At 48.2% G+C, this 106602-nt stretch overlaps 1 protein-coding gene across 2 annotated transcripts; it reads right to left on the bottom strand.

The window, feature by feature from the left end:
• Nucleotides 1–7905: 7905 nt before the first annotated feature.
• chrm2a (cholinergic receptor, muscarinic 2a) lies at nt 7906–102183 on the bottom strand. Of its 2 annotated transcripts, XM_056277574.1 has the most exons (4): nt 102080–102183; nt 68386–68492; nt 44422–44587; nt 7906–9455 (listed from the first exon to the last, which is right to left on the bottom strand). In XM_056277574.1, the coding sequence occupies exon 4, from the start codon at nt 9412–9414 to the stop codon at nt 7906–7908; it is 1509 nt and encodes a 502-aa protein (XP_056133549.1). In that variant the 5' UTR covers nt 9415–9455; nt 44422–44587; nt 68386–68492; nt 102080–102183. The 2 variants fall into 2 exon arrangements, with proteins under 2 accessions (XP_056133549.1, XP_056133550.1); XM_056277575.1 differs by lacking the exon at nt 44422–44587.
• Nucleotides 102184–106602: the final 4419 nt, after the last annotated feature.

The raw sequence follows: 106602 nt of genomic DNA, 5'->3' as shown, positions 1-106602 counted from the left end.
CCGTTTCCAGAGATGGCTATTCTCCTGCTGCTTTGGTTTACCTCACTTGACATCCGGTGTAGATTTTCTCTCCTCGCCTGTGTGAAATACATGTCCTGACACCCCAGTCTTCAGTTGTAGTTATAACACCCACCTTGTTTCACGTTATCTTAAAAAAATATATGAATAAATGAATAAAGATACAAAAAAAATGGCCAGGGCCTTTTTTTCTCTTCAAACCTGTCTACAGGGTTAGGGTTAGCATTAGGGTTTGGGTTAGGGTGCATTATGGGTGGTACGGTGGCCCAGTGGTTAGCGTTGTTGCCTCACAGCAAGAAGGTCTTGGGTTCGAACCCTGGAGTTGTCCAACCTCAGGGGTCATCCCAGGTCGTCCTCCGTGTGGAGTTTGCATGTTCTCCCCGGGTCTGTGGTGGGTTTCCTCCGGGTGCTCCGGTTTCCTCCCACCATCAAAGAGACATGCATGTTACGGTTAATACTCCTGCCTGTGCCCCTGAGCAAGGCATGGCAAGACGAACTGGAGTTGGTCCCCAGGTGTAGCATGAAGGCGGCAGCTCACTGCTCCTAGCTACACAGATCACAGCTAGGATGGGTTCATTTGCAGTAACTGGATTTTCCCAAGGGGATTAATAATAAAGGAAACTTAAATAAATTAGATTACACAGTCTAGTCTTTTCAAACACATTTCATAAACTTTTATTTGAATTTCTTTCCCCAAAGCATATGGCACAACTGTAATCCACTCAATGCAGGTCATCTTATAGCATCACACGTGGCCGGTGATGGTTACACTCAGGTTCGTTTTTGGGGAACAAAGTATTTCAGTCAAGAATGCGTCAAAGTAAATTCAAAGCCATTGTTACTGTGCAGGGAGGAGCAAAATTCTGGAAGGGAACATTCAAATAGTAGCTATTAAACACGTGTATGTACATTTCAACTGTACCACATCTGAATTACGTATAATGTATATCGTAAAGATATGTATATACAATTTAAACAATAGACTTTTAAAGGACGTTTCTTTTTTTCCATTGCATGAGGAGCCACAAGCCACAATGAATGAATACACAACGAGCATCTACGTACTCGAGCAACTGAAGAGTAAACACTTTGTATGTACATCTGACACTTGCAGCAGGCTATAGTTTTTTTTTCTTTCTGTACATATATTCACTGTGTCCATCACACAAGTCCATATGGGTCAGTTCCGCCCATGTGTCTGGTTAAAAAGTTATAATAAAGGATGGTCTGTGAGGTCTGATGTCTCCCAGGGTGAGCGGGGGGTCTCATTCCTTGTCGCTAATATACAGGTTGAAACAAAACAAGAGCAAAAAACTTTCCCCTTCAGGCCTTTTGAGCCTCAGCATTTATTTCGTCCCTTACTGTTCTCCATTTTTTTTCTTCATTCTCTGGAAAAGTCACTTGTGGAGCTCCATGGAGTAATATATATATATATATATATATATATATATATATATATATATATATATATATATATATATATAATGGTTTGGATCATAACACACTTTACAAAGGCAGTGATTGTGTCCTCAAAAATACCAATATTATTATATTTTATTACATATTCTCATAAATCCATCTCGTCTCCCACACAGCCCGATCCATAATCCACGTCTCTATCTCCATATCTCGTATGAATTTCAGACAAATAAATCATTTCTCCCAAAACCACTTAAACATCTCATAGTTTGTATTACTACATTTGTACAATGACAAAATAAAAGATTTAGAAAATGTGATATAAAATGTACAGTATAATGATCACAGAATCCATACATGTTCGTAATGTATCGCACATTATAGTGTCTGAGTCTTTGGAAGTCTGTTGCTTTAGAAAGACATAGGACAGGAGAACTAGATGCTTTAGAAAGACCTAGGACAGGAGAGCTAGGTGCTTTAGAAAGACCTAGGACAGGAGAACTGGAGGCTTTAGAAAGACCTAGGACAGGAGAACTGGATGCTTTAGAAAGACCTAGGAAAAGAGAACTAGATGCTTTAGAAAGACCTAGGACAGGAGAACTAGATGCTTTAGAAAGACCTAGGACAGGAGAACTAGATACTTTAGAAAGACCTAGGACAGGAGAACTAGATGCTTTAGAAAGACCTAGGACAGGAGAACTAGATGCTTTAGAAAGACCTAGGACAGGAGAACTGGATGCTTTAGCAAGACCTAGGACAGGAGAGCTAGATGCTTTAGAAAGACCTAGGACAGGAGAACTAGATGCTTTAGAAAGACCTAGGGCAGGAGAACTAGATGCTTTAGAAAGACCTAGGACAGGAGAACTGGATGGATAGTCACACTATATGTGCCTCTTCCCTGATGTGTGGCCTCGTGTTGGGATGAACTCGGTGGTTTTACAAGTGTGCCAACTTGTGCCTTCAATGCCGAGGTGTCCTTGTAAAATGAATAAATAAATGAAGCGTATCACACGCGCACGTACATGCACGGCTCACACGCACGGCTCACACGCACGGCTCACACGCACTGCTCACACGCACGGCTGCACAACTAAAACTGAAATATAATGACGTCATATGCGTTTACAAGGGAGGGTACACAGCTTCCGCCTGCGCACAGACGCACAACTGTGAACGCACATGCACGCAGCCATACACACTGTACTCACTGATCCCAACGCAACCCAGACAGGCGTCTATGCCCCTAGGGGTATGGTAATACTGTTTGTATACTCTCCGTTGGTGGTTCTTGCAAAGTTGTTTAAAATAATTCCAATTTTCACGAGATTCCTTCTGGACTTTTTGCAGTCCCCAAACTTTTCATTGACTCTGCGTTTTTTGGACTGGCTATATGAGGGTGCCAATCAACAGTGGTGGGAGCTCAGAGCTAAAAAAAACTAAAACAAAACAAAACACACACACAAAACACACAGTGCCACCAAACACCACCAAAGATGAAGTTCATGAAGGATGGAAAAGAACAAACATTGAGGGAGTAGACTTCACTGCAGCCCCGTGAGGCCGTAGCGTCATGATCCACAACTGTCAGGAGAGAAACCAAACGGGTGCACAAATAACTTTTTAGCATAACGGAGCAGTTTGGATTCATGTCACTCCAAGTAAGGCACTTCAAGTTGCTCTTTTACAATGTGGCGATATAGTTTTCCATTCGCACTAGATTTCTCACAACGCCGAGCCCCGATCCTTGAACTTTGTCCCTGTGCAGACGCCGTAGTCCTCCCGCCGCACTCGTCGTCTTCTTCTGCAACAAAACGCTCTTCCTCCAGCTTCTTTAATCACTTCCTGGCTGGGTTCCAACTACGTCACAGCTGCGGTTAGCTAATGCTGCTACCACATGGCCTCAGCGACTGTATGGAATCATCGCTTCTGTGAACATGGTAGATAAATCCTACACCGGTACTTTGAATCCAAAAGCGGTTCCTAATAAACGTTACGTGTCCTCCATAAAAGGAGTGTAGCCCTTTGACTTAAGCCGTGTGAAGTTGAGCCCAGTTAGCTCCGACGGCACATTATGACGTGTTGATAAATCACGGAGACAATGTTTACGTCCAGCGAGTGTCTGACAAATGGTACAATGTGCTCATCTTGAAGGGATGGAGGATGTGTGCGGAGGAATGCAAAGCAATACTTAGGAAAAAAAGGTGAATGCACGGACCGTTAAAAAAAATGGACGGATAAGTTGCAGCAGCAGGTTTTTGGTCTCTGTCGAGTGCGGATGGGAGTTATTGCCGCACTAGAGATGCTTCACAGCACCGGTCGATATCACGTTGTGTTTACAACCAGACTGTTGAGTTTCGTCTGGGACAGTCGAAATTCCTGCGGGAAACTCTTGGCTGACCTGCCGAGAATGATTGTGACTTTTCCAAATATGGCTGATGTGTGGTGTGATCCCGGTGAGCCGGCTGTGGATTTTGTCAGTGACAGACCCCCCTCACCCCTACCCCTGGTAACCATGACTACAGAAACGGGCTTATCTGAGTTGTACAAAGTGGACACTCGGGGAGCTATCTTGCCTGCTTCGTCCCACGCCTACACGGCAGATGCCCAGTTTTTTTGTTTTGTTTTGCACCGTCAATCAAAAACGCTCGCGCTTTATCACGAATCCAACTCTGTTATACCTGCCCTACCTGATTTACTTCGTATCAAAACAAAAACAAAAAAAATGCTCGTGCAAGAACATCTTTTTCTTTCAGCCCTGACAACGTGGTGAGATGGGGAGGTGGGAAAATTGTGAAGCCCCTGGAAAGCTGAAATGATGCAACTCACCCTTTCCTCTCCCGGGCTGATGATCCGCAGTCACTTTCCATCATACACCCAAACGGCTTTTCTTTTTTAAGCCGGTACCCCTGGACCACCAGTCGAACTGTTGGCCACTTATTCTGCTGATGGTATCATTCAAATGACAGCTTTAGGCTGAGCTTAACCAGATATTCTGGAAGGCTGTTACCCACTACTGAGTCGTGTGACAGATGACAGACAGACATGGCTCCACTTATCACTCTGACGGATGGTTGGATGCTGAACCCGAACGCATGCCTCCTCCTCCTCCTCGCCGGGACATAAGAGATACACACACACTGACCGTGTGTGTGTCTGCGCCGCACAGAGCTGACAGCTTGAGAGCCATGTTACTGTCTTATTCTAAGTTTATGGAAAAGGGAGTTAAAGTGTTAATGCTGAGAAAAGTGCAGAATTGATGTTCAAACTTGTTTCAGCTACAGTCTTAACATACAAGTTGTAAATTTAAATCTCTGGGCTCTCACTTGTTTTTGTTTGTTTGGGGGTTTTTTTGGGGGGGGGGTTCTGCTTTGTCCCGCCTCTCGCTGTGTGTGTCTTTAGGAGACATATGGGCCTGTAGCAAATTCAGGGGGCAGCCGGGAACCGCCGCAGTTGGGCCGCGAACCCAGGACTCTCGCACCACGGGTGACTGCGCTAACCATGCCAACTAAAGGGTCCGACCCATTAGCCAAGGGCTAGTGAGTCCAGTCATCCGTGGTCATCACACTACCCCCCTCCCCCCCAGCATATCAGCTCCCTCACGCCTCTGGGCACACGTGCTCCTGGTGGCCTCACAGTCTCACCATCCCACTTCTGACACCAATGTAGTGAATTCAGGGGGCAGCTGGGATGCGAACCCGGGTCTCCCGCACCACGGGCGACTGTGCTAACCAGTCGACTAAAGGGTCCGACCCGTTAGCCAACAGGGCTAGCAAGTCTAGTCTTCCGTGGTCATTACAGGCCTATTAAGTAATGATGCAAAAGGGAGGGAGAGAGCGGACGTGAGAAGAGAACAACTGATGGAGAAGTCTAACGAAGCCACATGTGATGTCATCACATCTGTGACCTCATATGAGAGGTCAGAGGTCATGACGAGGAGTAAAGCAGGACACGTCTGTGTGTGTGTTTTCAGCTGAGCGTGTAACGGGCAGTCTTTCCGCATTCCCTCATAATCTGATCAAGCTCACGCCAGCTTTTCCACTATAGAGTCTGTCCCAGATCTCCCTCGAGGAGACGGCATCAAGCCGTTTTTCGAGGCGGGTATAATTCGCTACGCAGCCCCCCTACCAACCACTCTGGCAACCGCTTGACGGCAAATGCGACTAAGTATTTATTGCACCAACTGGTGAGCGTTCAGCGATGCGTGCTCACCGGGATGTGTGTCTGAGGCCCTCTGCGGATGGGAACATATGGTACATAATCACGCGCAATAAATGGGTATGCACTCATTTCTCAAGCATTACTAACGTCAATAATTAATCTTCACACAAGACATGGAGTGATTTACATGGACTTACTTATGAAGAAATGTTGAATTGAAAGGAGGTGGGGTGGTTCAGTACAGTTGAAGACATGGAAAAGACATGGAAAATAGCCCTTTTTTTAAAATCACGGGGTTGTTGCCCGTGATTAAAAAGCAAACTCCGTTCTTGGAGCGCACAAACACACATGCACACACACACACACAGCCAGTGGGGTTCCTCATCCATTATCTGTGTGTTTCAGTACGAAGGGGAAAAAAAACTCAATCCGCTCATCAACAGGACTAAATGATATATCGCCCACGCAAACCAGTAGGAAAGCTGAAGATGCCTCCTCGACACATAATACTTCACAGCTCCGAGCTCCAACCACCTGTTTTCCCTCGAAAAGAAGTGCTCCCGGCAGTGCCGGGTAGCCTGCCAGCAAAGACATAAATATATTAATAGTTCCAATGAAAGAAACATCATACACCGTGTCAACAGTTGTGAGAGCTGAAAAGTGAGGGTGAAAGCTACTGGCAAACCATGAAAGCTGGCAAAGGCTTGAGCGAACAATCTTGTATCGCTAATCACATGTTCCGTCATGTTTACCTGGCTCGCGTTTCCTCCGTTTTAATTTGCACTTACTCGTGCGTCCTCTCATCAGACACTTGATGAATTGCACGAGACACATCCATCCATCCATCCATTATCCAAGCCGCTTGTCCGAATTCAGGTCATGGGGATGCTGGAGCCTAGCCCAGCAGTCACAGGGCGGCAGGCGGGGAGACACCCTGGTTAGGCCGCCAGGCCATCACAGGGCTGACACATTCACGCCTAGGGACAATTTAGTACGGCCGATTCACCTGACCTGCATGACTTGGGGCTGTGGGAGGAAACCGGAGCACCTGGAGGAAACCCAAGCAGACATGGACACAACATGCAAACTCCACACAGAGGATGACCTGGGATGACCCCCAAGGTTGGACAAGCCTGGGGTTCGAAGCCAGGACCTTCTTGCTGTGTGGCGACCGCACTAACCACTGCGCCACTGTGCCCCATGAGACACATTGACTTCTGGTCTTTGCAGCGGGTGTTTGCTTCTTCGCTGGAGATGGGATACTTGCAGGCCACGGCCCCGTACTACTGCTAAAGCCAATCGAGACAAGCTGTTACACTTCGGATCTCGCCTGTGCAAGGCGCCACCAGTGAGGAGCATCAGTCTACATCCGACGTCACGTCCTTGAGTTGACGTTATTGGCCCTCATCTTAAATAAGACAGATTGTGCAATCACCAGGAATCATCACATAATCAACGGTGTGGCGCAATGCACAGGAAGGCAGAAAAGTAGGCAAGTGGAGAGGTATTCATGGGGTACACGTGCACACACATACACACTCATCCATCTATCCATCCATTATCCAAACTGCTTATGCTGCTCCCAGGGTCGCGGGGATGCTGGAGCCGATCCCAGCAGTCATTGGGCAGCGGCAGGCGGGGAGACAGGCCGCCAGTCCATCGCAGGGTACACACACACTCATGTTCGCACAAAATAAAGACAAACACGCTTGCACACGTAAACACACTTGCACCCATAAATACTGACTGTACACGGGTATATACAGTTATATACAGATATCATTACTGTACTCCAAACTTTTGAGGTTTGTGAATTCAGTCAGCCCTATTGTCCCAACGGATTTGTTCTTGTGTTTTGTACAGTGCAGATCTCCCTATCTATTTAACTATTTATCTTTTGCAGCTCCTTCACTGCTTCAGCCGCAGTCTCAAGAGGTGCATTACACATCTCCCCAGCTTTTAATACAAGCGCTGGACTTTTCATGACCAACTTGCCAACAGCTTTGTCTCGCCCCTCCGCACTGTTTTAAGATGTGCAGCACACAACACAGTTCAACACGACTGCCATCAGTTGAGTTTGTGTAAAGTGCTACAAGAGATCATTGAGAGAGAAATGGGAACTTAATGATAAATGATGGAAAGTAGTTTCCAATGTGCTCTCACTGCCTTCACCAAGCTCACACGGATCTCTAACAGACCCTTATATGCATGCCCAAACACACACATACTACACACATCGTATACACACACATGCACATACACAGTCACAGTCCACCCATACTTAAACCATCTCCCCAACTGTACAGGTATTTATCTGGCCGACCTAATGTTTCTGTACTGGCAGAGGAGGAGGTGTTTAAATGTCTTTTTAAATGTGACGTTGCACAGGGCATAGCAGGCTGGGTTAATGGTGCTGTTAATGTAGCACAGCCAGTAGCCAATAGTCCACACTGTGCTGGGGATACAACTTGAACAGAAGGTGTTGATCAGTACCATCACGTTATAGGGGGTCCAAGTGGCCACAAAAGCCACCAGGATGGCCATGATGGTACGGGTCACTTTCTTTTCCCGAGATGGTGGCACCTTCTTCCTCTTGTTGGGTGGCTGCTTGGTCATCTTCACAATCTTCCGGGCAACGTGGTTCTGTCGCTCTGTGGCCGGGACAATCTCAACGGTTGCGTTGGACGGAGTGTAGCAGTCGCCTTTCGGCGATTTGGTCTTGATCTTGATGCAGGTGAGCTTGGAGCCCCCCGCCTTTGCTCGGTGACGGGGGACTGGTTGGCTGGCCTCGGTGCTGGAGTTGGCCTTTGGGGGTGCTAGCTCTTCGTCCTTCTGGTTAGATGCGGCCACGCTGCCAGATGTCGAGTCATTGGAGCTCTCCTTCTCCTCACCTGGGGTGCAGTTCTCCCTTGTCACGTCCTCGCCTTCTGTCTCCCCCTCTCCGGTCGTTGAGGATGGTCCCTTACCGTTCTGCAGTTTGCCGTCATGCTGGTTAGCCACGCCGCCGGCACTCCGGGTCTGTTCCTGCTCCGGGTCTCCCCCTTGTACGTTGTTATTGTTGGGTTTAGCCGCATTGTTTCTCCCCTGGTTGGGAGACTGGGGCTCTGGGTTGGGCCCTGATGGCTTCCGGTTGTCCTTCTTCACACGACACTTGCTCGCTCTAGATATCTGCCAGTAGAGCACAATCATGATGATGACAGGCAGATAGAAAGCAGCGATGGCTGTGCCAAAAGTGACAGCCGCATTGGAGAAGAACTGGATGTAGCACTCCTTCTCAGGCACTGTCCGCCCACCAACAATGAACTGCCAGAAGAGAATGGCTGGTGCCCAGAGGATGAAGGATAAAACCCAGGCTGCAGCAATCATCATTCCTGCCATTTTGGTGGTCCTTTTGACAGGGTAGCTGAGGGGCTTGGTGACACAGAAGTATCTGTCAAAGCTTATGATGAGCAGATTCATGACAGATGCATTGCTGACCACATAATCCAAAGCTAACCACAGATCGCACACCACTGGCCCAAGGGGCCAGTACCCTATCACTATGTAAACTGTATACAAGTTCATAGAGCACAGTCCAATAATTAGGTCAGCACATGCGAGACTGAATAAAAAGTAGTTGTTGACAGTCTGTAAGTTCCTATTGACTTTAATGGAGAGCATGACTAGGATATTTCCAATAACTGTGACCAAGCTAAGGGAACCAGCCACCAAGACGATGAACACCACCTCCACAGTCTTGTAGGCCCTTTCATTTTCCTCCACAACCTCTGTGTCATTGCCTTCAGAGGCATTCCAGTAGGTGAAGTTAAATACATCCATGGCATTTGGTCTTTTGTTGCCCTCTCCCACTCAGATGGAACCTACAAAAGAGAGAGGAAAAAGGAGAGAAGGATATTTAAGCTTCTGGCCATTTCTTCCCTCCTTATAATAATAATATTAATCATCAGCAGCAGCAGCAGCATCATCATCAGCATCATCATTATTACATTTATATAGCGCCAGGCGCGGCCCGTTCATATGAGCAGGTCCACTAAAAAAAAAAAAAAAAAAAAATCCTCCACCCAAAAACATAGTTCCTCTTCATAAACTATTTTTTCCACGTTAATACTTAATAATTTACATTTCAATAAACATTACCTAGTTTTGTGCAATAAAAGAATCAAAGTAGTCAAAAGTACGTCAACAATTTTTGATCTTTGAGAGTTAAAATCGACATTTCAGTGATTCGGTCTCAGTTTAGTGCGTTGCGCAATATTGGGGCAGGAGACCCCAGCGCCCCGCTGTCACCGGCAGATTTATTATAGCGCCTTGTGGTCAGAGATGGAAACTGCAATAAGCGCCAATACAGGCTCACTGGGGCAGAAATTAGTCTTTAGAAATGAGTCCGCCCCACTTCCACACTCCGCAGCCCTCTCCCGTTTTCTTGGGTTAGTCCGCAAGTTTAGACCACTGCAGACCGGCATTGTTGCACCTGCTGTGTCTAACAGTGTAGAGTTTATTTAAGAAAAAAAAAGATCTGAACGACTACAATTACCAGACAAGTTAGTAATTAAGCAGCTCGGCCCTGATAGACCAGACGTTAACATTACTCGAAGGACAAGGGGAAAACCTACAACACGACATTTTCGCCAACATGGTATGAAAAGAAAACACGGCTTTGTGGTTAGAGGACACGACGGGCCCGAGTCGTGGGACAACCTGGCGTCTTCCGCGGCCTTGTGGATTTAGTTTCGTCGTTGGGTTACTGTAATGCAGGACCACCTCTTGTACTGTAATGCAGCAGCACCTCTAGTACTGTAATGCAGGACCACCTCTTTCTTGTACTGTAATGCAGGACCACCTCTTGTACTGTAATGCAGGAGCACCTCTAGTACTGTAATGCAGGACCACCTCTTTCTTGTACTGTAATGCAGGAGCACCTCTAGTACTGTAATGCAGGAGCACCTCTAGTACTGTAATGCAGGAGCACCTCTACTACTGTAATGCAGGAGTACCTCTAGTACTGTAATGCAGGAGCACCTCTACTACTGTAATGCAGGAGCACCTCTTGTACTGTAATGCAGGAGCACCTCTAGTACTGTAATGCAGGAGCACCTCTACTACTGTAATGCAGGAGTACCTCTAGTACTGTAATGCAGGAGCACCTCTAGTACTGTAATGCAGGAGCACCCGGAAGTGGCCACGGCTTTCGAAGGTACGTCCAAAAGTATCCTGAACAAGCTGCTCGATAGCATGCTAGACGTAATGCTACTACCACGTCCTTCTCGTGATTATGAGAAAGTGGAGTAAGCTATTTTAGACATTGCTTGAGTTTAAAACCGTGGGTGTTTTTTGGTCGCTTACACCCGGGTTACAGGATGGCCTATCGTTCATCTTTGAAACGTATTGGCTACTGCTGCGTTATGTGGGCTGCTGGCTGGCATGGTTACAGGTACTGCAGTGATTTTTAAACTTAATTAATGTAAGTATTTAATATGCTAATTATTAAAATAATGATATCAAAAGTGGGCGTGGCTAGCGAGTCAGGCGCTGGAGCCGGTGTCCGCCCCACCAGTATTAATGGCCGCTACTGGATAGCGCTTTTCTAGACCCCCAAAGCGCTTCACATTGAAGGGGGTAACTCACTTCAACCATCACCAATGTGCAGCACCACCTGGGTGATGCACGGCAGCCATTTTGCCCCGGAACGCTCACCATACATCAGCTTGAGATGGAGAGGGAGGGAATCATTGAGCCAATTACATGAGGGGGTATGATTAGGTGGCCAGATGGAGAGAGCCAGGTTGGGACTTTTGCCATGACACCGGGGGACCCCCTACTCTTTGTGATAAGTGCCATGGGATCTTAATGACCACAGTGAATCAGGACCTCGGTTTGTCTCTTCCGAAGGACGGCGTCTCCTACAGCACAGTGTCCCCGTCACTGCACTGGGGCGTTGGGATTTGATATTTGTTATTGGGACCAAAGGGAAGACTGCCCCCTACTGGCCCACCAACACCACTTCTTCCAGCTGAGTTGCTGAGTCTCAGTCCTTGATACTTTTCTTTTATGGCAGGTGAAGAGTCGTTTACAAAACCCTCCATTAAGCTAAAAAAGCACTTCTCCATTTCATCACTAAAGTTTAATGGATCAAATAACAACATTTTCTTATTATGAGATATGCAGTAAATGTTAATATGCAATGTAATTAAGCAATGCAATTCAAATATTAAAAAAAGCTTTAAAAACCATTTAAAACCATTTATTGAATATCACAGAATGAAAACTCAATTCAGCCTTGCAATACTGAATGGTGAGAAGAGGCCGGGGGAGGAATCAATGATACAACGACAAAAGTTGATGAGGGACACAAAAACGCTATCTTGCTGTATCAGTTAGTCTCATAACTAACCCCATGTTATTTTATCAACTTGGAATATTATTTTCCTAATCCAGTGGTTTGTAGACTATTTGCCAGTAATTAGAATCAGAATCGACTTTATTGGCCAAGTGTGTTTGTACATCCAAGGAATCCCCCCTCCCCTCCTCCTCCTCCTCTTTTTCTCCCCAATTGTCAACTGTATCCGGGCAATTACCCCACTCTTCCGAGCCGCCCCGGTCGCTGCTCCACCCCCTCTGCCGATCCGGGGAGGGCTGCAGACTACCACATGCCTCCTCCCATACATGTGGAGTCGCCAGCCGCTTCTTTTCACCTGACAGTGAGGAGTCTCGCGGTCTCGCCAGGAGGACGTAGCACGTGGGAGGATCACGCTATAACCCCCCCGTACAGGCGCCCCGACCGACCGACCGACCAGAGGAGGCGCTAGTGCAGCGACCAGGGCACATACTCACATCCGGCTTCCCACCCGCAGACATGGCCAATGGTGTCTGTAGGCCCCCCCGACCAAGCCCGAGGTAACATGGGGATTCGAACCGCCGATCCCCGTGTTGGTACGCAAGGGAATAGACTGCCACGCCACTTCCAACGAATTTGACTCCAGTTTAGTGACTCTCAATGGACTTACAGAAAAACAACACAGCAATCTGCAGGGATCTATAAAAGGAAGGACCCTATACAGGTGAAACCGTTTCTGTGAACTGTTAACAGGATACAAATAGCACCAAAATACATTGTTCTGTAATGGCAATATAATTAAACTAAGAGCCAGTTCTTCAAAAAGCAATTCACCAAAAAAAAAAAAAAACAATAGAAATTTGCCCATACACTAATAATGAGATATTGGCGCAGACTGCATCGTGAACACCAAATAAATCAAATATTTCAAAGACCTGTTTTTTTTTAATGGAAAATAATTTCTTGCTGTGTTGTCGTGCCTCTAATTCTACAAATTATTGCATTCTCCAGCTTTTCAGTTCCTTACCAACCCTTGAGAGGCGCTGTAATATCCTCATCAACCTTAAGACGGTGGATTCTGTCATCACATGGCAAACACAGCTCGCATTACAAATCGTCTAATAAATATCAACGCGAGGTCATCGACAGAAGCGGAGGAGCCGTGATGTTTTCAAAGGTCCATTACCAATATGCAATGAAATATTCTCTTAATTCAGCGCAATCAAAAATCCCTTTTGTCCCAGGTGACCCTGTAGTTCCCGCTTCAAACCTTAAAGACTCGCCCATGTGGTAGACCTCTCTTTGATTTATTGGCCACTTAGTTCTTCGCTTTACATGCCTTTGATAGTAGTGATGTAGTTCATCTCTTGAGTTGAGCCACAGCTCTTGCAGAAGCTATGGGTGCCGTGGGTCACACTGTATGACCTAACGCTGACCCATCCCACAGCACAGGGCTCACTTTGCAATTTAAAGGTTGTCGGTATGAGGGAGCACCTTTACCTTTCCAGCTGGAGAAGAGCAAAAGACAACCTCAGCTATCGCTTGCTGGATTCACTGTTGTTGTTCAGGTGTGAAGAGAAAGCCTGCATGTTAACATTTTATTTAAAGCGCCACCGGGTACTATATTCCTTCATGGATTGTGACGAACGTGTCTATTGGGCTACTTCCCTGACATTGTCCATCCATCCATCCATTAACCGAACCGCTTATCCTGCTCTCAGGGTCGTGGGGATGCTGGAGCCTATCCCAGCAGTCATTGGGCGGCAGGCGGGGAGACACCCTGGACAGGCCGCCAGGCCATCACAGGGCCAGTGTTACAAAAGCACACCATTCAACAATGCACTCGACAGACTCAACTCTCACCATGATGGTGCAGCTTGCAGTAGGGCTGCAGACTACCACACGCCTCCTCCGATACATGTGGAGTCGCCAGCTGCTTCTTTTCCCCTGACAGTGAGGAGTTTCACCAGGGGGATGTAGTACGTGGGAGGATCACACTATTCCCCCCAGTTCCCCCTCCCCCCCGAACAGGCGCCCAAGCCGTCCAGAGGAGGCGCTAGTGCGGCGACCAGGACACACACCCACATCTGGCTTCCCACCCACAGACATGGCCAATTGTGTCTGTAGGAACACCCAACCAAGCCAGAGGTAACACGGGGATTCGAACCAGTGATCCCCGTGTTGGTAGGCAATGGAATAGACCGCTACACTACCCAGACACCCTTCGGGTACTATGTTCCTTCATGAATTATGACGGACGTGTCTATTGGGCTACTTCCCTGGCGTTGAGCTGATTAAAAAGCCAATGTTACAAAAATGCACCATTCAACAATGCATCGACAGACTGAACTCCCGCCCCGATGGCGCAGCATGCAGTAGTGAAAACTATTGGGAATTTGTTCGAGCAAACTTTATCATCTGTTGCATTCATTAATTTCATCTTTATTTTCATTATTCGTGCACAGATGAACAGGAATCCCGGCGTTTATAAGATCATTAAACATAACATGATATCCTAGTTGGTTGGGAGACTGATTCAAAAGAATTTCTCTAAATCTTTTAAAACTCTAAATCCGATCTGGGTAATGCAAACCGCGAAACTACTTTTGTTGATGATACTGATGTATTTCTGCTCTATTCATACTTTTCATTCAGTTGCCGCTTGCTTGGTTTTCATTCTTTTTGTGCAGAATGTCTGTGGCGAGACAAAGTAGTTGCTGATAGGCTTCTTGATTGAGTTCTACAAAGCAAAATTGATTGATCCCCATGTAGCGTTTGTTAATGAAGTGTCATAATTTATATTCCACTGCAAATTGAGCGCTGTCAACTTCCAAGAATGTCATTTAGGCTTAGAGTCCTTAACAGTTGAGCACAGTTGCTGAGCAACTTGCAAGCATTCACTTATCTGCTGTGCCAGAAATCCCTAATCATTGCATTAGGCATGGAGCTGAGCTAGCCTAATCCCCATAAAATGTTTAAGTCCACCGATTTATATTCAAAAACACCAATAATACAAACGGGACACGCTTGAGACAAGTGGATTAGAGAACTAAAGTGGATCACTATAGATGGTCAGAGCACATGGGAGGCAACTAACTCCCTGAGCCACTCTTTGTCCACCTCCAGCTGCCATGAGCTTCGTCCCACACCTGAAATCTCCGCCGCAACACAGCAAAAGCTTTGCCCTTGGCCAGAATCAACTATAAATGCACAAATCCCGCATTAGCTGAACGCCAGCCGATGCAGTTTGCTTAAAAGGTCTCGGGAGAGACTGGACTCGTATTAAAGCTTAACATACTGTGAGTCATGCTAACATCATCCTACGGCGGGGTAGATGTCTCTGTTCCCAGGGAGAGCCAGTTCTGCTTTATTTCAGCCCACAGTTCCACCGTTTTGCTTGCAGAATTGTGACTGCAACATATTTCACCACCAAGATCTCCTAAGATGGAGCCCCTCTGTAACCAGCGCATGCAACATGACTGCAGCCGTCGCCGGTTTGATTCCAGCCAGTGACTTTTATTGCTTGTCATACCCTTCTCTCTCACATTTCCTGTCTGCCGCTACACTTTCGCTATCTATGAAATGCTCAAAAATAATAATGAAAAAGATCTAAGCTACAAAAAGCTGCAGCAGTGCTGATAGGATAGGGACATCTTTTCTCCGGTGTTTGATAGTGTTTGGTAACGTAGGGGCTGGCGACCAGGTGCCTGACAGGTCCACTGGGCACAAAATGCCATTGGCATCTCATGGGTCGACGACAGAGGGTCTCGCTCACAGCTCTCAGTCACGGGGGGTTGACTCAAAGTCTCAGCACTTCTCTATTCAGCCCCGGTGCATCTGCGAATAAGATTGCCCTCAAATCCACAAATAACAATTCCACTTTTTTTCTGTCTAGAGGAGACGATGTTTCACTTTTACTGCTCAGTCTCGTCTCCCATATTACGCCACTAATGAACATTATTAATCTTATCATACTAAATGTAAAAGAAAAGGCTAGCCTTGGTATCTGCCTTTGTCCTTTTCAAATTTCAATCTCCACTCTCACTAACTGAGTTAAATGTACATCAGTCAACCCTGCCAACTTCAATTTTCCCTTCATTTAATGTATTTAAAAAAAAGCAAAGGCATGTCAGTTGCCGCTGTGAAAGGATGTGAATAAATGAGCTGGCTCAACAGAGCTGAAAATTGCTTGTGCCCTTTGGGAGTCAAAAATGGCCAACCTCACCTTTTTTCTACAAGTTCTGCAGCCACTTCGTCCCGTCTAGCCGATCCCGAGCTGGCCCAATGACCATTGCCTGAAACCTCCAAAAAAAAAAAAAATCCAAGCAACTCTCAACCTTGACATTTTTTTGCTTAAATGGCAAATGCCTGCCTGTGTTTTTATTTGTGGCCAAAGAAGCATTTAGGTGGGTCACTGGTTTGGTCAGGGCCGGCCGTGAGCATTATCCTTTACAACGCCGTACGTCTGCTGTTCGATGCAGCATATGAGAGGTGCCATATAGAGGTGAGGAGGGAGGTGTGTAGCTGCACCCAAAGTGATGCAGTACAGTCTGCCTGGTGTCCACATCCCCTCTCTTCCCATCTCTGAGCACTGATCCCAGGTAAAGCCCTAGGCATTTGAACCCCCCTACGCCTGCCGCCACCGCCGCTGCCGTTTCACATGATTAGATGCATATCTTATTGCAGGCCACTCTCTCTGCAGAGCAGGCTTTGGCCTTCGTTTGGCGTGATGTTCAGAAAGGAGCAGGACTGGAATACACAAGCCGCCATCGCTGCGGCTCGGCTAAAGGGCCCGTTTAAAACTCCCATCAGTCGCGTTGCACTGCACGGATGTGATTAAGCTGAGACGATATCTCTGAAGTTGTTCATCTGGAACTCGCGGCTCATTTATTTTGTGTCGAGTAGCCGAGGAATAAGTTCTACTTATCAACTGTTGGCAAAATAGAGGCGGCGTACCATCCTACACTGTTCCACTTCCATTAGACAATGTGGAAACGTTTCACGTGGTCTGTTTAAGAGCGTCAAGCCTGCACGAAACAGGCCAACGCCAGCAGCTTTACTTTTAATTTGAGACGATTACCCATGTGAAATAGTAATTTTTCTCTCTTTCTCTCTTTGCTTTTTTCTCTCTCTCTCTCTCTCTCTCTCTCTCTCTCTCTCTCTCTCTCTCTCTCTCTCTCTCTCTCTCTCTCTCTCTCTCTCTCTCTCTCTCTCTCTCTCTCTTTGCTGAGAGGATCTTCTTTGGCTTTTCAGACAGCTGGGAGGTCGAGAACCCGCTTAGGTAAATGTTGGCTTGTTTTCTCCAGAGAGTGTGTTAAGTGCTTTACACACACACACACACACACACACACACACGCATGCATGCACACACACACACACACACACACACACACACACACACACACACACACACACACGCATGCACACACACACACAGTGTTTTTGCACGGCATGGATAAATTGGAATGGAAAAGATTTGAAGAAATATCGTACAGGAAATGAGAAATGCAATAATAGCCATCTAACCAATCTCAGTGTTGTGATGAAAGATGCAAACAAAACGATATCTCTCTGAGGCCACTGCATTTGCATTATACATATTTGCATTCATCTCATTGAGTCCTCCCCCGCTATCGGAGTGTGAGGGATGGATGTTTGGACGTTGGGCGATAGAATCGTGCAGATGGCGTGTACATTTTTCCACACGGAGGATTATCAACACCGCATAGAATATTTTGACTGGCACCCGTCCTCCAGCAGCTCTGCATCTTTTATGTCGCTGCGTGAGAGGCCGGCGGTTCAAGTCCCTCCCTGAGCAGGTGTGACGGAGCCTGTCAAGGCCACGTGTTTCTCATGCGGCGCTGCTGAGAAGTGGGCGAGGAGTGAGGGAAGTTAATGGAGAGTTAACTGGCTGGAAATGGCACTCAAGCTTGTGGAAAAACGCTGCGATCTGCGACGGGTCACAGCGTGTCAAGCGTGAGGGATGGCAACAAAGTGCACAAGAGAATTTGCGTATGTGTGTGTCTGTCTGTGTGTGTGTGTGTGTGTGTGTGTGTGTGTGTGTGCAGTATGCTGATGACAACGCCTTAGTGTCCGTCGTAGAAGAGGAACCACAAGCAGCTTGGCCTGGCCATTAACATAAAAAAGACCCATATCCTCTACCAACCCCCCCCCAACAGAAATATGCCTGCTCTGCCCCCATCCATCTCTGTAGACTACACCCGACTTGAAAACGTGGAACAGTTCCCATATCTTGGCAAACTTCTCTCCTCCAAAGCCAACACTGACATCGAAATACACCATCGTCTCAGTTGTGCCAGCCGGGCCTTCTCAAGATTGAGAAAAGGGTTTTTTTGAAAACTGCTACCTTCAGGCCAGAACAAAAAACTCTGGTCTACAAAGCCCACCCACCTGCCCACCCTACTGTATGGGTCAGAAACCTGGACCACATGTAGCAGGCACCTGAAGGCACTCGAGGCATACCAACAGCGATGCCTCAGGAAGAGCCATCAAGGTCAGCTGGGAGGATAAACGCACCAACTTCAGCGTCCTTGAGGAGGTCAACGCGCCTACTATAACCGCCACCATCGCTCAACATCAGCTGAGATGGACGGGCCACGTCCTTCGCATGTCTGACTCTCGCCTCCAGAAACAAGTCCTCTCCTCTCAGATCGTGACAGGACGCCTTGCTCCAGGAGGACAAAAGAAGCGGTATGAAGATAACTTCAAGGTTTGGCATCGCCCGTAACACCTGGGAACAAGCAGCAAAAAACAGGGAGGCCTGGAGACTGGCTGTCCGTGAGGGTGCTGGGCACTACACCCATGACCTCCACCGTGCTGCTGAAAACAAGCCCAGACTCAGCAAGGAGCGAGTTACCAGAAAGGCCCAAACCACATCCTCAACCACTTCTTCACACCCTTGCCCACGTTGTCTTAAAAAATGCAGCTCCAGAATCGGCCTCTACGCCCACCTGAAGACCCACAAGGACCCAGAAGGAGGACAGTCATACTCGACCCAAAGTGACCGCCGATGACGATGATGATGACGATGTGTGTGTGCGCGCGCGCTTAAGTGCATTAACCAATCAGTTGTGGGCCTGACAAGGCATCATCATCCTGTGTCCGAGGAGAAGTGTCACTGATTGGCTCGCTCTTTATTTCTGTTGATGAAATGTCTTGACCCCGGCTGGCACAGGGCCCGCCTTCCTTTCACATTGATCTTTAGATGCTACCTCCTAGAAATTATGTTCATCCTGATTTACCACAAATTGTACTCTGCATAGCAGCATTGTCATTTTAAGGTGCCCTCTACCATCACCACCCCCACCTCTTTCCAGCCCCCACCCCTCCTGATAATGCTCCAGAGATCTGCCTATTGATATTCCGGCTCCTTTGCTATGGCAGCATCCATGCCATCTGTGAAAAATGACAGTGTCCCATATGACCTCTACAGGCCTGCTAGACAGCCCGACCCCATCAGCACAGTGCTGGCTTACAATAACCGGCCGTATTCGGTCCCAAAATAAATAAAATAAGCAGGTAAGTAAATGGGAAAAAAATGCAAGAAACAGAAACCGCGATGATAGCATTCCTGGAAGTATGTTGCAGCTGCCTTAGCTGTGCCTAGATTAAATCTGCACAAGTAAATGAGTGAAATTGTTTTGGACAGATATAGGTCACGGGTTCATTTTTCTTTTTACCGCCCTAACTGCTGTTGTCAGTTCAGAGGCCGCGTATCCAGGTGAAACGTCATATAACCTGGGCTCTCTGAGCCCGAACGCCAGACAATAATGGCAGAATAAAGCCCCCCCCCCCCCCCCGAGCAGGTTAAGCAGACGAGTCAATTTCCTCCTGTCATGCTGTTAGTCCATGCAGCGGCGAGGACTTGACAAACACTGTCACGGTGCCTACCCAAAATGTAAAAATAAATAAATAAATAAGAATAAATCATGCCTCTCACTTTGCATTTTCACAATTTCATTACACACATAATTTAACCGGGATTAAAAAAACACTGCAACATGTTTCCTCTGTTGATTACCAGACTTTCATACTTTTAATTATAGTTGCTTCTTCGGAGCAGAAAGCTCAAATTTATTTTAAATTTTAGTGTTTTTTTTTTTTTACTTCATCTCTACACAAAAACGACTTGAAAAATGACAGACGTGCAGTCATGAGTCTAGGTATACTGTGTCGTTATGCAAGTCGCAAGACAAATAACCATTCTGGCATAATAACAAGTTATTGCCCATTTACAATATCCGCCACGTGTCCCACATTTATAGACCATTTCCCCCTAAACTGTTTTATTTGTTAGACTCCATATGTTTACACGTCTCCATATTCATTACCTACAGAATGTACCTGTGAAACCGCCTTGAGGCTGGCTGATAAACTGTCGGATTTCAACAGAATCTCGTAATTTGATAAAACACAAGTCTGGAATGCAGAACATGAAGAACTCTTTTCCAGATTTAAATGAACCCTGGCGGCTTTGTTTTGATTGGCAGTTCGGGGGCGGGACAAAAGCGTAACAGATTCAACGATTGGTTGAAGCTCAGACGTCGAGTCATTTGAGCGGGCTGGCGTGTTTGTTACCGCAGAACTCAATAAAGTTTATTTTAAAAAAAACAGTTGCCCATACAAACCAAGTTTTTGTCAGTCTGCTAAAGGAAAAAAAAGCTAAACGAGCTTTTCTTTCAACGGCTTGGGAAACATCAACCATATTGTAACGTGCATGGATAAGAAGACACGCCGGCCGCTGGCTCGCGGGTCTGATCCTTTAGTCGAGCGATTAGCGATGCCTCCTGCGATGCGGGTGATACGGGTTCGCTTCCCGGCCGCGGCAGTTCCTGTGGTTGCGTTGTCCCCCGAATTCGCTACATTAGTGTCAGAAGTGGGATGGAGCGGCCGTAAGGCCATCGGAAGCGTATGCTCCCTGAGGCGTGAAGGAGCTGATATGCTTAAGCGCGGGGACGCGCTTCCCGAAGGAGGGGGGGTAGTGTAACGTGCATGGATAAGAAGACACGCTGGCCGCTGGCTCGCGGATCTGACCCTTTAGTCGAGCGGTTAGCGATGTCTCCTGCGGTGCGGGTGATACGGGTTCGCTTCCCGGCCCCGTTAGTTCCTGTGGTTTCGTTGTCACCCGAATTCGCTACAATATGTTTTACTTGCTGGAAGAGAACGTAACATTTCTGTCGATGCTACTTTGTCATTTGGTAAACCGTATAACTCACTCGGCTCTGTGCTGTATCAATGCGCGATTATTTATTGCTTAGCGTTATAAGGCGATTTTTTTAAAACGTATACTTAACAATTTGCAAGTCGGACCAGTTGTTTTCCCAAGCCAATATTTTCCACATGAATCGCAGTGTGAGATGGATATGGAGGTAAGACAAATTTTCTCCAAAAGGCTTCATCGTGTATAACTATGCTCACAAGGTTTGTTAAAGACAGGATCCATCTCCAGTAATAGTGACGAGTCCAGATTAGTCCAGTGTGGTCTCTAACAAGGTTCTGTGGGTGATTGACACCTCTATCCCTGAACATGCTTGTGAACCGCCGTGTAGACAGGGGGGACTGTGGGGGGGGGGGGACTCGTGACATTCTGAATCTGTCAGACGCCACTCTCCCCGCTTGCTTATCCCTCGTGGAAATTGTCCCATGTGCCATTCTTGGCAGAGGGACAGGACATATTCTCCACCGGACACCGAGGGCAGTCGCAGCACCCCTGAAATAGCCTATTATCAACAGCCAGACGCCAACATCAGGCAGGGAAGTCATCTCTCTGGTGACGTGTCGCTGGCCACCACCACCACCACTGCCTCCCTACAGACAGCATGTTTGTGTGTGGCTAATGGAAAGTGCAGTGCATGGATGTGCACAAACTAATACCCTGCATGTGCAAGTCCTGTGAGCTTTGACTGCATACTGACATTCGTATTACCTCTCCCGTAATAATTCTCCATATGCTCACTATTGATTGTTTAGACTGGTTTATGTGGATAGAAACCCAGTATTGGTTTACTGTTGTTGCTGCAGTGAGGTCTACCTAAATGGCATTACGCTCACCAGCCCTCCTCATGGTAACTAGTTTCTACTGCGTCCTAAGCTCTGACTGAGATAACTCCCAGGAAATAGACTCACTGCTAAGCCAGACTGGGCGAGGAGCACAATCACGGAGCGACATTACATGAGGCAGTATGGCGTCTTACACTATTGTTGCTATCAGTGGAGAGCATCTCCCAGGTGACGCACCCAGGCCAATAATGACAATATAGGCTGTTTCCTTATATGGTTCAGGAACAATCCTAGCCGGTCTCTTGTCTCGCTATACTGTGCATGGCAATGAGCCGGCCTGGCAGTCGATGGCTCGTGGGTTTCACGCCATGCATAGGAACGGGAGCGCTGGGTGTCCACAGCTCTTTGCCTTGTGCGCGCAGCAGCTCAGTAGTCGCCTCACGCAGGTGAGGCAGAGCCTTGCTGGCCCTGCTTCCAGATGTTCCCTCCCAGGCATTGTTCAATTAAACCCTGCTCCCCTATACAGGTGCATCATTAACTGTCAGAGCGAACACCCAGCGCCACATTAGCCGGTGTAGAAATTCAAACGGAAAGGACGGATGTTTGTTAGTAGAGAGCTCCCACGCGTTTGTCCCGTTAAGAGTGGTAGACAAATACATGAGAGAGGACTGGATTAAAACATCAAGACATTACTGTTGCAAATGGAGAGGTCACCTTCTATGACTATGCAGGACAGGTAACAACACTCCACTTTAAATAATGAGATCCGATTATGCAAGTGCGCTTTCCGATTTTGGACAGGGAGCAGTTACACCAACCCTCAGAGTCAAGTCTCCCCATATGCCTGACATTTTAACTCAGGGTCACAAAGATTAACCACTTTCAGAGGCCTCCCTGCCTTCTTGCCATACATGGACAAACGTGTTCTCACTTCACTACAGCATGCTTGGAAGAAGAAATGCAACCCATGAATATCCCACTCAGGGCCAGACATATGTGAACGCCAAGCCACGTTATCTGACATTGTATTCTTACAATGAATTTGTTCTCTGGGTTTAACCCATCCTACTGTATAGGAGCAGTGGGCAGCTGCAGCGCCCAGGGACCAACTCCAGTTTTTCTTTCCATTGCCTTGCTCAGGGGCACAGACAGGAGTATTAACCCTAACATGCATGTCTTTTTCATGGTGGGAGGAAACCGAAGCACCCGGAGGAGACCCACGTAGACACGGGGAGAACATGCAAGCTCCACACAGAAAGGACCTGGGACGGCCTGGGGTTTGAACTCCGGACCTTCTTGCTGTGAGGCAAGAGTGCTAACCACTGGGTCACCATGCCATGCTACATTTATCGCTCTTTGAGACAGATCTGGTTCGGGGGGGGGGTTAGGGTGAGGAAAACCCACCCAGATCATCAGGTAGCTACCAAATTGTCAAAGGGGGAGGAGTTTCATTCATACAGAAACCTGTGGATGCCTGATATACTACATGCCATGTTTTAACATGTTGACACATGTTTTGGAGCATCCATCCATCCATTATCCAAACTGCTTATCCAACTTAGAGTCACAGGATGCTGGAGCCTATCCCAGCAGTCATTGCGCAGCAGGTGGGGAGACACCCTGGACAGGCCGCCAGTCCATCACAGGGCCGACACACACATTCACACCTAGGGAAAATTTAGTATGGCCGATTCACCTGACCTGCATGTCTTTGGACTGTGGGAGGAAACTCACGCAGACACGGGGAGAACATGCAAACTCCACACAGAGGACGACCTGGGATGACCCCCGTGGTTGGATAACCGCGGGGCTCGAACCCAGGATCGTCTTGCTGTGAGTCAGCAGGGCTAACCACTGGGCCACCGTGCCATGCTACATTTATCGCTCTTTGAGACAGATCTGGTTCGGGCAGGGGGCTAGGGTGAGCAAAACCCACCCCGATGATCAGGTAACTCACCCTACCAAATTGCCACAAAGGGAGGAATTTCCTTCATACACAAACCTGTGGAGGCCTGCTATACATGCAATGTTTTGACATGTTTTGTACCACTTCTCATCACAATCTCAAATTACTTCTCCAGTCATACCCATTTTAGTACCCAGAGTTTCCTGGGCATTGCCTGGTTGACACGTTTTCTCAAGAGGGGACACCTTATAGCTATGACTTAACAGGCAGGAGGAGGGCTGGGCCCCCCCCCCCACCGCTCCCCCTTCTGTATTGACCATCAGGCCTTCATGTGGCAAGTCACCTGGTAATATATCCTAGGCGTGCCAGCAGGCTGTTCATACTGGTCTGAATGGAAAGAGAGACCACTGACCATGGCTGCCTTTTTGGGGGGTTGTTTGCCCTGCCCTTTCCCAACTGGGCTTTTATACTACTACTACTACTACTACCGCTAATACTACTACTGCTACTACTACTACTACTACTATTGATAATAATAATAATGAATCTAAAGGAGTTGAATCAAATGCAACTGGATTTGGTATATATCCGTGAAGACATTTTGCCTCTCTAGCTTGACTAGCTTGGCCTAGTCAGAAAGGCACAAACTGATGAAGCCTCTTGGATGAGAGGCGAAACGTCTTCACGGATATATACCAAGTCCAGCTGCACTTGATTCAACTCCTTTGGATAACCATGACCTGGATGAATGAGAACATACACAGACAAATAATAATGAACTTTCTATATATGTCCCCCTTAAAATACAGTTTAAAAAGTGCTTGACAGACACAGCAAAAGCAGAATGCTCAGGAAACAATACAACAACAGAAAGCCAAGCAAAAGCAAGACAAAACTAAGAGGAAATCAAGATAAAGTTAAAACAAGAAGACAAAAGACGCACAAACACAGTAGAGAGAAAACAGAAGCGTGTTGAAAGATACAGATGGTAAAAGAGATAAAAAGGCAGTCAAAAAAAACAACAAAAATATAAAAATGGATGTAATTAAAAGAATTAAAGCAATAAAAATAGTGTTAGTACTTCTTTTCAGCCTACAGCTCAGGGAAGCCTCATGTTTATGGATGGTTTTCAAATTTATTAACGTATTAGAAGTACCATTTTGGAGAGAACTTTAGGAGATGTTCCATTAAAATAGTTTTCATCTTCCTCGCCTCCACACCCGGTTCGATGCCGGTCCAAGCCCCTGACACTTTAAATACATTTATTAGATCCAAAAGCTGAAGCAGGCAGAAAAATAAGAGCACTTGGAAGAAGTGATTATGATGTTACCTGTTTCTGTAGGAGAATTATTAATGTCGACAGGAACTCAATATTAAATAAACACGCATATTCAAGTATTGAGAGTTTCATACTGTGCTCAGACTGACTTATGAAGTCAACTGCATCTATAAAAGAAAGATATGTGGCGTCCGGGTGGCGTAGCGGTCTATTCTGTTGCCTCCCAACACGGCGATCGCTGGTTCGAATCCATGTCACCTCCGGCTGTGTTGGGTGTCTGCGGGTGGGGAGCTGTGCGCAGGTATGTGTCCTGGTTGCTGCACTAGCGCCTCCTCTGGTCGATCGGGGCGCCTGTTCAGGGAGGGGGAACCGGGGGGGGATAGCATGATCCTCCCACGTGCTACGTCCCCCTGGTGAAACTCCCCACTGTCAGGTGAAAAGAAGCGGCTGGCGACTCCACATGTATCGGAGGAGGCATGTGGTAGTCTGCAGCCCTCCCCAGATCGGCAAAGGGGGTGGAGCAGCGACCGGGACAGCTCGGAAGAGTGGGGTAATTGATCGGGTACAACTGGGTATTCCTAGGTACGACGTTAAACTGCAACCGTCGAGTCGTCGGCGACTAAACCAGCACCCCCACTTCAACCCTTGGGTTGTTGTGAGGAGGGTGTGTGGACACCCAGCAGGACTAAAAACAAAACCTGTCAAAGGGCAGATGAGTCCCTCTATGGACCAACGGCCATCCATACCTGGAGAGGAGATAGGGACCACCAGGTACTCCCCCTACTGAAACACAATGACGACTCAATCTGTTGAGGCATCAGCTGTGCTCCTACGACCTCCATAAATAAATAAATAAAGGTTTTCTTTTTTCTTCAGGGTAGGAGACCATAAGCCCCCCCCCCCCCCGCTAAAAAAATCCCCAAATCTGTCACAGTCCCCATCATTGGTGTGGTATAGCACCGAGCCCGCTTTGAGAGAATAACTTGAGGTGCAGAGAGCACTTAGTATTCTGCAGCTGAATCGGTCAAGATAAGTCATTAAGGATTACACGTTCCTCGGTACAACACATTTTCCAACTCCACTAACTCAGAATCCCCGAAGCTATTCTGAGTTTTGGGCACTTGGAAGCAAAGACATTTTATACCAGTGTTGGTTTTTTTTTTGGTATGCATATATGCATAATCAATTTCTTTTTGTTTTCTTGATGTTTCTCCTTCCCTTTTTCTTTTAAGGCTGGCTTGTTGTTTCTTTTGTATTATAGAGGAGTTTTTAATATATGTTAATTGTTGGTTTATGGAGGAGTTTTTACGCATTATTATTATTATTTTATTTTATTTGGTGATATTCTGGCCCATGTTTCTGGCACTCCACCCTCAGGCAGGCCCTCCAGTATTCAGAGTGAACTTTTCAAGTGGATCCATGAAATGGGATACATGTAGATTCTGACGAACGACTGTTTATCCGAAACGTTAACCATCCATCCGTCCATCCATTATCCAAACCGCTTATCCTGCTGTCAGGGTTGCGGGGATGCTGGAGCCTATCCCAGCAGTCATTGGGCGGAAGGCGGTGGGGGCACCCTGGACAGGCCGCAAGGCCATCACAGGGCCCTAGGCCTACGTTAAGCATACTACAATAAATTTGCTTTGGAGCATTTCATTTTGTGTGCAAGTCCTGTTTCCCTGATGCGTTTTGATTTGGTTGCCTTTGCACCTGAAGAAAGTTCTGAGGTGTGCATGCGTCTTTGGGACACTGCATAGAAGCAAAAGGAAAATGGCAAAGGCTCTCTGAGTCGTACTCTTGTGTGAATCAGCAGGCCTGTCTACTCAATCTTAATCGCTCCGCATAGAGCTCTGCCAGCATCACCGCCACCTCAGTACTGTCCTACCCCCCCCCCCCATTGTGTCCTGCCTGTGATGTATCACACTGGTACTATCCCTAGATATAAAGCTCTGCTGCTCATTAAGATAGAGAAAGATAGCAAAAATGGGAAAAAGGCGGGGAAGGGGAAGGGAACGAGATAAAGTGTGCGCCCGTCGGATTCGTTCCACTTCATTGTTTTTGTATTTCAGCCGCCCGTTCCCCCATGCTCTCTGTCTCTTGTGGTGCAGAGTTTGGTGATAAGAACCAGAGCCGTGTTGTTGTTGAACAAGCCGTTCTTTTTACAGTAACACCCGTTATACTTTATTGCTGCTGGGTCACCTGTTAAGTATGTCCCAATAGGTCAGGACATCAATTTCATTAAAGAGTACATTCACTACAGTAAGTAAACACAACAGGTGGAATTACTGGGATGGGGTTGAAGGGGGTTAAGTTAGTTTCTTTGGAGTTAGCAATGACTTTGTTTGTAACATCACATCGCCAGACTCCAGGCACATTCTCATATTCTTTAAATGCCAAAAGCTGAGCCAGATGCACTGAGACTTCACTGATGAGCCAAAACATTATGACCACTCACAAGCGAACCGAATAACGTTGATCATCTCCAAACAAGGGAACATGTCAAGATCTGGGTAGATCAGATGGTAAGCAAACAATCTGTTCTCGTAGTCAACGTGTTGGATGCAGGAAGAAGAAGGAGGAGAGAGAAACCATAAACTGGCGACGGGGTGTTGGGCGCCCAAGGCTCATCGATAAGCGAGGGCAACGAAGGCTGTCCTGTCTGGTCCGAACCCACAGAAGGTCTACTGTAGCACAAGTCACAGAAAATTGTAATGATGGTTATGGAAGGGAAATGTCACAAGACACAGTGCATCGCACCCTTCTGCGTATGGGGCTGCGTAGCCGCAGGCTGGTCAGAGTGCCCATTATTAACCCTTGTCTACCATTGAAAGACCTTACAATGGGCATGCGAGCATTGGAAATTGACCTTGGAGCAGTGGAAGAAGGTTGCCTGGTCCGATGAGTCACGTTTTCTTTTAAATCATGTGGCTGGCCGTGTACGTGTGTGCCATTTACCTGGGGAAGTGATGGCTCCAGGATGCACTGGGAAGATGACAAACCGGTGGATAGAGTGATGCTCAGGGCAATGTTCTGCTGGGAAACCCTAGGTCCAGGCCATTCATGTAGATGACAGTTAGACACATGCCACCTACCTAAACATCATTGTAGACCAGGTACAGCCCTTCATGGTAGTGGTATTCCCTGATGGAAGTGGCCCCTTTCAGCAGGATAATGAGCCTTGCCACACTGCACCTATTATTTGGTAATGTTTGGGGAACATTATGAAGTGTTCAAGGTGTTGCCCGGGCCTCCAGATTCTCCAGATCTCAATCCGATCAAGCATCAGTGGGATGTGCTGGGCCACCATGTTCGATCCACGGTGGCTCCACCTCGCAACTTACAAGACTTGAAGGTTCTGCTGCTAGTGTTTTGGTGCCACATACCACAGGACACCTTCAGGTGTCTTATAGAGTCCATGCCTCGGCAGGTTGGTGCTGTTTTGGCGACACACAGAAGACCAACAGCATATTAGGCAGGTGGTCATAATGTTTTGGTTCATCATTATATCACAAACTGTCTGTTTCGGGGAAGCGGCATGGGAATCCCAGTCCAAGAGCTGTTGGTGCATGAAGGCGCTCTGTGGCTATTCTCTCATGGCGGGATTTGTCTCACACTTTTGAAGAGTCAACTCTAGCCGTGTCAGATAAGGCAGGAGCAGGAGATTTACAATAGCTTGTTATTTGACAGATTCCACATAACCCAGCCACGCATGTAATTATCAGCATCACTTTAGATAAAGCTTGAATTAATCCACTGATTTAACTCTTGACAGTATAGTTTTTTTTTTTTTTTTTTGGTTGTTCCACTCTATGACTTTAACTGTCCCAGTAGATGGAATGGACTAGTTTCTCCCCAAACTCCTTGTTGTTTGAGAAACTTGCTTTTTCAGAAACTTTAAAATGTTAACCAGTATTAGAAGACTTATTCTATTTTCATAAACAAGGACATAAAAACCCTGCCTCGTAGCCTTCATCCTTCAAATCTAAACTTGATATCACAAATTCTGTCAACAACGATACATACTCCTGGACTATATGTGTTGCTTATGCATTTGCATGGTCTGAGAGACTGTCCAGCCTGGAATAGCTATCTCCAATGTTGACAGCTTACTTGAAGGACATTTGGAGGCTTAACTAGGGGTAACTGATTTATTAGATCGTGATTTAGAAGACGGGTCAGCACGGTGGTGCAGTGGTTAGCAAGGTCGCCTCACAGTAAGAAGGTCCTGGGTTCAAGCCCCGGGGTAGTCCAACCTTGGGGGTCGTCCCGGGTCGTCCTGTGTGGAGTTTGCATGTTCTCCCCGTGTCTGTGTGGGTTTCCTCCGGGGGCTCCGGTTTCTTCCCACAGTCCAGAGACATGTAGGCCAGCTGAATTGGCCATACTAAATTGTCCCTAGGTATAAATGTGTGTGTGTGTGTGTGTGTGTGTGTGTGTGTGTGTGTGTGTGTGTGTGTGTGTGTGTGTGTGTGTGTGTGTGTGTGTGTGTGTGTGTGTGTGTGTGTGTGTGTGTGTGTGTGCCCTGTGTGATGGTCTGGCGGTCTGTCCAGGGTGTCTCCCTGCCTGCTGCCCAATGATTGCTGGGATAGGCTCCAGCATCCCTGCGACCCTGAGAGCAGGATAAGCAGTTCGGAGAATGGAATGGATTAAGACATGCAGGACCACTTAAGAATAGCGTCCTTAAGGTGGATGACATGTGTTTGTCCATTTGAATCTGTGGCTGTGTGAAGTATTTTGAAAGACAAGAAGCATCGTCCTGTATCATATTTGGTTTATAAACCAGTGATATGCATCTCTACTAAGGCCTTACAGCCTGTCTCCGCCCATCACTTGCCTTCTCTTCTGCCGAAACCTTGATCCATGCCTTCATCACGTCCAGGATTGACTACTGCAACAGCATTCTCTACAACTCATCATCCAAAGTCCTAAACAAACTCCAGTACATCCAGAACCCTGCTGCTCACCTGCTTACCCACACTTCCATGACCACATCCAGAACCTCCACTGGCTCCCTGTCTCACAACAGATCTAATTCAAAGTCCTTCTCCTCACTCACAAAGCCCTCCATAACCAGGCCCCCTCCTACTTTGCTGATCTGCTCCACTACCATACTCCTTCCTACAGCCTTCGCTCCTCCAATGCCAACCTACTGTCTCTACCTCACAGGACCAAGCACTGGATCTGGAGAACACAGCCTTCTCCATAGCTGCCCCCTCCCTCTGGAACTCTCTCCCCGAACACAACAGAGACTGCGCCGATCTGTCCATACCCAAATCAGGAATCAAAACTTCAGAATTGCTTTTAATGTTGCGTATTATATGTTTATGGTGCATTGATTTTTTTAATCTTATATAAAGCATATTTGTGGACTTTGAAAAACACCATACAAATAAAATATATCATTATTTTTTTCGGATTTTTTTCTCCCCAATTGTATCCGGCCAATTACCCCACTCTTCCGAGCTGTCCTGATCTCTGCTCCAGCCCCTCTGCCGATCCGGGAAGGGCTGCAGACTACCACACGCCTCCTCCGATACATGTGGAGTCGCCAGCCACTTCTTTTCACCTGACAGTGAGGAGTTTTGCCAGGGGCATGTGGGAGGATCACGCTATTCCCCCCCCCGTCCCCCGAACAGGTGCCCCGACCGACCAGAGGAGGCGCTAGTGCAGCGACCAGGACACATACCCACATCTGGCTTTCCACCCGCAGACACGGCCAATTGTGTCTGTAGGGACACCCGACCAAGCTGGAGGTAACACGGGGATTCGAACTGGCGATGCCCGTGTTGGTAGGCAATGGAATAGACCGCTATGCTACCATGATGCCCCCTATAAAATCTATAATTATTATTATTATTATTATTATTATTAAAGATAGTGCTGGTAGTATCGACCAACATTGGCCCCATCTCGTGTCCAGTCTTGCGGTAGCCATACCAGCAAGTGGTAACATTGTGGGTTACTTACAATCGATTTCACATATAACTTCTGTCCACGTCTCTGTCTTTTTAGTGAGGCGGTTAGGCTCCAGCGTCTGAGAGCAGGATAAGCGGTTTGGATAATGGATGGGTGGAACGATGGATTTGCCCCAATATAATTAAAGTTCAACCCCACAAGAAAAATAAAACAAAGATAGATGCAAGCTTTGTGCGATACAACCAAACAAAGCATGCATGAAAAAATTGCTTAATCCTCTCTTGCATCGTCGTGACAGCAAGAGTTGTCGGTGATGCAATTAGCCCCCTTCATTTGCCTGGAGAGTGGTGGTCCTATGTGGTCCGACTGACAACTCAGAATCCAGCTGCCGGACACAGGCCACTCTTCAGTCCGCTAATGAATTGCTAATTGGTGTTTCCTGCTTTCTTCAGCTGCAACGGTGTGCCTGACATAACAGCTAATCAGCAAGTGTGCCTAAATTTGACACAAAACGTAGACCTTCCAGCTAAAGCATTCATTAGGAGACCCGGCACTCTTAAGAGCTATTTTTGTTTGCTGACATTGGAGTATGTCAAGGAAGTGAGCTGCAGGAAATAGCCGCTGTCGACTCTGATTATGTTAATGAATGCATTTGATGTGATATGCCCTCTGACCAAAATCCATTGAAAAGGCCCGACCTCTGCTTTTACCCATTTGAACACATTTAATTGCATTAGCTTCCTTCATGTAAAAAAAAAGAGGTTTACATATTGAATACTCAGCACTGTATTGTAATGTTATGTGCAGTGAGCAAACGGGTGTTGTTGTGCGGTTGTGTCCCAGTAGGTTGAAGCCACATAACGCGGACAATCGCTCAGTTATTCAACTCATTTAAACCGCCTTGACCAAATCCTTTTAATAAGCTTATCCATCCTCTCGCTGGATACATGGATGAATCGCGTTGTTTCTGATTTGATTTGCATATGCTACTAGGCACCCTTTCAAAAAACCTGCCAAACTCTTGCTTACATGCTTCGGTGTCAGGCTAGCCCGTCATCTCTAGTTCCTTGGTTAGCTTCATACGAGTCTCCACTTAAACGTCATATCTGCATCAGAGAGCAAAGGTTACTGTGCCTATGACCGCCTGCAAAGGACAAGCATAATAAAACTTGAATAGCGAGCTGAGAAATACTGTGAATTTAATCTAATATGACACCGTACACCGTTGCCACAGTAATGGTGCTCCTGTCTGTTTCAAAAAAGCCTGGATTCTTAGATACTCTTTTGGCAAAACTCTTATTTATGTTCTCTTCACAATGATGTTATGTCGTTTGTGTGATGTTGTGTTTTTGACATGCACATCCTCGCACTTCCCGCTCTGCCCGCTAATGAAGACGTAAACTCGAACCAGACCTGAAATCACCGGTTGCATTGTAGTCGTGCAGAGCCTAACCACATTTCCACCCATCCATCCATCCATCCATCCATTATCCAAACCGCTTATCCTGCTCTTAGGGTCGCAGGGATGCTGGAGCCTATCCCAGCAGTCATTGGGCGGCAGGCGGGGAGACAACCCGGACAGGCTGCCAGACCATCACGGGGCCGACACACACATTCACACCTAGGGACAATTTAGTATGGCCAATTCACCTGATCTACGTGTCTTTGGACATGTAGGAAACCGGAGCACCCAGAGGAAACCCACGCAGACACGGGGAGAACATGCAAACTCCACACAGAGGACGACCCGGGATGACCCCCAAGGTTAGACTACCCCGGGGCTCGAACCTAGGACCTTCTTGCTGTGAGGCGACTGCGCTAACCACTGCACCACCGTGCCGCCCATACTCCCATATGCCACCCAAATTCAAACTACTGTTCAGTGTTTTGTTTTAGAGACTGTCCTAAGTGTCTAGCTGCCCTCACTTAACGTTTGCTCTTGCAACACATTGTAAATACTACTGAGACTACGGGAAGGTGTGACTCGACAGACATTTATTACTACAACACTCATAAACCTCCGAGGCCAACGGTCCAGACACCCTATGTAAATGGTGCTTAAGTGAACCGCACATTAACAGCTCCCTTGTGTGCCAAGTTATGGAGAGACATTAGCTGCTTATAACAAGCTGGTCCAGCTGAAGATGTTCATGATCTGAGGAAAAAACACTGACGACTGTATTGCCAGAAGTGTTTGTTTGTTGCTGTCTATGTACCTCTGCTTTTTTTGGGGGGGGGGATTTCCCCCCTTTTTTTCCCCAATTGCAGCAGGCCAATTACCCCAAGCCATTCCGGTCACCGCTCCACCCCCTCTGCCGATCCAGGGAGTGCTGCAGACTACTACGTGCCTGCTCTGATACATGTGGAGTCGCCAGCCGCTTCTTTTCACCTGACAGTGAGGAGTTTCACCAGGGGGACGTAGCGCGTGGGAGGATCACGCTATTCCCCCCAGTCCCCGAATAGTTGCCCGGACCGAGCAGAGGAGGCACTAGTGTCGTGACCAGGAAACATACCCACGTCTGGCTTCCCACCCTCTGTAGGGATGCCCGACCAAGCCGGAGGTAACACAGGGATTCGAACCAGCAATCCCCGTGTTGGTAGGCAACGGAATAGACCGCCACGCCACCCGGACGCCTGTACCTCTGCTTGTGATTGAAACTTTTGAGGTTAATAAGGCCAGAAGGAAGATATTGAGGATGTGTTCACCACCATCAAGGTCTTTAGCACTCACGCTTTGTCTTAATTACTGGGCCGTCTGAGAAATAAAGTTTTTTGTTTTGCCAACTATTAATCTACTGCCATTTGTTTCGCTAAACGGTTTAAACTAAATGTTTTCCGTCTGGAGTAGATAACGACCCTTAAAGTCTGAAATACAAAATTCAGAAATATAAACAAAGAGTAGAACTAGGAGTGTGTTTGAATGGGAAAACTTACTTCTTCTTTTTTTTAATTATCCCCCCCTTTCTCCCCAATTGTATCCAGCCAATTACCCCACTCTTTCGATTCGCCCCGGTCGCTGCTCCCCCCGCCGATCCGGGGAGGGCTGCAGTCTACCACGTGCCTCCTCCGATACATGGGGAGTCGCCAGCCGCTTCTTTTCCCCTGACAGTGAGGAGTTTCACCAGGGGGACGTAGTGCGTGGGAGGATCACGCTATTTCCCCCCCCCGGAACAGGCGCCCTAACTGACCAACCAGAGGAGGCGCTAGTACAGCGGCCAGGACACATACCCACATCCGGCTTCCCACCTGCAGACACGGCCAATTGTGTCAGTAGGGACGCCTGACCAAGCCGGAGGCAACATTGTGATTCGAACCGGGATCTCCGTGATGGTAGGCAACGGAGTAGACCGCTACGCTACCCGGAGGCCCCGCTACCAGGACGCCCAAAACCCCTACGTTTTTGAAAGTTAAACAGAAGTTTGCTGTGATTATACTCTTCAGGGCAGATGCCTTTTCCAAGCCCCCCCCCCCCCAAAAGTGACTCCGACTTTAAGCGAAGGACAGGGAGGGCTCTCTTTTCATACTTGGATGCCCACATCAGTTTTATCTTATCAGCCAGAATCTGTGCCAGCGTGTCAACGCAGGAGTGATGATGATGATGATGAGGGGGAGGATGAAGAATTCAGCTGTGTTCTGATGAATTCATTACTGCGTATCTGCCAAAGTCCAGTCAGAGTCCATCACCTGCAGAAGGAGGATTAGGATTTTAATCCCCGCTCTTGTAATGTTATTCAGATAGCTCCTGGTAGTGGAAATAAAAGGGATAATTGACCAGAATTGAAAGGGTGAGAAAGTCCTCGTCTCTCCAGAATAGACTCACTTCTGTTTCAACTCATAACTAAGTAGTAATCACAGTGTCAGTGGACTAGAAAGAGTTGGAAGCGGAGGAGAGAAAAAAAGAGGGGAGCCATCACTATGTGAAGTGGTCCGGTGTGGGAGATGGTGCATTATATCCCTCAGTGCCGCAAGTGAGAAATCCTGTTGGCCACATGTTTGCACGAGAGAAGTGTTTCCTCTAACAGATTAAAATGGGACATGTGCCTATTCCTCTTTTCAACATGACTCATTTTTTAATCCCATTAACTCTTTATTTGCCGCATGTTTCCCAGTAAATTGAGCCAGCTACATACAGATTACCAGTTACACTGGGTGCGTGGGGGTGGGGTGGGGGGGCTTCATATTGCACACAACAATATAATTGTGTCAGTGTAGCAGTCTGGTTAATTTAAAGGCAATTAGTAAACATGTCCTAGTTTGGTTGTGAGAAAATAAAAAGGATTTCTGCAGAGGCGGCATGCTGGTGCAGTGGTTAGCGCAGTCGCCTCACAGCAAGAAGGTCCTGGGTTCGAGCCCCGGGGTAGTCCAACCTTGGGGGTCGTCCCGGGTCGTCCTCTGTGTGGAGTTTGCATGTTCTCCTCGTGTCTGCGTGGGTTTCCTCCGGGTGCTCCGGTCTCCTCCCACAGCCCAGAGACATGTAGGTCAGATGAATCGGCCATACTAAACTGCCCCTAGGTGTGTGTGTGTGTCGGCCCTGTGAAGGTCTGGCGGCCTGTCCAGGGTGTCTCCCCGCCTGCTGCCCAGTGACTGCTGGGATCGGCTCCAGCATCCCCGCGACCCTGAGAGCAGGATAAGCGGTTCGCATAATGAACGAATGATTTCTGAACAAGTCATAAAACCCTCGAACCCTTCCTTTCAGTTGTAGGTCAAAGAAAAACCACAGGCAGTGTGTTGCTCTGTAGCCCCGGCCCCCACACTGACTTCTTGCTCGGGCTAATCCGGACCGGCGCACGAAGGGAAATGCCATGGCGAGAGATAAATGTGGATGTTTACCCTCACGTCAGGAACCCTACAAGTTATGAAAAGAAATATCTGCTGTGCTCGTGAACTTTCACAACCGGCCCATGCTGTAGGAAGGAAAACTTTCAATCTATTTAAGGACTTTAACCTTCACGTTTTTCTATTCCCGTCAGTTGAAATGTCAACCTAGCATACTTTATCTACTACGCTCTCAAAGAGGTGGAAATAAAGCCGGAGGCCGGGTCAGGCTGAAAGGCAAAGTGCAGAGAAGGTTAATACAGACGAATATGTTCTGGAGTGAGGAAAGGCCTCGGCGAACGAGGAGCTCGCTAATTGCAGCCCGCTCCTACATCACCGCCGCTCATACGTTGTGGGGTTGAGAAGAACTCGCCGAGTTATCGCTATTATGAGATTAGGATACGTGTTTGATTCACGGTCTGTTTTGTGGCGTTCGTAGCTTTTTTCTTGTGTTGTTTTTCCCCCCCCCCCGGCGCGGCTCGTTTTTGATTTTTGATTTTGGTTGTTTTTTTTCTCGCATACTCTCCACAAATTGTGCGTACCGTGTTGATATCCCCCTAAAGAATGGGAAGCGTCTACTCAAGTACACATTTAATTGGAGGGCGGATAATTGAGATTTAACGGTCCTTAAAGAGCCTCCTATGTTGTGCTTGCCCGGTTTAGTGCGTTTGATTTGTTTGTTTATTCTCTCTTCACGTCCCGGAGTGATTTCCCCCGGCTCCCCTGTGGAGCGCTGCCAAATGAAGTGTGTCTTACAAAACACCCAAACTTGACATGCTTCTCTTTTCAAATTGGATATGTATCTATCGCCACCGTATAGGATCCGTCCTGGAGGAAATGATTGATTCGGAGTCATGTCTGACGTCATGTGTCTTTGTGTGCCTCTCTCATACATGTTGTACCTCGCGATACAGTGGACATGAGTTGGAGTTTGATCTGTCTGTCTCTGCATGTCTGTCTGTTTATCTGTCTTTTGTATCTTTATTCATTCTTTGCTGTTTCTTGATTCAAAAACATGTGGAAATACATACTTCCTCCTACTCACCCCCCCTTTTCTCCCAATTGTATTTGGCCAGTTACCCCAATTACCCCTTCTGAGTCATCCCGGTCGCTGCTCCACCCCCTCTGCTGATCCGGGGAGGGCTGCAGACTACCACATGTCTCCTCCCATACATGTGGAGTCGCCAGCCGCTTCTTTTCACCTGACAGTGAGGAGTGTCACCAAGGGGGCATAGCCCGTGGGAGGATCATGCTGTTCCCCCTGAACAGATGCCCCGACTGACCAGAGGAGGCGCTAGTGCAGCGACCAGGACACATACCCACATCTGGCTTCCCACCTGCAGACACGGCCAATTGTGTCTGTAGGGACCAAGCCGGAGGTAACATGGGGATTTGAACCGGCGATCCCCTTGTTGGTAGGCAACAGAATAGACCGCCACGCCACCCGGATGGCCCCTCCCACTCCTCTTCGAACATGTAACAAATAATGTGAGGCATACGAAGATCTGCTCGCTGAGTTTGTTGTGTGGATTTGTTGATCACTTCAGATATTGGCGATGGCTGATCTGTATGTTATATCCTGCTTATTTACATGTTCGCAATATATCATCATCATCATCATCATGTCATCATCACAGAGGCTTTACTGGATTAATTTAGGCTCTGCTGACTCCTGACCCGCTCTTGATTTCCACATGCACAGATTCAGCGTTGAGGACCTTTCTACAGCATTAGAGGACAGCCAGCGGTGCTCGAGAATTTTGAGTATGCTAGGAAAAAAACAACAACAACATACCATTTCTCTGTTCTGCTCTCTCTATTTCTGCCCCCCCCCCCTCTTTCTTTCTCCCTCCCTTTCTTTTCCTTTGTCTCCCTGTCTTTTCTGCTCAGCTGTACCCATCCGCTAATCAGATTAGGAAATCATATTTGGTCTAATCAGTGTAAAGAGTCTCTGAGAGTATTGCTGCCCATTAGGAGATTAGCATCATTAGGCCCTAGCTGAAGAGGGGGCTTCGTGTGGAGGGACGTTTTTGCCTCGGCTCATCGCAGGTCGGACTGGGAGGCGAGGAGGTGAGCAGCCGCCTCTCAGGTGAACCCATCGATCTGTTTACTCCCGGAGGACGGGGAGGGGGCGCTAAAAGGGTTGTGCTCTCCTTAAGGGTTACTTCTGATTACATAACTAACTTTGAAATGTCCGTAGACGCCTTGTCTTACTGACATAAGAATAATTCAAGAACGAGCCGACTTCGTAGGTTCTTAACTGTGTAGCTTTTACTAGCGTTCATCCGACATACAACCTTCATAACATGCATTTCTAACTTCCTGTATACGTCACACGCACTGCACGTACACCCGTGAGTAGGTCAAGTTAAACACGTGACCTTTCATTCATTACATCTCCCCCTCTAAGATGATTTTCTAACCTGTATACCACCCCCCTTTTCACAAAAAAAATAAAAAAATCCCCCACAGTACACAAGTCCATACGCCTCACAAATCCAGCCGGATTGCAGGCTTGCTCACCCTGCCAGAGCGAGTAACATATGGTGTGGAAGTTGGCATTTCTGCTGCTCGGGACTCATCCGTGTTTCCACTCTCCCCTGGAGTGACATGGTCAGGATCCCTGCTGACAAAGGTGAGTGTTTTAGGTGTGGCCAACAGGTGGCGACTGTTCCTTCTGTAATGTTCACCTTGAGCTGTCTCCACTATGTAGGATCTGGGAGTGGAGCTCTGACTGTGAACAACTGCTGGCATTGTCCATGTTTTCTGTCCATCAGGTTTGGTGAGTACTGCGTCACCCGAGTTCAGTGGGCGCAGTGTCCGCACGCCGTTCCTGCGGTTGTAGTAGAAAGCCTGCCTCGATTTGGCTGCGGCGTCAGCGGTTTTGATCAGTTCCTCTTTAGGCCAGGCCGGTTTCAGGTTATGCTGCAATGTGGGTAAGGTGGTTCTGAGTCTCCTACCCATGAGCAATTCCGCTGGACTGGCTCCAGTGGAAGAAGAGGGTGTAGCTCTGTATGTCAACAGGGCGAGGAGAGGGTCTTCCTGCCTTAATATGCTTTTGGCTATCTGAACAGCCCTCTCTGCCTGTCCATTACTCTGGGGGTAGTGTGGGCTTGAAGTCACCTGGATGAAATCATAATCCTCACTGAACCTCCTCATCTCTTCTGAAAATAGCTGTGGCCCATTATCGCTAACTACAATTTCAGGGATACCAAAACGTGCAAATGTAGCCTTCAGCCTAGCTACAACCTGACTGCTAGTAGTTGTTGGTAGATTTAGGATCTCCAAAAACCTGGAATAATAGTCAGACACTATCAAGTAGCTTTGCTTTTTGTACTCACACAGGTCTATGCCAACTTTCTGCCATGGTCTGGATGGGAGCTCACTTGACATTAAAGGCTCTTTTCTCTGTGTGTTCTTGTGTTCTCTGCAGAATTGACATTGCTGTATCTTTGTTGTAATGTGCTCTGTCATTTTGGGCCACCACACCGACTGGCTAGCTCTCTCTCTGCACTTAACTATCCCCTGGTGCCCGTCGTGTATTCTGTCTAAGATCACCTCCCTCATCTCTGTGGGAATGACGATACGACTGCCTCTGATGACTAAACCATCTACCGCAGATAACTCCCCTCTCACCTGATAAAAGTCTCTGACTGTCTCCGGCACTTTATCGACATACTCAGGCCAGCCGTGTCTGATGAAGCCCAACACTGTCTGGAGCTGCAGATCCCCATCCGTGCTCTGTTTTATCTCCTGCATCCTTTGAGGTGTGGCAGGCACCTGGCACACGATGGCATCAATGTGCGCTGCAACATCATCATGAGAAGCACCATCTCCGTAGCGCTGCTCTGGGCCTCTGGAGAGTGCATCAGCCACAGCTAAAGTTTTGCCTGGTGCGTATTCAGCCACTGCATTGAAACGCATCAGCCTCATTAACAGTCTCTGGCACCTAATGGGCACATTATCCAAGTCTTTGCTGTTCATGAGAGGCACTAGTGGTTCATGATCGGTGACAAGTCTGAAATTGTCAAGCCCAAACAAGTACTTCTCGAACCTTTCACATGCCCAGACGCTGGCTAAGCACTCTTTCTCGATCTGTGCATACCTTGTCTCTGCGTCACTCAGCCGTCGGGAGCAGTAGGCCACGGGCTTCCAGTGTTCCCCGTGCTGCTGGAGCAGAACGCCTCCCAGCCCGTAGCTGCTGGCATCTGCTGACACCACCGTAGCCTTAGTGACGTCGTAAAAGGTGAGTACCGGGGCGGTGGCGAGTGCTGCTTTAAGGTCTTGGAATGCTGTGTTCTGTGCAGGTCCCCACAGCCACTCTGTCGTTGCTTTAAGCAGTCCATAAAGCGGCTGACCTACAGTGGACAGCTCTGGGACGTATTTTGCCAAATAGTTCACCATCCCGAGGAACCTCTTGAGTTCCGTCACGTTCTGGGGCTGAGGAAAGTTCTCTATTCCGGCCACTTTGTCCGGGTCAGGTCTGATGCCTGCCTCGTTGATGATATGACCAAGGAAGCGGACTTGTTTCTGTTTGAACTTGCATTTCGCTTGGTTCAGTTTGAGACCTGCTGTTTCAATGACCCCCAGCGCCTCTGCTAGGCGCCGGTCATGGATTTCCTCAGTCTCTCCATGTATAAGGATGTCATCCATGTACACCTCTGTGCCCTCTAGCCCGGTCAGAGTTTCCGCCATCTTTCTCTGGAAAATCTCTGGAGCACTCGTTATACCAAATGGAAGGCGGCAGAAAGCATACCTCCCAAATGGGGTGATGAAAGTGGTGAGCCCCCTGCTGTCTTCATGCAAGGGGATCTGGTAAAACCCACTTGCTGCATCCAACGTTGTGAAGAACTTTGACCCTGCGAGCCTTGGCATTATTTCCTCCATAGTGGGCAGCACGTATTTCTCACGTTTCACCGCTCGATTCAGCCTCCTGAGGTCAGCGCAGCAGCGAACCTCTTTCTTGTTCGGTTTCAGCACCGGCACCATAGCGGCGCACCATTCTGTGGGCTGAGTCACTTTTTCAATAATGCCCTCATTTTCCATGCGCTGCAGTTCTTTCTTAACCAGTGGTACAAGTGGCAGCGGTGTCCGTCTGGCTGTATGCACCGCGTATGGCTGGGCACCCTCCACCAGAGCTATTTTCACTGGGTCTGTTTTCAGCAGTCCACGTGAACCGAAAACTCCACTGACCTCATTCATCCGCTTCACTAGACCCATCTCCACTGCCTCTGGACGACTCAGCAGACAGCTGCCTCTCCCCTTGATCACATACACTGGAAAGGAGTATTGTTTCTCCTTGTAGTTGGTTGTGGCTTGAAACTGTCCTATGCAGCTGATGTTTCCACCTGGGCTTATGAAGCATGTGTCAGGAGGTCCCAGTTTTATGTTTGGCTTCAGCTTTTTAAATGTCCCTTGGTTGATAACAGTAGCGTCAGCCCCCGTGTCAATTTTAAAGGTTATTGGTACATCACTTATTGTTAAACTAACAGTCCAATCTTCCTGACTGCTCTCTTCGCCAACTTCTCCCAGAAAGTACAGCTGTTTAACCTCTTCAGTGACTTCTCTCACCGCTTTAGAGTGACATACAGACTCCCAATGTCCCTTTTTATGACACTTGTTGCACTTACTGTTCGTTGCAGGACACTTCCGCTCATCGGTGTGCTGCGTCTTGCCGCACCTCCCGCATTCATCTACTTTGTTGGTTGCAGGTCTGCTGCCACCATGACGCTGTCCGCCCTTTTTGTTTTGGCGTCCGTCCCGCCGTCGGACAACATTGACGTTAGCCAGCTGAGCCTCTGGTTGGTTAGCTTGGAGGCTGAGCTGCTTTGTTATTGCCTCCGCCTGGCGCACTTGTTCAATGACTTTCACCAGAGTAAGGTCCGCTGTGAGCTGGAACTGACGGGAGAGCACCTTATCTTTTATGCCCACTACCAGACGATCTCTGATATGTTCATCCCTCTTGTCCCCAAACTCACAGTGTTCAGACAGCTCATACAATGTCCGGATGTACATCTCCGCTGTCTCTCCTGGCTGCTGGCTACGTTGATAGAAGCACGCCCTCTCATGTATGATGTTACGGCGGGGAATAAAGTAGTCATCGAACTTTTTCAGTACGATATCATAGTCCACTTTATCACCCTCCGCCGGGAAGTCAAACGAGCTGAATATCTTTTCAGCCTCGCTGCCCATTGCATAAATCAGCGAACTCACTTGAATCTCCCCGTCGTCTTTATCCAGCTTTGTCGCGAGCCTGAAGCGCGAAAACCGTTGTTTCCACTCCGGCCATTCAAGGGGGCAGTCAAACTTGAATTCACTCGGCGGATTAAACTTCGGCATGACCGCTCGTGTTCCGATACACAGACTATTCTGACACCATGTAATGTCCGTAGACGCCTTGTCTTACTGACATAAGAATAATTCAAGAACGAGCCGACTTCGTAGGTTCTTAACTGTGTAGCTTTTACTAGCGTTCATCCGACATACAACCTTCATAACATGCATTTCTAACTTCCTGTATACGTCACACGCACTGCACGTACACCCGTGAGTAGGTCAAGTTAAACACGTGACCTTTCATTCATTACAAACTTCGTCATTCCTTCTTTATCTCTGCTACCTTCTGATTCATGAACGTAAACACTGCATCTGCTAGATAGGAAGCGGTGGAGGGAGAAAGGGGGACGTGAAGGGCAAGAGAGATCAGCCTGTTGGTGGAATCCGCCACGAGGAACCACATTTAATACCTTCTAAAGGTGATTTAAATTAGGTTTAGAACATTGCAACAAACAACTGTTAGCTATGTAAAGAGATAGTGGAGTCCTGAACACAGTGTGATGTCACACTCCCTCTGTGTGTGTTGTGATCCGAGTTTCTCTGTTCTTTGTTTTGGAAGCCGGTCCGGCCAAGCATGCATGTTAGTGCGTGTGAGCTAGCTAGCGTTAGCAGGATAGCTAGCAAGCTAATAATTACGTTCCATGGATTTAGGTCACTCGGCAGATCAAAGATATAGCTCCTTACCAAGCTGAATACGTTATTAATGTTAATAAAAAGAACTACTGAAAAAAACCAATATTCCAACCAATGAAATAATAGCCAAGAACATGAAGGGAGGGGGAGGTTTGTTATGGTTTGTTCTGAGATGCTGGTGTGAAATATCGCATATAGCACCTTTAAAGTAGGACGTGATAAAGATTTCATAACACTGTATTTTTCTTTGCGTCATGCTTTTGTTTGATCATGAAATGGTAAATGGACTGCATTTATATAGCGCTTTTCTGGTCTACCGACCACTTTACAGCGTATGCCTCACATTCACACACCCATTCACACACACTGATGGCTGAGGCTGCCACGCAAGGTGCCAACCTGCTCATCAGGAGCAGTTAATGGTTCAGTGTCTTGCTCAAGGACATTTCGACACGCTCTCCGCAGGAGATCGAACCAGCGACCTTCTGATTACGAGATGGCCCGCTCTATCTCCCGAGCCATGGCACCCCAGAAACAATGATAAAATAAAGCAACCTGAGGATCCCCTGTGGTGATAATATATTTTCTGCACTTGACACAAACTAGCCTTGATATCAATCTGAATGAACAAAACGCCGATTAAAACCCGAGATATTATCTTCACGCACGGCATCGTGTGGATATTGCACTGTGTCACCCAGTTTAAATAGAGCTGAGTGATCAGGATGTGATGTCCTTTCGATTGGGCCAGTTCTGAGAAGTAACACCGATGAGACAGAACTGGGAGCTTGCGAGCTAACAGATGGGACCAGACAGAGCAAATTTGGATGACGCATTTGCATTTGGGGGGAAGAAATGTTTTCATTTTTCATCAGATTTAACTGATTATTCTGTCTGGCCGAGGCCCAGTGTTACGACTATTGTTGTGTGTATTATAATACTGAGTTATGCATTTGTGATGGCAGTGATGGAGCACTGAGTGGTTTTAAGCGGGCCTCATGCTGTCATGCTTTCATGGCACAGTGGGTTTGATGAACCACCGCAGAGCTTTGTGTTCTTGCAGTGCTGGGGAAGGAAGCGGAGACGGTGCCAGGCAGCGGTCCAGCTGGACTACTACATCTATACACCACGGGTTGGCATCAGTATGCTGCTACTTTCAGCTGCACTGCCTTTATGTGACAGAAGACGAGATTTGAGTGGCTTTGCCAATCCGATTTATAGCCTCAGATAAAAAGCCGTAGAGTAGGCTACATGCATCATCCTCGTGTGCAACGATGGAGTTTTATGTATAGGGGGGGGGGCTGATTTCAGGAAATGAAAATGTTGACGCACATTAACAGCTAATGTGTAGGAGAACCAATGTGCAAGGCTTAGTCAAGTCATTCTCTGTGTGTACCCTGAGAGTCACCTGTGTGTGTGTGCATGTGTGTTTTATGTACGTGTGTGTGTGTATGTGTATGAGATATGACATATTGAAAGAAACAGCCTCATGCTTTGTGTGCGCCGGTCAGCGCCATGCTCTCTGGTCTCAGAAACAGTCATGCAGGGACCATTATCGGTGACCCCTGTAGTAACAAAGGCCCTGACCTTGTGCACGAGGGACCGGGCAGGCCGCGGACATCGGACAAAGAAACCGGGCTTCTCCGATAGGTCACCGCCCTCTGTAAGCAGAGTGCGTCGTGTAGCCCCGCTTCTCTTTCAGCCGCCGTTGTGTAGGGACGTAGTTTTCTCAGTAGGGGCGCTGCTGATGTGCCTGGCAAAAGATTACAAAGCGCAAGTTTTGCTGTTTGTGACCACAGATTGATATGAAATGAAGTTATGATGAGGGGTCATCCTGCTTCTGGAACTATACACTGGTGCTCTGCAGAAACAGAGCCATATGAGACATGGCCATATGAGGCATGCCCATATGAGACATGGTCATATGAGACATGGCCATATGACACATGCCCATATGAGATATGCCCATATGAGACATGGTCATATGAGACATGGCCATATGAGACATGCCCATATGAGACATGGCCATATGAGACATGCCCATATGAGACATGGCCATATGAGATGGTGTAAAATATGCACAAAAAAGATTGTATTCACGTGTATATTAAGGCAGAAAATGTAAAAAAAAAAAAAATTGGATAAATGAAATCCACCAGCTGAATTGCGACCTTAGATCTAGCAATATCCCATCTCAACCGATCTGTGAAAATATGTAAAAAGAGGTCCTACCTCTAATAACGTTTTATTCCTCCTGGCACCTTCTGGTCACAGACAGAGGGGCCATTTTACGGTGCCATCCGGGGCTCTAATTTGTAATTATCTTCTGGGTTATAATGTTAGGATTTGGTCCGTGCCCCCAGCTTTTCAATAGACAGTTGGAGAAATATTAAAGTCACCCACTAGTCTGAATTATTCACTGAGCAGACAGCTGCGTCAAAAGAGACTCCAAAAAAAAGTCATTTTCAACCTGTTCAGACATCCCAGTGGAAAGTACTGTGCCTGAACCACCTTACTGCTGACACGAGTAGATGAGAAGACACACTACACACTATACTATACTATACTGTACTGTACTATACTACACTATACTATACTATACTGTACTGTATTGTACTGTACTGTACTATACTATACTATACTATACTATACTATACTATACTATACTATACTATACTATACTATACTATCCATCCATTATCTTCCATTATCTGAACCACTTATCCTGCTCTCAGGGTTGCGGGGATCGGGGATGCTGGAGCCTATCCCAGCAGTCATTGGGCGGCAGGCGGGGAGACACCCTGGACAGACCGCCAGGACACACACATATTCATACCTAGGGACAGTTAATACGGCTTATTCACCTGACCTACATGTCTTTCGACTGTAGGAGGAAGCCAGAGTCCCTAGAGGAAACCCACGCAGACATGGGGAGAACATGCAAACTCCACACAGAGGACAACCCGGGACGACCCCCAAGGTTGGACTACCGTGGGGCTCGAACCCAGGACCTTCTTGCTGTGAGGCAACTGCGCCACCGTGCCGCCCACTATACTATACTATACTATACTATACTATACTATACTATACTATACTATAGGTATATGGTTGGGCGGCACGGTGGCCCAGTGGTTAGCGCTGTCGCCTCACAGCAAGAAGGTCCTGGGTTAGTCCTCCAGGGGGGATCCCCCCCTCCCAATTTTTTTTGTTGCAATTTTTGTTCCCCAAGTTTGGGAGTAAACGTTTATGATTGATTGGAATTGGCTGTTAAGCCATGTTCACCGTGTATAACGAGTGCCAGACTCACACGGGGGCAAACTGGATGCATGTCTGCAAGTGCACATCTGACTTCAACATACCGTCCCTTCTGAAATATTGATCAGGCTGTGGGTTTTCCTCTCCGCTGACCAGCTGATTGGCTGAGATGAATGGGACTGTGAGGTAATGACTAAGTAAGAAGCAGAGTGATTTTCCATTATGCCGGCGTCGAAGGGGGCATCTGAGATATGACCAGAGGCGAACAAGGTTGACCCCCACCCTTCCACTCCACCCCTCCTCCCCAGCCGCTGGGCAGCAAACTCAACTTCCTCCCTCATAATCGACAGAAGCATCTAAATCGGGATGCGGAACCTGCACAAACAAGGCTCCAGAAGCAATGGTCACCTTGTAAACTCGACTCCTCCTCAGCAGAACAAGTGCTTTGTGGGAGAAAACGGCACTGAATACCAAACTGCCACATGCCCCTGCTGGAAATCCTAGCGAGAACAACAAGCTTTGGCTAGATGAAGGTGGAATGACATTCAGTGGTGGGAAAGGGACAATGAAAATAGGGAAATAGAGTCATATCTGGCACAGCACTGGGTTAAGCATCTTACAGAAAGTTCCCTGACAGCGTCACGTCGCTCCCATTCAGTAGCGGGATTACTTAATGCGATTACCAGGGCTGATGAATTAGCCGTGCTAAATGTGACCCATAATTACCGTGGGGAGATGAGGAAGGTGTATGACTGAGATTAGGAAAGGTGAACCGCAGCATGCAGGCCATACACAAACCCCCCCCCCCCCCCCACCAGCTCCACACACTGTCACCGTGTGCAGAAGTGGACTGCTGCTTAGTTTCACAGATGAGTCCTCCACCAGGGGTTGCACACCCTCCATCCCCCTCGCCACTGCGTTAGAGGCGTAGTGCATATCCATCGCCAACAGCAGTGAACTTGTCTGTTGTTACCAGGGGGCCAAATTGATGCAGGTTGTCACACCTTCTTTTCCCCATTTTGAGTTTACGCACGTCAATATTACGGTTTACCGGGGCGTTCGGGTAGCGTAGCGGTCTATTCTGTTACCTGCCAACATGGGGATCGCTGGTTCGAATCCCCGCCGTGTTACCTCCAGCTTGGTCGGTCGTCCCTACAGACACAACTGGCCGTGTCTGCAGGAGGGAAGGCGGATGTGGGTATATGTCCTGGTTGCTGCACTAGCGCCTCCTCTGGTCGGTCGGTCAGGGCGCCTGTTCGGGGGAGGGGGAACTGGGGGGGAATAGCATGCTACATCCCCCTGGTGAAACTCCTCACCGTCAGGTGAAAAGAAGTGGCTGGCGACTCCACATGTACTGGAGGGGGTATGTGGTAGTCTGCAGCCCTCCCCGGATCGGCAGAGGGGGTGGAGCAGCGACCGGGGCGGCTCAGAAGAGTGGGGGTAATTGGCCGGGTATAATCAGGGAGAAATGGTGGGTGGGGGGGTATTAAGGTTTCCTGAACACTGTCAAAATGTGCTCTGGTTTAACACCTCACATGCTGCTGGTGTAGACATGCCGCACAAACGAGGCCACTGGGTGGCAAGTGCAGCATGTCTCTGGGTTTGACTCAGGCTAGAATCCCTGTCTCGTGTAAAGCGATACAACAGTGAAGCGGGCCGCTGTACGGCCCGCGGCCCCTCGCCGCCTGTCTGTCCCACCAGAGATGTCATTCATTTTCATCACACGTTACATACGTGTTGACAGTTCGTTTACCTCCTTCCCACTGGGGACCGCTCCACATTTGTCACAGGTGGTAAAGCCCCTCCGAGAGGTGTTGTACATCTTTGTAGACAAGCCCTCGGGGGTAAACGCCGGCATGTCTAATGCGCTTCTGAGCATGAATTTGAAATGAATATTATTGAATACATATGTATGCCTATATTGAAATAAGGAGCCGGAGATGTTTCTTCTTCTCCTTCCCCGCCCCCCGCCCCCCACTCCTCCTATTTTGAATAAATGGTAAGAACAAGATATCCATTTAATAAAATATGCCGAGTCTCCCAGAGGCTGCACGGCTACAAAGCCAGAGAATGAATTTGTGAGGAATAATTTAGGCCATGTTAGTCTTACATGCACTCCCGAGCTCTCTGAACTCCACATGCCGACAATTGATCAGCAGCCAGGCCGCTAAGCTGGACTAATCATCATCCATCTCTGCTATTGACTGGCTTATATAAATACTATGAGCACACCACTGACAGCCATGCATCACATGGAGTGTATGTGGAGTCAGGGCTGTTTTTCTTTTGACAAGAAAGAGAGAATGGGACCGGAAATGCCAAAAAACAAAACAAACCTATGATGGAAAAGAACGGAAAAGAAGAAGACTGCTTGTATTTGTGCAGCGATGGTATAAAACGGCTGGTGGTGGTTCACGGTATATTGAGACTTTTCTTTTTTCGGTCTTCTGGAGTTTGAAATTGATGCTAAATCGTTTCGTTTCATGCGCCTGCACACGTGAAATGCAACAATATGTCGTTTCCCCCAGCCCACAGCAGTGCAACACAAATACAAACACACATCCAAACTACACCAACACATATAGCCAACATATCCAAACTGTCGGAACTGCCGGTCTGCAGGGGCTAGCAGTTAGCTTAGCCTGCCCCGCTTCTGCGTCCTGTCAGACCGCCCGAGGAGCTCCAGGGAGGGCCGTGGTCCCTGGGCCCACCGGACGCAGCACACCAAGCTCGCCCAGCCGATCCAGCGCCAGCTCTCCCAGCCATCAAACGAAGACACAAACTTAGACGTAGCCCAGATAGCAAAACTGTTGTGGCCCGGACCTGTCCCACACCCGATACTTCATCCGGCCCACATACCGCATGGAATGATGGTCCGCTCCTGTTTGCCAGATCTGGGCCAGAACCAAGCATAGCAATGCTGCATGTGCCACATATTTGCCGAAGGCGGCCCATATTTGTTTTGTGATATTTGGGCCATGTTCACCATTTCCCACACGGGCCACTTCAGGATCACATCCAGATGACATGTTGCCGAGAGCACCGCATCTTTGCCAAAAAAGGCCCACATTTGATTTGGCATATTGGGGCCATATTTGCTGTTATACATGTGGGCCACTCCAGGCTCACATCCATTTTTTCAAGGCCAGAAGAAGACCATCAGTGCCGCATCACTGCCTGATGTGGCCCACATCCGGATGCTGTCTGGGAGACGTGGACCAAGACACTGCATGGACGGTACTGGGTGAGGCCGCCGTAAACGTAAGCTCGCGCGCCATCTTCCCACACCGGAAGCGGAAATAATGAGGAAAATTGAATGATACGTCCGTCAATTTTCTTTCTCACTGGATTGATATCCTCGAGATGCTGTTGTGTCATATGAGAAGATGCCAGTCCTTAGACCTCGATCCCAGATCACTTCCTGCCAGTGATAACATCGACAGGCACGCATTCATCGGCATGTAAGGCTTGCTCAGATGTTCAAACGGCTTTCATGATTTATGTGACACGCACGAGATGAACTATCTGTAATGCATCCATCTGGCACTCGGGGGGACCCTGGGTGAGCAATAGGTTCCTGCACAGATTAGCAGCCCTTTGTGTTGTCTGGCGTCGGTGTGCATCACCAAAGCCGTATACCTCCGCTCTGCATCCAAGTAGTGCCAACCCCATTTCTTGGATGACTATAAGAAGATGAGGCCAATCATGTTGCAATGGATCAACATGTTATAGGATCCCAATATCACACACACACACACACACACACACACACACACACACACACACACACACACAAACACACACAAGGTCTTAAATGTAAAAATAGAAACCCCTAGTATATCCCGAGGACAGAATGAACCTTATCTCGCAGGCGGGAGTCCATCCATCAGCGATTTCTCCCCAGTTTATCAGCCTGCCCCAAGTCAAAACGCACAATGATGTCGGGCATTAATCAAACGCTGACACCTCACATTCAGGACTTAGATGGGTGCCCTTTCTTCCCCCCACAAAGCTGCTGCCTACAGGTCCTGCTGCAGGGCCGACTTCAGCTTTAAGCCCCGCTGGAGCTGCGCTCGCTGTCAGAAGGCTGCGGGGTTGTACCAGAGTGATGCCTCTCGCCACACTAGCACTCGCAGCATGGAGTACAAAAATCCTACGCTGGACATTCACAGCCCCCCCCACACACACCTTCAAAACTTAAAGCAGCCAGTGCTCTCGGTTCCTTTACTCGGGTTTGACCCTTACAAATGAGCTGCAGAATCACGGTTACAAGTTGCTCCCTTGGGAAGAGCAAATACCGCTACCTGCAAGGCCCAGTCCTGTATAGAGCACGGGACTGTGCTAGGTTTGAACCAATTCCTTCATTGAAAATTGGAAACACATAAGGAGAAAGAGCGCTGTTTCATGCAGGGATGCTGGGGGTCTTTTATTCTCGTCTCTGACTGCCAGATCTTTGGGTTTAGAAAACGCAGCACCCCATTGGCATGCCCAATCGAAGCGCTCACTGCAGGGAGGCTGTCATCCATCTCACATCATGGATGCCGTGTTTGATGGCTTGAACCTCTCCAAATGGGGTTGATTTATGTCAAGACATTGATCCAGCGTGGGCAGGCCAAGGTTTTTTTTTTTCAATTATTTTTTTTTTATCCTGGGTGAACCAAACCAAAACTAAAACCTAAAAATAAAAAAGTGACCCTTTCATTTAGCTTTGGAAGGCTTTTGACTCCAGTAGTGTGCCACAGAAACCTTTGGAGAACTTGAATTATTCAGATAAAGGGATCTCTGCAAGCAACAGCAGAGAGCCAGCTGTGACCCCCGACACTCATCCCATCTCTCTCTCTCTCTCTCTCTCTCTCTCTCTTCTCTCTCTCCTCTCTCTCTCTCTCTCTCTCTCTCTCTTCTCTCTCTCCTCTCTCTCTCTCTCTCTCTCTCTCTCTCTCTCTCTCTCTCTCTCTCTCTCTCTCTCTCTCTCTCCTCTCTCTCTCTCTCTATCTCCTCTCTCTCTCTCTCTCTCTCTCTCTCTCTCTCTCTCTTTCTCTCTCGCTCTCTCTCTCTCTTTCTCTTGTTCTCTCTCGCTCTCTCTCTCCTCTCTTGTTCTCTTGCGTTCCCCCGTCTCTCTCTCTCTCTCGCACTCTCTCTTGCTCTCCCCCTCTTGCGTGCTCTCTCTTGCTCTCTCTCTTGTGCGCTATCACTTGCTCTCTCCCCCTCCCTCTCTCTCTCTTGCACTCTCTTGCTTCTCTCTCTTGCTGTCCCCCTCTTGCGTGCTCTCTTGCTCTCTTTCTTTTGCTCTATCTCTTGCTCTCTCTCTTGATCTCCTCCCACTCTTGCCTGCTCTCTCTTGCTCTCTCTCGCTCTCTCTCTTGCTCTCCCCCCCTCTCGCTCTTGCACTCTCTCTCTTGCTCTCTCTCCCCTTCTCTCTCTCTCTCACTCTCCCCCCTCTCTCACTCTTGTGCTCTCTCTCTCTCTCTCTCCCCCCCCCAGGTCTGTCAGAGTGCCTCACAGCTGCAGAGATCGGATGTTTTGGACGCCGTGTTTACTGAACTCAAAACTCGACTCCATCACCTTGTGGAAGAAAAGCGAGCCGGAGCATTTTAAATCAGCCTGACCTCCCTCGCAAGGCACTCGACATCTTTTTCCTAGGATTTATGATGTCCAAAAATGTTCTCTGCTGCCCCTTAACTGAAGTTCTACTCATATCGAGAACAAACATTGATTTTTTTCTTCTTCTTCTTCCCCCAACGGCACAGCCGAGACCATGAATAAGCTCAGCGGCGGTGCTGTTGGAGGCAGCATAGTCTCGCTGTGTGTTGCCATCTTGCCATCTCAGTGGGAAGTCATCCAGAAAATTGCATTTTTTCATGTTACCCACACGTTGACTGTCTGCCACATGTATGCAAATTCCAGTGCGTGTGACTCCTTTGTGCTCTGTCACCGATTCGGTGTGGAGGTTAAACGCTTGTAGTGCAAGATTATTTGTTCATATATGTGGTGTGTGTGTGTGTCTGCGTTTGTGTGCACCGAGCTGACAATGCTCGGCCCTGTGCTATTAAAAGTGCATCGGTTGTAATGATAATAGTGGTGATGAATGGTAATGATGCGGGAGAATTGACTTATTGTGCTAATGCTCATGTAGCCGGCCCGCAGTTGTGGCGGCCCCCCCTCCCCACCCAAACACAAACAGTGTGTGTAGGTAACTGAATACCAACCCTCGTTACAGTACGACAAGGGGGCCGTTTAGATTGATACGCTGCAACAACACATGCAGATACTCGAGGTGGACCCCAAACGATTTGTGTCATCCCCTCCCTTTTCTCCCCAATTGTATCTGGCCAATTACCCCACTCTTCCAAGCCGTCCCGGTTGCTGCCCCACCCCCTCTGCCGATCCGGGGAGGGCTGCAGACTACCACATGCCTCCTCCGATACATGTGGAGTCGCCAGTCGCTTCTTTTCACCTGACAGGGGGAGTTTCACCAGGGGGGCATAGCACGTGGGAGGATCACGCTATTCCCCCCAGTTCTCCCTCCCCCCCGAACAGGCGCCCCGACCGACCAGAGGAGGTGCTAGTGCAGCGAACAGTACACATGCCCACATCCGGCTTTCCCCCTGCAGACACGGCCAATTGTGTCTGTAGGGACGCCCGACAAAGCCGGAGGTAACACGGGGATTCAAACAGGTGATCACCGTGTCGCTCTTTTACACTTTCGCAAATAACTCGTAGACCAGCCAAGTCAGAGTCCCCATATGCGATTGCAGGAATCCTCACAGCCAACGGCCACATCTCAGATGAGCTACAGGGGAAAAGAAGGATGCATCTCACACTTGATCTGAAAAAAAGGATGCGTCTCACACTTGATCTGAAAAAAAGGATGCATCTCACACTTGATCTGAAAAAAGGATGCATCTCACACTTGATCTGAAAAAAGGATGCATTTCACACTTGATCTGAAAAAAGGAGGCATCTCATACTTGATCTGAAAAAAGGATGCATCTCACACTTGATCTAAAAAAAAGGATGCATGTCACACTTGATCTGAAAAAAGGATACATCTCACACTTGATCTGAAAAAAGGATGCATCTCACAATTGATCTGAAAAAAAAAAGATGCATCTCACACTTGATCTGGAAAAAAAGATGCATCTCACACTTGATCTGAAAAAAGGATGCATCTCACGCTTGATCTAAAAAAAGGATGCATCTCACACTTGATCTGCAAAAAAAGGATGCATCTCACACTTGATCTGAAAAAAAGGATGCATCTCACACTTGATGTGACATGCATGAGAGTGCCACTGCTCGCCTGTGCTGTTTGCTGAGTGCCTCATTACGCACCCTGTATTGCTAAAGCAGTGTGATGGCCCCTCTCCTGTGGTTCGAGTAGTGTTGCCTCCCTGATCACCGGACCGGGGCTGTTTGGTGATGCAAAAGCCCATGCGTAGCCCTCGCTAATGTGACGGCCTCTTGCGCAATCACACCTCTCCCACCTCCTCTTATGGAGGGCAAATCCATACGACATGCATAATTCAATGTGCCAGTGTGCACTCCAGGAGTAGGATTTATAATCACAACGTGTTAACATGTGGAGTAAAGGCAGGGGAAGCCAGTACACCTCACTTCCGCCACTTTTTTCTTTTTTTTGCGTGAGTATTTGGCACGTGTGACTTGATAACACAGAAATGGCGCTTAATCCCAAAATAAGGTGCAGTTTCCGGAAGAGGGCCACGTTTTGCCGCTACGACGCGTTGAGCGGCAAGTCTTGAACATCTAGCAGCGTGGTCATCGCGGTGTTTTCCAAGTGGTTTTGCCTAAGCTAGAAATTCCCGCCCGGCTAATCAGAGTCCAAACTGTAATCAATGACCTGGTTCCAGTAATCACTGTTTACGTTACCTCATTATTTCTCACAGCTTTGATTAAGCAGTAGCCCTCGTGTCTAAGCTGTGTGGCCTTAATTGGTGGTTGCCAGGGCACATACATCCCACTTACATCTGACATATATGGTGGAGGAATGCGGAGTGGGGGGGCAGAGGCGAGATCTGCCCCAGTTATTATTGGCACGACCATTGACTCATCAACATTCTGTAGGATGATTGTCCAGATATGTCAAACCTGTGACAAAGGTTGAAGAATGGTTGGGGGGGGGGGTAGCTGCTCCACACCCTCTGTTGATCCGGGGAGGCTGCAGACTACCACATGCCTCCTCCGATACACATGAAGTCGCCAGCCGCTTCTTTTCACCTGACAGTGAGGAGTTTCGTTAGGGGGGCATAGCGCGTGGGAGGATCATGCTATTCCCCCTCAGTTCCCCCTCCCCCCTGAACAGGCGCCCCGACCGACCAGAGGAGGCGCTAGTGCAGCGACCAGGATACAAACCCACATCCGGCGTCACACCCGGAGACCCGGCCGATTGCGTCTGTGGGGACGCCCGACCAAGCCGGAGGTAACACGGGGATTCGAACCGGTGATCCCCCTGCTGGCAGGCAACGGACTAGACCGCTACGCCGCCCGGACCCCCTGAAAAACGGTACTTAAGCCATCTGAGCAAATAGTGGTGGCTCAGACAGTGGAGGAGAATAGAATAGAATAGAACTTTATTGTCCAGCTGAGGCCGGAAAAGCCCCTTTGGCCTCACCAGATACACTAAAAACATCACGTTGCATCAATGCAGCAAATCTCATCATATCACACACACAACTGTAGGACAATTAATACAGCATGCACCCAGCGTGCAGCATGCATTCAGTGTGCAGCATGCACCCAGCGTGCAGCGTGCATTCAGTGTGCAGCATGCACCCAGTGTGCAGCGTGCATTCAGCGTGCAGCATGCACCCAGCGTGCAGCATGCACCCAGTGTGCAGCGTGCATTCAGCGTGCAGCATGCACCCAGTGTGCAGCGTGCATTCAGTGTGCAGCATGCACCAGCGTGCAGCGTGCATTCAGTGTGCAGCATGCACCCAGCGTGCATTCAGCGTGCAGCATGCACCCAGCGTGCAGCGTGCATTCAGTGTGCAGCATGCGCCCAGCGTGCAGCATTCATTCAGTGCAGAAGTGTGCAGATTGATGCAGTTTGTTCATCAAATGTATTGTACGAGGAACAAAAGAGCCCTCATAGATCTTTTGGTTTGCCAGGGGTCGTCTGTAGCGCCCCCCTCCCCCGAAGGGAGCGACTCATCTCAGTATGGAGGCGCTCTTTACTGTCACCAATGATGGACTAAGCTTTTCTATGTGCAGCTCTACTGTAAAGGTCATCCAGTGACTTTTGTTGGCGGTCTATACTTCCTGCTGGTTTAACGATCCGGGCCAGCTTTTGGTTTGTTGTGTTTTTCTCGTCTGTTCGTGTCAAATGTACCAGACAGAGATTTTAAACACGAGAATACTCCCTATCAGCCTACACTTTCCCGCCAAAACCGCTTCATTTTCCTAATCAAAAACTTGCATCTTGGCATGTCGAGCCTCATCAAAGTGAGGAAGAGCGATCCGGATTCAGGCGCGCGCCGACACCCAGTGGTCCCACGCCAAACAAGCACGCCAGTTTAAACATCTGCACACGCTCGGGTACGAGAGCGTGCAGTCGTTCGCACCATGCGCCTCGCGTTTGAAGCCTTGGAAGTGCACACCTGAGTTCACACGAGCCTTCGGCTAATCCTGATCCTGCCGGATCCGGATGTTATTACAGCCACCGAGGCGCTCAACTGGCCGTGACACGTGCCAGAGAACAAAACAACGTGGACAGAAAATATAATAACATATTCCTGATATCTAACCTGCACGCGGGGGGACATGTTTTGAAAGGCAATGTAAAGGTTCATTTGTGCCTCAACATTCAAATAAAATGTAAAATAAAATCCAGTTTCCGTGCCCGATCAGTACCATATCCATGTTGGACGGCCCAGTCAGTTCGGATGTTTATGTAGGCCCAGATGGAGGGGCGTCCGGGTAGCGTAGCGGTCTAGTCCGTTGCCTGCCAACACGGGGATCTCCGGTTCAAATCCCCCTGTTCCCTCCGGCTTGGTTGGGCGTCCCTGCAGACACAATTGGCCGTGTCTGCGGGGGTATGTGTCCTGGTTGCTGCACTAGCGCCTCCTCTGGTCGGTCGGGGCGCCTGTTCGGGAGGGGGAAGGGGGAACTGGGGGGGGAAATAGCGTGATCCTCCCACGCGCTACGTCCGCCTGGTGAAACTCCTCACTGTCAGGTGAAAAGAAGCGGCTGGTGACTCCACATGTATGGGAGGAGGAATGTGGTAATCTGCAGCCCTCTCTGGATCAGCAGAGGGGGTGGAGCAGCGACCGGGACGGCTCGGAGGAGTGGGGTAATTGGCCGGGTACAATTGGGGAGAAAAGGGGGAAAATTAAAAAGAAAAAAGAAATCAGATGGACACACACACACACACACACACACACACACACACACACACACACACACACACACACACACACTCAGACTAACACCCGTGTACACTCATGCATCAACACTTGCACACTTAACTAGCTAAGGGTCAGCGGGGCCCTGAGAGTCAGCTGTCACATCTGACCTATCAAGACAGCAAATGCCTTCAGCCACTCGTAACAGTCACGAGTGGGTAACAAGCTGCGGACATACACCAAGACCATGCCTGCAGGATGAGTCCTCTACGCAAGGCAAGGGTCGTAACGAAACACTCCATTGCTGCTCGTCTGGTCTAGAAAACTACCCGCCATTGCTATGTACCCACATCACGAGACGACTGGTGAATCACGACATGTCCGCGTTGAGGGCTGCATTGAACACGGATCTAGAGTGAACCCAGTTATCACCGTACACGCCTCCTTCGTCTTACTCGGTCCGGTCGCCAGTAACAGCATGTCTTTCCCTGGGACAGCCAATCCCACTTCCTCCTCCCCGAGCGCCATTCATTACGGTTTTCTTTGAGCCCTCCCTGAAAGACAAGAAAAGCAAGACTGTGTACTACACACGTTTCCCACCCCCGCACTCCTTCCCTGATACCACGCCATGTTTACTTTCATGGCGGCTGCTGCTATGATCCTCCTCCTCCTCCTCCTCCTCCTCCTCCTCATCATCATCATCATCATCAGTTCCGTGACCTGTGGAGGTCGTCAACAGGTTGAGTCGTCATTGTGTTCCAGTAGGGGGCGTACCTGGTGGTCCCCATCTCTTCTCCGGGTATGGATGGCCGTTGGTCCACAGAGGGACTCATCCGCCCTTTGGCAAGTTTTGTTTTTGGTCCTGTTGGGTGTCCACACACCCTCCTCACAGCAACCCAAGGGTTGACGTGGGGGGGGGGCAGGTTTAGTCACCGACGACCCGGCAGTTGCAGTTTAACGTCGTACCCAGGACGTCAAATCAAAGCAGCGGCAAAGAAAAGAAGGAAAAAGAAAGAGAGCTGGAAGGGGCCCGGCTCATTTTAGCTTCATCGTTCTTTCTTTTCGGCCGAGGGACGGAAACGTTACAAGGCCTTGCCGTTTTGCTGCACGTTAAAAGAGAAAACGCTTTGAATGTTTCCGCTCGGGATTATATTTCGGGGGGACCGGCTCGGGACTGCGGCCGTAAAACCAAATTCAAAGTAGGCCGAGCCCCCGTCACCGCAAACGCCTTCCGCCGGAAGGACGTGGTTAACCAGCCTCTCTTCCGGCGCCGCTGCTGCCGCTCCTCCAGCTAATAGTGTGTGGGGTTTTTTGTTGTTTTTGTTTGGTGAGTGTTAATGACGTCACAACCTGCTTCCTGTCTCTCGTTTCCACGGGTACCTGACGATGCAGCACGTGTCTTCCTGGAACCAGAGACCCGCAGGCGTCACGGATGGAGGAGAGCGCGGGGTCTAAAGAAGCTCAGATCACTGGAGCGTGGCTCCGGCACGGCAGCTACTGCCAAGCAACCCCCCCCCCGTTTCTGAAAATGTGAGTTCTTCGTTCTTCACCACCAACTGTATTTTTTCTTTATAATCTTAACACATTCCTTGCTTCCCGACCCCGCTCCGTGTCGCACCTGGCTTGGGCCGGCCCACCCACCTCCCCTTACATTCACGCCGCCAGCTGTTTCCTCTCTCCTCCGCCTTCTTTCTCCTCCCGGAGAGTCCACACCACCTGCTCAACATACCTACGTTTGTGCATGTGTGTGTGTGTACCTATATATATATGGCTTGCGGCGTTTCCTGGTAGACACCGGTGATGGATTTTTAGGGCTCACTCGCTGAGATCTGGGGCTTGCAATTGCCGGCCCCTTAGTGAGAGGGGCTGCCATCCGCGGTCTTGAACCCCACGAGACACGCTGATTAGGTTGCAGCAAGCGGTTCCTTCAGGTCCCCCCGGTGCCTTTAAACCTCTCACCGAGTGCTCCCCGGCCAGTTTTCTACTACGGGGGTGTCATTTTAACACCGCCAGCCTCCGCCGTGCCTGTCGGCCATTACATGGGGGTGGGGTGCATCTCAATCGGCAAAGCCATCGCGGCAGAAGCGTGCACAAATGAAGACGCTCGATGTCCGGCGACCTTATGATCCCGCGCACCTCCTACCTTGCCCTCCTCCCGATCAACGAGCCGCTCCGAATGAGGTCGCACACCCCTGACCCCGGGCCGTTATTACCCGGTGATCACGCGTTACTCTGCATGGCCACATTTGTTACTCCTCGCTGATGGCCTGATGTTGGAAGAAGGCCATTTTACCTGATAGATGGTCATAAGACGGGGCGAGGCCGTATTGGCCGCGCAGTCTCCCTGCAACGGGCGCCTGACTGCACCACCCACCTGCCTCAACTACACTGCCAATTTAGGTGCTGCACACTCTTGGGTATTAGTGCCGCGGCTTTCCAGCCTGTCGAAAAGGAGCACGGGGCCTCTTCATTTCCCTGGTGCTCGGCCGCCGTCTTAAATCACACCGGCCGCCGGTCCGATCCTTTACCCCCCCCCCCCCCCCGGCTGTATGAAAAATTGGGCAAGGTGTTTTCGAGGAGCCGGGCCGAGAGGAGGACCGGTCCACGGGCCCCGGCTCATTCGCGATCGAATGACACGATGTGCGCCGCTCCTCTGGCCCGCACTTTGTCTATCGCGCGACAATAACGATTAGGTGTCAGAGCGCGCCTCCTCAATCTTGTCACTTTAAGCGCGATCAATGCTGCTTTCCCACCAACCGAATGCAATTGGATACCATTCCCCACCCCACTCTCCACCCCCCCCCACCCCCCGCTCTTCACACACTAGGTTGAACATTTCAATCAATAACCGACTGCAGGCTAAAAACATCTGCAGAAGCAACAGCACATACTACCGAGGCGCAATTTAACGCTCTGTAAACTGAGGCCCGTGCGCTCTGCCGGGGAGCCTCTCCAGGCTGCAGAGCCGCAACAAAGACAGACGGCTAAAAGCTGTGGTACCACCAAAACCCCGACAAGCACCATCTTTGTGTGGTGCACGGTTGGTTGAAGTTGAAACAGAAGGTAGTCCTTCTGAAAATACAAATGTTGCTTTCTTTTTTGGGGGGGTCCCCCCCCTCTTTTTCTCCCCAATTGTATCCAGTTACCCCACTCGTCCAAGCCATCCCCGGTCGCTGCTCCGCCCCCTCTGCCGATCCGGGGAGGGCTGCAGACTACCACATGCCTCCTCCCATACATGTGGAGTCGCCAGCCGCTTCTTTTCACCTGACAGTGAGGAGTTTCACCAGGGGGATGTAGCGAGTGGGAGTATCACGCTATTCTGGACAGACCAGACCAGAGGAGGCTCTGGTGCAGCGACCAGGACACATACCCACATCCAGCTTCCCACCCGCAGACACGGCCAATTGTGTCTGTAGGGACGCCCAACCAAGCCGGAGGCAGGGATTCAAACCAGCGATCCCCGTGTTGGTAGGCAACGGAATAGACCGCCATGCTTCCTGGACGCCCCATGAATGTTGCTTTCTAAAAAAATATTTAAGCATTCACTCAAAAACGGTTTGCTTCTTACAGGCTCGTAACTAGGCCTCCATCTTGACGGCGGCCGTCTCCGTTGACAGCACTTTAAAAGACGAGTGGGAGCACCGCGCCGCAACGGGCATTACAATTAGCAAATCTCATTTTCTTGTCGTTTTCTAATGTTTGCATGTATTCCCCGGTGGAACCGGGCGACACGGCGGCGCACACCAGAGCGGGACACCTCGGGATGTATGGCCCGCGCTCAGGCTCCAGACAGCTGCGATCGATAGAGGCAGAGGGGGGGGGGTACAGCACCCAGCCCCGGGCCAACTTACCTGTAAATTAATCAACATGAAAAATTCAGCGACTTCGGGGGGAGGGGGGGTTTGGCATGGGTGTCCCAAGGTGCTTGGCCCTGGAAATTATGGTATTAATTGCCTCAAGAATCGTATGAGACATGGACCCACACTCCCTCATGCATATTTGACACTGGCAAGCGGCACCAGCATGCTCCCCGGTGAGGCCTGTGTAGCAGTTAATGGATGTTTTGCATGGTGCTGCATATGTAGTAGCGACCCAGTTAGCGGCCCGTATGTGGTGGACGGATCCCTCGCCACACGCCCGCCGGTCCTGTCTGTCTGTGTCCGCGTCAGCACTAATGTCTCATCTCATCTCGATCGAGCCGGGGTGGAGGCAGGGCGGGGTCGTGAGGTTACCGGCTGCTAATTGGCGGTTCCGCCCTCTGCTCCCCAAACTCTCTGACTCAGAGGTCGGTGCCTCTCCGGCCCTCTCCGGCTCGCGCGTGTGCCAGGGGTTTGGTGGGCCTGACTGGACCCTGACCCGGCGATCCTGTGGGATGTGGCCTGCACGGACACAGATACACACAACGCGGTTGTACAGATACGAACGTACATATGTGCACACACACACAGACTCGCACACTCACACAAACACAGTCGTGTGCACTCCACAGAGTGGATATGCAGAGACACAGGCAACACCCACCTATACAGACAAAAAAGCGGACACCCACAACGGACACACACATGAACACGCACACAGCTGGTTTGATAACGCTCCACCAGCAGCAGTGTGAAGAGCGCCGCCACTTCAGGCTGTGCTGTCCATGTCACAGACCGAGAAGCAGAGCTCTGAAATGGTCGACCGTGTTTGTGTGTGTGTGTGCGCCCCTCAACCTGCATGTTCATGCATGTTGTGGCTTGCTGATAAAGCCCTCGCACACTTCCACCATGAGAGTCGGGGACGTTGATAACAAGTACTGACACGATGTCGCACACGAGGTCCTTCTTCGTATCAAGAGGTCGTCTGCTATGACACAGCGACGCCTGCTCGGCTGATTGTGTGACCGCGTCGGTCATTAACCAGTCGTTTGTGTCAAGCCAGTAGCAGGCATGGCTCACATGATTCTGATAAACTCAACCAAGAAATTTTTTTTTTTATTCCCACTGACAAAATGCCGGTCTCTGTATTCCCGGTAGGTCGGGTCGGTTCAGTCTGGAGTTGTATCTGTTAGTGTGCATCAGAGCCACAAGGGTGGAATTCACCATGTGTCGCAAAATGCATGCCACAATATTTAAATTCAATTTAGCGTGCTTTTGTTTGGCTGACTGCTCACCTGACAGCATCAGTTCTGCTCTGATGCAGTAGATAGACTCAGCCTGTACCTCCGGCAGGTCAGAAGATGCTGAGAACACTGGTAGACTGGCTGGCCTGACTGGCCTGGCTGGTCTGACTGGTCTGACTGGTCAGACGTCTATACATGTCTGTCTATCAGCAGGTTAATTCATTTGAGAATGTGACTATAGCAGGCGGCAAGGTGGCTTGGTGAGTAGCAACGTTGCCTCCTTCTTGTTTTGGCTGGTTCCCTGTTTCTCAGGGGTCACCACAGTGGATTTTATAGTTTCCATCGGTACCCTGTGAGGGCACAGCACCAATGGCAGCCTTTGTTAACCCGGGCCTCGGCCGATCCAGTATGGTCTTGTCAGTCTGCATACTTATTCGGCAAAATGTTACGTCGGGGGGCGTCCGGGTAGCGTAGCAGTCTATTCCGTTGCCTACCAACACGGGAATCGCCGGTTCGAATCCCCGTGTTGCCTCCAGCTTGGTCAGGCGTCCTTACAGACACAATTGGCCGTGTCTGCAGGTGGGAAGCCGGGTGTGGGTATGTGTCCTGGTCGCTGCACTAGTGCCTCCTCTGGTCGGTCGGGGCGCCTGTTCAGGGGGGAGGAGGAACTTTGGAGAATAGCGTGATCCTCCCACGCGCTACGTCCCCTTGGTGAAACTCCTCGCTGTCAGGTGAAAAGAAGACGCTGGCGACACCAAATGTATTGGAGGAGACATGTGGTAGTCTGCAGCCCTCCCTGGATCGGCAGAAGGGGTGGAGCAGCGACCGGGACGGCTCAGAAGAGTGGGGTAATTGACCAGATACAATTGGGGAGAAAAAGGGGGGTGGGAATTACATCTGATGCCCTTCCTGACAACCACTAACCCTATGGACGGGGGTACAGGTAAAGTGCTGGATGCCATCCCGCGCACTAAACCAGCTGATTCTAATTAGCACAACACTTCAGCCAGGTAGGAGATCTAATTAGTGAAATCAGTTGGTTTAGTCCATGGGTGGAGCAAATACATGGTTAGTATTTGTACTTTCTGAAGCCGGGTTATCCACCTCTGGTATTCAAGGACTTGCACCCATGCCTGTCGCTATGAGTAGCACCGTTTCCTCTACGGCTAAAAGATGCTGGGCTAAATCAAAGTCCTTCTGTGTGGGTTTTATTATGTTTGTCCTTCTGGTATTAGCATGGGTTTCCTCCCCAAAGTCTAAATCTCGCATGTTCAGCGAATTGCATACCTTAAACTGCCCATACAGTTGGGATGAAAAAGAGAGAGAGAGAGAGAGAGAGTGGACCTTCTGATGGATGAGTGAACTTTCCACGGTGTCTCCTTGCCTTCTGCCTTTTACAGGCTAAAGGTCCACCACCATACCAAACTACTAGATGAAGCAGGTATTGACAGTGGATGGATATGACTATCGTGTAATGTCCATCCATCCATCCGTTATCCAAACCGCTTATCCCAACTGGGGTCGCAGGATGCTGGAGCCTGTCCCGGCAGTCATTGGGCGGCAGGCGGGGAGACGCCCTGGACAGGCCGCCAGTCTATTGCAGGACATGATAGACTGGCATGTAATGTATGAAATGGAATTCACAAGTCTTAACTCTTATGCATTAGATAGTTAGCCTATAACATACCCAATATGATGATTCGGTGGTCCACGTTTGAGCACAAATCTCCAAATTGTCTCACTAACGGCCTCACCAGCAAATTACATATAATATATTTCACATACGAAGGACAGAATAATTTAGAACAACTTATATTACTTGCTAAACTTGATTCAGGAGAACCAATTATGTTTTTGAAGACCATCATGTTCTGCTACTTGTAAGTTAATTAGGCCGATTAAAATGCATGAAGTGGATCAACACATGTAACGCATAATTCATCAATCCAGACAGGATCTTTCTCAGGCGAACAAACAAGGTGATGTGCCATACATTTCTGCTCCATAATGCCAGCAGGTGTTGAAACTCGCCATCATTTAGCTTGTGCATGCATATAAGGATTTTTCTAAATGCTGCTGTCATGATTTATGAACGAGTCGATGCGCATTCAGACATGAATTTGAGTTGATCCGAGCTGGACGTGGGGGCACTTGTGTCTCGCATCACATCGTGTGGTATCTAAGGGCAGGTGTTAGGCGGTGTCTTTAGCGTTTTCTTTGCATGTGCGGTGCGTGTGCATGCCATGTATAACCAGAGAGATTCACTCCCCCCCCCCATTTCTCCCCAGTTGTATCCGGCCAACTACCCCACTCTTCCGAGCCATCCCGGTCGCTGCTCCACCCCCTCTGCCGACCCGGGGAGGGCTGCAGACTACCACATGCCTCCTCCGATACATGTGGAGTCACCAGCCACTTCTTTTCACCTGACAGTGAGGAGTTTCAACGGGGGGATGTAGCATGTAGGAGGGTCACGCTATTCCCCCCAGTTCCCCCTACCCCTGAACAGGCGCCCCAGCCGACCAGAGGAGGCGCTAGTGCAGCGACAAGGACACGTACTTACATCTGGCTTCAGTCAACCGACCAGGCCACAGGTAACACGGGGATTCGAACCAGTGATCCCCATGTTGGTAGGCAACAGAATAGACCGCTACCCTAATAGCAAAGAATCTTTGGCCCAAATATGGCCCAGATCTGCAGTTATCGTACGGCCCACATTTGGCCTTGAATGACGGCGTTGACTGAGGGTGAGTGTGGCTGCTTCAACCCAGCCACATGTTATGACATTTGGGCCTCTTCTGGCCCACACAGCATGTGCCTTAATGAAAGTCAAGCCTGGCTCATTAAATTTGGGCCACATCTGGCCCACATAGTATGTGCTGTAACCAAAGTCAAGCCCAGTTCATTACATTTGGGCCATGTCTAGCCCACACAACACATGCCAGAACTCGAGTCAGGCCCGGCTTATGACATTTGGGCCACATCTGGCCCACACAACAGTTACCAGTGCCGTAACTGAGCCGTAAGTACCAAAAGTGCCCCAGATTAGGCCCAAATGCTACTTGGACGCCCGAAAGATTTTACTTTTACTGAACGTGCCTGGACCGCAGTTGCTAGCCATGGCTACGGTTGCAGAATGAACTGGTAATTCATCAGCATCAGCATGTAAAGCATCAGCCAAGTGGCGGAACGCCACCTCCGCCCTAAGAAGGCGAGAAGACAAGGAGCTGATGACATTGTGTGAAGGACAAAACGGCAACGGGGAAGTGGCCTGGGATTCGGGTTGTAAGCTGCCCATGCATATATCACACAGTTCACGAACCCTTCAGCACCTGTAACCCCCACACATACATAAACAATGCAATCAGAGGGAATTGTGGCGGATCTTAAGTGGCTCTGACCGCCCCCCATGTAAACGAGTGCAGTCTGAGTTCACCTTATATGCGTGCACCCTGCATGGAAGCCACGCTGCTGCGGGGCCATTATCCCACAGCGCTGCGGCACTCTCACTCATATTTCCAGATGAGCCTCTAACCGGCAACGCCTCGTGTTTAAATGCAAATTTGATTCCCTGCACCTCGCAAAAAAGAAAAAAAATTAAAAGACTTTGAAAGCCCTTTACCGAGCCTTGCATGGTTGTTAAAGGCAACTCTTAGCAAGCCACTGGTAATGGATTCGCAGAACAGAGACACAAGAGTGTCACAGCATCTTTAAAAGTGCAGACGGCAAAGTAATGCCGGCTTAAAAAGAAAAGTCAAGGGAAAGACGGGAGACACAGATAAGACACAGATAAGAGACGAGCCCCACGGCTGGTGTTTAGTACACTTAGCGGAACGACGCAGGTGAGGAGATGTGGACTTGTGATATCTGGGTGTGTTTGTCATGCCAGCGTGTGCGTTGAGATGCGTTTTGCCGCTGCCTGGTGCAGAGTGTGGTGCAGACTGTTATGAGTAATCACAGAATATACTGGATTTTAACTGAAATGGCCCCCTTGGAAAGGAAAAAAGTGGGCCGCTTCACCAAAATGCAAATAGCAGCAGTGCTTCTCTGCAGGATGGTTTTGGAGGAGGCTGAAGGCTGGAGCATGTTGAGACTGTATGATGTATAGCCCTTGTCTCACGTTGTTAGACGATACATTGTCCAAATGATTTCCCCATGGTGAAAATCTGCCTAATGATCTTTTTCTCTGGTGCTCTAATTCATTCATTATGGCAAAGTCATTAGTCTGATTAGACGATGCATAAACATAAGCGCATTCCGGTCTTTCCGAATCACGGAGGAAAAGGATTGGAGGGTTTCTGGCAAATTCTGCACTCATGTGAGATAGCAAGAATTATGAAAAAAAAATTCTAACGATGAAGAGCATTTAAAAATCTAACCGGTGGCGTCCGGGTGGCGCGGCGGTCTATTTAGCTCCTTACCAACACGGGCATCGGTGGTTCGAATCCCCATGTTACCTCTGGCTTGGTCGGGCGTCCCTACAGACACAATTGGCCATGTCTGCGGGCAGGAAGCCGGATGTGGTTATGTGTGCTGGTCACTGCACTAGCGCTTCCTCTGGTCGGTCGGGGCGCCTGTTTGGAGGGGGAGGGGGAACTGGGGGGGGGGATAGCGTGATCCTCCCATGCGCTATGTCCCCCTGGCGAAACTGTCAGGTGAAAAGAAGCGGCTGGCGACTCCACATGTATCGGAGGAGGCGTGTGGTAGTCTGCAGCCCTCCCCGGATCGGCAGAGGGGGTGCAGCAGCGGCTGGGATGGCTCGGAAGAGTGAGGTAATTTTCCGGATATAATATATGAGAAAATGGGGGGGGGGGTAACCAGCTACATTAGATATGAATTGCATTATCTCCACTTCACAGTCTCTGCGTCTGACGAGACAGGTAGTGGATTCCCTGACAGTACATCTCAGACGGCTGACTATGTGTCATCTATGATATACTATATAATATACTGATGCCAGGGAAGAGGAGGTGTGCTGGAGGCTGACTGAACCTTGGGTTGCGGGTTTGTGCTTAGCATGACTGCAAGATGGCTTTCCATGGAGCTGCAAAGCGGCTATTGCACAAGGGCAGGGTCACATGCGCAACACTGAAAAGCGTCCGTCAGCTTGTTAAAGAACGGTATGTGCTCGGCCTGGGTGCTGCCTGACCCAGGCCGCTGTCTTTATCCACAATCTATCACCTTAATCTCCCCCCATGAATTACCCTCACTCCCCCCTAGGGAGGGGGATATAATATTTAAAACAGATGCCAAACTGTCCCAACGGAGTGTCATCAATGATTTAGCGCCTCTTGATGGCACGAGGCCCGGCTGAAAGGCACTATATGTATAGAGGAGAACGTGTTTGCTGAGCTGCTCTTCCACTACATGGGCCATAAAACCCTGCAGCGTGTCTGCAGCGTATGGTTATATATGGCTGTGTGAGCACACTTTGTCATTTGGAGGCTGACAACTGATTGTCAGGTTCTACTCTGGATGAACCAAGTTAATACAGTGACTACAAACAAGTTAATACAGTGACTGTACAAACAAGCGGAAGGTTTGCATTTTGATGCTGGTATATATATATATATATATATATATATATATATATATATATATATATATATGTATGTATGTATGTATGTATGTATGTATATATTTTTTGGCTGCTAAACAATCAGGGATCAGGGATATGTATTTATCATTTCCTTTCATGCGTGAGTACATGAAATGAAAGAAATATCATTTCCCCCAGCCCCCAGCAGTGCAATACAAAAACAAAAACACATCAAAAAACTACAAGAACACATATATCCAACATATCCAACAATGACAAGAACAAAAAATTCACTGTCCAAGAGAGGGAACGCCAAGATGAGTGTCGGAACTACCGGTCTGCATGGGCTAGCAGTTAGCTTAGCCTGCCCCGCTTCCACATCCTGTCAGACCGCCCTCGGTGTTTCCTCCTCGGACGCAGCTCCATGCAGGGCCGTGGTCCCTGGGCCCACTGGACGCAGCACACCAGGCTCCCCTGGCCGATCCAACACCAGCTCTCCCAGCCGGACACCCTCGACACACGACAGCACCGAAACACAATCAACACTAGCCGAGGCCGCCACCGCCAGACCGCCCTCAGTGTTATCGGAACTGCCGGTCTGCATAGGCTTGCAGTTAGCTTAGCCTGCCCCGCTTCCACATCCTGTCAGACGGCTCGCGGTGTTTCCTCTTCGGGCACTGCTCCAGGCAGGGCCGTGGCCCCTGGGCCCACGGGATGCAGCAGACCAGGCTTTCCGAGCCAATCCAGCGCCAGCTCTCCCAGCCGTCAGACGAAGACAAAAACTTAGAAGCAGATGTGGACAAAGACACTGCATGGACGGTACTGGGTGAGGCCGCCGCAAATCTAAGTTTGCGCCGCCGCCTTCCCACACCGTTACTGGGTATATTGGGTGAGGCTGCTGCAAACGTGAATTCGCACCGCCATCTTCCCACCCACTAAACAAGCTGAAGGTTTGCATGTTGTTGCTGGTATTTGTTTTCTTTTTCTTTTTCTTTCTTTTTGTGCTGCTAAGCAGATTTATTCAAAATATTGTTTGCATCAATACATTTTGAACTTAACCGTCCTCTTCTTATGCTGGCAATCAGGTTCTGGTAGATATTATAATTAATGTTCAGTTAGCTGCCCCAGGCTGCCCAGCAAATCAGATCTAGGACTTACTGGGCAAGTAAATTACACAGAGATATGCTGCTGCATAGCAAGCATGCCCTCCTGCTCTTCCTGGAATTTATCTGCAAAGTTTAGGCTCACAAAAAAACACATCTTTAACGAACCACCTGAAAGGAGTGAATTTTTGTACTCACGGCGATGGCTGGATCCTGCTCATAAATGCTCCATGGCAGCAACTTCTCGCTGGCGCTCGGGGTCTACCACTGAATACCACCTCTCCACGTGTCCAGGTCTCGATCAACTACAGGGGGATCAAAAGCATCCTGTTTTGAGATTCATCACAGTTTCACCTCAGGATACCCCTCGACGAAATTGCTGTTTTATGTCTGAAGACTCTTACATCTCAAAGAGACGCCTCACCGAGGCCGGTTTAGACCTACTTATAACAAAAACATGTTCACGCTGCCAAGGTCTGTCTTAAGTGCTTCGGAAAGACCACATTGAAAGCGTAAGCCGTAAAACAAGCCCTACAGTGTTTCCATATTTAAATACATGGGAGAAACCCGTCTGTAATGCAATTTTCTGGTACTTGGAGTGCCATGCGAAACAACCGGGCCCTGCTCCAAGTGTGGGCTACTGCTTTATCACAGCATCAGCGCTGTGACAGCTGCCTCTCCGAGTCTAGACCGACACGTAGATCTTCACTAGCCTGTTATTGTCTGTTCTCAGTCTTCATCCAAGCAGGGTACATGTGTGTGTGTGTGTGTGTGTGTGCGTGTGTGTGTGTATGTGTGTGTAGGTGTTTGTGTCTGACTCAGATTTTTTGATTAAGTAATTTTGAAAGGCTGTCAGTCAGCCCACATCCATGCAGCCACAATCTCACATTTACATCTCATTTCATTTGGCGGGATCTGGAATCCGTGCATGTGCTCTCGATGTGATGGATACCTCCTTTCGTCATACCGGCAAGTGTTTTGTTTGCTTTTTTTTGTGCTTTTTTTTTTGCTTTTAGCCTGCCAACAAAATATCCGATTGACTTGAATTTCCAAATTACCAGACGGTAAACATGCATGGATGAGTGCCTGCATTCATTCAAGTGTGTTTCTTGACACCTGCATATATCATGTGCTGAATTATTTCCCTGTTGTTTTGGTGTTGTTTTTTCCACGGATGGATGTTTCAGCGCCTGCTTATTTAGTCAAATGTTTTGGCACAAGAGAAGCACAAGTATCAGACTCATAAATGCATGGACGCCCATTGCTCTGGGTGCTGTCTGCTTGAATACAGAATCTAGACCAAACAAAGACAGTGATTGGTGGGTCTGTTTAACCTCGGGGCAGAAGGCCGCTGGCATCAGACAGGGTAGTTCACACATGGCAATTTGCTTTGCATTCTGCCACTGTCCCGGCCACCCTGATGTTAACCGAGCCAGTCTCAACACAAGGCCGCTGAATGCTAACAGCATCAACTTCGGAGGCGCCAAAGGATTTTCTTGTGTCAACTCCAGCAAGGTGATTCCTGTCAAGTTAGAAAAGCCTTTGCCATCTTGCTGTTGTGAAAGAAAACCGAACTCTGCTTTTGTGCTCTGCTTTTTTTGTGTGGAAATTATGAGCGTCAATGAGCATTGCCAATTTTGGTAACCTGGCTGGAGTGAGATCATTTCTTTCATTCTTCCCTGCTGTGCACTTAACGCTAGACAGCTAACGTAAGCTAGCTAGCTGTTTACAGAGCATTTATTCAACATAAGCATCGTGCTTATGTTGAATACATACATACAGAGCGTTTATTCAGCATGGGGATAAGCATCGTGCACCAGTCAGAGAGTAATTTAACATGCATCTCTATGGAAACCCCCACATAAAAGACCCAGTTTTTGAATACTCAGTGAAGTTTCCTTTATTATTAATCCCCTTGAGGAAATCCGGTTACTGCAAATTAACCCATCCTGGCGGTGATCTGTGTAGCTAGTGTAATGGAAAAATACAAGCGTATACAGGTTACAGCAGAACCGTCTAACTGGAAACAAGTGGCTCTGTTTGTCTCAGTACAAGGGTTACAGCAGAACCTGTACAAGCTTGTGTTTTTCCATTACACGAGGAGCAGTAGGCTGCCGCCTTCATGCTGCGCCCAGGGACCAACTCCAGTTCTGTTCCCATCGCCTCGGTCAGGGGCACAGACAGAAGTATTAACCCTAACATGCATGTTTCTTTTTGATGGTGGGGGAAACCGGAGCACCCGGAGAGAACCCACCGCAGACACGGGGAGAACGTGCAAATTCCACACAGAGGACAACCTGGGATGACCCCCAAAGTTGGACAACCCTGGGGTTTAAACCCAGGAGCTTCTTGTTGTGAGGTGACTGCGCTAACCACCGGGCCACCATGCCATCCTTTTGGAGTCTTGTCTTGTCTAGAGTTGTCTTCTAGAGCCAAAGTCAATCGCTTGGTTTAACCATTACTATACCAGAAAGACTTTCAGACCATTATTATACCAGAAAGACTTTTGTTAAGATTTTCATTGGGAGTGATGAAGAAGGACCAGATCAGGAACGAGTATATTAGAGGGACAGCTCAGATTGGACAGTCTGGAGACAAATCAAGAGAGGCAAGATTGAGATGGTTTGGACATGTGTGGAGGAGATATGCTGGGTATATTGGGAGAAGGATGCTGAATATGGAACTGCCAGGGAAGAGGAAAAGAGGAAGACCAAAGAGGAGGTTTATGGATGTGGTGAGGGAGGACATGCAGGTGGCTGGTGTGACATGGATGATCTGCTGTGGCGACCCCTAATGAGAGCAGCCGAAAGTAGTAGTAGTAGTAGCAGCAGCAGCAGCAGTAGTAGTAGTAGTAGTAGAAGACTATACCAGAAAGCCTTTTACGTTTGCCTGTTCATCTCTGTTGCTTGGGCTTTGCCTTGGTGTCACGAGAGCGTGAGGCGGCCTGACAGTGTGAGACTCATGTCAGATGTGTGAGAGTCGGCAACCCTGACTCAGAGAAAAGCAAATCATCAAATTAGTGTTTCTCTACAGCAGTGTGTGCATGAGAGGGCTCTGATACTCAGCTTCTCTTGCCGTTGTTGTAAAGTTAATAAATTCAGTTCTTTGAATAACTGGACATGCCGTCCATACAGACGTCCTGAGACTGTAATGATGGTACGGTAATGAGGAAGATGCTTCATTGCATTTGAATCTTTCATTAGGGGCTGTTGATGTTGTTGCCCCGGCCCTAACCAGGCATTTTGCCTCACTCACTTGGATTCACTTCAAAAGTCTCTGACATGTTTTTTGATGAGAACCAAGGACATTGTTTTTCCTCCAACTGACACACTGCTTCTTCTTTTTTTTAAACCAAACAAATGGCTGTTAGATGTGTTTTAATTTGCTTGATTTAACCTTTATTTAAGCAGGAAAGCCAAAGCCGTTTAAAATCTCTCTTCTGCTGTAGCTGTGTTGTGGCCTTTTACTTTGCATTTAATTTCACCTTGTTTCTCATCCTCTGAACAGAATAGAAAGACACTAAATATGAACAGGTAACCAGAAATCATACACTAAATTCATACAACCACCATAACAGGAAAGTCGGTGCAACGATATCAAAACCCTTGTTCTACAGCAATGCTCTTTATCTGGCAATAAGGAAGCTTTAGCTTTTTAGGACAGTTGATGGAAGCTCATCTCCTCTCATGAATACCCAGCCAGATGCAATTTCCCTTCCTCAACATAGCAAAGGCTGGTCAAAAGAACGACTTCTTCTCTAAACGTGTGCACATTGGTTTACCTGTTCCAGGATGGAGAAACTCATTTTGGAGGTAGAAGGTAAATATGGGGAACGAAAAGCATAAAATGGCCAGTAGGTTAAAATGCCTCTGCAATAATTTCATCTCGTGCCGTCTTTGAGTGACAAACGGTGCACATATTGTCCTTCGACAGACCATTACCTGCGTATTTATTGAACCATATCTCAACAGCTTGAGACGGTCTTTTCATACCCGATGCTATTAAAAGGTGGGCTTTAACTACCGCTCATTCCTCTCCTCGCTGGAAAATCACTCAGAATTTACAATGGGATGAAAAGATGTGTGCGGAGCGTACAGAGCGGCTCTTATGAACAGGACGGGGTGAGGTTAGCCAGGGGCTGAGGGGGAAAGAGGAGATATGAGGAAATACTCGGCGGAGAGTGTAAACGTTAGCTCCAGACATCATAACCTACCAACAGGACCGGCTGAAACTCGTACTAATCTTGCTGGCAAGACGGGGCCTTTAATACGAAGTCATTGGCAGGGGCGGGGCCAAGTAGAGAAGGGGCGGGGCATCAATTGGCTCCGCCCCACACCACCGCTTTTCGGGCAGAACCTTTTTTCGCAGAACGATTTCTCTACAATCGTTGTTCCCACACGGATGCATTTTAACGGGGCAACCCACCCCCGGGGCACCCCCCCCCCCCCACTTCCAATTCAACCGAACGCAACCGAGTGGTTCTCGGAGCTCTAGGGGGAGACGTCTCGGCAGTATAATCGCAAGTAAGCTTTTAACAAATAGAAATGTATTCACAGTGTTTTAAACGTTTCTTGTTAGGTGTATGTATCTTATGGCTGGGATACACAAGTTGAATGAGAGGTGATTATGCAGTTTACTACCGGTATTTAACTGGTAAGCTATAAACAGCCTCGCTGTCAGTTACCTGGAAAAGGAAATATTCGGTTTGAATAAGCATGTTGCAGCCCCAGTACGGTTGTAAAACAGCGACCATTTCAAGCAAGGCTGCCAACGTTCAATGCTGACTTGGCGTGAGATTGTTTTGGTCAGTCCGGTCACGTTTTTGGCGGGAGTTGCATAGAAGTCAATAGAATGCCTTTTTCCATGCATTCATTCTAGCGTGAGATGGGGCTCGAGTGCGTGACTCTTGGAAGCCAAATGCTAATATGCAGAGTAATGCTAATGGATAACTTAACCAGGTTTTCCCAAATGTTAAGATTGCTATATTTTGATTTTGTACCTGCCAGGCAAAGTGATGAGAAAAATAACCTCCTACTTAAATCAGTCGTAAAAAGTCAAGTAATGATTGGAGGGAGATGCTGAGACGGAGTCAGACATTAAAGGTGCAGAGCAACCAGTGAGCACTGGAGGAAGTGGACGTACAGCTACAGCACACCACCTGCCTCATGCATGTAGCTACAGTGCCTCCAGGATTCTGCCTTCATAAAGATGATGTGGAATATATTTTTCAAAGCCACTCAGACGGTGACAGTGATAGCAGAGCAAAGCCCCCAGAGTGTGCTCACCAAAGTGGATGTCAAGGTAGGTCACACTATGCCAACCACAAGCCACTTAGTTACTGCAGTGCTGCTGTTTTTATTCTACCTGTTTGCCTTAAATGATGACATATCAAGAAATCAACTGTAAAAAAATGTGGTCTGCACTTGTGACATCAAAACATGTTACTGTTAGTATTTTAACTTGTGTATCTCAACTGACAGATTAAATACCTTGTGCATCAGTGAAATGCCCTGCCCTGGTCAGAGTGGGCCACCAGGTATATGACTCACATTCATACACTTGCATACGTTACATATAGAATGTTGAGTAGCGTAATTGAAATGTTTTGTGTTTCTTTTTCTTGTTTTAGACATCTCCAGTTCTCGAGCTGAAGCACCAGTCCAGCCACAGGTTACAGTATTTCCCTGGACAGTCATGGGGGACAGGAGAAGAAACTTTAAGGCTTCATGGTATTTCCATCACAAATGGATTGAATACTCTTAGTGCAAGGATGCTGTTCATTGTTGTGCCTGCAGTTACTTTTGAATCAGTTTTCACTTCAGATATAGGCCTTAAAAACTGGAAAAAGGTTATGTTCAAAGATGGAGGCTTTGCTTCCCATGCCAAGTCTGAAGCACACATCAGTGCTATGTTAGCATAGAACATTTTTGAGAAAGAAGAAACGAATAACCCCCCCCCCTATTTTTTTCTCCCCAATTGTACTTAGCCAACTACCCCACTTTTCCAAGCCGTCCCAGTTGCTGCTCTATCCCTTCCGTCGATGCGGGGAGGGCTGCAGACTACCACATGTCTCCCCCGATACATGTGGAGTTGCCAGCCGCTTCTTTTCACCTAGTGTGTGGGAGGATCACGCTATTCCCCCTCCCCGCTGAACAGGCGCCCTGACCGACCAGAGGAGACACTAGTGCAGTGACCAGCACACATACCCAATCCGACTTCCCACCCGCAGACATGGCCAATTGTGTCTGTAGGGATGCCTGACTAAGCCGGAGGTAACGCGGGGTTTCAAACCGGAGATCACTGTGTTGGTAGGCAACGGAATAGACCGCCACACCACCCGGAAACCCCAGAACTAGACATCTTTGATGAATAAACTGTCACAGGGGCACACAAAACAGATACAAGAAAGCCATTACTAAAAGTGTAGCTGAAGTTTTACTGTTAACTGCTACACAAAACATGGCATAAAGGGGTAATTGGGAGACAAAGGATTAAGACAACAAGGGAAATGTCCTTGTTGTTTCAGAGATTCTTGGTAACCACAACACGGTTGTTAAAAATAATTTTAAAGGAGCTTTAAAATTACACTAAGTTTTTGTCCTTGTGGCCGATGAAACCAAAGATATAAAAAAAGAGAGAACAAATTTCTGTTATTCTCAGATATTATTACAAGGGAGCTGTAAAAGAGCTTCTTGTACTTTGAAGCTGCAGAGCATCTTAATGCTGCAGGGTTGGCATACAAAATAATACATATCCTTGAGAGGTGCTGACTGAAATATTGACAGTTTGTTTGGAGAAGCCTACGATGGATCATCTGTTATGAGCAGCAAGAACTCTGGCATTCAGGCTTGAGTTAAGGAGGTGGCAAAGCCGGCCTTTTATGTCCACTGAAATGCTCATTGCCTTAATCTGGTTCTTGTTGACACTGTCAAAGCAGTCTCAGAAGTTGAATGCTTATTTTCTCTTGTGCAAAACTACATGTTTATGTCTGGGTCCTATGTTCATACAAGGTGGCTCAACATGCAAAAAGAAAAGTATGGGGGCATCTGGGTGGTGTGGCGGTCTATTCTGTTGCCTACCACGGGGTTCACCAGTTCGAATCCCCGTGTTAACCTCTGGCTTGGTCGGGTGTCCACAATTGGCCGTGTCTGCAGGTGGGAAGACTGATGTGGGGGTGTGTCCTGGTCGCTCCACTAGCGCCTCCTCTGGTCGGTCGGGGTGCCTGTTCGAGGGGGGGGGGATAGCATGATCCTCCCACGTGCTACGTCCACCTGGTGAAACTCCTCACTGTCAGGTGAAAAGCGTCACAATGTATGATGGGACACCGAGAGAACTGTAAAAGCTAAGTGACACAAGGTGGGCTGGTCAACACATGGCTTTTCATACTATTCTTGATAGACTGACTGCTGTTATCTGTGTCCTTGAAGAAATGGATGAAGGAAAGTGTAGTGGTAGGTCAGTTGAAGCACGGGCCCTGCTAGTTCAAATGGCTCTGCAGTTCATAGAACTTCTTGGTCACTCTGACTGGGCTTTTTGGTGAGGCAAGATGCCTTTCTGATGCTCTCCAGACTCTAAACATTGATTTAGGTTTAGCTGTGGATTTAGCTGAAGCTCTTGTACAGACTTTTAAAGATTGTAGGGGTGAAACTTACCTAGAAGAGCTCCGGATACATTGACACAGAACCTGCACCCAAAAGAAAGAAAATGCAAAACAAAAGATTGGATGGACATAGTTTGATGTCTCAGCTAGCTGGGCGTCCTGAGCAGAACAAGGACACCTTTCATACAGGGATATTTTACCCTGTCCTTGATGATATTCTCACTGAGCTCAATAGACGGTTCTCTAAACCAAACTATGAAGTATTGAAGGGTATTCATTCCTTAAATGCTACATTGTGATGGGGAAGCTCTGTTTTCCTTTGCATCTATGAAGGCAACATTGAAGACCTCATACATGAATTACGCCAGTTAAAAGAATCCTAGAGAGGAGAATCCAAGCAGGCATAGAGAAATCATCTAGCATAGTTGACCCCGCAAAATTCATTGAGCCGTATCATGAGGTGTTTCATGAACTCCTTAGATTGTGTAAAATAGCGGTCGCCATACCGGAGTACAGCTCCATGTGAAAGGAGCTTTTCAGTACTCAATCTCATTAAAACTTAATTTATATCAACCGCGGCCGATGATGGATGGAGCAACCTGGGTGTTTAGAGTGTGGAGTCCAGACGAGCAAAGTCCCTTGGCTTAGATGAATTTTTGAATCGGTTTGCCTTAAGTCACAGCAACCACAGAATATGACTTTTGTAAGATTGTTTGACATAAGTGTCTTACGTGTAATTCATTCATCCATCCATTATCCAAACCGCTTATCCTTACTCAGGGTCATGGGGATGCTGGAGTCTATCCCAGCAGTCATTCGGCGGCAGGCGGGGAGACACCGTGGACAGGCCGCCAGTCCATCACAGGGCCCACACACACACATACACACCTAGGGACAATTTCGTATGGCCGATTCACCTGACCTACATGTCTTTGGACTGTGGGAGGAAACCGGAGCGCCCGGAGGAAACCCACATAGACACGGGGAGAACATGCAAACTCCACACAGAGGACGACCCGGGACGACCCCCAAGGTTGGAATTACCCCAAGGCTCGAGCCCAGGACCTTCTTGTTGTGAGGCAACTGCACTTGGCACCGTGCCATCGTGCTGCCCTCTTATGTGTAATTATCTTATTTAATTTAAATTGTAATTATCTTCTGAGCTTTAGCACCAATTAAAAAAAAAATCATAACTTTACAACCGTTCCAGATTTTTTTTTAATCAATTGAGGGTTACATAAAAAGTTTATTATCTGAGTCCTCATGTTGTACTTCTACATGGCAGTCACTGTTGCCTGCATAAGCAAATGAAAAGAATGAGTGACCAAAAAGAGTGACTGTTTGGCCTCCAGCAATTTGCTATGCAGGGAAAAAAAAATTAACGAGACATCAGTTTCTGTGCTACCTCGGTGTGAGTAATGGTCTTAGCCTGTCTCCCCCCCCCCCCCCCCCATAAAAATTATCTGGCTCCGCCACTGTCATTGAGGTTTTTGTAATCGCACATGTCTGGGAATGTACAATATTGAAATGGTGTAGTGAAGGGGTAGCACAGTAGGCCTTGAACAGCAGCTGGGTAAAATAATGTAATCTAATAACTCGTGGGGGTGGAGAGGGGGGCGGTAGACCGGGTTGGAGATACCATGACTTTCTCTATTAGAAATACAATTAGATTCACAATGAAAGATTTCTAAGAAGAAGAATTATGAAAATGTAATTACCCTTTCATAAAGAGCTGCCCAACAAGGGATATTATTGAGGGGGGGAAAATGGTAAATGCAGATTAGGATGAGGTAAACAGAGTCTCTCTCTCCCTGCCCCCCCCCCCCAACATAATGTGAGACAAGTGTCTGTCAGAGGCTTACATCATGGTAGGGAGGCGACTTGAAAGTTCTTCGTAAACTAGACGTCTTAATGAAAGGCAGTAATTTTGGAGAGAAATTACAAGGAATTTAGGGCAGTTAAAAGTGATATGCATACGACTCCTAATAACCATAATCCCATCGGAGGATTAAGACCTTTTACATTTAAGAAAAAAATTGTATTGATTTTAGCGTTTGAGTGAATGGAAGGGGGTCTCTGACGTCTCAAACGTTCCTCATCATCAGATATCAGTGTGGGGTATTGCAGTGAGTATCCCTCCGGTGCCCCACCTCAACACTTCTACCCCAACAGCTGTGAGGGAAAGCAGATTTGAGTTGTAAAGAAAAAATACAACCCACCTTAGACCTCATCTACTCTGGCATCCCGCCGAAGATTTACTGCGCGCTCCCTACACATAAAATAAGAACATCGTGTCGTCAAGCGAGGAAACGGTGAAGAAAATGTGTGATCCAGAGGTGGATGAGGCGACGCAGAGTCTGGACGGGGGTGCATGGAGGACGATCGATAATAAAGGTCCCTTTAGATCAGCGGTTTTCAACCCCGCTTTGATTGTGACCGCTGGACAAAAGAAGGCGTTGCCATCCCTTGACAGAGCTGCACACAAACAATGGCAGCAAAAAATAACTTATGAAGTCAAAGCAGGTTGAATCAGTTCATCCGGACACAACTTTTATTGACAGATACGTTTCATCACTCATCTAAGTGACCTCTTCAGTCTAAACTGACTGCCGGTACCCCCCCCCCCCTTATAAACAATACAGTGGCATAACGGCCGAAACCAACGAATGGTTTCATATGCAAATATGGGTGTGACCATTAACTACATCAAAGAGGGTTGAATCAGTTCATCTGGATACAATGTTTGTTGACTGATGGGTTTCATTACTCATCATCTAAGTGACCTCTTCAGTCTCAACTGACTGCAGATATCCCCACCCTTATGAATATTACAGTTTCATAACGACGGAAACAAATTATCGGTTTCATATGCAAATATGGGCGTGACCATTAACTAGCGTTTCGGTGGCCATGTGTACTGTTCACAGAGGATTAGGGAATGTTTGTAATCACAGCATTGTAAGACGGCGACAGATGCATAACGACCGAAACCAACGACCAGTTTCATATGCAAATATAGGTGTGGCCATTAACAGACGCTGGCCAAAAGAATGGCACAACACAGGAGCACTAACACGTCAGGCCAGGACCCCGTAGCCTACACCCATCTATAGGTCAGTGGCCACTCTATCAAGGGTGAGGATCTGCACTTCCTTGATAGGGAGGAATGCTGGTTTGAACAGGAGTCAGAGGGCATCTCTGTGAAGAGGGAATGACCATCCTTGAACCAAGGGGGGGCTAAGAGTTCATCTGTCACCATCTTACAATGCTGTGATTGCAACTATTCCCCAGTCCTCTGTGAATAGTACACATGGCCATTGAAACTCTAGTTAAAGGTCACACCCATATTTGCATATGAAACCGGTCGTTGGTTTCGGTTGTTATGCCACTGTGTTGTTTATAAGGGTGGGGATACCTGCAGTCAGTTTAGACTGAAGAGGTCACTGAGATGAGTGATGAAACGTTTCTGTCGATAAATGTGCTATCCAGATGAACTGATTTCAACCTAATTTGAGTTTCTTACCTGGATTACTGAGCATGCATCAAGAAGCGTATAAAGTCAATTCTAAATCAGCTTTACGTGATGATCACAGACAAAAAAACAGCTGCAAACATCGATTATTTCCCGGAGACCGTGAAGACGGCATTCTCATTTACTAACTCAAAACATGATATATATTAGAAATCTGTGTATTTCTTCACATCCCATATAAATCATGTTCCGAAGCCCACGTGGACTCATCTTGCATTTCTCCCGGGATGCCCCGTTCCCCAGACTTCGAGCCGCTGCTCTGGATTAATGCCCAGGCATCCCTTTGGAATTGATTATTGCATTTTTTTTTATAGTGTTATGTTTTATCTCGGCCCAGCAGAATGCGCCCTGCGCTGTCAGGGAGGGCTTTACCGGTGAATTGAAATCCTTCAGTGCAGGTGTGACGGGCGAGATGGTGAAGAGGCCCTTTCACTTCTGCACTCCACTGATAACTTTTACATTTAGCCATGTATTGTGTTGAGAGGCAAGCGGCGCCATGAAAGCACACCCGCATGCTTCCTGCAAGACGCATTCATGTTGATGGCCCCCGCATGTCTCCAGAACGTAAATGTATATCTGTAGGAGAAAACTCTCTCGAGAATACGAAATGAGTGACTGGCGTGCTGAATGGCTGCGCGGACTCGGTTAATGAAGCGTTTTCCTTATCAGCTATCTGCTTATGTTGTTGCAAAGTTTGGGGGGCTTCAAACAAGTCTTCGATCCGCTCTTGCAACAACAACAAAAAAAGAAAGGGGGGGTAGAGTGAATTCCTGGCAAGATGCATTATGCGCCGCCGTCATTGTGGTCAAGTTTGAAATTGTTATTTCAACAGTCAGCAGTTTCTCTTTCTCAGACTCAGGTTATAACGGCAGAACGTTCTGGAAATCAAATGGCTTTATAATGAATTAGTCAAGCCGGCAAATGAAAAACTTCTGCTCTCAGCTGGATAGAGGACGGGCCTGTTCTCAACAGTGGTGCAAAAAGAAGGCAATGAAGATTCCCCCCCCCTCTTCTCTCTCTCTCTCTCGCTTGCTCTCTCTCTCTCTCTCACCCCCCACCCTTCCTCTCTCTCTGTCTTTCTCTTTCTGTCTCGGCATTCTTTGCTCCTTGTCTATGTGTGTCGGGCTTGGAAGGCGCTTGGAGATGGTGGTGCACCTTGTGAGGTGTGTTTTATGTCATTGCAGCTTAGTTATGGTAACAGTCAGATCCACTGAGTAAAGAAAAGGATGTCCGCAGGGTCGAGATGTTGCGTAGTATTAAATAATTAGGAGCTCCTTCTTATTTAAATTATTTATAAATTATTTAATTGCACTTTTTTTGCTTGCACTTTTTTTGCACTTTAATTGCATAAATTATTTAATTGCACACTAATTGCGATTCCCAGCAGTCATTAGGCAGCAGGCGGGGAGACACCCTGGACGGGCCGCCAGTCCATCACAGGGCCGACGCATTCACACCTAGGGACAATTTAGTACGGCCGATTCACCTGACCTACATGTCTTTGGACTGTGGGACTGTGGACTGCTGGGATAGGCTCCAGCATCCCGCAACCCTGAGTAGGATAAGCAGGTTGGATAATGGATGGAAGTATGGACTAATTGCAATTAGTTTCGGCCCTCCTTTTCCTTACTCATCGTTTATTTGATTTTTTGTCCTGCACCTGTACCCAACACATGAGCCTGCCTTCCTCTACAACAGCCACCTTCCTGGCTATCCTAATGGAAAAAAGTAACACTTCAGTTTATTTCCTCTTGAATTGTGAGACACTCATACACACAAAACCGAGGACCTATTTTAGATCACCCCTCCCACCCCTTTCCCAGACTTGGTTCTTCACAGAGCTGCCATTTTCCAGAGCGATTTCAGGGGATAATAGCACTCACAAATCATCCGCTGGGCAGTGGAGCCCGTGAAATTGATGTGCCTTCATTTCAAAACAATGGAGGTGCCTTATGAGGGGCCTCATGATGTCATAACTTAAGTGGCTGACAGGTTGGACAGGTGTATGTGGCCTAAGGAAGGGCGTTGGGCCAGCGGGACTCTGGCAGGGATGACTTAATCAATCCTTGTATTAGGGTGGAATGCAGGCTTGTGGTCTATAAGCAACTAGCAGGCGTGTTCAGTCACACTCCTCTTCCTCAGCAAATTGACAGTTTTCACTCAGAAAGCCAGGGCTCCTCTTCTCCCCAGATCAGTATGTAAATGTTTCTGTCTGCCTATCACTCTCCATCTCTCTCTCTCTCTTTTTTTTTAAGACTTCGCCCCCTTTTCTCCCCAATTGTATATGGCAATTTACCCCATTCTTCCGAGCCCTCCCGGTCTCTGCTCCACCCCCTCTACTGATCCAGGGAGGGGCTGCAGACTACCACATGCCTCCTCCGATACATGTGGAGTTGCCAGCCGCTTCGTTTCACCTGACAGTGAGGAGTTTTGCCAGGGGGACGTAGCGCGTGGGAGGATCGCGCTATTCCCCCCAGTTCCCCCTCCCACCCGAACAGATGCCCCGACCGACCAGAGGAGGCGCTATTTCAGCAACCGCGACACATACCCACATCTGGCTCCCCACCCCGCAGAAACGGCCCATTGTGTCTGTAGGGATGCCTGACCAAGCTGGAGGTAACACAGGGACTCTGATTTCAACACACAAAAAACTAGCATGACCAAATAAGATGGTACTTTTCATATACGTTTTATCCGTGTCACACAATTGATATAATGTTGCACCGAGTTGGCCTGGAAAAAAACAAAAGTTAAATGTGCCGCCATAAGAATTGACTTTTATGGCTCCCCCTATAAATACAGTCAGAATGATATCAGTATGGATTAAAGAGATGCTTGGGTTTGTGTGAGTGAGATTGAATAATGAATTATTCATGCGGGCCAATGGAAGAGCACTATAAATCTCCTGAGTTTTTGAGCAGAACTGCTCTCGCAATTTAGCAGGCTGGGCACCGGTGGAACTGACACGCGGATTTGAACGCGTTGACTAAATTGAAAAGAATAAGTTCGTTTTTTTTTTTGTTTTTTTTTAAAGGGGGAACTCCTCACATCATCCATCAGAAACACTGGCTCTCGTAATTCATTTTCCTTCATTTCTAATTTTCATTGACACGTCCTCGGATGTTGCAGGGGGTTAACCTCACCTCTTGCAGGGAAAAGATTAAAAAGCCACTCGCATGCTCTAAAGAGAATTATGGATGACTGAGGAGCGTGGCTTAATTGAAAATTGATTGACTTGGCCGCGTTCTTACACACCTGGTGTCATAACATTTCACTCCCCTCATGCATATGGAGTTTGATGCATTTTTTTTTCTTCAATAAGTGGTTCTACAGCAGCAGAACCTTTTCACTCTGGAGTCTCCCCGTGAAGAAAATTGCATGGATGAAGAAGCCATTCTGCCTCACCACATCCGAGCCATCACTTCAAAGAGACAGGGTGGGGATGGTTTTTTGCATGACAGATGGAGCTTTCCTGGTTGTGAGTGCCGGGGAACGTATAGCTCCACATACATACTATCTGTGGTTCATGTGACGTTCCCGTCTGAGAGCTACAAACAAAAAAACAAATTGGAATCGCTGAACGGGATGCAACCGCCCCCCCCCCACATCTAAAATGGATGTCGTGTGTCATTTTTTTGTGGAGAAACATGAGCGGAACTCCAATCACACCTATTCCGCTGAACACGCCGCTCTTCGTCTTTCTGTCCAGTTTCCAATGAGAAAATCTGCTGCATCATTGCGTTGCAGTTGCTTTGCTTTGTTAAGGGGGGTGTTACTCCACTGAATATCAAAACTTCTTTTTTTTGCCCTGAAAGTGAGTGTTAGAGCTAAGCCAGTTGTTTCATCTCATTTTTTAATTGCCTCCGATGTTGGCGTCGCATTGAAAAAAAATGATCAGAGATTCAATTTTGCAATGAAAATCGTACGTTGGAGCCATTTTAATTAACTTCTTTTTCGGATCTCCGAAGCAACGCTCTCCGAGGCTTCTTGAGAGATGTACTCTATAACCTAATTCATCTAGTTTTGTAATGTCTGTAGCGGGGATGCACCAATATCACTTTCCCGCTGCGGATACCAATTCCAAGTGGGAATCTTTAAGCATCAGCCGATACAGATCTCATCCATTGCTTTTGCTGAGCGGTACAGACTTGGACCATTACAGTGGGATCAATGGGAAAAATAATCGAGATAGAATCAGTTGTTTTTCCACCATTAAAGAAATACTGGCTTCCATTTGCCAAAATATCAAGCCATTTTGCTTTTATTTATGACATTGCTACTCATGGCTTTTAGTGTTGGTTGAAATCTCCTGTAATGATACTCCCATTTTAGCATGGGATTGGCCCGGTATCGGATACCACTATTGGCATCGGTGTATCCCTAGTCTGCAGCTAACTCACTACTTGCAGTCACACAACAGTGTCATGAAGTCAAGTAGTTGAAAGGATATATCATTTTCTGCAAAGAAAACGTTACTTGTGGTTATCACATTCAGTGTGATCTTGGCCAATGGATGGTGTCTGGTTGCTACCTTGGAGACGGGAGAGATGCAAAGTTGATCTACAGGCTCCAAACGGAGGGTGACGGCAATGTGTGAAGAAAGCACATGGAGGAAACTCCTCTCGCCTGCTCATGTACGTCAGCCGGGGTCACTGCCATAGTCAATCTTCAGATGTAAATTCAGCTAAAGCACAATAGCAGACAGACACAGGCACACACCTCTCCGAGATCACAGCACATCTCTGGCTGTCAGGCTGAGCTGTGGAGGTTAAAGGAGGTCAGAGAGGCAAAGCAGGAGCAGCGAGACAGCTTGTCAATACCATTGACAGCAAGACGGATGAACCAATACTAGAGGGAGCAACAGGCCTACTTTCCTGTTTATTAACACACTGTACTACCCCGCTTGGATGTCCCCAAAATACTGCATATGTTGTCTAATCTCAGCTATTTAGCCCTACCGGCACATATTATCAACCCATTCACACATTGCCTTGGAACAAAACCTGAATTTGTAGTATCTCACCTGCATAATGCCAGATGAGCTCCCAAGTTTCAGTCTAAAGTAAATAAATAAATAAAGTGTTGCTGATTCCTAAAGCGATGGATCTATATTTTTAGTTATGCGGCCAGCCTGGCCAAGGCCAGCTCACTCATTTGTCACTGCTTGAGCCTGGATTCTTGATAACAGAGTCAACATTAACACTGGCTTTCTGGGGCAGCAGCTTCATTATTGAGTGCAGGCATGGCGGAAGACCATTACCACTCTGGAGAGCCACAGAATGTGGAGGAAAGGATGAAGATGGAGAGCGAGGAAATATGCAAGGGGGAGGATATAGGATAAGAAGAATGATGGAGGATGAAGAGTGAGATGCGGAAGAAGGAGGCTATCTTGGAGACCGAAGAGGGAAAGGGCGTGGGGAGGGGGGACTCGGCCAATAAATCACCAGCCAATCGATAATTGGACGAGCTGCACCCAGGGAATGGTTCCAGTGCCACGAAAAGTGACTCGTGATTCACAATTAAGTCTTAAGAGAAGCTATGGCGATTTAGTTCCTTTTGGATTAATTGCCAGAAAAGGACACCTGATGAAATGGTAGTTGTAATTACTCTATTGGGTTGCAGAAATCATTACTGTCATTTAACTCATATGATGGCACCACTCTGCAGGTTACAACTGTCACTGCCTGGGAGACTGATGAGCATATCAACTGAGACCTAGCTGGAGACAGAGATACAAAATGACCCGGACTAATTATCATACTGCATATTGGCCACTGTGGGACCATAGTGGTAGATAGAGAAAATTATGATGTTTATCATGGATAATTGGGTTCGGTCTGTCTTGCTGCACTTGACATTTTTGAATGCCTCAGACTGCTTGTCATTTTATTTTTGAGTTGAAGGCCATCTTGTTATTCTGCAACTGTTAAAGTTGGCTAAGTATTCTTAACTGTAACATGGCCTCTATGGCAGTCTTCTGGATGGAATGGGACATTTTCTCACCCTACAAATGATAGTGGAAAATCCAAAGTGTATACCAACTGTGACAGAAGTCTTTTTGAACGTCCATATTTCCTTTGTTTGTACTAGATGCTCAAACTCACAACCACAAAAGATTATTTGAAGTTAAGGCCACAGATAATAGAGGGCATATGAATATATTGAAATGGATATTCGAGGGTGGAACTGTATAAACAGTAGACTTGATTTATTTGCCGGTAAGTACCTTTATGTGCACCTCATCATGCAATATCATATAAGTAATATTAAATGATGTTGCATGTAACATTACTTATACTAGATTTTTTTTTGAATCCGTAAAAGCCAGAGCAAAGAAATGTGCCAATGCCCCAACACAACAAGTAGAATCTTCTTCTTTTGAGTCCATAGCAATCTCAAATGTTGTTCTGTCAATACCCAGCACATGTCCCAGCTACTGGGTCCGTGCAACCCAGTTTTACCCTATGTCTCCCTGTGCTCCTGCTTGGGGTGGGTGTGACGCTCCTTCCCTGTCTTCCGTCCTCCTCATCTACACCTGTCTTCCATCAAGCTCATCAACCCCAGCAGTATATCAACCTTGGGTCTTCAACCACTAATTGCCAGATTGTTGACCCAGCTACAGTCGGTAGTGAAACACTTCAGGCCTATCTAATTATTTAGAGACTGTTCCTTGTGTCTTGACAAATCTGTTTACCTTGCCTTACCCTGCCTTAGTAACCGCTGTCCTGTCTCCTCTCCTGTGCCCAGGATCACCTCTCAACCGCTTGCCTGCCTCCCTGCTTGCTAAACGGTGCTTCAAATTCCCCACTCCACATGCCCCCTTTACCACACTTGTTTGCCTGCCTGCCTGCTTGTTCGACGGTGCTTCGAAACCCCCACTCCACACTTCCCCTTTTTCTAATAAACCCACCTCATTCATTTATCTTCAGTCTGTGTCTGCGTTTGGGTCCACTGGGTAGATCTCAACAGAACAATCTGGCCACCATGGACCCAGCAGGTTCAGACGACCTCCACCAAGCCACAGAATAGATCCACAAAGCCAGTGGCCTCACATGAATAGATCCACAAAGCCAGTGGCCTCACAGGTAACCCCTGTGAGTCAGCATGGCTGAGCTCTCCACAAAGTGGTGGCCATTTTAAGGCGCCTCTCCACCAGCCTGCGAACTGCAACCTTCCCAAGGGAACTCAGAAATACTTACCATTGTTGACAGGTTCTCTAAGGCTGTGCACTTTGTGGCTTTGCCCAAACTTCCTCCTGCTTCGGAGACTGTGGACCTCCTGGTACGCTGTCTTCAACCTTCATGGCCTCACTTCAGATATCGTGTCAGACAGTGACCCCAGATCGTCTCTCAAGTCTGGAAGGCCTTCTGTCAGGCCCTCGGAGCCTCAGTGAGCCTGAACTCTGCTTACCATCCCCCAGACCAACAGGCAGACAGAGTAGGCCAATCCAGTCCTGGAGGCAGTGCTCTGTTGTGTTACTGCCTGGAATACCTCTTCCTTGAGCACCCACCTGTGCTGGATTGAGTACAGGGATGTCCCTGTTTGAAGGCTCCTTGGGTTACTTACCGCCTCTGTTCCTAGCCCAGGAAGAGGAAATTGCCATCACTTCCATCAAGATCTATCTCCATTAGGTTTGGAGAGATGTCCATGCCACCCTGCCCAGTTCAGTGGACCACAACTGGCGCATCAGGAGCCTATCCCAGCAGTCATTGGGCCCATTATATTGGCCCATTTAAAATCGACAGCCTTATCAATGCCTCTGTAGTCAGACTCCACTTGTGCCAGTCCATGATAATCCATCTCACCTTTCACATTTCCCAACTGAAGCCTGTCTCCACCAGCCCTCTGTCGCCCCCCACTACTGCCCCACCGCTCCCTCGCATTATCGACGACCACCTGGCCTTTACCGTCCGGCAGCTGTTGGGTGTGTGTTGCCGGGACTATCAATACCTGGTCATTGGGAGGGGTACAGTCCAGAGGAACATTGCTGGGTATCCTACCAGCTCATCTTAGATCGCTCCCTCATCCGTGACTTTTACCGGAAGCACCCTGACAAGCCCGGTGGATTGCCTGGAGGTAGCCATTGGGGGGGAGGGGGGGTGGTTACTGTCAAGGCTACTGGGTGCATGCCACCCAGTTTTACCCTATGTCTCCCAGTGTTCCTGCTTGGTGTGGTCGTGGCGTTCCTTCCCTGTCTTCCATCTTGCTCATCTACACCTGTCTTCCATCAAGCTCATCAACCCCAGCAGTATATCAACCCTGGTTCTTCACCCACACATCGTCAGATCATTGTCACAGCTAGAGTCGGTAGTGAAATGCTTCAGGCCTCTCTGATTATTTAGAGACTATTCCTTGTGTCTTGACAAATCTGTTTACCTTGCATTACCCTGCCTTTCTAACAGCTGTTTCCTTTCCAGTGCCCAGGATCACCTCTCCCACTTGCCTGCCTGCCTTCCTCCCTGCTTAATCAATGGCACTTCAAACCCCCTACTTTACACGCCCCCTTTTCCATACTTGCTTGCCTCCCTGCCTGTTTGTTCGATGGCACTCCGATTCCAAACTCCATACTTTCCCTTTTTCTAACAAACCTACCTCTTTCATTTACCTTCCGTCTGTGTCTGCATTTGGGTCCACTCGGTAGATCTCAACAGCGCAGGCCACACAGCTAATGGGATGGGTTCTCCCAGGTCTTCTGGGAAACACCAGGGGTTATGGCACAATCCAGCATGTGGAACATGGTCTGCACTTATCCACAGCTGCAATTATTTACTGTTGTGTGGTCCCAGGCTTCCATCAGTGCTTTGCCCCTCACCTGCTCCACGCGCAGTCTATTTAGAGACTTCCAGGTTGCCCATCTAAGGTCATGACCACTAGCAGGGCTTTAGTGGGTGTAACTCCTCTGTCAAGCCATTCAAGAGCTCTGGTGTCATATTTTTTCCATTCATCTTTCTAGATGTTGGTCCTTGCTCCTTGTTTGGTCACTTGGAGAGGCAGGACCATCTGCACAAAGCTGGTTCTGGATCTCAGTCTGTGTGGAGGTGCTGCATGACCCTGCAAGGGGTGCCTGATGTCAAGCTCCTGCGTTCTTCCTTCACCTTGGGTGATAACGGATCATCTGATGTGGGGGGGGGGGTGATACCAGCTAGGGCAGAGATGCACAGGAGAGGTGTTGTCCTACTGCATCACAATTAGAATGTATATTGCCAATAACTGACATTTTGATTGTATTGTATCTTTTTAGTGTAATTTTAAAGTACATGTTGCCCATATTTCTGTCCTTTTTACACACATCCCCTTCATACCAGCACATTGTTACATGTGTCCAAGGACATTTATGCATTTGAGAAAACAACATGTCTTGCTGGCGACTCGGCATGGTCTACCCACTACAGATTGTACCGCAGACTGTCGTTAATACGTTTCCATTGCTATGCTGATGATTCTCAGCTGTATGTGCCTATAAGGGCTGATGATCATACTCAAATTACTAATGTAGAGGCATGCTTGGCTGCTGTGAAAAATTGGAGGCCACTAAATGTCCTGCTTTTAAATTCGGATAAAACCAAGATGCTGATCATTGACCCTTCTAGACACAGACACCAACTTGCTCAAGTAACAATAACAATCGACAACTCTGATTTCACAAAGTGTGGCAGCCAAAAATGTTGGTGTTATGTTTGATCCCAGCCTTGCCTTTAAGCACATTAAAGAAATCCCCAAGATTGCCTTTTTTCACTTACGTAACATAGCTAAAATTCGGTCCCTCCTGTCCTTGGCTTAATACAAGCATTTGTTTCATCCAGACTTGGTTACTGAATTGTTCCAGTTTCAGGTCTGCCACATGCTAGTACTAAAAGTCTTCAGATGGCTCAGAATGCTGCTGCTAGAATCCTAACTAAACCTAGAAAATTTGACCATATTATACCAGTTCTTGCCTTCCCTTCATTGGCTCCCTATCCATGTTAGATCAGACTTCAAGGTGCTTCTGCTGGCTTATAAAATCCTAAATCGCTCCATCGTACCGGTCTGATCTCCTCAAACCGTACATTCCATCTCGAGCTCTCCGCTCTCAAAACACAGGGCTCCTGTGTGTACTCACAGTTAAAAAGAAGTCAGCTGGTGGCAGGGCCTTTTCCTATCGGGCCCCGTTCTTGTGGAATAACCTGCCTGCTGCCACCAGACAATCAGAGTCTATTGAGTCCTTTAAATCCAAACTTAAAACTCATCTTTTTGCCTTAACCCACTATTGATGGAATTGGAAGACTGTTTTAGATTGAAGAGGGTTGTCCATCTTGTACTGTTTTTTTTTTTTAATTTATACTCAAGAGATGCAGTGCAGAGATGGGCTTGAATTACTTGCCTGAATTAAATTGAAGATCTATCTATTGATATTTCAGGAAACTTCCGGTTTGTTCTTCTGGGAGGTCCGTACTGGTCTAATTTCACTTTGACTGCATGTCATCATTACCTCTACTGCAACCCACTTGATGTTTTTGATTCTATCAGTAATGTTTTTTTTTTAATCCCCCCCCCCTTTTTTTTCTCCCCAATTGTATCTGGCCAGTTACCCCACTCTTCTGAGCCATCCCAGTCATTGCTCCACCCCCTCTGCTGATCCGGGGAGGGCTGCAGATTACCACATGCCTCCTCCCATACATGTGAAGTCGCCAGCTGCTTCTTTTCACCTGACAGTGAGGAGTTTTGCCAGGGGGACGTAGCACGTGGGAGGATCACGCTATTCCCTCCAGTCCCCCCCCCCCCCGAACAGGTGCCCCCGACCAACCAGAGGAGGTGCTAGTGCAGCGACCAGGACACATACCCACATCCGGCTTCCCACCCGCTGACACGGCCAGTTGTGTCTGTAGGGACACACTGCCAGTTGTGTCTGTAGGGACACCCGACCAAGCTGGCGGTAACACAGGGATTCGAACCGGCGATCCCCGTGTTGGTAGGCAACGAAATAGACCACCGCGCCATACGGACGCCCTTGTTTTTTACTTCTTCCCTAGGTGACTTTGCCTTCTCTTTTTTTGACTGCTGTTTGTGGAGAGGGCCATCAGAGGTTGTGAACATGGTTGGGTTGGTTCATGGAGTTGGTCTCTCCCGCAGTATGTTTGTGTTCCACTGACACACTGTGTTGGTTCTCTGGGCTCCCTCAGCGCTCCCGTCTCTGTCAAGTCAGATATCATTTCAGGCGGGCTCTTCACTCTGACATGGCTAGCTGACTCAACAGGAGACCAAAGAGAATAAAAAAAATTTTTTTAAAAAGATGGCGGGAATCTTTCTATAAAGATACGAGAGCCGTTTGTATTTTCTGTACAGAATGCACCGGTGAAGCTCCAAGTCTTCTTTATGCACACACACATTATTTGCACACGGTCACACGCATAACCTAAAAAAACGCCCATTTTCCTTCTCGTTGGCATTTCATTCAAATGTCAAATCATTCACCTGGAACAAGTAATGTGGACCTTCAGGGACCCTTTTCTAGAATGCCAGACCGAACCATGAATCTTCACAAAGCAACTCTAAAAGTACAATGTCCGCTGGCTTTTTCATAGTAGGACCCGAGGGGAGGGGACGAGACATGCGGGGCTCAGATGACCCAGTCACACTGTACTTATCAAGTGTGCATGTCATCTCAGGCAATGTTTTGTTTCTACAATAACCCGGTCATGTTTACCTTGTGGAAGTGTATCATGACCTTGTTTCCTGTCCAAGTCCCTGTGCTCCGAGGGCTAGCACGTCCTGCTCATGACACTGCTTTTTCCTGTTGTCCCCAAGGACCCGAAAAAGAAAAAGAAAAAAAACCACACAGGGCCCCTTTTTCTTTCTGGGAAGCACAAAAAAAGACCTCTACCAAACGTCATCTAACAAGAGAGCTGTATTTACTACTATTATCTGGACTTTGTCTCACGTTTACTTTTAGTCGGACAGCGTAGACAGCTGCAATAAATTCAGCTCACTGACCGCATAAAAGAAACCTGCAGTTTACGGTGCTGCAGCACGTACGGAGCAACACAGAGTGAACCGAGTCAAACCCGAGCCAGTAAACGGGGGTCTTCGCTTGCAGAAGGCATGATTAACTGGGTACACCAGGAGCTGACACAGAATCCAATAACAATAACAGACAATTATTGTCGCAGGACTTGCTACCGACCCAGCATGGGATGCGACACAGCCATTACTCAGCACGCTGCCGTCCTCAGTAAGGCGGGAAGTATCTCTCTCTCCCGGCGTGCAGAAGCCAAGATTTGGTAAGATTTGGTGCGAGCCGGTATTTAGGGTGTAGGAGCCGTGTTTATCTGTTGATGGTGTACACAGTATTGAGCCCGGTTTCAAGCGGTCTCTCCCGGCGGCTGCTCTGACGCAGCATTCAGCATATTTCACAGATGGCCTTTTGCACGCCGACTGCTGGAATCTGAAGAGGGCAACTGCTTTATAACCGTTTGGACTATTTGACATATTCCTTCCTGCAGTGGCTATTTATGTACGGGCGCCGGACGGTGCAGGCAATCGAGCGCCAAAATTAACGCAGTGCAAATTGAAAGTGGGAAACGTGCTGCAAATCATGAAATACTAATGCAAATGTGAAATCACAACAGCAACAAAGAAAAAGAAACACAAAGTACCAAAAAGGTAGAGAATGAAAACAAATCAATAAAACACAATGTCAAAAAAGAATGGGGAAAAGGCAGAAGGGCTGCAGAACACACTCGATACAGCGTCAACAAAACAAACTGAATAGAAATGTTTCTGTACGGCCCGGAAGGGGACGGGTGGAGTTGCTATTGCTCGCGAGTGTCTTTCTCATTCTATAACAATAAGTTTCTTCATGACTTTTTTTTGTGGATTTTTTCTCTCCAGTTGTATCCGGCCAATTACCCCGCTCTTCCGAACCATTCCGGTCGCTGCTCCACCTCCTCTGCCGATCCGGGGAGGGCTGCAGACTACCACATGCCTCCTCTGATACATGAGGAGTCACCAGCCGCTTGTTTTCACCTGATGTAGCGCGTGGGAGGATCACACTATCCCCCTCCCCAAACAGGCGCCCTGACGACCAGAGGAGGCGCTAGTGCAGCGACCAGGACAAATACTCACATCCGGCTTCCCACCCGCAGAGACGGCCAATTGTGTCTGTAGGGACACCCGACCAAGGTGGAGGTAACACGGGGATTCAAACCAGCGACCCCTGTGTTGGTAGGCAACGGAATAGACTGCCACGCCACCCAGAGGCCCCTCTTAATGGTTTTTTAGTTTCAGATTTTTAATTTGGTCATACTGTAACGTAGCTCAATCAATGCCCGCTGCGGGATTCGATCCGAGGTGCAGTGCATCACAAGGCGACATCGCTGACCGCTCGGCTAAAGGGGCCGACCCCTCCCCTCCCAGTCGACCGGCCAGTGAGTCTCTTGTAGTTTACAATACTGTTGTAGACCAGTAGCTTTCAGACACTCTAAAATGGTAGACTAAATGGGGCACATTGCTGGCCGCTGTAAATGAGTTTTAGAATAACTTACTTCTTTATTTGCCAAATGCAAATATGAACAATAAAGACTCCCCTACAGCCGTACTGTCATACTGCAGTTAAACGAGAGAGACGTGTTGCAAGAGCGAACGGTGTTTCTGCTATTCAGGCTCCCAGAGACATTTGCGTCGTGCTTTGTCTGGCTGTGTGTTGTTGAAGTTGTTGTGTTGCGTGATCGGCCGTTGCTTTTTGTTGCCTTGCGGTGCTTTGCCCTTCCGTTATTGTCTGTCTTCGTTGCTGCTGCGAGGTCATATTTGTATTTTTCCTTTGTTAATATGTTTATGCATTTGCATTTGCGTTGCCTTAATTTGGTTTTATGTGGTTTCCACTGGCCATCGCACTCATGCGTAAATGGAAAAGGGTGTTTGGTTTAACCGTGGGGGGGGGTCTTTTTTACTACCGGTTCCCTTAGATGTTTCCCTAAATCCCTCCTTAGAGAGATGCCTCCAAAACACCGAAAGGGGAAAATGTGAAGGTTCATTAGATTCTTGCGGGTTAAAATAGTCTACTTTTTGTTGAAGTGGCACAATTCCCCCCCCCTCCCCTACCACCACCCACACCTCCATCCATGCACGGAGAGATCTGACATGACCCGGCGCTGGGATTTGGCGCTGCGTGTTCACTGGCTGAGTTCACGTTACAGATAAACGGTTGGACTGGCAGCCGTGTTGGTCACAAGGGAGGCTCCTTCTCAAATTGTGTGGAAAGGCCAGGGGCACATTTCTACAACGGAAAACAATTAGTAAGACTAAAAATATAGGAGCTGGTTAAGTAATGATTCACAGGTGGAAATTTAACCCGGCGGAACTTGAGCATCAGCTAGCCTGATGGGTGAGCGGGGTCTAAGTAGTCTTGGTTTTTAATACATTTGTGGTATTGTATGGGGCTGGTGATTAAAAAAAAAGAAGGAAAAAAAAGCCCGTGGACCAAATGTTGGACTTAAGATAGTATAAGAGACATTTACATTGTGGTAACAGAAGAAGATGAAAATAATGAAGAAGGATGTAGAAGAAGAACAATGTGGAAGAAGAATGTGGAGGAAGAAGAAGAAGAAACATCTGCTGACATCAGTTATGGGGGAGGTATGAGTTTGTGTTGAACAACGTCATAGATCTTACTAAAATTTGCCCTAGTTTTGTAAAAACTTGTTAAAACATTGTTATGTAATATTTCTTGAACGTGCCTCGAGTGGGCAAATTAGTTTCATCATTGCAGGTCTCCACTTGAACAGCGGAGAGGAGAGGGGTTCTGTGAGATGGGGGCGCACCGGGTCATTATTGACACCAGCCGGCGCCATGCCTCCATTTCCTGTTTATCGTTTTAGGATGGAATAAGCCGATCAGGTCCGGGTCCTCTATCGAGTAGACCTTTTTGCCCTTGAGCAAAAGCGGTGTGCTTGCAGGCGTGTGGGTGGATAAGAACAGGATGGGTAGCAGATTTACAGACTACACCCAGATGCACCGCAAGTACTTAACTCTCACATTCAGTAATAATGATGATTTGTTTAAAAACCTTAATGGAATATGTAAGGACTCGCATGTGCATCCATGCAGCAGAATTTTGACCTTTTTTGCTCCCTTTAAATTTATTCAGACATTCCCCCATGTCCTGTTATGGCCTCTGAATGATTTAAGGCGTATTTGTGCCAGGAGACTGGAGGAGGGCGAGAGCCACCGAGACAGTTGGGCTCTAGACTTTTTTTAAACTTGGATTTCTGCCTCTGAAATAGCGGGCCCTCTTCCTGTTGGCTAATTGCTTGTTAGCGCTCGTGGCCAAAACGGAGATGAAGTGACACGGGACCACCTCCTGAACTCCCACGCAAGCGGCGTGTGCAAGCCCCATGGTGAGACGGAGAGGCATCCTGACCCGGTGCCGTTGTTTACAGGAACCGGCCTGCTTCATTGCCCCGCTGCTGAGTTTACAGCATGACAGCGAGGGAGAGAAATAATCACCCCATAAATACATCCCCTTCTTTTTGCCCACACCGGATAGCCAGCCGTTCTGTGCATGTGTGTGTGCTGACACATAAATACGCTTGGAGTCGGGGGGGGGAAGCGCGGCCGGGTCCTTGTGTCCTGTGTCCGGCAAACACCCATCACAGAGAAATTAGGCCTGCTGGCGGTTACACTGCCCCCTTCCCTTGCAGGCCTTCCAACAGGAGCAGCCAGCCACAATAAATGTTTTATGGACCCAATGATAATGAAGGAGCCAGAGCTTGAAGTGGCGGGCTGGATTTATTTTAGTGTTGAGGCTTTAGCACAATTAAGCTGGGGAATGGCGGCCGACATTACTGCTGGATCAGCGGCAGGAGTTGGGAACACCTGAGGCCCGTGTCTTGAAGCGCGGAACAATGGCGGGAATCTCCTGAGATAGCGCCACAACTGCCACAGCAGCTGCCGTTGGTGCAGCTCCAGCTGAAGCTCTGTTGGTATTTTCAACATGACTGAAATGTATTGTTCTCCTCTGCTCCCTCCCCGGTATGAAAGGAGAGATTTCACAAAGAATACAAGCGGGTTGGGCTGTGCTGGTGGGGCGCAGTCACCACCGCGTGTTGGAGTTATCTTGCCAATGACAGTTGATAGCCCAAGGACGATTTCCAGTCGGAGCCAGCTTTATTAACACGAAGGAGAGTTGCTCTGTAACACAAAGATGACTAAAAGAAAAAATGTTGTTTTCTCTCAGCGGTGGAGACAGAAGAGGAAGGAGAGAGAGGGAGAGAGAGTATACTGACACTTTAAAGTGTCAAGTAGAGGTGTGCTACAGTGTTCAGTGTCTTGACAGTGTTATCAACATCTCTGAAATTTTCGGCAGCTGTGGCCCAGCGTCGCCATGGTAACCGTAGGGGCATGGTGCAGGTCGGCGAGCCCACTTCCAAGATGTTTTTCCCCAAATGGGAGCTTTTGCACGGTCCGGCGGTTGTGTTTTGTTATGACGGCCATCACACGTCAAAGTGAGGAAATGAGACGCAGGTGAGGAATGTTCTAGTACAGGAAAGAGCCGTTAAAAAGGCAAAGTTGCCGGTACGTGACAAGGTTGATGGAGCGTGCTGGCTTTCCGGCAAACAAACCGCTGTGGTTCCACGTCCGTCGAGGGTTGTGGGTGGAGGAGATAACCGTGTTTCACTCTTCCGGTAGGCTCGTGTATGACGTAGGTCTGTTTGGGTATGCTAGCACGGTGTGTTTAAATGACCAAGGGCGGTCATTTTGACCGTTTTGGGTTTCCAAAGTTTAATGACTTTGTGGAAAAAAAAAGATACAGGCCTGCTGCATCCTGAATGCTCCTAAAATTGGCAGTGAAATGAGTTTTAGATCAATTGCACAGAAACAAAACAGTTATGATAAGATCTACCTAAAACGACCATGGCTGGTCAAAATGACCTCCTGTGGTTTTTAAACTCCATATTCTGTCAAGGTAGATACCCAGTTGAGATATTAATGCACTGCATATGTTAGCATGTCTGTTAGGAAACGACTGACACCAAAATTAACATTTTTAACAACTATAATACTATTTTTCAACCATTTAAACTTCTGAGAGCCATGGTCAAACTTGAATAGCAAAATTGAAAAAGGGAAAATATTACCTGAAAAACAAAACGGAAAACACATACTGCCAATCTAACAAGTGTAACAAGGCCTATTAAACGTGAAATGTAAAAAAATGAACTGAAAATAACTATTGAAACAGTCCCAAACAACGACCAGAACTTTAAAAACTACTAGAACGACCGTCGGCAGTCAAAATGACCGCCGACGGTTTTTAAACTCTATACTCTGTCAAGATAAATACCCAATTAATACACTGCATATGGTAGCCTGTAGGGATGCTACAGGCTAGCTTTGGGTCAGGGTTGATGCTACTGCCTATCTTCTCTCCCCTCCAAATAGTCAAGGGGATCAGGCCACGTCCTTGCCAAAATATCAAATGCCATTATCGGTGTCACACCGTTAGAGGAGACCCGCCTATAGCCGCAGAGCGGGACATCCTGCTGAAATACTGCCCACCATTACTGCCCTTTTTTATAGGGGCTCTCTTCTCCCTATAAAATGTGCCGTAAATGTATCACGCTTGACAATACATCGGTGATATTCACACACACAGGAGTAAAGAAGACCTCGTCTTTGGGGCAGGAGGAGTTATATAAGTTCCAAACGGACGCGTATTCTCCATCTGGAGGTAGCGCGTCACACGCGTCGATATATATACCCGATAAGCAGGCTGGACAGACGTAAGCCGGACTGTATCCGAAGGGACGCAGTCTTTCTTTTAACCCAGGTTTATTCTGTAGTCTTTCCGGCAGCTACTCGGATGGCAGGGCTGATTTTTATAGCAACAGATTTTTATAGCCAATTAAGGGGTCGCTGCATCCATTTGTATGCTGATGAAACATGCTGACACAATGTGAGGAAGGAACGCTGTAAGTACTGCTTAGTCCATTGATTCAGAGCCTTTGTTACAAATGCAATTACACTGGTTTCTTTCATCTAACTCTCTCTCTCGCTCTCTCTCTCTCTCTCTCTCTCTCTCTGCTAGATAATGATCTAAAGAAGGGAACTCCCTCCCCGAGCGCCCCTTCTAATCAATGCCACTCCGTGTGGTGGTTTAGTGGCACTTCATATCGCGACTCCTCCAAAGCCTGGCTCGGCATCTGATAAGCGGCCCAGCTAACAGGCTACAGTAGGTGCGTGTCCTGCTGACATGACATGCCTCCTTTGGCATGTCCCACAGCCTGATCCGCCTGATGGGCCAGCTGCGTGTCAGCAGTTGGAGATCTGCGTGCTGATGATGGCAAAACCACAAACGCCTCGGCTTGGTTTTACTACACACGGTTAGTGCTGTATGATGGGGCCATGTTGCGTCTGAAAAATCCCCTGCAGGATATCAAACGCACACTCGTCCTGTGATTCGGTGCAACTGCCATCGCTTTCAAGTTCATGGATCAACACAGAGACATAGTGACTCATCAACACAAACACAAGACACGCACACGTCCGACATGTGAACCAAACTGTCACATGAATGTTCTAAAGCCGTCCTAAATGTGAGTTATCGATCCACACCATATCAACACACGATTGGCACGCTTCCAGTTCAGCTCAGTGTGATTGATCGCCTTTCCTACACGAGCCAGCCATCCCTGCATGGACGTCTCAGCTTATCCTGCACGAAAGGCAAAAGAAATGACATTTTAACTGTGTAAGAATAAAATAAATAAGTGCGTAACGACAGAAAAAGAAAGCAATTAGAGCAGCAACTCGGTGCAAATGGAGGAGCCCGCTGTGGCTGAAAGCATGATAATTAGACATTCCTTTCTGTGTGTGCCAGCTCCTCGGCTCCACTAATGTGCACCGTGCAGCCACTCCACAATGGGGACGCTTACGTCCTCGGAGGCAGGCGCCCTACCTGCTAAATTTAACCTTATTCTGCAAAGCAGCACCTTTACCCCTCACGCTGCTGCCGCCACTACCATAAACAAGAATTGATGTGAACTCCATGTGCACGGTGGCTTTTAAAGGGACAGTTCACCCCAAAATCAGAAATACATTGTCCCCCCCCCCCCTCTTACCTGCAGTGCTTTTTTATCCGTCTAGATGGTTTTGGTGTGAGTTGCCGAGTTTTGGAGGTATCGGCCTTAGAGGTGTCTGCCGTCTCTCCAGTACAATGGATCTGGACGGCACTCGGCTTGTGTGGCTCAAAGTGCCAAATAGAAATACATTTGAAAAACTCAACAGCAATATCTCTTCCCAGGAATCATGACCGGGACACTCAAGATGATCCACAGACCTCATTGTGAGCAGTCTCGTGTGGGTGTAGTCCGGTCTAAGAAAATACAGTTCCTAAACTGCACTACAGGTAAGAGGAAAAACGTGTGTTTGTAATTTTGGGGTGAACTGTCCCTTTAACGTTGACACAAGCATCTCTCTCTCTCTTGCCCCCCCCCCCCACTGTCACCTCTTCTGTGCGTGTGTGTGCATGTGTGTGTGCATGTGAGTGTGCACGCGCACATCTGGAGAAAGGATGTGAGTGTGTTCTTGAGCACAATGATTTTTGGCCAACTTTAAACACCCTAACATCCTGCCTGCTAACAGCCACCATTGCTATGGGTTACCTCAGCCGGCGCTGAAGACTGGAGCGAATTTCCCCAATGTGGGTCAGGCCTCAATTCAGTTTTTGAAAATTCAAACTCATCAACTACAGCGAACCCATCTTCAGACTTGTGGTGACCGTGTGCTCTGTCCATATTGTGCAATAGTTAACTCCCCCCAGCACACACACACACACACATGCATGGAAGCACACACACACACACACACACACACAGGGATGGAGAGAGAGAGAGAGAGAGAGAGAGAGAGAGAGAGAGAGAGAGAGAGAGAGAGAGAGAGAGAGAGAGAGGGAGGTTTGCTTTACTCCCGTCTGCATTAACCTGGATGCCAATAGCCAATATTTACACGTACTAGCTGGCCAAGCAGAATATTATTCCAATCAATGCACGCCGCCTGGATTCACGGTCAAGCCCATCAACACCTCTGGTAAAAACCACGCACACCCCATAATATCTGCATCTCTAATGTAATATCAATAGAGCCGGGGAGGGGCGCTGACGATAATGGCCCCTGCAAATCTGACTTGCGTAAATCTCGGCGGCGGCACAGCAGGAAATGGGAAACCTATCAAACGGCCGTTCCATCACCATACATCACAACCCCGCATCCTCCAAGTCAAAGCTGTGTCACGGCCGGATGACACATGGAGGAAACCCAGTAAGCGGACGGCAACAAACGTCTATAAATCTGCTCTTGATATGTCACGCGTAAAGACCTGGGGGGGGGGGGCAGGACAGGGTCCACTAGTAGTCCATTCAGATGGCTCTGGGCCATAAAATTACTGGAATTAACAAGCTGACAGTGACACAGTGACCCAGAAGGGGTTGACATTGTGCTTTAAGCGTTGCGGGCCTTCATGTCTTTCATGGCGTTAAAAGCCAGTAAAGGCCGTTTGACACTGTGCCATTCTGCAACGGGTCAAGGAGGCGCCTCCACACATCCAAACACCCAGAGAGGGCCTCCGTTATTGACAGAACGTCTGGGTCAAGGAGTGACCCATACGTTACCATGCTGTGTAGTACAAAAGTAGGCTACATTGAGTCAGGCCGAAGCCAATCTGAAATTACAGGTTGCAGATTAAGGGCTGACCCCTCAGGCCTCTTCATAGTCTAAATGGAGAAGTTGGGAGCTGGAATAAGTTTCTCTGCTCTTCAAAGAAGCAAGAGCTGCCCAGAGGGTCTCGGTCCAAAACACGACTGTTTAGCCGGACTGAATTATGTTAGACCCTGCGTAAAATACCCGAGATACCTAAACCGGGCCAGCGAGGGAGGCGAAGCCTGGTCTCTTTTGGCTGCTGCCCAGTTCCCCTCAGAACATTTCTGCGTGAAGATAAATCCAAGACAGACAAAATGGCACCAACATCAGGACCCAGGGATCAGCACAACAACAAAAAAAGGATTCAAACGTTGGTCTTTATTCACCTGCCATCCCAGCACACAGAACCAATCAACTGCCAGCGAGTAAACAAGGGTGGTAGCAGCAGCAGCACCGGTACACACACAACCACTCAACACACACATCCACACACACACACACACACACACACACACACACACACACACACACACACACACACACACACACACACACACACACACACACACACACACACGACACGTCCCGGCACAAAGGTGACGTGCCCTCGATATCCATCTGGAATGCCTCGTAACCGCCCAGCATCCGGCCCACAAGACCCGATAGAGGAGCCAGACGGGGGTCTCACACGGGGCAGGAAAACACATGATCCGCTCCCAGATGGTCTCTGATCGATTAGGCGCCACACGTGTGTCAGTGTAAAGGTAGAAGTTGAGACCTCACACCCTGGACTGTAGCCTATTAAACCAGTTGCTGCCCTTATTTATAGATGTATATATTGAAAATGTCACAGAAACGTTAATTGACGTGTAAATTCTCCCATGCGATGTGACCAGATGTTATTCGGTGACGTACGCGCTCAAACCGTGGGTCCGAGCCCCTCTACCTGTGCTGGTTCATCCGCGCGTTTTTACGCACGTATAACATGAAGCGCAGCGCGCCGCACGGAAGCCACCGCAGCCCAGATACCCCCCGTTTTCACTCACTCATTCATTCCTTATTTATTTATTTAAAGGAGGGGGGGGCTTGACACAACATTGTAGTGCACCGGTAGGTCCAAAAAAAAAACAAAAAAATAACGAATATTTCCCTCAACAACCACAGGACCTACACGACAGATGGAATCACATTCGTCATTATTTTCCGACGACCACCGAGAGGAGATTGTAGCGAATCAGGGGAAACAAACAAACAAACAGTACGTAAGAGACTCCTGCAGGCTACAGCCCTGCGCCCTGTGCCACGTTAACACCTGCTGGGTGGACTTGATACTGACGCGCCATTCGGGGCGACGGACGACGACCCGTTTAAACCCATTTGCTGGCGTTTCTGAGGACCGAACGCTGCCGGCTGTTAAACCCGGAGAGACGCGCGGCTGTATGTGTGTGTGTGTGTGTGTGTGTGTGTGTGTGTGTGTGTGTGTGTGTGTGTGTGCGCGCGCGTAGAAAAACAACGGACATCTTAAAGAGGAGATGAGCCACCGACGTACGCGCGGTGTTAAGACTCAGTCACTGACTTTGCAGATCGCCTTGTTTTAGTTTTACTTGCCCAGGAATTTGGGGGGGAGGGGGCCGCACTAACAAGCGTGAGCGGCCGCGGCTCGTGGAGGGCAGATGTGTTGCCCTGCGCCGCGTGGCACGGACAGCGGTGACCGGAGCGTGAAGCGCGTCTCCTCGTCAGCCGCGCGTAAAACCCGTCCAGCACTTCCTTCCAGCGTCCCCGGCGCAGCCTCCAACCCCGTCCGCACTACACTCAGAAGGCTGCGGTAATGCTCAGGGAACACGCGCTTTATAGAGACGGTTTTTACGCATGTAGGTCACGTTTGTTCACCTGTTGACCTGCAAAGGGAAGGCTGTTTCGGAAACATCTGGAGGCTTAACTGAAATATACTTGAGCAAATGTTTGGGTTTTTTTTTGTTGCATTGTCCAAAAGAAGCGAACAGAAGGTCATGCACTTTTCTTTTTTCTGGGGGGGGGGCTTTGCTTTTCTTCTTCTTCTTCTCTCAACAGATGTGAATGAAATCGCCTACCTGCGTTCAGGCGGTCATGCCGTGTCCTGGCGGCGTCTGTCGCTCCAGCGGGTCTCTGGACGTTAGCTGGTCCGCTTCATCACCCGGCTGCACGTCCGAGGACATGCTTATAGAGTCAGGCTTTGGAGACGACAGAGCTCTTCAGCCGGAGGACGAGGGGAGGGAGGAGGAAGGTGTGTGTGTGTGTGTGCGCGCGCGCGCGCATGTGTGTGGAGAGAGAGAGCGAGAGGGCGAGAGAGAGAGACAGAGAGACAGAGAGAGTCAGACTGAAGACGGGAACAATAGCAGCCAAAAGGAAAGAAGAGGAGATACACGAAGGGCTAGACTTTTAGCCAACCCGCTCTCACGAAGCTGCGCACAAATAACCCGATATTACCCTGTCACACGGCGCGCGCTGCATACGCCAAAATTACAATTTTTTACGTGCAGATGAGACGCCAGTCCCCCCCCCCCCATTAACTTCCGTGGAGAGCCGATGCGTCCAAATACCGCGCGCCACCTTAGCCCACCTACACATCGTTTAACATGGCTCGTCATTTCATTGTAGAAATAGCGTCAAGCCATAAAATGGCGTTTTTTTGGGGGGGGATTTTTCAAATTAAACGTCACAACACAGAAATCACTAAATGCGTTTCCGTCTCCAAAAAAAAACAAAAAAAATCCAAGTTTGCGCGAAGCGTCCGCAGCGGTTTGCGCGTTATCGTTTCAGCACATCGGAGAGCGGCAGTTTGGAGGGAGGTTTTAGCGGGAAAAGGGAGCAGCCTGTTGTTAGACCCGGTTCACCGAAACCCTCACCAGCCAGGACGACAGACCGTGGCGGCATGTCGCCAGGCCACACGCCGCCGCAGCCGCGCTGCGAGGCGTGCGCTGATAGGACGTTTGCGCGCCGTCGGTTAAACTTCTGACCGAGCCGCGGCAGAGGGATGGTGTCGCTAAACCCGGTCGTCTCTCACCGGCGACAGCTAAAACCCGGACTAACTAATCCCCGGTGCGTTGTCCCTGACGGGTCAAGAGGGTGATGGGTCCCAAGTGTCCGGTGTTATTGAACGAGAAAATATTTCCAATATATATAATATATGTGTGTGTGTGTGTGTGTGTGTGTGTGTGTGTGTGTGTGTGTGTGTGTGTGTGTGTGTGTGTGTGTGTGTGTGTGTGTGCAGCCTACGTTAATTGGCGTTTGCATCAATGCAATTTCAAAAAGGAGAGCTCGTGCATCACCAAAGCCAAATACTGAGTGGAGCATTTTGTGGGAAATAACTGCAGCTGTGTTCGCTTGATACAGCGGTTAATACTGTGCAAAAACTGCAGACGAGGACGTTCTGCTGACACCTACTGGGGGAGTCTGTGTGTGTGTGTGTGTGTGTGTGTGTGTGTGTGTGTGTGTGTGTGTGCGTGCGTGCGTGTGTGTGTGCACGTGTGCATGCATGCGTGCGTGCGTCTGCCAACAGATAGAAGCGCTACAGTCAGCTTCATGCACCCTAAAAAAAATAAAAATCATCTCTTCTCTTTCTGCGGGGTCCAGTTAAGATGTTGATGGACAGGTAATTCTAAAACCATGTTTATTTTAATGAATGTGCTCCCGCTGCACCCGTAGCGATGTGCATTTCCCACCTTGGCCTCTCCTCCCGCCTCGCCTTGACAAAGTTATCACTTCAAGAAAAGACCTTTCAGATTTCATGCCGTTACGTTCGGGCTTTCGGGCATGCTTCGGGTTTTGAAAGAGGCCATTAGAAGGAGTTTGAACGGTGCCATCCCCCAACCTGAGCTGTCAATTAAGAGACATCAGCTCGCGGGGCTTCGGGCTTGCAAAACGAGTGTATGGCATAATTTAGTGGTATAAATTGACGTCCTGGAATGCGGACAGGCTGCATGCAAAACGGGAAGGGTCTGCAAAGGGTGGCCAAGATAAGCAGGATAAGATGCATAAAACAGGCTGTCCTCAATAAATTGACAGACATCATATGCACTTCAAACTGGCGATTTATCTTTCACTGAGTGCATTCCCTGCACACTCGGGCTTAGTTAAACAAACGAAGTGCTGGTGCAGGCACCCCGGCTGATGCGTGTTTATTAGTAGCCATAATTGATGTCTTGTCCTATAATTATGTCCCTCTCCATGACCAGAGCCGTGGAACAAGTTTCATGACTGTAAACACCCACCGTATGCCACAGTTATTCATAGGCACATCACATTTCTGGCACATGACTCATGCCACACACACACACACACACACACACACACATGCACATGCACACATACGCACACACGTCGCTCATTAGTCATACAGGCCCGTGACATAGAGATTAGGGTGTGTGTCCAGCCCATCGGTGTGAACAGGTGGGCTTAAATAGCCATGAGCAGCTCGTGTCTTGCATACGTGGTGGGCCAGTGAACAAGAGAAACTAAAAGTTTGGATTGAAGGGGGCGTCCAGGTGGCATGGCGGTCTATTCCGTTGCCTACCAACACGGGAGATCCATGTTCGAATCCCCGCGTTGCCTCCGGCTTGGTCCGGCGTCCCTACAGACACCATTGGCCGTGTCTGCGGTTGGGAAGCCAGATGTGGGTGTGTCCTGGTCGCTGCATTAGCGCCTCCTCTGGTCAGTCGGGGCGCCTGTTCGGGGGGTGAGGGAGAATATCGTGATCCTCCCACGTGCTACGCCCCCCTCCCCGGTGAAACTCCTCACTGTCAGGTGAAAAGAAGCGGCTGGCGACTCCACATGTATGGGAGGAGGCATGTGGTAGTCTGCAGCCCTCCCCGGATCGGCAGAGGGGGTGGAGCAGCGACCGGGACGGCTCGGAAGAGTGGGGTAATTGGCCACATACAACTGGGGAGAAAAGGGGGGAAAAGGTTGGATTGACGGTTGAAGGTTGGATTGTATGCAACTAGCAGGGGACCCAAAACCCAAGCTTTTGACGCGTCCCCTTAAAATCGATTGCCGAGTAAGCACACGTCAAAGAGTCACGTCAAGCAAAGCACTGACCAGTACATCAAAAACCTGACAAACACACTATGTATGCAACATGGAGCGTCACTTCATCTGTACCATGTTGTCGCACAGAGCTTCTAGGTTTAATGGTCTTACATTGATCCCATTTTAAGCAGTGACCTAGTGGTATTCCTCCCTCTAAACTTTATTCCCTGATTTTGTGCAGTGCCTGAGGCGGTGTCTTTACAAGTCTTCAAGATTGTAGAATCAGCCACATTAACCTCAATTCATCACCACTGCTTGCCTTCAAAACCCTCCTAACACCTCAAATGGCACTCGTAGTCAGTAAGATGTGTTGCAGATTCCTGAACATGGTGGCTTAGTGCTTGCACTGCTGCCTCACAGCAAGAAGGTCCTGGGTTTGAGTCCCACCTGGGATGGGGTTGGCACTGGGGGAGGTAGCATGTTCTCCCGAGTGGCCTCATGTATCAGTCGTTGCTATGCGCAAATTTGTTCTTACACACCCATGGGATTTTTCAGCCCTGAAGTTTGTCTCAGAGACCAGTGTAGAACCTGGGTAACCCCTGAATTTAGACACCAATTGGATAACACTGATGTCTTTGCAGGCCTGGGTGATTGCTCGTTGCAAGAGGTAGACAATGGATGTTAGGAGGAAGGAATTACAAATATCCATCATGCTTTGCTACTGACTGTCAGACGATCTTAAGGGCTAAAAAATTTCATGAGTGTGTAAGAACAAATTTGCCCATAGTAACGATTGATCCATGAGGCCCCAGGCCTGTCATTGTGCAGTAGCTGACTGTGTGTACTCTACATGTTCTCCCCATGCTCAGGTGTGTGTACTCTGCATGTTCTCCCCATGCTCAGGTGTGTGTTCTCTACATGTTCTCCCCATGCGCAGGTGAGTGTACTCTGCATGTTCTCCCCATGCTCAGGTGAGTGTACTCTGCATGTTCTCCCCATGCTCAGGTGAGTGTACTCTGCATGTTCTCCCCATGCTCAGGTGAGTGTACTCTGCATGTTCTCCCCATGCTCAGGTGGGCTATCTCCTTACTAGGTGTGTGGATTTTGCATCTCCTCCCCGTGCTCACATGGGTTTCCTCAAACATCAAAAAGAACCCCAATAAAACATAGTGAACGCTCTCCTGTCCTGTCCTGGCCCTGACCACGACATGGATGTCCACCTGGAACTGGTCCCTGGGCGCTGAAGGAAAGGGCTGCCCCAGGAGGAAGGACAGCAGGGAGGGAAAATGCAAAAGGGAGATTTTTTTTCCGCCACCACTCCTTGCAATGCATGTGTGTGTGTGTGTGTTCGGTGTACAGCTGTATGACGAATAAAGACTCTTCTCCTCTTCTTCTTCATTGATCACGAGGCTATCAATCAACACGAATAGCCCTCGGGAGAGTTAAGGTGATACTTGGCAAAGGCATCCCATTTTTATGGTGAGAGAGGTCTGTACTGAATGTTTCACCTGCAGATAGTTCTCTCATGTGAGTGTAGGTTTACATTGTGTTCGTATGCGTTAAGGGCCAGTCAATACTGCTGGTTTCTGCTGCCTCAGAATATATTTTA

This window comes from Lampris incognitus, chromosome 3 (assembly GCF_029633865.1).
Source record: "Lampris incognitus isolate fLamInc1 chromosome 3, fLamInc1.hap2, whole genome shotgun sequence".
NCBI lineage: Eukaryota > Metazoa > Chordata > Actinopteri > Lampriformes > Lampridae > Lampris > Lampris incognitus.
Note: the sequence above shows the minus strand (reverse complement) of the source record. Positions and strands in the feature narration are given on the sequence as shown.

Bases quoted from the DNA above. Each gene is read 5' to 3' on its own strand.
- chrm2a (XM_056277574.1), bottom strand. From the start codon at position 9,414: ATGGATGTATTTAACTTCACCTACTGGAATGCCTCTGAAGGCAATGAC.